Source organism: Rutidosis leptorrhynchoides, chromosome 1 (genome assembly GCF_046630445.1).
Source record: "Rutidosis leptorrhynchoides isolate AG116_Rl617_1_P2 chromosome 1, CSIRO_AGI_Rlap_v1, whole genome shotgun sequence".
NCBI lineage: Eukaryota > Viridiplantae > Streptophyta > Magnoliopsida > Asterales > Asteraceae > Rutidosis > Rutidosis leptorrhynchoides.
Genome location: NC_092333.1, coordinates 34,618,236 through 34,762,414, shown reverse-complemented (window position 1 = coordinate 34,762,414; position 144,179 = coordinate 34,618,236). Strand labels below are relative to the sequence as shown.

The 144,179-nt window shown below is 32.6% G+C and overlaps 3 protein-coding genes across 3 annotated transcripts; 2 read left to right on the top strand and 1 right to left on the bottom strand.

Moving 5' to 3' along the window:
- Positions 1-56,018: 56,018 nt before the first annotated feature.
- On the top strand, positions 56,019-61,604 carry LOC139858810 (uncharacterized). Its single transcript, XM_071847653.1, has 9 exons — positions 56,019-56,192; positions 56,555-56,718; positions 57,833-57,937; positions 58,079-58,135; positions 58,240-58,320; positions 59,177-59,211; positions 59,874-59,963; positions 60,057-60,207; positions 61,048-61,604. The coding sequence occupies exons 1-9, from the start codon at positions 56,066-56,068 to the stop codon at positions 61,159-61,161; spliced, it is 924 nt and encodes a 307-aa protein (XP_071703754.1). The 5' UTR covers positions 56,019-56,065; the 3' UTR covers positions 61,162-61,604.
- Positions 61,605-61,732: 128 nt separating this feature from the next.
- On the bottom strand, positions 61,733-64,637 carry LOC139857922 (U-box domain-containing protein 15-like). Its single transcript, XM_071846796.1, has 5 exons — positions 64,344-64,637; positions 64,141-64,257; positions 63,241-63,675; positions 61,885-62,943; positions 61,733-61,789 (listed from the first exon to the last, which is right to left on the bottom strand). The coding sequence occupies exons 1-5, from the start codon at positions 64,635-64,637 to the stop codon at positions 61,733-61,735; spliced, it is 1,962 nt and encodes a 653-aa protein (XP_071702897.1).
- Positions 64,638-99,629: 34,992 nt separating this feature from the next.
- LOC139857843 (G2/mitotic-specific cyclin-2-like) lies at positions 99,630-125,851 on the top strand. Its single transcript, XM_071846716.1, has 11 exons — positions 99,630-99,684; positions 99,847-99,982; positions 100,093-100,146; positions 100,240-100,291; positions 100,555-100,692; positions 100,782-100,895; positions 101,645-101,737; positions 101,887-102,108; positions 102,210-102,308; positions 102,410-102,588; positions 125,698-125,851. The coding sequence occupies exons 1-11, from the start codon at positions 99,630-99,632 to the stop codon at positions 125,849-125,851; spliced, it is 1,296 nt and encodes a 431-aa protein (XP_071702817.1).
- The last annotated feature ends 18,328 nt before the right edge of the window (positions 125,852-144,179 follow it).

The following is a 144,179-nucleotide window of genomic DNA, read 5'->3' as shown; positions in this document are numbered from 1 at the left end:
TCTTAGTTGGCGTTGCACATACGTTTTATGACCTTCTTCCATAAGGATTTTATGTGTGCAATACGAAGGACTTATTCCTTTAATATCATGAATCTTCCATGCAATGGCAGGTTTATGAGCTTTCAACACATAAATGAGTTGTGATTTCTCATTTTCAGTAAGAGAAGACGATATTATTACAGGTAATTCAGATTCACCATGTAAATAAGCGTATTCCAAATGGTTTGGAAGTGGCTTTAACTCTAATTTCGGTGGTTCTTCTATCGATGATTTATATCGATATCTGTCTTTTTCTTTTAGCATTTGAATTTCTTCTGTTGTTGGTTCATATCCATTAGCTATAAGTGTAGCTAACATTTCAGCTTCATCAATTTGTTATGTTCCTTCTCCTAAAGAACATTCTCATGTTCCTTGTAATTCTGGAAATTCTTCTAATAATTCTGCATGTGCATCTATAGTTTGAATATAATAACATGTATCATCTGCAGATTGTGGTTGTTGCATTGCTCTATCAACTGAAAAGGTAACACTCTCATCCTCTATACTTAGGGTCAATTTCTTACCGAACACGTCTATCATTGCTTTAGCCGTGTTTAAGAATGGTCTTCCTAATATGAGAGGAACTTGAGAATCTTCTTCCATGTCCAGAACAACAAAATCTACTGGAAATACTAAAGTACCAACTTTAACTAGCATGTTCTCCATTATCCCTCTAGGATATTTTATTGATCTATCGGCTAGTTGTATGCTTATTCTGGTTGGTTTCAATTCTCCAAGGTCTAGTTTAGCGTATAGTGAATATGGCATTAGATTTATACTAGCACCTAAGTCTGCCAATGCTTCTATTGAACTAAGACTACCCAGAAAACATGGAATTGTGAAACTTCCTGGATCAGATAGTTTTTCTGGTATCTTATTCAACAGCACTGCTAAACAATTAGCATTCATGGTAACAGCCGAGAGTTCTTCCATTTTCTTTCTATTTGAGATTAGATCTTTCAAGAATTTAGCATATCTAGGCATTCCTGAAATCACATCAATGAAAGGAAGATTTACATTTATCTGTTTAAACATATCCAAGAATTTGGATTGCTCGGCTTCAAGTTTCTCTTTCTTTATTTTACTCGGGTAAGGAAGTGGTGGTTGGTATGGTTTAACATAAGGTTTAGCCTTAACTGTGTTATCTTCATTAACCTTTTCAACTACCGGTACTTTTTCCTTATCTTGATTAGGTTGTGGTTCTTGTGGAGTAGGAATAGCTTCATCAGAAGTTACAAGTATTTCAGGTGGTTTAAGTGTTGTACCACTTCTTGTGGTAATGGCTTAAGCTGTTTCATTCCGGGGGTTAGCATTTGTATCACTAGGTAGACTTCCCGGTTTTCTTTCACCTATTAACCTTGCTAGGTTACTTACTTCTTGTTCCAGATTTTGAATAGAAGCTTGTTGATTTCTAAATGCTTGAGCATTTTGTTCATTAGTTTGTTTCTGGGATGTGAAAAACTGCGTTTGAGTTTCAACTAGCTTCGTCATCATATCTTCTAAATTCGGCTTTTTATCATCGGTTTGTTGTGGTGGTTTGTTTTGAAAATTAGGTCTTTGCTGATTGTAATTATTATTGGATACTTGTTGATTGCTAGGACCTTGTTGGTTGTTGTATGGAATATTTCGGTTATAATTCTGGTTTTGATTGTAAATAGGTCTTGGCGGTTGATAATTATTCTGATAATTATTTCCAGGCCTTTGGTTTATGTATGAAATATTCTCCCTTTGTTCCATTGTTAATTCAATACTGAGACAATCTTTTGTCAAATGTGGTCCTCCACACTGCTCACAACTAATTCGTATTAATATCTTTAGTCATCTTTTCCATTCGTCTCTCCACAGCATCTATCTTTGCGGAAATGGAATCTAAGTCATGGCTAGAATCGGCTCTAGCTGCTTTAGATGATCTAACGATATCTTTTTCTTGGTGCCACTCATGTGAGTGGGAAGTAGTGTTATCAATAATTTTGTAAGCATCAGTTTCGGTTTTCTTCATAATAGAACCACCAGCTGCTATATCTATGTCTTTCCTTGTAGTGATGTCGCATCCTTGGTAGAATATTTGTACTATTTGACAGGTGTCTAAACCATGTTGCGGACATCCTCTTAACAACTTTCCAAATCTAGTCCACGCCTCATATAGAATTTCATTCGGCTTCTGTGTGAATGTAACAATTTCTCCTTGAAGTCTTACGGCTTTAGATGCAGGAAAGAATTGTTTAAGAAATTTTTCAACTAAAACATCCCATGTATCAATCGCCCCTTCAGGTAACGATTCCAACCCATCTTTGGCTTCTCCCTTTAAAGTCCAGGGAAATAACATGAGATATATCTGTTCATCCTCCACTTCTCGGATTTTAAATAGTGTGCAGATCCTGTTAAAGGTACGTAGATGTTCATTTGGATCTTCCTTCGGCGCACCACTAAATTGGCATTGATTAGTCACCATGTGTAGAATTTGTCCTTTGATTTCATAATCTGGCGCATTAATGTCTGGATGAGTAATTGCGTGACCTTGGCCAGTGCGTTTAGCTCTCATTCGGTCTTCCATACATAATGGTTCTGTTACTTCCATAATTGAATTTGTTGAATCGGAATCACTAGAGGATTCTGATTTAATGGTTCGTTCCTCAACAATCTCTGTTTGAATGATTGGTGGTTCCGGAGGAAAGTTTAGTGGTTCAGGATCTACGAATCGTCCCTGAATATTCTTCGGATTCTCAATTGTGAGGTCGGGTTCAAAAAATGGATTATCGGAAATTTGAACTGGAGTACTTGGTCGACTGGATGACGATTCTAAAGAAAAATCAACGGCAGTAATATTTGCTAAATGTCTTGATCTAGTTACAGGTGGTGAACGTACAAAAGGTGGTGAACGTCTTGCTCGGTGCATTCACTGAATATCCTATTAGTTTTTTAAAAGGAAAGAAAAATTATAATAAGTTATCCAATCAATAGACTTTTCTGATTTTGCCCACGTTTCGAATAGCCAAAAGATGCAGCAGAGGGGCAGGATTCGTTTGGTCTCAATATAATTGAGGACTGTTTGGCTCCAATAACCCGGTCCACGTACAAATCCAACTATTACTACGAACCAGAAAATTTTGATGTCTATCAATTTAACCACTTAAAATAAATTTTCGTAATTTTAAGAAATTTAGTTAAGAAGTAGAATAAAAATCTATGTCCTAAAAACTAGAATAGCGAGAAATAAGAAAGAAAAAGAGCGTGTCGAAAAAGGTCGAAAAAGAAAAATGGTTGAAAAATAAAAGGTGATGGAAAAATAAAAGAAACTTATAAAATTTAAAAACACTTGACTAACCTAACCTTATTACCACAACTAACTTAAAATTATAATCGCAAATTGAGATTACTAATTGGAATGATAATTGATACATAGGTAAAAGGTGTCTAAAAATATTAAAGCTTACAAGAAAAACTATATCCCAAATGGCAATAACTTAAAAAGAAACTAAAACTTAAAAGGCGTCGCAAAATTCTAAAGTACCTAAATTTTAGTCTAAAGAAAAAGTACTTAAGGGATTTTACGGCAAAGCCTAAAAATCTAGAACTAAAAAAAAATAACTATGGCAAAAACTAAGTTTAAAACTAAAAACTAGCAAAAAATACAAATATTACGCTAAAACAATTAAAAAGGGACAAAATATAAAAATATACAAAAAGTTGTAAAAATTACAATTTTTATAAAAATATTATTTTTATATTATTTATTTTATAAAACTATTAATTTTTATATATAATAAAACTAATTATAATTAATTAAAACTAAATTATATTAATAATAAACTAATTAGGGTTTAAATAATAATAATAATTAATTACACCGTATTAAATGCAGATTAGGGTTTTGGTCTGGCCTGTCAGGGCGGCTCCGCGAGTTGCGGTGCCCGAAGCAGCAAACTCCGCAAGTCGCGGGGTTCCAAAATTCAAATGACAGATTGTTTAAAATTCGACGCGTTTTTTTTTTCCTGTTTTATATTTTCTGTTTAAATCAAAACATTTATATAATAAAAACTTATATTTAAAAACTAAAATAAAAATAGAACTACTTTATAATTTTAAAAATATCTTAAAAATAGATTTATATATATATTAAAAAAAAATTCGGTTTTTTTTTATGTTCTAAATAAACACAAAATATTTAAATAAAACTTATATTTTTATAAAATAAAAATAAAGAAACTTTATAAAACTTAAATATTTAACAAACTCTTAAAAATATTTATATTTTTGTTTTCTTTTTATATTTTCGAATAATTAAAAACGTATTTTTTACAAAAACGTATTTTTATAAAAGTAAACTAAAAATAAAAATCTTTTTTTTTATATATTAGCGTTGCACTTCCGGCTTTTAAGCGAATCCCCGGTAGCGACGCCAAAAATACTTGATAGTTAAAGCTAAGGGGTATAAAATACTATTAATTTTTAGCAGGAAATACTATTAAATACGATACAATTTTATACAAGATATTTATTTATTTATAGAATGGATATACTTAAACCTTGCTACAACACTTATAGGCAGTGTACCTAATCGTACAGTAGTGTAGTTTTTAGTAAGTCCGGTTCGTTCCACAGGGAATCTTTTTCACAAAGCTTAACGCTATATTAGTTTAAATTTATAAAAATACAAATATATATATAAGTAATATTATTATTATAAAGGGGGGTTTTTACCGTTTAATGACCGGTTTGTCGATTTTAAAACTTTAGTCGCAGTTAAAACCAAATGTAAAATAATAAATAAATACAAGACTTAATTTAAAGCGTAAAGTAAATAACGATAATGAAATTGCGAATAATAAAAGTGCGATAAAATAAACTTGCAATAATTAAAAAGTACGATAATTAAAAGTGCAATTAAATACAATAACAATAAATAAAAGTGCTATAATTAGAAGTGCAATTAAATATAAAATAAAGGAAATTAAATATGAAATAAAAGAATTATGCTTATTTAAACTTCCGTAATCATGATGTTTGACGTGTTGATTTTAGTTTTATGCCCATGGGTTAATTGTCCTTTATCCTGGATTATTTAATATGTCCATACGGATTTTGTTCATAATAGTCCATCAGTCATAAATATAAAGAGCGAAAGCCTTCGTCAAATTATTCTTATTCCCGAAGTCAAATATTCTAACTAATTGGGGATTCGAATTGTAACAAGGTTTTAATACTTTGTTTAATCAATACACCAGGTTATTGACTGCGTGTAAACCAAGGTTTTACTACTTTGTTAACAATTACACCAATTACCCTTGAATGTAATTCACTCCTGTTTCAACAAGTCTATTAACTATTAATCCAGTTCCGTATCCGGTAAAATGAATAATTATTGGTATTTATAGATATCCCGCCCACCGTACCCAGTCAAGCGTATGTGGTTATATATAAATACGTCGAATTATAAGTTTGTATATTAAATTAACAAGGTATTGTTTAGTTAATATAAAACCAATTAATAACCCATAGTCTAATTTCCACAAGTGTCGTTCTTTTATCCAAACCCCAATTATGGTACAAAGCCCAATTACCCAATTTTAGTAATTAGCCCAACATCATGATTACTTCGGATTTAAATAAGCATAATAATAACTTAGCTACGAGACATTAAATTAAAAAGGTTGAACATAACTTACAATGATTAAAAATAGCGTAGCGTTACACGGACAGAATTTTGACTTACACCCTTACAACATTTGCTAACATACCCTTATTATTAGGATTAAAATTAAAATTAAAATTAAAATATAAATTATAAATATAAATATTACGTATATAGATAGAGAGATTGATGGATATTGGATGAAAAAATGATCAGAATTCGTTGGGCTTTATAGGGAGTTTCAGTTTTTGGGGCTCCGTGACTCGCGGCCCATTCCTTCTTCAAACTCCGCGAGTCGCGGAGTTTGTAATTACAGCTCACTCCATTTTGGCTCTTTGTTTACCGACGGTTTATTATATAAATATAATATATATATATAATTTATATAATTAATTATATATTATATTATATTTATATACATAGTTAACTTGTAATTTTTAGTCCGTTGCGTCGAGCGTTGAGAGTTGACTCTGGTCCCGGTTCCGGATTTTCGAACGTCCTTGCGTACAATTTAATATCTTGTACTTTGCGTTTTGAATCTTGTACTCTTGTAATTTCGAGACGTGTCTTATCAATAATTGGAACCTCTTTGATTGTCTTTTGTACTTTTGAGCTTTTTGGTCATTTGCGTCTTCAATTCGTCGAATCTGTCTTTTGTCTTCACCTTTTATTATTTAAACGAATATCACTTGTAAATAGAACAATTGCAACTAAAAGCTTGTCTTTCTTGAGGAATAATGCTATAAAATATATGTTCGTTTTTAGCATTATCATTTATATATCTATGTGAATATTTATGATAAGTTGGATATTAATTGTTTGAATAACTTGCGTTGTTTTTTTTTTTAATGTGTTTTTAAATAATATATATTAAGTTGATTATAAAACATTTGATAATACTATAATATTGGTAAATATCAAGACGATGATTTATAGAAGCAAATGACCAAAACACTCAAATGTATAAGTTATATTTCGAGTGGTATAGTTTATAGATAATTTAAGTCTATATTTTGACAAAGGTACGAGTCGCGAAACGTAAAGTACAAGTTTTCTCAGTGTACGAGAGGACGTTCGAAAAACCGGAACCGGGACATAAGTCGAGTGATGACGTACGACTTATCGGAACAAAAATTACAAATCAACTATGCACGGGAATAAAATATAATTTATAATTAATTAATTTAAATTATATATATTATATATTATATTTAATTATGTCGACAAGGAAGTGGCCAAAACAAGTGGTGAGCTGGAGCAGGCTGCTCCACAATCGCGGCATATTTGCACTCACACACTCCGCAATCACGGAGCTGTGGGATCAGTTTCTGGCCTATAAATCCCGGGCTTGTTGCAGAAGGCGTGTATATTTTTTTTCTCAATCTCTCTTATATCTATATATATATATATATATATATATATATATATATATATATATATATATATATATATATATATATATATATATATATATATATATATATATATATATATATATATTATTTATATTATTATTATTATTATTAAGATTAATATTATTATTATTAAACTTATTATTATTAGTAGTAGTATTATTATTATTATGTTTTACATAAAATATTACGACAAAATCATGAGCGTGTCATTTTCAAAACAAGTTTTCAAATGGGTTTAAGCTAAGCAAACTATGGGTTATAGCTATGGAGGTTATGGGTAATGTTCGTGGGTATTGTTCGCACTCTACGTACTTTCCTACAATATTGAATCGCAATATTGATACGTGAGCATTCATATCTTATCTTTTATATATTAATAGTGTATCCATATCTAATGCTCGAGTATATATGTTTATGCATGCTTGTATGCTTTAATTTTGCCATTTGATAGTTTATGATGAAACACGAATTTAATACATATACTACTAATAAAAAGCATATGATATGCATGTTATTGGAAAGCTGGCGAAAAATCAATAACTTTTCATTTAGAAATCGCGTAATTTCGATGAACGAATTAAAAGCTATAGTCAACTGAATTATGATTTACATTAATTGAAATTGCTTTTGAATCTGCAATTAAGATTTAAACAAACTTGTTTATGAGATTGATAAAATGGATTTTTAAATATTACCAGCCGAGTAAATGAATCCTTGTATAAGGCACGTCTCGTTTTGTTGAACAATTGTCAAAATTGAATTTTTGAGATGACTTTTGATGACTTTTGTATGTCGATCTCGAGCATTAGGATTGTGATACACTATGACCCAACCTAGCTTGTTAGACAGTTATTGATTAACATATACTAATATAGGTTCGTGAATCTGAGGCCAACCCTGCACTTGTTCAGCGCCGTCATATGCATAATTGCTACGAAATACAGTATAGTGAGTTTCATTTGCTCCCTTTTTAATTGCTTTTACAATCTATATTTTTGGGCTGAGAATACATGCACTTTATTTTAAACGCAATGGATACAAGTACATACTAAATTCTACACCGAGTTTGAACCGAAAATACCTTAGCTTTGGTAACTAGTAACTACCGGTTATAAGAACTGGTGGGCGCTAATAGTTATATATGGATCCATAGGGCTTGACATCCCCGTCTGTTCTAGGTATAGAAACCCTAGCCTAAACTATAAAACAGACGTATGCTATTTGAGTTTAGAACACGTTGGATTGCGTGTATTGTGCATGTTGGTTGCATGTATGTTAAAACAGGAGTACTTATTATAACGTTAAAGTTTAGTTACCAGGGTGCTCAATCTTGTAGAATAATTTGATAAACGTTTCTGGATGAAACAACTGAAATCTTGTGATCCACCTTTATATACAGATTATGCGCAACATTAAAACTATGAACTCACCAACCTTTGTGTTGACACTTTCAAGCATGTTTATTCTCAGGTTCCTAGAAGTCTTCTGCTATTTGCTTATATGTGATACAAGCTATGTGCATGGAGTCATACATACTTTATTCGAGAAAACGTTGCATTCACAAAATCATCACCGTGTATCTTATTTTGACTGCATTATCAAGTAATGTAGTATGGTAAACTATTATTTACGGTGATTTTCTATATGTAGAAATCATCAAACGTCAAAAACCTTGGAATTTGATAATCAATTATGATGTGCCTTTTCAAAAGAATGCAATGTTTACAAAACGTATCATGTAGATGTCAGTACCTCACTGTGAAATCGATGGATGATGTATTCGTCCAAAAGGGATATGGAAGGATCGTCACAGTTGGTATCAGAGCGTTGGTCCTAGCGAACCAGGTCTTGCATGAGTGTGTCTAACTGATAGTTGTTAAGATGCATTAGTAAGTCTGGACTTCGACCGTGTCTGCATGTTAAAATTTTTGCTTATCATTTCTTGTCGAAAATTACATGCTTATCATTCTTAAGTCTATACACGTTTTCCTTCATTTATTGCATAAATAGTATATAGACAAAAAATTCATATCTTAGCGTATCTGTTACTGTAAACTTTTCCTGACATCTTCCGAAAATTTCTCCGTGATTTATGAAATTTGGTATTATATATACATATGTAAATTATGTATTGAAGAATACCAAACTAAATTCTATAATCTAATTCATATCAAAAATCATCTCCCTAATTATACAAGATGGATCCCGTATCTAGTTCAAATTCCTTAAACTCCGACAGCTATTCCGATATGGATATTCACCTGAATTCCGAAGACAGTGTAACCGGAATGGATCAACCAATCAGCCATCACCTATTCTGGATGAATTGGGGATGGGTTCGTAGCCTACTTAGTCATTGGAGACAAGAAGAAGGTGATCCCTTCCATCCACCACATTTCCCTCTTGGCGAAGAACCTGAAGCACTTACCGGCGAACCTGTTCGAGACACCATTTTCTCTCTCATTTCCAGAGTATCTCGTCACGATAATATACTATCTCAAATTCTGAATCTTATTAATCCGCTCGTCCGAACCAACAATCATCCCGGTGTAATAGAAGAAGTCAACGAGCTTCGCGCTCAGGTAGTGGCTTTGGAGAATATGGTGCAAAGGTTACAAGCACCAGAAGCATCACCGGCATCAACAGTACCACCGACAACAACACCAACAGTACCATTACCACCACCAACAACAATCACATCGCAAACCTCAACTTCACAATCTGTCCCACGAGCATCAACGTCATACGCCCTATAGATACCAAGGAATATCAACAACAACAAATGATGAAGTATTGATTCATAACTTCATCGAAGAAATATTCTGTAGAGAATATGTAGTTTCTAAAAGTTTTAGAGATTATATATTCTAATGCATATTGTAAATTAGAAGTGGGCGGATAGAAATAATAAAGTGAAACCCTGACAGGAATAGTGCACGATTTAGAAGCTAGACTTGTTATACAAGCAGCATCAACAGTACCGTCAGCATCACCAGCACGTCAGTACTATCAGCATCGTCAGCACTAGCAGCACCTATAACATCACGATTTCCACCAGTTCCATAATCACCAACATCATCACAAATCAACAACGCATATATTGTATCAACGAGTTATGAAGTATTAACTCATTTCCCCTGAAGAAATTATATGTATATTTTATATATGTATATAGATGTGAAATTTGAAATAAAAATAAATCTTTTCGTACTAAGCTATTACATGTGAATCATAACTGGTAGGTACTACTCGGTTAGTTCATGTTACTAATATGCTATACATCCTTCGTTAATGACTTAACAATCGTTAACTATAATCTCTGCTTCGACTTAATAGATTCCATTTCATAATAAATCAAGTGTATTATTCAAATACATGATTGATTTTACACTTTCATTTTCGATGTACTTGAAACTTTCCAGAAAACATCATTCGTACCTTACGAAGTTAGCAAGAGTTCCATAAGCACCAATATGATTCACTGAGGAAATATCAATAAAACTGAATAACGAAGTATTGATTACATTAGTGAAATACTCCACGAAGATTATGAAATCTTTAATGTTTTAGAGATTATTCATATCTAATCCAGCCGAAAATTAAATGAGCTTAATATGATATTAACTCATTAAATCTGTATTACATCTGAAGAAAATATTCATACATATATTTTCATAAATACTGTAGTAAAATACTTCTGTACAAAATATTACTTGCGAAATTTTTAACGGGTAGGTAATACCCGGGAAATATATAAGTTCACAATTAATATGTTACACTTACATTTTTCAATTTTGATTCAAAAATTATTTACTATACCCACTACTTTCACAACGCTATACATTCGTTCATAGAAATCTGAACAACCATTCTTATTCAAATTCAATTACATATTCTGACAGAACATAATCCAAGTCAAGATTTAACAAGTGACATCATTCTTAGATCTCTACATCTTTCAAAGCTATACTTTGACTTCAAAACTGTGAAAGATCCTTTAGCGTTGTTATTACCGAAAATAATCTTGCAATCCTTTTCAAAGTATCCAGTTTTATCACACTTCCAACCAGTCAACTTCGACTTTTCAGATTAGCCTTATTGTAACTATTAACATATATGTTCTTGTTACCGGAGAACCTTTCATGTTCCACCACATTAGCAGTAAACTTACCAGCAACTTCATTACTCATTGGTTTAAGTCTCTCCAAAAAACCATTATAATTGTTCATTGAAACCCTATCATGTACTCATCCACATCTTGTAAAAATAATTGCCATACCAACTACCGGTAATTAGCAATCAGTATTTCGAATTTCGCAAAAATTCTACGCCAACAGTTATATATATACATATAATGTCTATCTCCTAGACTTACTTACTTCGAATGTGAAGTTTCTGAAAAACACCCCAAACTGCGAAACTAGCTCTCCGAATTTTGGAAAAATGCTGATGAAGCAGCAAAAACTGTAAACGACTTTAAATAGTCAAAAGTTTGATGATAAAGAGTAGTGTGTTGGAAAAGCACAGAAAAAGAGAAAATTTGGTACTGGAAAACGAATTGAGCAAACCATGAAGGAGGCTGTGGAGAAATCACAAAGACTAAACCTGCCTTCAAAGAATCCAAATGATTCAGTGTCTGCTGAAGTCATTAACGAATACCTTGCTCCTGACTCTAAACCTTTACGAACAAATCTTCTTCATCATCCTTCAATATTAGAAATTCTAAGATATCATCGTATCTTTCATTATAAATATCTTCGATATTCCTGAAGATATTTTCACAACTATTCTTATCTGAAATCATTTATCTCTTTGCGCTATCTGTATTACATCATAAAAGAAACTATTTTAGTTTCTAAATCCTAAAATTTCGAAAAATGGATGTTTTTGAAGTAGTGTTGGGAATTGAAGCATGAGTTAGTATAATATAATGACACTTGATCAACATGATTATATTACAGTAAGTCATGCTGAGTTTCTAATGGAACGTGATAAAGGTTCACAGATCATACCCTCATCATGAACCATGTTACATAACTCTTTCATTCTATTTAACCTCTAAACATATCAAGAAAATATTTTTCTTGATGATTCGGTCTTTTCCGTGAATTTCTGGTAATTTAACCAATCAGATCATGCTATTACCATTTCTTTCTTAGAACATTATTTATGTTCATCCAAAACTTCATACCTACGAATTCTGGACCATTATCCGCTTGACTTAAGGTTGGGAAGAGAAAACGAAAGCATAAAGCTCCAAAATATAATGGAGAATAAAAAGCCCGATAAAAACCCCGAAATTACAAACCGTGTATATCAATGCGTATAGCAATGTAAAGACACGGAAGAATGAAAAACACTATAACCCCAAGGTAATAGTAGAAGAAAATAACTTCCTATGGTGGCAGATGAAAAAGAAGAATGAAGGATACAATAGCCAAGAAAATATCAAGAATCAGAACTGGATTAAGCATTTTCACAATCTATTAGGAAGTATGAAATAAAGAAGAAGATTATAGGAGTGGTGAAAATAAATGAAACGGAAAAGGTCAATTTATAGCGAAATATCAGACATAGCAATCGAGGCAGATTACGCATTTAATCAAAGGAAATCATAATTTCCATAAATCTCGAAGAATCAAATCTTATTTAGATTATGAAGATTCTCTATTCCTTAAATTTCGGAAATCAATCGTAACTACGTCAAGAGTTAAAACGAATCTCTATTCCCTCATTTCACTCTTTTACGATAACTTCTCTCATACGCTTCGAGTAATCGGATTGTTTTATCCATATTATTCAATGGTGAAAAAATAGAATTTTTCAACTCATATTCATCATGAAAATATTTTTATTGTTAGCCATGACGACCTCACTCAAAATTTCAGGACAAAATTTCTTTAACGGGTAGGTACTGTGATGATCCGGAAATTTCTGACCAAATTTAAACTTAATGATTAACGTTTCCGACACGATAAGCAAAGTCTGTAAAACCAAATCTCAAAATTTTTGAAGTATTCAAGTACCCTTCGGTTGTTCTCAACGATTCGCGAACCATTATATGTAAATAGATACATATATATACTATAACTTGAAAACGTAACAAAGTTTTAATTGCATGATACCGTACATTAAACTTATTGGTTTATATATCTATGTGAATATTTATGATAAGTTGGATATTAATTGTTTGAATAACTTGCGTTGTTTTTTTTTAAAATGTGTTTTTAAATAATATATATTAAGTTGATTATAAAACATTTGATAATACTATAATATTGGTAAATAACAAGACGATGATTTATAGAAGCAAATGACCAAAACACTCAAATGTATAAGTTATATTTCGAGTGGTATAGTTTATAGATAATTTAAGTCTATATTTTGACAAAGGTACGAGTCGCGAAACATAAAGTACAAGTTTTCTCAGTGTACGAGAGGAAGTTCGAAAAATCGGAATCGGGACATAAGTCGAGTGATGACGTGCGACTTATCGGAACAAAAATTACAAATGAACTATGCACGGGAATAAAATATAATTTATAATTAATTAATTTAAATTATATATATTATATATTATATTTAATTATGTCGACAAGGAAGTGGCCAAAACAAGTGGTGAGCTGGAGCAGGCTGCTCCACAATCGCGGTATATTTGCACTCACACACTCCGCAATCGTGGAGCTGTGGGATCAGTTTCTGGCCTATAAAGCCCGAGCTTATTGCAGAAGGCGTGTATATTTTTTTCTCAATCTCTCTTATATCTATATATATATATTATTATTTATATTATTATTATTATTATTAAGATTAATATTATTATTATTAATCTTATTATTATTAGTAGTAGTATTATTATTATTATGTTTTACATAAAATATTACGACAAAGTCATGAGCGCGTCATTTTCAAAAAAAGTTTTCAAACGGGTTTAAGCTAAGGAAACTATGGGTTATAGCTATGGAGGTTATGGGTAATGTTCGTAGGTATTGTTCGCAAGTCAAACTTAGTGTTTATCATCTCCGTTGCGTCTACGTACTTTCCTACAATATTGAATCACAATATTGATACGTGAGCATTCATATCTTATCTTTTATATATTAATAGTGTATCCATATCTAATGCTCGAGTATATATGTTTATGCATGCTTGTATGCTTTAATTTTGTCATTTGATAGTTTATGATGAAACACGAATTTAATACATACTAGTGGGTAATGCCCGTGCGTTGCACGTAGTAAGTTACGTGTGTTGCACGGTTAACACACGGTTTTGATACTCGTATTCTAATTTGGTAATGGTTAGAGATGTACAACTTTAGGTTTTAAAATTGAATTTGGTAAGAAAAATTCGATCAAGGGAGTTGTACCTCATGCTTCTTGAGGCATTTTATGTGATCACAATTAAATATGCGCTCATACATTGTAGTATTAACCCAACAATATAAAAAAGGAATATTTAAAAGCAAAGACTTATTATATGACAATAATTTTTTAGTTTTATAATACATCTATACTTTAATGTAGATTGTTAAAAGTTTTATTGTAAACAACATTTTTTGTGGCTATGATCATTTTTGATCTTGATCTATTTTGAAAGATGATCTCTTGCAAAATATCATTGTTGTTTTACATGGCATGCGATGTGTGTCTATGAATGTGATGCAAATCTCATCCTAGCATTTACATGTCATGTATGAAATTTAACAAATATATAAATTGCTTCATGAAGCTACAGTTGTTGATGCATGCCTACGATAAAAAGTAATGAAGAATCAACAATAGAAATTTACCTTTTGTCATATGAAAATAATGAAGTTGCAAATGTGAACAAAATATATATATCAATGTTTTGGGCAACCCAAGACACTAAGCTTATCAAGATTCTCGACATCTCGAACCATTACTAACCATATGCAAACCGACTACTAAGTTAATGAACATTATATATTTGTTATATGAACATTTCAAATGTAACTCATGAATTAGTAGTAGTGAAGATTCTTTCATTTATGTGCATTTAATTTAGAATTTATTTTAACTCTTCACTTTCTTATCTTTTTATGAGAGATGGACTTATTCGGTTATTCTTTTACATCAGTTATCACTTATCTACAATAAAGTATTTTATCCAATGTTGTTATTCTTGTTCTTAAATATTTAGTTATGTTTTGTTTAACTTTTTGTGATAATTATACTTCAAATATATACTACATTTGAAGGAAAATCACAACTAATATTTTATAACTCATTTTGTATATTAGTTATTTCATTAATATTTAATACTTTATCTTTAAATATGTTTTTTAAAATAGAATACAACCTGGAATCATCAAATAGATATTTTTTAATTGATAAATAAAAAATCACTCGTCATGTTGATTTTTATGCTCTTGATTATTATTATTTTTATTATTATTATTTTAATGCATTATTTTATCCGTTCTCTTTACAATCATAAAATTTATGTTATAATGTATTTTTTATCTTGTTTCGCCATGAACATGCATATGTGTTGTGTTAAGTAAACTCAATCTAAATGGAATGTAAAAAAAATATTCAAATGAAAGGTCAATAATTAAACATGATTTAACATTGAAAATATGCACACAAATTATATGTACACTAATAAATGTTGAGTTTGATAAAGAGTTAAAAATAGGATACGCATGAAGTGATGAATTAAACATATCTCTAATGTTATTGTAATACATGAAAATCCTCACTTGAAAATAATTCTCCATTTGAATATTAAAATTATAATTACCACCAATTACCACCATTTAATTTCATCACAAATGCCCAAAATCATTTCACCTAAATGATAGTCACCTGCAAAGAGTATCATATAAAAAATAATATACACATATACAATAATCTAAATAATATACAGTTAATCATTGCAAAGAAATACACAATTTGATAAAGAGATCTGGGTATATAAATACCAAATAAAATGGACTTTTGCTTCATCTTGAAATCAAATGCTTACCATGATTTTTTAGACAAAAACATAAAAATGTCGATCAATTTTTATTTAATCATGTGAAGTCCATTCAACTCTCTGCAACTCCCTTCCACACATTAGCAACCTTCCATATGAATTTTATGTTGTGTGCTATGACTTATACCCCATATATATTATAGTAAACCTCTCCACAATCTCACATTATGAGATTTTATTATGTAACTTAAATTTAAATTGAATTTACTCTAATTGATTTTTAATGCCAATTATTAATGAAATGATAGTGAACCGATTGATTTATCTTTTAATAACTTATCATGGTTAAAACTTAAATTAACTTTTAAGCTCATGAATTGAATTAGGACTCGATATAAATTAATTTTGTTTACATTTTTTGGATGACTATTTTACCATTATTTAATATATATGAGTAAATCAAATTTATAACACTTGGAGTCATTTTTTATAGATAAATAGATAGATATAGATATTACGACATTTTTCGGAGACGGCGAAAGTAATTGGGGTGGATGGTTGAATGTGTCGGTTATACAGATCCAGGCTTTATCAGGCGGTGGGTTTTTATTTAAAAAATAAGAAGTACAATAATATTTGTAAATATATGTATATACATTATACATTAACCACTATTAAAGGTTAAACATTATTAAAGGCATGCAATAACAAAATTTTTCTAAATGAAAGAGATTTACCATCTGATTAAGTGTTTATGTTAAACGTTATATATAGATAAGCAATAGCCAACTTTTTTTTTAATAAAAGAGATTTACCATGTGGTTAATTGTTTATGGTGGGTAAAAAATCATAAGTAAATGAACGGGATTGATGGTCTAATTTATGACAATGGGAGTCAAAATTTAGTTAAAGAGATTTACGATGTGGTTAAGTGTTTATGGTGGGTAAAAAATCATAAGTAAATGAATGAGATTAATGGGCTAATTTATGGTAATGGGAGTCAAAATTTAGTTATATATAGATACTACTGATAAAAAGTATATGATATGCATGTTATTGGAAAGCTGCGAAAAATCAATAACTTTTCATTTAAAAATCGCGTAATTTCGATGAACGAATTAAAAGCTATAGTCAACTGAATTATGATTTACGTTAATTGAAATTGCTTTTGAATCTGCAATTAAGATTTAAACAAACTTGTTTGTGAGATTGATAAAATGGATTTTTAAATATTATCAGCCGCGTAAATGAATCCTTGTATAAGGCACGTCTCATTTTGTTAAACAATTGTCAAAATTGACTTTTTGAGATGACTTTTGATGACTTTTGTATGTCGATCTCGAGCATTAGGATTGTGATACACTATGACCCGACCTAGCTTGTTAGACAGTTATTGATTAACATATACTAATATAGGTTCGTGAATCCGAGGCTAACCCTGCACTTGTTCAGTGCCGTCATATGCATAATTGCTACGAAATACAGTATAGTGAGTTTCATTTGCTCCCTTTTAAATTGCTTTTGCAATCTATATTTTTGGGCTAAGAATACATGCACTTTATTTTAAACGCAATGGATACAAGTACAAACTAAATTCTACACCGAGTTTGAACCGAAAATCCCTTAGCTTTGGTAACTAGTAACTGCCAGTTATAAGAACTGGTGGGCGCGAATAGTTATATATGAATCCATAGGGCTTGACATCCCCGTCTGTTCCAGGTATAGAAACCCTAGCCTGAAATATAAAACAGGCGTATGCTATTTGAGTTTAGTACACGTTGGATTGCGTGTATTGTACATGTTAGTTGCATGTATGTTAAAACAGGGGTACTTATTATAACATTAAAGTTTAGTTACCAGGGTGCTCAATCTTGTAGAATAATTTGATAAACGTTTCTGGATGAAACAACTGAAATCTTGTGATCCACTTTTATATACAGATTATGCGCAACATTAAAACTATGAACTCACCAACCTTTATGTTGACACTTTCAAGCATGTTTATTCTCAGGTTCCTAGAAGTCTTCCCCTGTTTGCTTATATGTGATACAAGCTATGTGCATGGAGTGATACATACTTTATTCTAGAAAATGTTGCATTCACAAAATCATCACCGTGTATCTTATTTTTACTGCATTATCAACGGATGTAGTATTGTAAACTATTATTTACGGTGATTGTCTATATGTAGAAATCATCAAACGTCAAAAACCTTGGAATTTGATAATCAATTATGATGTGCCTTTTCAAAAGAATGCAATGTTTACAAAACGTATCATGTAGAGGTCAGTACCTCACTGTGAAATCGATGGATGATGTATTCGTCCAAAAGGGATTTGGACGGATCGTCACAATGGGTATCGTTACAAGCGGTCAAGCGGTAATCATCTTACTTCGTGCATGTTCTTCAACTTTCCGGACGATTGGGGGGTAGTCGACTTCTGAAAGCTGTTCAAACCATACGGTGCGGTCAGAGATGTCTACATTGCAGCGAAGAGGCTTTAAAATGGTCAGATATTTGCTTTCGTAAGATTTGGTGAGGTATTGGATGATTCCAGGTTGCTGAGGTCACTGGAAAAAGTCACAATCAATGGTAACCTAATCAAAATTTTCAAAGCTACAGTGAGAGGACCGAAGCCTGCTAAGATGGAAAATGATGCTGGAAATACTCACCCTAAGTCAGACGACCCAAAACCTAGGTCTACTCCAGCGGTTGATCGTTTCCATGATGGGAGATCATTCAGCAACGTTGTTAGACCTGATGTTGATCTAAGGAATTTCTTAAATGGGAGACAAAGGGTCGATGATAGTAATACACCTCAAAGTGACCTCAGATCTAGGTTAAACAAGAAGCCGGCTGGGGAAAAAAGGGAATGAAAGTGAGAAGCTAGTTAAGATCGACGATAACAAAGATAACCATGAGTTGCTATCAACTGCTGTCATGTGTGATGCAAAAGGCCATTCAATTCTTAAGAATCTCCATAATATTTGTATTGAGGAAGGTTTTAATGCTGAAGACGTTCAAATTATATTGATAGGTGGGCTTAGTCTAGTGATTATATTCGGATCTGGGGATGTCGCGTCTGCTGTGGTAAATCAAACCAATCACCCTTTAAGGAAATGGATCCATAAAGTCCAATTATGGGATGATGATTTTTGACCAGAAGGAAGAATGGCCTGGCTAAAGATTAGTGGTGTTCCAATTCAGGTTTGGTCGGATAACACCTTTGTCTCTATTGAGGAATGGTGGGGTACTATTTACGACTTGGAAAATTGCACACTCAAGGGTAACCAGAATCTTAAGTATGGTCGGGTATTAGTGAAGCTTAATAATCCAGAAGTGGTAAACGAGTCTCTGAAACTCATGCACAAGTCCAGATTCTATTTTATCAACGTCAAAGAGGAAGATAAAAGATTCCTAGATTTGGTAAAAGGTTCAGATGTAGAGGATAGTTTGCAAGATAGCTCGAATTTTAGCTCGGAGTATGTTGATTCGGATGACTTGTCTAGCAACTCCGATGAAGACAACTATGGAGATCAATCCGATGATGAGGACCTTTCGGACTCAATGTCGGTTGATTTTTACAAAACTGATGGTAATGAAAATGTCGTAAAGGATGGGGGTTTGCAATCTCCGTCTGCTGGCTGCGATGTCGGTGATGCTCCGGCAGGTAATCATCAGGCGAATTGTTCTCCAAAAGGCAATAATTCAAGGGTGGAAGATCAAGAGTCTGGATGTTTTGGGTTTTGCAATCTTTTTGATGGGATCGAGGAGTGTGTGTCAGAAACCAAAAGTAATAATGGCTCTAAACCTAGTCCCAACGTGACTGTTACGGTTCCTGTAGTTAATGATTCGACATGCAATGATTACCTTAGGGTTTCGAAGCAAAAGGTCAGTGATACAATTGATGGACTAAATAAAGTCGAGGCCCAAGGTGGTAATATATTGGTAGATCTAAGTGGGCCGAGCTCTCAAGGTGTACAGGAAGAAGGTTTCTCTGTAGGTGGTGTTGGGCTACATGATGGGCCTGGTGGAAATGTGGCCCAAAGTGTGATGGGGCAAAATAATAAAGATATTAATAATGTTTTGGCCCAAGATACAAGTGTGGGGAATTCCAATGATAAGGTCCATTCTAAAACAAATCCCCCAAAACATTCACGGTCGATTAAGTTGGCAAAGCTTAGCTCCAAATCAAGCGAGGTTTCTTTCTGCCAAAACTGCTACCTGAAATCAATTGGCAACTGCAGAGCCTCTTCAAGGCTGATGAGGTTTAAAAGTATGGCAAGGAAAGGGTTATCCTGGATTCTGTTGAAGCGAACAATTGCAAAAACTGTAAAAAGAGTGCTAAACCTAAAAGTCACGCTTCAAAATCAAGTCAATTGAGTGGTAGAGATACTTCTCATTCACAATCGATCAGTAATTGCGAGATAAAGGACTTTGGGGAGCAAATCGGATTGAGGTGGCCCAACCTCAATCCCTTGTAAGTTGTTGTTCCTTTCCTGTCGTTCCCTATTTTTTCTTTATGAAGATACTGTCTTCTAATGTTCAGGGATTGGGTGTGAAAGGGAAGTTCGGGTGGGTTAAAAGCTTTTGTGTGAATGAAAGACCAGACCTTATTGCATTGTAGGAGATGAGATGAAAACATCTCAATGATCATTGGATCTTTGCGTTATGGGGAAATAATGATTTCGGGTACGTCCAAAAGGAAGTTGTGGGAAACTCGGGAGGTATGCTATTGGTATGGGACACAAAGAGTTTTATGGCCATGAACGCTTTTTGTAATGATTTCTTTTTAGGTGTGAGAGGTAAATGGGTCAGTTCGGGTCTCGACTCAATAATTGTTAATGTGTACGGCCCTCAAGACGATGCGAGTAAAAAAATAATGTGGGAATCCCTAGATAGTATTATGAAGGATGTTGACTCGGCATGGTTACTATGTGGGGACTTTAACGAGGTTAGAGAGTAGTCAGATAGGCTCAACTGTGTTTTTCATCATAGGCGGGCGAGTCGTTTTAATGACTTTATTATGCGAAACAACTTGATTGAAATTCCGATCAATGGTAGGAAATTCACACGCATAAGCGATGATGGGACAAAGTTTAGCATGCTTGATAGGTTTCTTGTCTCTGATAAATTCATTAGTTTGTGGGAGGATCTTTCGGTCATACCATTGGAATGTAGAGACTCGGACCACTGCCCTCTAATCCTTAGGGACAAAATCATTGATTAAGGACCTAAGCCTTTTAAAGTGTTTAATGAATGGTTTAATAAAGAGGGTGTGGAGGATATCATTCGTGCTTCTTGGGATAAACCTGTCACTAGTAACAAGCTGGATTGTAAGTTTTGAGACCGATTAAAGAATGTTAAGCATTCACTTAGAGACTGAAGTCGCAATACTTTCGGTAATTTAGAGGTTGAGATCGATAATCTTAAAGCTAAGGCGGAGGAGTAGGAAAAACGGGCTGAGTCGGGTAATTTAAACGCGGTGGAAAGATCTGAATGGCTAGAAGTAAGGAAGTGTTGGTTGGATAAGGAGAAAATTAAAGCGAACATGTTAAAACAAAAGGCTAGAATTCGTTGGATTTTAGAAGGCGACGAAAATTCAAAATTTTTTCACGTGACCATTAAACGGAGGTATAATAAGAGCAACTTTCTTGGCATTAATATTAACGGGCTGTGGAATGAAAATCCTCATGAGGTCAAGGCTGCTATTCGTGATCATTTCCAGCAAATTTTCTGTTTAAAAAATGACAGCAGGCCATCCATCTCGACATGGCACTTTGATGATGAGCTTAATGGGCCTATTGGGCCTGACTGTAAACGGCTTACAGCAGCTAAATCTGCAGCCTGTGACAACCCGAAAATTTTCGAACAAATTTAAACTTTATCTTTATATTATTCCGACATGATAAGCAAAGTTTGTTAAGTTAAATATCAAAGAATTTTAAACTATGTTCATACATTCATTTAACCTCGACCAAATTTCGACGATTCACGAACCATTGTTAAATTGGATATGAATATGTATATATAGGTATATGTATATATTATAACTTGAGAATATTAACAAAGTATTAAACGTATGATACGTTACATGAACGTATTTGTTTCAATATGGTTATCGATGGAATTAAAAGATAATATCAAATGATTGAATTATCAGATACATTGTGATTATGATTACGGGTCTATGTTGTGAGGTCCACTATGATTTGAGAAATCTATTCTTTTTAATGATATTCGGAATAATTGGTAAAGTGATCTACATTTGAGAACAAAGTGTCAAATAACGAAAATTAGACAAAAGTTAGTGGAAGACTAAATTTCATAATAATCAATTGATTTAGTTACAAGTGTACAAAAACGTTTTTCGATATAATGGAACTTGATTATTAAAATGTCCTTGTTTAAATAACGTGAATTAGAATATTAGTTGTTGAATTTATAAATAACTTGCAACGTGTATTTAAAACGTGTTTATAATTATTGAATATATATAATTTCAAATTAGTTAAGTAGATAGTAGTAACACTTGTTTATTTGATTCGATTGATTTTTAGATATGTTATTTAAAATGTTTGAGGAGTTAAAATAAACGTTGGCGCATAAATGAATTATATTAAATTAAGTTTTAAAGCGTAAACGTTAGGTGATATAATAATATCTATTGTTTAAACGGTTTTAATTTATATATATTAAACTTTGAAATATAATAGTTTTTGAAAAACTGAATATTATATTAGTAAATAAATATTTCTAAAATATATAAGTTCATATTTCTAAATGAAAATATATTTATATTTTTCGAAGTGATGAAATATAATATTAACTTGGTCATAAAAAGTTTTGGATTTAAAATAATATTATTAAACATACTTTGATAAATAATGAGATTTTGATTTATAGAAGCAAATGAACAAAACACTCAAATGAATAAGTTACACTTTGAGTGGGATAATTTTTCATTGATTTGAGTCTTGTTATTGATAAAGGTACATTACACGAAATGTAAAGTACCAGTTTTCTAAGCGTACGAAAATGCGTTCGAAAAATCGGAACCGGTACGTAAGTCGATCGTCAACGTACAAGTCATTGGAACTAAAATTACAAGTTAACTATGCACGAGAATAAAATATAATATTTAAATAATTATAAGAATTAAATATAATATAAAATTAAACGTGTGTCATAAATGAACAATTGATCAAATGTGCTGGTTACACTTTTACCATGCGATTGCATGGTCATAACTCTCCAAAGCCATGCAATAGCATGAGCGTCGGTGGCAGGAACTCTATATAAACGCATTCGATTTCTGGTTCTCCGAATCACTCTATCTCTCTCTCATTATCTATATTAATATCATTATTATTATTATTATTATTATTATTATTATTATTATTATTATTATTATTATTATTATTATTATTATTATTATTATTATTATTCTTATTATTATTATTATTATTATTATTATTATTATTATTATTATTATTATTATTATTATTATTATTATTATTATTATTATTATTATTATTAGTAGTAGTAGTAGTATTATACATAAAATATTACGACGGAGTGCTGTCCGAGTGATTTCAAAATTGTTTTTCGAGAGGGACAGAGATAAGGAGATTATGGGTTATAGCTATGGAGGTTATGAGTATTATTCGGGGATATTGCTCGTGAGTCAAACTAGTGTTTATCATCTCCGTTGCGTCTACGTACATTCCTGCAATATTGAATCACAATATTGATACGTGAGCACTCATATCTTAACTTTTATATATTAATTGTGAAGACCCGTCCTAATCCATCCGGACGAAGTCCATATCGATTATAAACGATTCACAACAGTTGATTACATCGCGAGGTACTTGACCTCTATATGATACACTTTACAAACATTGCATTCAATTTTAAAAGACATTCTTTCTTTACAACGAAAATTGACGGCATGCATACCATTTCAGAATATATCCAACTATAATTGACTTAATAATAATCTTGATGAACTCGATGACTCGAATGCAACGTCTTTTGAAATATGTCATGAATGACTCCAAGTAATGTTTCTAAAATGAGCAAATGCACAGCGGAAGATTTCTTTCATACCTGAGAATAAACATGCTTTCAAGTGTCAACCAAAAGGTTGGCGAGTTCATTAGTTTAACATAAATAATCATTTCTATCATTTTAATAGACCACAAGATTTTCATTTTCAGTTCTCATAAATGTACGTCCCATGCATAGAGACAAAAAATAATCATTCATATGGATTGAACACCTGGTAACCGACATTCACAATATGCATATAAGAATATCCCCATCATTCCGGGATCCTCCTTCGGACATGATATAAATTTCGAAGTACTAAAGCATCCGGTACTTTGGATGGGGTTTGTTGGGCCCGATAGATCTATCTTTAGAGTTCGCGTCAATTAGGGTGTCTGTTCCCTAATTCTTAGATTACCAGACTTAATAAAAAGGGGCATATTCGATTTCGATAATTCAACCATAGAATGTAGTTTCACGTACTTGTGTCTATTTCGTAAAATAGTTATAAAAATAGCGCATGTATTCTCAGTCCCAAAAATATATATTGCCAAAGCATTTAAAAAGGGAGCAAATGAAACTCACACATATAAATATTGTAAAACAGTTAATAAAGCATTTGTATGTATTCTCAGCCCAAAAACGTAAAGAGTAAAAAGGGCAAATGAAACTCACAATACGATATTTGGTAGTAAAAATATGCATACGACGGAACTGAACAATGCAGGGTTAGCCTCGGATTTACGAACCTATATCATTGGTATATATATTAACACATAAAATGGTAATTGAATAAATTTATATATTATTAGAGATTTAATTGTTATTTTAATTAAGTTTTTGATTAATAACCTTATTAATTATATTTATTAATATTTATTATAAAAGTATTAATATAGTTATGTTATGTGTAGTAAATATAGTTTTATATAACTAATAGTTATTTGATAAAATAATATTGATAATAATAATAAAAATTGTTTTATTTTACAATAATAATAATAATAGTTATTATGATAATAATATTGATAATATAAATATAATAATATTAATGTCAAAATAATAATAATGATAGTAATAATAATTTTGATAAAAAGGTAATTTCTCTAATAATAGTAAAAATGGTACTTTTAATACAAATGATAGTTTTTATAGAAATGATGTTAATAATATTAATGATATTATTAATAAAAATTTTAATAATACTAATAATAATAACAATAATAATAATAATAATAATAATAATAATAATAATAATAATAATAATAATAATAATAATAATAATAATAATAAAAATCTACCTTTAAGGCAAGTTTAAAAGAAAATAAATGCCATAGCCCAATATCGAACCCAAAACCTCTCGTCCACTAACCATACACCCAACCATTCCTCTGTTTAAACGTTTCTGATTTATGTTACAGAACGAATTTATTTAACCCAATAAATTCCTGTTTCCTCTCTATCATGTATCAGGTAATCGTGTTTCAATATCAAGTACACCATCTTGGATTGGGTTTGAGCATAGTAGCGGGCCAATTGTCAGCCCATTTTGTAAATTCATTTAAACATAAACGGCCCAACTCATATCAATGTATAATACGGATTCGTGAGTTATTTAGCTTAGGGTAACGAGAATAGATGCAACAGATGGTCTTCTCTCCTCGTCACTCATCATCAATCTCATCATATAACATTATCGAATTCAATATCATACCCTTCATCACCCCCGCTATCATCATATTTACTATTATTATCACCTATCTATCTTCATCCTAACAACATCATCATCTATCATATTATCATTATCACGAAATCATTATTTCATGTATTATCAAAATAATCCTCATCATCATAATCCTATGATCACGTCTACCATCCTAACCATCACCATTATCATGAATCAACACAATCATTGTCATTTACGTTCGTTTCATTTGATTAGTATAATATTTATTGAAGTCCTATCTAAAATCCAACTTCTAAGATAACCCACTGGATTATGCTCGGCCCACTTAAATAAATTAATTGGCTCATGATAAAAAAAAATGTTTCGGTGTCTAGATAAACACGAAACAGAAGTGGACAACCCAACATGTTTTTAATATAGATTGAACGATGGATTAGAGTTGTGGGGTTCGTCTGATAGTGGGAATTCAAACACGGCATTTTCTACATCATCAGCATATGCCACAAAGTTACTTTTAAAAATAAAGGAATGCCTTTAACTCAAATATGTCGGCCACTTAACCACATATGTTTCATTATATATTAATAGGAATGAAAGCACTGCAGTATTTGTCATCGTGAATCAAGAATATAATAGGTCTGCAAACAGAAGGAATAAAACTCAAGGATTTCGGACTGCAGAAAGAAAAAAAAATTAACGAGGATGGTTTGATTGATGCTTTACAGCTGCTACAGCAGCCTATTGTGCGGTGATTGTGGTGGTAAAAAACTGCAATAAAAAGGAACGAAAACAATAAAGAAAGTGGTGTCTGCGAGTTATTTCATACCCGTTTGACCCGAAAAGAATCTCAGGTGCGTGTATCATCAAACGAAAGTGGTGATGGTGAGTTGGTTGCTTACGACAGAAAAGGAGAGGGAAAGAAAAAAAAAATATAGAAACAGGAGCTGTTGTAGGTGACGGTTTGAATAGGTGAAGGATGATGTTAGTGGTGGCTCGTTGGTCGAAACAAGTGAGGTGATAGTTGTCCTTATTTGTAATTGTGAAGTGCAATATTTCTCCCCATATGTTATGAAATATATCTAACATATAAAGTAGGTATATGGTGAGGAACAAACATGGAGAACAAACACAGTATTCCCATTTCTAACTGATTTTAACTTCTTGCATTTGTCGATAGAATTTGTGAGTTATAATATTAATAAAAATAAAACGTGTGATGGAATTTGAGTTTGACAGGAAACAAATTCTGAAAATGATGGAAGCTGTTTTAATTCATACGTTCCCATTATTTAATTATTGTTAATAATTAATAGTTACAATTATGTTAATAATAATCTAAATGTAAAAACTATAATAATAATAATTTGATAATAATGATTTGTACTAGATTCATTGATTTATAATTTATGTAATATAATACATACTAATAATTAATAAATGTATTATTAATAATAACAATTACATTAATAATAATAGTAAAAATACTAATAACCCTAAAAATTATAATAATTATATTATTACTAATATTAATAATAGATTATATAAATTTCTATAAATACTATAATAATAATGATATTAATATTAATAATACTAATCTAAACAATCATCTATAGTAACTAAAATTGAACTCTTCCTACTAATTATGATATAAATAATGATAACAACAATACTAATAATAATAATGAATCAATTATATCAATTTTATATGTGTGTATTATATATTAAATTTACAATACTAATAATACTGATATCCATAATGAAAGTAATGTTTATACACAATATATATATTACAATATACATATTATAATAGTTATCTATAGAAGTCATATAAATTCATTTTAAATACACTTAATTATTTTATATATTATTTGAAAGATTTTATTTCTAATTAGTTATAGTGTATTTTTAATTTAATTAAAAATGTCCATATACATTTATATTTTTATCTACATAATTAATTACATATAATTGTTCGTGAATCATTGGGCATGGTCAAAGGTCAAAATATATCCATGTAAACTATTCTAATGTTTTCGAGACTCAACAATACAGACTTTGCTTATGGTGTCGAAATCAATATAAGATTAAGTTTAAATTTGGTCGGAAATTTCCGGGTCGTCACAGTACCTACCCGCTAAAGAAATTTCGTCCCGAAATTTGAGTGAAGTGGTCATGGGTAACAATAAAAATGTTTTCATGACGAATACTAGTTGATAAATAGAGTTTTATCATCATTGAGAATATGGGGATAACAATTCGATTACTCGAAGAGTACGAATGAAAGAATAAATGAAGGTTCAACTTAGCCAGTGATGTAGTTACGATTGATTTCCGGAATTCAAGGGATTTAAAGGAAATCTTCAAAATCTAAAAGATTTGATTCTTCGGCGAATTAAGATCTCTATCATTAAATACGGTGATCTGTCTCGATTACTCTGTCTGATATTTTCATTATAAATTAAACTTTTTCCGTTCCATTATTCTCACCATTCCTATACTTTTTTTCTTAGTTCATACATCGAAAAGATTGTGAAAATGCTACACCCCGTTCTAATCCTTGATATTTTTCTAGTTATCATTTCTGTCATCCTTCTTTTCAATCTTTCACCAGGAAAATCGGTTTACTTCTACTATTACCTGGGGGTGATACTATTCTTAATTATATTGTGTCTTTATATTGCTATTCGTATTAATATCCACAATTTGTAACTTTCGTGTTGTTATTAGGATTTATATTTTCTCTTATATTTTGGAGCTCTTTGCCTTTTTATTATCCTCCCGACCTCTAGTAAAGCGAGTAACAGTTCAGATTTCGTAAGTATGGAATTTTGGATAAATATCATGTTCTAAATAAGAAATAAGGTATTAACACAATCTGATTTGTCAAATTACCAGAATCACTGAGAATAGAACTATCAAGAATATACTTTCTTGATATGTTCAGAAGTTAAGAAGAATGAAAGGGTTATGTAACATGGTACATGATGACGTTATGATCTGTGAATCATCATGTCCCATTAGAAACTCAGCATGACTTACTGTAATATAATCACGTTGATCAAGTGTCATTATATTATACTAACTCATGCATCAGTTCCCAACATTACTTCAATAATATTCATATTTTAAGCTCGAAAGTTTACAGAATATAGAAACTAATAGTTTCTATATGATGTAACACTAATAGCACGAAGAGATTAATGATTTCAGATAAGAATAGTTATAAAAATATCTTCAGAAATATGGAGGATATTTATAATGAAAGATACGATGATATCTTGAAATTTCTAATATCGAAGGATGGTGAAGAAAATTTGTCCGCAAGAGTTTGGAGTCAGGAGCAAGGTATTCGCTAAAAATTTCAGCAGGCATTGAATCATTTGGATTCTTTGAAGTCAAACTTATTCTTTGTAATTTGTCTACGGCTTCCTTTATAGTTCCGCATAATCCGCTTTTCGGTACTAAATTTTCTATTGAATGTTCCCAACATAATGATACACAGGAATCACGAAGAGGTATATAATTTCGGACGAGAATATTTATGAAAATATCCTCAGAAATATCAAAAATATTGATGATGATATTTTGGAATTTCTAAGTTCGATGGTTGATGAGGAATATTTTCCGCAAGATTTTAACATGAGTACAGAGCAAGATATTCGTTGAAGGTTTCATCAGATCCAGAATTACCTGGATTCTTTGAATATATGGTATGGTCCTTGTATTTATCCTTGGTCTCCTTCGTGGTTAGCTCAATCCATTTTCCAGTTCCAACTTTTCTGAGCTTTTCCAACATACTATTCTTTATCATCAAACTTTCGATGATTATGGTCGTTTACAGTTGTCTATGGTTTCTGCTGCTTCATTCAGCTTTTTCAACATTCAGAGTATTGATTTGTGACTGAGTGCTTTTCAGAATTCCAGAAGGAGAGATCATAATTCTAAGAGATAAATGTCATACATATAATTGTTGATGTAGATATGCTGTGAGTTTTCAAAGTACTGATTGCTGATTCTCGGTAATTGGTATGGCAGTTCTCGTCACAAGATACGGATGAGTATATGATAGGGTTTCAATGAATAAATATAATGATTTGTCAGAGAGATTTAAGCCAAGAAGTAACGAGGTTGCTGGTATGTCTGCTGGTAATATGGTGGAATATAAAAGAATTCTCCAGTACCAAAAGGGTAATCGTATATATCAGGATTATAGTAAGGCTACTTCAAATGAAAAGTCGAAGTTGACTTGCTGGAGCTGTGACAAAATTTGCTACCTTGAAAAGGGATCGCAAAGTTATTTTTGCCAATAAATGCCAAAGGATCTGACGCGGCTACGTGTTAAAATTTTACTCAGTTGTCGAGAGTTTCTCAGATGCATAACTATATGCATAAATCTTTCCTTCCGTAGATAAAGTGCGGTTGATTCATCCTATCGATTGAGGTGTTTTCAAGAATCGTGAAAGATTTGAACGCAGATTGTAATCGTCAAGATACAAATGGGGTTTAAGATGAAATCAAGTGGCAAACTTGAAGAAATGTTTAGTTTCATATGTTTTAATCAATATTTTAATTCATTTTGATTGTCCAATTTTATTAGTCCACAGTCGATAGTCCACAATTAACAGTCCGATAATTCATATATAGATTAATATATAATATTCTAATTACTTAATATGTATCGTGACCCGTATACGTCTCAGACTCGATCACAACTCAAACTATATATATTATTGTAGAATCAACCTCAACCCTATATATATATATATATATATATATATATATATATATATATATATATATATATATATATATATATATATATATATATATATATATATATATATATATATAGAGTGTCTATGGTTATTCCAAATAATATATATATATATGCATCGATATGATATGTCAAAACCTTGTATACGTGTCCCGATATTTAAAATGCGTAAAATAAATACAGAAATTAAATGACTATAAATAAAATTGCGAGAATTAAATTGCGATAAAATAAATTGCAATAAATAAATTGCGATAATTAAATTGCGACAAATAAAATGTAATCAGTTAGCTAGGGACAATTTGTCATACCCCGTCCAAAATCTTCCTGGATGAACACAATAACATATGGTACCATCACGATGAACTGACGTCTATATGCCATGATCGACTCCATGTAATATCTTTAAAATGAGCAGATGCATAGCGGAAGATTTCTTTCATACCTGAGAATAAACATGCTTTCAAGTGTCAACCAAAAGGTTGGTGAGTTCATTAGTTTAACATAAATAATCATTTCATAATTTTAATAGACCACAAGATTTCATATTTCCATTTCTCATAAACATACGTCCCATGCATAGAGACAAAAATATCATTTATATGGATTGAACACCTGGTAACCGACATTCACAATATGCATATAGGAATATCCCCATCATTCCGGGATCCTCCATCGGACATGATATAAATTTCGAAGTACTAAAGCATCCGGTACTTTGGATGGGGCTTGTTGGGCCCGATAGATCTATCTTTAGAGTTCGCGTCAATTAGGGTGTCTGTTCCCTAATTCTTAGATTACCAGACTTAATAAAAAGGGGCATATTCGGTTTAATAATTCAACCATATAATGTAGTTTCGATTACTTGTGTCTATTTCATAAAACAGTTATAAAAACAGCGCATGTATTCTCAGTCCCAAAAATATATATATTGCAAAAGCATTTAAAAAGGGATTAATGAAACTCACACATATAAATATTGTAAAACAGTTAATAAAGCATTTGCATGTATTCTCAGCCCAAAAATGTAATGAGTAAAAAGGGAGCAAATGAAACTCACAATACGATATTTTGTAGTAAAAATATGCATTCGACGGAACTGAACAATGCAAAGTTGGCCTCGGATTCACGAACCTATATCATTTATATATATTAACACATATAGTTGTAATCGAATAAATTTATATATATATTTATTAATGAAATCATTTTACATTTTAATAACTAGTATGTTTCGTAAATGTATTCATTTTATGTACTTTAATAAATAAAAATATAGTTATATTATATGTATTAAGTATAGTTTTATATAACTAATAGTTATAATACTAACTAAAAAGTTGTTTCGTTTTATAATAATAATAGTAATAGTTGTTATGAATAAAATAATGATACTAGTATTAATAAGAATGATAATAATAATAATAATAATAATAATAATAATAATAATAATAATAATAATAATAATAATAATAATAATAATAATAATAATAGTCATAATAATAATAATAATAATAATAATAATAATAATAATAATAAGAATAATAATAAAGGCTACCTTTGTGTAATTAGCCTAAAAAAAATAAACGTCCCTGCCCAGGCTCGAACCCGCGACCTCCCGTTCACACAAACACCCTCCTAAACCATTGGACCATCTGTTTGTTTCTGTAATAACTTGCTCGCCTATATATATAACCCATACGAAACTGTTACCATTTCCTCAACATCTTTAATCATCTTTATCATCTCATTAGCATCATATAAAGTATCATCATCATCTTAACCATATCATAATCTAAATCATCATCATAATTTGTTGTCATCGTATGATATCATCATTAAAATCATCAATATCATATCATAATCAAAACATCATCATTTTGATTATCCTAATCATCTTTAATATCATTAATTACATCTTCTTCGCTTATAATTATCATCTTTATTACTATCATCCTTCATGGTTTATCGTCATCATCTCATGTATCATCTTGACTTCACGTACTAAAAATAAAAGTAGTAGTAGCTCGTTAACATGCTACAGGAGCTAGTCCAAGTGAACTCTTGGGCATTTAGAACAAGTTTTAGTTCAAGTATGTAATGGGCTTAAGGTTTGAGCTTGTATTGAAATAAGGCCCGTAATAAAAAAAAACATTTAAAATGATTCTTGGCTCATATAATTAGAAGAAGTCCAGCAGGTACTACAACATCATGAAAACTTCATCTCATCGTCATAGATACATCATCTTCCAAAACATGTGCGTATGGATGTGTTTGTAATTTCAACCCACTTACTAATTCCACTCCCACTTGTGAATTTAATATTTTAAGATCACCCTTTTATGAATTACATTACCAACTAGTTTGTCTGCCACCTTCTCAATCAATTGATTAAATTTTAGAAGTAGCCTTATAGATAGTTTATTATAATCAAACGTCTATCCATAAATAACTTTATTGTTTTGAACGAATAGGATAATAGCTATAGGATTCTCAAATGTTGCAGAACAATAGTGAATCATCTTAAAGGTGGTGAGTTGTCGACGAGTTTAAAATAGTAAAATAATAGTGGCTGAAATAATCGGGTACCAAAACAGAAGTAGCTGAGCACATTTTGGGGTTTGTAGAGCTGGATAAAATAGAAAATTATAGCGGTTGTACACGGTAGTTGATGGTATATGTACAATACGAAAACAGAAAATAAAGTATAGCAACAGGCAACGAATAATTGTAGAGTGTTGATGATTAAGTTGTTAAGCTTGAAAGGAAAAGAAAACGTGGGTACCGTAGCAAGACAGCAGCACATAATCGAGTGAGCAGGTTGATGATTGAAAATAAAAATAATTAACAGTTTTGTTGTGTTCTTGTGTGGGCTTCGATGCTTTGCAGTTTAACAAAGATGATGATGGTGATTGTTGTAATATGGTGGGTGTTGAGCTGCACAACAGAAGTGGATTAGCAGTAGTAATAGGTGGTCTGTAGTGGGGTAGGGTTTCAAGTGATGGTGGCGGTTTTGATGGTGGGTTCATGATGGTTGTTTGGGTTTAACTGTAACAGAAAAATAGGAAACAAAATGAGCATCGAGCAGTTGCAGAGGTGAAGTTGCAGTGGGGGTTTCCAGGTTAGAGAGAGAGAAGAGGAATGATGGATTCATAACTTTCTTGCATTGTATATGTATTTGTAATGTATATATAAAAATAAGAGAGAGTGATTGCATATGATGTTTGATATTCGATATTAGGAGAAAGACAGATGCTAGTAAACAATTTAGTGATGTTATTGGTTGGTATATGTCGACTATAGGGAAGAAAGAAAAGAACGAAATGCCAAAGAACTTTAATTATTGTAAGTGGTTCACCTAATTCGGTTGTATGTGTATAATATATCGAGAATACTTTTTGACATTCTAATTCCCACTAATGAAAAAGCTAATGGGGTAATCCTTTGCTAAAAGTGTCGGCCACATCAAAAAAAAAAAAAAAAAAAAAATATGATAACTCTATTTGTATGCTTAGTTTATTTATTTGAAACTTTGGTGATTGTTTTTGTGTCATTCTTTTGTCTCGGTAAAAAAAAAAATTAAATAAAAAAATAAACAATAGCCATAATGGGTGATGGTGTTTGTTGGTGATTAAAGAGGAAGATTGGGAGTGGTTTCTCATGAATCATTCCAAGTCTATACATATATAACACTAACGATATATATATTGATATATATATATAAAGTAATAATTATAATATTAAATTATAATATTATGGATCACATGGATCACAGTAGTAGTTAGTTAGTAGCCTTACTCTGCCGATACTTCAACACGGATGTTATTTCGTGCCCCGTTGATAATTAGTGGCGAATAAAAAGTACACAGATAAATTCCAAATTTTTGTGATAATTATATTTATTTATTTCAGTCATTATGGTAACAAATTCAATCATTAATTATTAAACAAAATTTTTCTCACTGTCCACTCCCGATCCCAGGTAAAATATAAAAAGTTTTAAAACATACCAAGTAGTTCCTAAATAAGTCTATGATTCATAGAACTTAGTTTCGGATCATCGTTTATTTTAAAATCATATAAGTTTGAATTTAGTCTGCTTAATATCAATCGGAACATCGAACGAGTATTACAATTATTTAATATTTATTTTTATTATACTTTATTTATATATATAGATATATTTTAAATAAATTATTATAATATCCAATTTTTATTTTGTTAGTTTTTTTTAATACAATAACATTTAATACTTCAAATTATATTTTGAATTATTATTTATATATACATACACACATATCTATTTACAATTAATTGATCGTGAATCGTCGAGAGCAGTCTAAGGGTAAATGCATATATGAACACAATTCAAAGTTTTTGAGATTTCAATATTACAGACTTTGCTTATCGTGTCGAGTTCATATTAAGATTAAGCTTAAATTTGGTCGGAATTTCCCGGGTCATCACAGTACCTACCCGTTAAAGAAATTTCGTCCCGAAATTTGAGTAAGGTGGTCATGGTTAACAATAAAAAAATTTTCATGACGTATATGAGCTGATAAATAGAGTTTTATCATCATTGAGTAATATAGCTATATCAATTCGATTTTATGGAGAGTACGAGTGAAGCTATCACAAAAGAACGAAATGAAAAAGTAAAATCTTATCATATCTTTTGACGTAGACATGATTGATCTCCGAAGTTCCAAGGATTTAGAGAAATTTTTTTTTTTTTTTTTTGAAATCTATAAGATCTGATTCTTCAGGATTTAAGGAAATTAAGATTTCTATAATTGAATGCGATCATCTGTTCTCAATTACTTTGTCTGGTATTTTCATTATAAATGAACTTCTTCCGTTCCATTACTTCTCAACTCCTCTACTCCCTTCTATTTTGAAGCTTCATTCTTTTGTTTCCTTTTCTTGACTTTAAGTAAGGCGATTAAGACGTCCCGAATTTTTAGTTATGAAGTTACAAATTATCCTAATATACTACGCAGAAAAGAGAGTTAATAGCATGATTTGATTTGTCAAATTACCAGAATCACTGGGAATTGAACTATCAAGAATATATTTTCTTGATATGTTTAGGAGTCAAGCAGAATGAAAGAGTTATGTAACATGACACATGATGATGATATGATCTACTGTGAACCATCATCACGTTTCATTAGAAACTCAGCATGACTTACTGGAATATAATCACGTTGGCCAAGCGTAATTATATTATACTAACCCATGCTTCAATTTCCTACACTTCTCCAGAATTCATTCATAATTTATACTTAGGTTTTACAGAATTTTCCAATATAATGTAATACAGATAGCACGAAGAGGTATATAATTTCGGACGAAAATATTTATGAAATATCTTCAGAAATATCGAAGATATTTATGATGATATTTTGGAATTTCTAAGTTCAAAAGTTGACGAAGAAAAGTTTTTCGCAAGATTTTAACATGAGTACAGAGCAAGATATTCTCTAAAGATTTCATCGAATACAGAATTTCCTGGATTCTTTGAATATAGGGTTTGGTCTTTGTATTTGTTCTTGGTCTCCTTCATGGTTAGCTCAATCCGTTTTTCAGTACCAAATTTTCTATCGAGCGTTCCCAACACTCCATTCTTTATCATCAAACTCTTGGCCATTTAGGCCATCTACAATTTTACTGTTTCGTCTGCATTTAATGCAGCCATATCTGAATTGTCGGTTATCATTCCGAGGTGTTTTCAAGAGAATTGTGTTTTTAAATGATTAAACGCTGATGGTAGTATGGTGGAATATAAAAGGTTCCCTGGTAACAATAAAAGAGTACGCATATAAATCAAGGTTATAATAAGGTTGTTTTGAATGAAAAAAAAATCGAAGTTGTCTTGCTGGAGCTGTGACAAAATTGACTAATTTGGAAAGAGATTGCAAAGTTATTCTCGATAATAATAACGCTAATGAAATTAGCACAGCTACGCGTTAAACGTTTACTCAGTTTCCGAGAGTTTTTTTTTTTTTTTTTTTTTTTTTTTTTTTTTTTGGTGCATAACTATACGCATCAATCTTTCTTTCTGTAGATGAAGTATGGTTGGTTCATCCTCTTGAATGAGGTGTTTTCAAGAATCATGAAAGGTTTGAACACAGATTGTAATCGTCAAGATATAAATGAGGTTTAAGATGAAGTCAAGTGGCAAACTTGAAGAAGTGTTTAGTTTCATATGTTATAATCAATATTTTAATTCATTTTAATTATCCAATATTATTAGTCCACAGTCGATAGTCCACAGTTGACAATCCAATAATTCATCTATAGTTTAATATATAATATTCGAATTAATACGTATCGTGACCTGTGTACATGTCTCAGACTCGATCACAACTCAAACTATATATATTATTGTAGAATCAACCTCAACCTTGTATAGAGAACTCGATTATTACCGCATATAGAGTGTCTATGGTTATTCCAAATAATATATATAGATGCGTCGATTTGATATGTCAAAACCTTGTATACGTGTCCCGATATTTAAAGTGCGTAAAATAAATATAGAATTTAAATGACAATAAATAAAATTACGAGAATATAAATTGCGATAAATAAATTGCGATAATTAAATTGCGATAAATAACATGTAATACGGAATTAACAGTTAGCTAGGAACAGTTAGCTAGGATTTTGTTGGCGTGGATTCTTAACAAAATTCCTCATAATTAAATTGTCTGTTTCTACCAAATTTTATTTTGTCCAATGTTTTCTTCATTATGCCACTTGTTATATTCTGATAGGTCAAAATCCAAATATGAAATTGGATGAATATGGTTAATTCTGTGGTGAACGGATTTTGTATATCGGTGGATGTAAGTAGGATAGTGAATGATTGTTGAATCAGATTCGCAGAAGGTACCGTGTAACTTATTAATGTGAAGTCTTAGATATTCCTCGGGTATTACCTACCCGTTAAAATATTTTCACCATTAACAGTTTGTACAAAAGAATTTTTTTATTACAATCTTTATGAAAATAAAGTTACATATATATTTTCTTCAGATGTAATCATAGATTTAATGAGTTAATGTGATATTAATCTCATTTAATTTGTCGTTAGAACAAGAATATATATAATCTCTAAAACATTAGAGATTACATAATCGCAATGCCGAACGAAGATAATTGATGTAGAACGATGATTATACTTGAGGTACATAATGAGATGTTGAGGCATAGATTGTTGATGGTACTGGTGCTGTTATTGATGGTACTGTTGGTGCCGGTGATGGTGCTGAAGCTGGTACGTTTTGCACCATATTTTTCAAGGCTACAACTCAGGTGTGTAGTTCGTTGACTTATTACTACGGGATGATTGTCGGTAAGAACGAGCGAATGAATAAGGTTTAGAATTTGAGTTATGATATAGTCGTGGTGAGATATTCGGGAAATGATGGTGAAAATGGTGTTTCGGACTGGTTCGCCGGTAAGTGCGTCAGGTTCTTTGCCAATAGGTGAATTCGGTTGGTGGAAGGGATCGCCTTCTTCGCGTCTCCATTGATTAGTTCGACTACGAACCCATTAGATGAATTGGTTGATTCATTCTGGTGACGCTGCTTTTGGAGCTTAGGTGAACATCCATGTCGGAATAGCTGTCGAAATAGCTGTCGGAATAACTATCGAAATCTGAGGGACTCAAACTGGTTGAAGGATTCATCTCGTACGATCAGATGAAAGGATGTAGATTAGTACCCTGCAATACATAATTTACATATGCATATATAATACTAAAATCCCATAAGTTACGGAGGAATCTATGGAGGCTGTCAAGCAAAGTCTACAGTAGCAGATACGCTATGATATGAATTTTGTCTATACACTATTCATGCAGTCAATGCAATAAAACGTGTCTAGACTAAGAATGATAAGCAGGTAATTTTCGACACTAAATGATAAGCAAAACTTTTGACATGCAGACACGGTCGAAGTCCAGACTCACTAATGCATCTAAACAACTATCAATTAGACACACTAATGCAAGACCTGGTTCGCTAAGACCACCGCTCTGATACCACATGTCATACCCCGTCCAAAATCTTCCTGGATGAACACAATAACATATGGTACCATCACGATGAACTGACGTCTATATGCCATGATCGACTCCATGTAATATCTTTAAAATGAGCAGATGCATAGCGGAAGATTTCTTTCATACCTGAGAATAAACATGCTTTCAAGTGTCAACCAAAAGGTTGGTGAGTTCATTAGTTTAACATAAATAATCATTTCATAATTTTAATAGACCACAAGATTTCATATTTCCATTTCTCATAAACATACGTCCCATGCATAGAGACAAAAATATCATTTATATGGATTGAACACCTGGTAACCGACATTCACAATATGCATATAGGAATATCCCCATCATTCCGGGATCCTCCATCGGACATGATATAAATTTCGAAGTACTAAAGCATCCGGTACTTTGGATGGGGCTTGTTGGGCCCGATAGATCTATCTTTAGAGTTCGCGTCAATTAGGGTGTCTGTTCCCTAATTCTTAGATTACCAGACTTAATAAAAAGGGGCATATTCGGTTTAATAATTCAACCATATAATGTAGTTTCGATTACTTGTGTCTATTTCATAAAACAGTTATAAAAACAGCGCATGTATTCTCAGTCCCAAAAATATATATATTGCAAAAGCATTTAAAAAGGGATTAATGAAACTCACACATATAAATATTGTAAAACAGTTAATAAAGCATTTGCATGTATTCTCAGCCCAAAAATGTAATGAGTAAAAAGGGAGCAAATGAAACTCACAATACGATATTTTGTAGTAAAAATATGCATTCGACGGAACTGAACAATGCAAAGTTGGCCTCGGATTCACGAACCTATATCATTTATATATATTAACACATATAGTTGTAATCGAATAAATTTATATATATATTTATTAATGAAATCATTTTACATTTTAATAACTAGTATGTTTCGTAAATGTATTCATTTTATGTACTTTAATAAATAAAAATATAGTTATATTATATGTATTAAGTATAGTTTTATATAACTAATAGTTATAATACTAACTAAAAAGTTGTTTCGTTTTATAATAATAATAGTAATAGTTGTTATGAATAAAATAATGATACTAGTATTAATAAGAATGATAATAATAATAATAATAATAATAATAATAATAATAATAATAATAATAATAATAATAATAATAATAATAATAATAATAATAATAATAATAATAATAGTCATAATAATAATAATAATAATAATAAGAATAATAATAAAGGCTACCTTTGTGTAATTAGCCAAAAAAAAATAAACGTCCCTGCCCAGGCTCGAACCCGCGACCTCCCGTTCACACAAACACCCTCCTAAACCATTGGACCATCTGTTTGTTTCTGTAATAACTTGCTCGCCTATATATATAACCCATACGAAACTGTTACCATTTCCTCAACATCTTTAATCATCTTTATCATCTCATTAGCATCATATAAAGTATCATCATCATCTTAACCATATCATAATCTAAATCATCATCATAATTTGTTGTCATCGTATGATATCATCATTAAAATCATCAATATCATATCATAATCAAAACATCATCATTTTGATTATCCTAATCATCTTTAATATCATTAATTACATCTTCTTCGCTTATAATTATCATCTTTATTACTATCATCCTTCATGGTTTATCGTCATCATCTCATGTATCATCTTGACTTCACGTACTAAAAATAAAAGTAGTAGTAGCTCGTTAACATGCTACAGGAGCTAGTCCAAGTGAACTCTTGGGCATTTAGAACAAGTTTTAGTTCAAGTATGTAATGGGCTTAAGGTTTGAGCTTGTATTGAAATAAGGCCCGTAATAAAAAAAAACATTTAAAATGATTCTTGGCTCATATAATTAGAAGAAGTCTAGCAGGTACTACAACATCATGAAAACTTCATCTCATCGTCATAGATACATCATCTTCCAAAACATGTGCGTATGGATGTGTTTGTAATTTCAACCCACTTACTAATTCCACTCCCACTTGTGAATTTAATATTTTAAGATCACCCTTTTATGAATTACATTACCAACTAGTTTGTCTGCCACCTTCTCAATCAATTGATTAAATTTTAGAAGTAGCCTTATAGATAGTTTATTATAATCAAACGTCTATCCATAAATAACTTTATTGTTTTGAACGAATAGGATAATAGCTATAGGATTCTCAAATGTTGCAGAACAATAGTGAATCATCTTAAAGGTGGTGAGTTGTCGACGAGTTTAAAATAGTAAAATAATAGTGGCTGAAATAATCGGGTACCAAAACAGAAGTAGCTGAGCACATTTTGGGGTTTGTAGAGCTGGATAAAATAGAAAATTATAGCGGTTGTACACGGTAGTTGATGGTATATGTACAATACGAAAACAGAAAATAAAGTATAGCAACAGGCAACGAATAATTGTAGAGTGTTGATGATTAAGTTGTTAAGCTTGAAAGGAAAAGAAAACGTGGGTACCGTAGCAAGACAGCAGCACATAATCGAGTGAGCAGGTTGATGATTGAAAATAAAAATAATTAACAGTTTTGTTGTGTTCTTGTGTGGGCTTCGATGCTTTGCAGTTTAACAAAGATGATGATGGTGATTGTTGTAATATGGTGGGTGTTGAGCTGCACAACAGAAGTGGATTAGCAGTAGTAATAGGTGGTCTGTAGTGGGGTAGGGTTTCAAGTGATGGTGGCGGTTTTGATGGTGGGTTCATGATGGTTGTTTGGGTTTAACTGTAACAGAAAAATAGGAAACAAAATGAGCATCGAGCAGTTGCAGAGGTGAAGTTGCAGTGGGGGTTTCCAGGTTAGAGAGAGAGAAGAGGAATGATGGATTCATAACTTTCTTGCATTGTATATGTATTTGTAATGTATATATAAAAATAAGAGAGAGTGATTGCATATGATGTTTGATATTCGATATTAGGAGAAAGACAGATGCTAGTAAACAATTTAGTGATGTTATTGGTTGGTATATGTCGACTATAGGGAAGAAAGAAAAGAACGAAATGCCAAAGAACTTTAATTATTGTAAGTGGTTCACCTAATTCGGTTGTATGTGTATAATATATCGAGAATACTTTTTGACATTCTAATTCCCACTAATGAAAAAGCTAATGGGGTAATCCTTTGCTAAAAGTGTCGGCCACATCAAAAAAAAAAAAAAAAAAAAAAATATGATAACTCTATTTGTATGCTTAGTTTATTTATTTGAAACTTTGGTGATTGTTTTTGTGTCATTCTTTTGTCTCGGTAAAAAAAAAAATTAAATAAAAAAATAAACAATAGCCATAATGGGTGATGGTGTTTGTTGGTGATTAAAGAGGAAGATTGGGAGTGGTTTCTCATGAATCATTCCAAGTCTATACATATATAACACTAACGATATATATATTGATATATATATATAAAGTAATAATTATAATATTAAATTATAATATTATGGATCACATGGATCACAGTAGTAGTTAGTTAGTAGCCTTACTCTGCCGATACTTCAACACGGATGTTATTTCGTGCCCCGTTGATAATTAGTGGCGAATAAAAAGTACACAGATAAATTCCAAATTTTTGTGATAATTATATTTATTTATTTCAGTCATTATGGTAACAAATTCAATCATTAATTATTAAACAAAATTTTTCTCACTGTCCACTCCCGATCCCAGGTAAAATATAAAAAGTTTTAAAACATACCAAGTAGTTCCTAAATAAGTCTATGATTCATAGAACTTAGTTTCGGATCATCGTTTATTTTAAAATCATATAAGTTTGAATTTAGTCTGCTTAATATCAATCGGAACATCGAACGAGTATTACAATTATTTAATATTTATTTTTATTATACTTTATTTATATATATAGATATATTTTAAATAAATTATTATAATATCCAATTTTTATTTTGTTAGTTTTTTTTAATACAATAACATTTAATACTTCAAATTATATTTTGAATTATTATTTATATATACATACACACATATCTATTTACAATTAATTGATCGTGAATCGTCGAGAGCAGTCTAAGGGTAAATGCATATATGAACACAATTCAAAGTTTTTGAGATTTCAATATTACAGACTTTGCTTATCGTGTCGAGTTCATATTAAGATTAAGCTTAAATTTGGTCGGAATTTCCCGGGTCATCACACAATTAGCTAGGAAAAGTTAGCGTGGATTCTTAACAAAATTTCTCATAGTTAATTTGTCTGTTTCTAACAAATTTTATTTTACCATATGTGTTCTTCATTATGCCACTTGTTGGATTCCGATAGGTCAAAATTCGAAAATGAAATTGAATAAAAGTGGTTATTCTGCGGTGAACGGATACGTGTATCGGTGGTTGTAAGTAGGATAGTAAATGACTGTTGAATCAGATTCGAAGAATGTACAGTTTAACTTATTAATGTGAAATCTAAATATTCCTCGGGTATTACCTACCCGTTAAAATATTTTCACCATTAACAGTTTGTACGAAAGAATTTTTAATTACAATCTTTATGAAAATATACTTACATATATATTCTCTTAAGATGTAATCATGGATTTAATGAATTAATATGATATTAATCTCATTTGATTTACTGTTTGAACAAGAATATAAAATCTCTAAAACATTAGAGATTACATAATCGCTATGTCGAACGAAGATAATTGATGTAGAACGGTATGTAGTATGATGATTATAATCGAGGTACAGAATGAGATGTTGAAGCGTGTGTTGTTGATGGTACGGGTGTTGTTACTGATGGTACTTTTGGTGCCGGTGATGTTGCTGAAGCTGGTATATTTTGCACCATATTTTACAAGGCTACAACTCGGGCGCAAAGCTCGTTGACTTCTTCTATTATACCAGGATGATTGTCGGTTCAGACGAGCGGATGAATGAGGTTTAGATTCTGAGATAGTATATAATCGTAACGAGATACTCTGGAAATGAGAGAGAAAATGGTGTCTCGAACAGGTTCGCCGGTAAACACTTCAGGTTCATTGTCAAGAGGTGAACTCGGTTGGTGAAAAGGATCGCCTTCTTCGTGTCTCCATTGATTAAGTCGACTACGAACTAATCAGATGAATTGGGGATGGATGATTGGTTGATTTATTCTGGTGACACTGCTTTCGGAACTTAGGTGAAACTCCATATCGGAATAGCTGTCAGAATTTAAGGAATTTGAACTAGTTGCGAGTTCCGTCTTGTACGGTTAGATAAAGGATTTTCGGTATGGGATGATTTTTGGATATCGAATGATATTCTAATTGTATAGAATACCTAAATATAGTACAGAAGATCCCGTAGATTACGGAGGAAATCAAGGGAACGTGTCAGATAAAGTCTACAGTAATAGATACGCTAAGATATGAATTCTGTCTATACACAATTCATGCAGTCAATGCAGTAAAATGTGTCTAGACTAAGAATAATGAGCAGGTAATTTCCTAAGGATGATAAGCAGATGATTTCCGACAAAAACAATAAGCAAAACTTTTGACATGCAGACACGGTCGAAGTCCAGACTCACTAATGCATCCTAACGACTATCAGTTAGACATACTAATGCAAGACCTGGTTCGCTAAGACCACCGCTCTGATACCAACTGTGAATACAGTGGGGACAATCACCGTCCCACCCAGTGCCTTCCCATCTAACCGCCTGGTGACCACTGAGTGTACCTCAGATACTGATTTTAGGGCCTGCCTCTCGGCTATTGCCAACCCTCGTAAGGGATCGCAAGGAGTAAGAGCCAATGCTTCGTCACAAGTAACACTGTGAGAACCTCCTTTACGACTAACCCACCACACATGGACGCGGTTATACCAGCTCTGATACCAACTGTGAAGACCCGTCCTAATCCATCCGGACGAAGTCCATATCGATTATAAACGATTCACAACAGTTGATTACATCGCGAGGTACTTGACCTCTATATGATACACTTTACAAACATTGCATTCAATTTTAAAAGACATTCTTTCTTTACAACGAAAATTGACAGCATGCATACCATTTCAGAATATATCCAACTATAATTGACTTAATAATAATCTTGATGAACACGACGACTTGAATGCAACGTCTTTTGAAATATGCCATGAATGACTCCAAGTAATGTTTCTAAAATGAGCAAATGCACAGCGGAAGATTTCTTTCATACCTGAGAATAAACATGCTTTCAAGTGTCAACCAAAAGGTTGGAGAGTTCATTAGTTTAACATAAATAATCATTTCTATCATTTTAATAGACCACAAGATTTTCATTTTTAGTTCTCATAAATGTACGTCCCATGCATAGAGACAAAAAATAATCATTCATATGGATTGAACACCTGGTAACCGACATTCACAATATGCATATAAGAATATCCCCATCATTCCGGGATCCTCCTTCGGACATGATATAAATTTCGAAGTACTAAAGCATCCGGTACTTTGGATGGGGCTTGTTGGGCCCGATAGATCAATCTTTAGAGTTCGCGTCAATTAGGGTGTCTGTTCCCTAATTCTTAGATTACCAGACTTAATAAAAAGGGGCATATTCGATTTCGATAATTCAACCATAGAATGTAGTTTCACGTACTTGTGTCTATTTCGTAAAACAGTTATAAAAATAGCGCATGTATTCTCAGTCCCAAAAATATATATTGCCAAAGCATTTAAAAAGGGAGCAAATGAAACTCACACATATAAATATTGTAAAACAGTTAATAAAGCATTTGCATGTATTCTCAACCCAAAAATGTAAAGAGTAAAAAGGGCAAATGAAACTCACAATACGATATTTGGTAGTAAAAATATGCATACGACGGAACTGAACAATGCAGAGTTGGCCTCGGATTCACGAACCTATATCATTTGTATATATATTAACACATAAAATGGTAATTGAATAAATTTATATATTATTAGAGATTTAATTGTTATTTTAATTAAGTTTTTGATTAATAACCTTATTAATTATATTTATTAATATTTATTATAAAAGTATTAATATAGTTATGTTATGTGTAGTAAATATAGTTTTATATAACTAATAGTTATTTGATAAAATAATATTGATAATAATAATAAAAATTGTTTTATTTTATAATAATAATAATAATAATAGTTATTATGATAATAATATTGATAATATAAATATAATAATATTAATGTCAAAATAATAATAATGATAGTAATAATAATTTTGATAAAAAAGGTAATTTCTCTAATAAGAGTAAAAATGGTACTTTTAATACAAATGATAGTTTTTATAGAAATGATGTTAATAATATTAATGATATTATTAATAAAAATTTTAATAATACTAATAATAATAATAATAATAATAACAACAACAACAATAATAATAATAATAATAATAATAATAATAATAATAATAATAATAATAATAATAATAATAATAATAATAATAATAATAATAATAATAAAAATCTACCTTTAAGGCAAGTTTAAAAGAAAATAAATGCCATAGCCCAAGATCGAACCCAAAACCTCTCGTCCACTAACCATACACCCAACCATTCCTCTATTTAAACGTTTCTGATTTATGTTACAGAACGAATTTATTTAACCCAATAAATTCCTGTTTCCTCTCTATCATGTATCAGGTAATCGCGTTTCAATATCAAGTACACCATCTTGGATTGGGTTTGAGCATAGTAGCGGGCCAATTGTCAGCCCATTTTGTAAATTCATTTAAACATAAACGACCCAACTCATATCAATGTATAATACGGATTCGTGAGTTATTTAGATTAGGGTAACGAGAATAGATGCAACAGATGGTCTTCTCTCCTCGTCACTCATCATCAATCTCATCATATAACATTATCGAATTCAATATCATACCCTTCATCACCCCCGCTATCATCATATTTACCATTATCATCACCTATCTATCTTCATCCTAACAACATCATCATCTATCATACTATCATTATCACGAAATCATTATTTCATGTATTATCAAAATAATCCTCATCATCATAATCCTATGATCACGTCTACCATCCTAACCATCACCATTATCATGAATCAACACAATCATCGTCATTTACGTTCGTTTCATTTGATTAGTATAATATTTATTGAAGTCCTATCTAAAATCCAAATTCTAAGATAACCCACTGGATTATGCTCAGCCCACTTAAATAAATTAATTGGCTCAGGATAAAAAAAAATGTTATGGTGTCTAGATAAACACGAAACAGAAGTGGACAACCCAACATGTTTTTAATATAGATTGAACGATGGATTAGAGTTGTGGGGTTCGTCTGATAGTGGGAATTCAAACACGCCATTTTCTACATCATCAGCATATGCCACAAAGTTACTTTTAAAAATAAAGGAACGCCTTTAACTTAAATATGTCGGCCACTTAACCACATATGTTTCATTATATATTAATAGGAATGAAAGCACTGCAGTATTTGTCATCGTGAATCAAGAATATAATAGGTCTGCAAACAGAAGGAATAAAACTCAAGGATTTCGGACTGCAGAAAGAAAAAAAAATTAATGAGGATGGTTTGATTGATGCTTTACAGCTGCTACAGCAGCCTATTGTGCGGTGATTGTGGTGGTAAACAACTGCAATAAAAAGGAACGAAAACAATAAAGAAAGTGGTGTCTGCAAGTTATTTCATACCCGTTTGACCCGAAAAGAATCTCAGGTGCGTGTATCATCAAACGAAAGTGGTGATGGTGAGTTGGTTGCTTATGACAGAAAATGAGAGGGAAAGAAAGAAAACAAAATATAGAAACAGGAGCTGTTGTAGGTGACAGTTTGAATGGGTGAAGGATGATGTTAGTGGTGGCTCGTTGGTCGAAACAAGTGAGGTGATAGTTGTCCTTATTTGTAATGGTGAAGTGCAATATTTCTCCCCATATGTTATGAAATATATCTAACATATAAAATAGGTATATGGTGAGGAACAAACATGGAGAACAAACACAGTATTCCCATTTCTAACTGATTTTAACTTCTTGCATTTGTCGATAGAATTTGTGAGTTATAATATTAATAAAAATAAAACGTGTGATGGAATTTGAGTTTGACAGGAAACAAATTCTGAAAATGATGGAAGCTGTTTTAATTCATACGTTCCCATTATTTAATTATTGTTAATAATTAATAGTTACAATTATGTTAATAATAATCTAAATCTAAAAACTATAATAATAATAATTTTATAATAATGATTTGTACTAGATTCATTGATTTATAATTTATGTAATATAATACATACTAATAATTAATAAATGTATTATTAATAATAACAATTACATTAATAATAAATAGTAAAAATATTAATAACCCTAAAAATTATAATAATTATATTATTACTAATATTAATAATAGATTATATAAATTTCTATAAATACTATAATAATAATGATATTAATACTAATAATACTAATCTACACAATCATCTATAGTAACTAAAATTGAACTCTTCCTACTAATTACGATATAAATAATGATAACAACAATACTAATAATAATAATGAATCAATTATATCAATTTTATATTTGTGTATTATATATTAAATTTATAATACTAATAATACTGATATCCATAATGAAAGTAATGTTTATACACAATATATATATTACAATATACATATTATAATAGTTATCTATAGAAGTCATATAAATTCATTTTAAATACACTTAATTATTTTATATATTATTTGAAAGATTTTATTTCTAATTAGTTATAGTGTATTTTTTACTTAAGTAAAAATGTCCATATACATTTATATTTTTCTCTACATAATTAATTACATATAATTGTTCGTGAATCATTGGGCATGGTCAAAGGTCAAAATATATCCATGTAAACTATTCTAATGTTTTCGAGACTCAACAATAATGACTTTGCTTATGGTGTCGAAATCAATATAAGATTAAGTTTAAATTTGGTCGAAAATTTCCGGGTCATCACATTAATAGTGTATCCCTGACTAGTGCTCAAATATATAGGATTATGCATGCTTGTATGCTTAATATTGTCGTTAGATAGTTTATGATGAATCATGAATTTAATACATATGCTACTGAGATAAGGTATATGATATGCATGTCGTTGGAAAGCTGGCAAAAAATTAAGAACTTTTCATTTAGAACTCGTGTGATTTCGATGAACGGATTAAAAGATATAGCCAACTGAATGTTAGTATTAATATTAAAAATGATTATTATTATTATTATTACTATTGTCGTTATTATCGTCGTTATTATTATTATTATTATTTAATAATAATTATTATTATTATTATCGTTATCGTTATCAATATTATTATTATTATTATTAAAATAATTATTAGTATTATCATTTGTATTATTATAATTAGTACCATTATCATAAAAAAACCGATATTAGTATCAACTAATTATTATGATTAATATTTTTATCATTATTATGAATGCGATATAAAAGAGAACTAAAAGCTATTAAACAAATCGATTAGAAAATAATGAGTATGAGTATCATGATGAAATTAAAATATTGTAAGATATTGATTTAAGAGAAAAATATCGTTTTCATTATTTTTATTGTTATTATTAAAAGTATTATTTATATTAAAACTATCATTTTTACTAAAATTATCATTTTTAATAGAAATATTATTGTTATTATAAAATATCATTATTATTATCATTTTAGTATTATTATTATTAAAAATTATCATTTTATAATTAAAATCATCATTAGTAAATAAATATTGTTATTACTATTATTAGTAAAATAATAATAATTATTATTATTTCAAAATAATACAACTTTTATTCATTATTATTATTATCTATAATATTTAAATATGTGATACAAATATATTTTCATCACACGTAATATAATTACATTAATAATACATATCACTATATTTTTATGAAATCAAGTAAACTTTATAAATTTTATTACTTAAGATATATAAAAGTATATCTTTATCATATATATATATATATATATATATATATATATATATATATATATATATATATATATATATATATATATATATATATATATATATATATATATATATATATATATATTAATATAAATTTTTATTAATAAATGACTTTTATTATTTACTTTAATAAAATCTGATAAATATATTTAAATATATATAAAACGACTATATTTAAGTTATATAATAAACACGTATAAATTTTGGAAATGATTTTTAGTCAGATTGACTTTTGTTGACTTTTGCATGATAATCTCGAGCATTAGGATTGTGATATACTATGACCTGCCCTAAATTGTTAGACAGATATTGACCAACCTATAAATATATATAATTAATATAGGTTCGTGAATTCGAGGCCAACCTTGCACTTGTTCAATGCCGTCATATGTATTTTTACTAAGAAATACAGTATTGTGAGTTTCATTTGCTCCCTTTTTAAATGTTTTTGCAATATATATTTTTGGGACTGAGAATACATGTGCTGCTTTTATAAATTTTTTACGAAATAGACACAAGTAATCGAAATTACATTCTATGGTTGGATTATCGAGTCGAATATCACCCTTTTTAGTCTGGTAATCTAAGAATTAGGGAACAGAAACCCTAATTGACGTGAATCCTAAAGATAGATCTATTGGGCCTAACAAACCTCATCCGGGTTACGGATGCTTTAGTACTTCGATTTTATCATGTCCGATGAGAGTCCCGAAATTATGGGGATATTCTAGACGCGTTTTGTTAATGTCAATTACCAGGTGTTCACCATATGAATAATTTTTATCTCTATGCAGTTTGTGCGAAATGCCTGATATGAGATGTATATTGAAACGAAAAATGAAAATCTTTTGGTCTATTAAAATTATGGAAATGATTGATTATGATAAACTAATGAACTCACTAACCTTTTAGTTGACACTTTAAAGCATGTTTATTCTCAGGTATTAAAGAAATCTTCCGCTGTGCAGTTACTCATTTTAAGGATATTACTTGGAGTCATTTATGGCATATTTTAAAAGACGTTGCATTCAAGTCATTGAGTTCAATAAAGATTATTATTAAATAAATGACAGATTAGGTCATTTATAGTTTGGATATTATGAAATGGTATGCATGCCTATCATCTTTCGATGAAATAAAAGTTTGTCTTTTAAAAACGATTGCAATGTTTGTAAAATGTATCATATAGAGGTCAAATACCTCGCAATGTAATCATATGTTATTGTATTCGTCCTTATGGATTAGGACGGGTCGTCTCACAGCCCTTGAACTTCCCTTTGGTGAAAGTGAGATATTGGAGGCGGTCAAAGAATGTGGAAGCACAAAAGCATCGGGGCCAGATGGATTTAATATGTGCTTTTATAAAAAATGTTGGGACATTATCAAAAAATGATCTCGTGGAAGCAATTAACTCGTTTTGGGCTAGTGGAGAAATTTCTAAAGGGTGCAATGCTTCATTTATTACCCTTGTCCCAAAGAAATCAGACCCGATGTCGCTAAACGATTATCGCCCGATTAGTTTGATTGGGAGTTATTATAAAGTCCTCGCTAAACTACTATCGAATTGACTCAGAAAAGTAGTTCCTAAACTTGTTGGTGACGAGCAGAGCGCGTTCATAAAGGGCAGGAATATTTTAGACGGGGCATTGGTTACAAATGAGACTCTGGATTTTTTAAAACATAAGCGTACCAAAAGCCTCATTTTTAAGGTGGACTTCAAGAAAGCATTCGACTACTTAAGTTGGGAGTTTTTGTTGGAAGTTATGGCTTTCATGGGGTTCGGGACAAAATGGCGACATTGGATATTATATTGCCTCAAGTCGGCTTATATATCCATACTTGTAAACGGCTCCCCGACTAGTGAGTTTAACTTGCAAAAAGGGGTGAGGCAAGGCGACCCTCTTTCGCCTTTTTTATTTATTCTTGCGGCGGAAGGATTAAATGCCTTAGCTAAAGCCGCGGTGAGGCATATCTTGTTCTCCAGTGTGGAAGTTGGGGCCAATAAAATATGCATTTCTCACTTACAATATGCGGACGATACAATCTTCTTCGGTAGTTGGAGTGAGAGTAATATTCGGAATCTCATGATGTTACTTAAATGTTTTGAGCATACGTCAGGTCTTAAAGTCAACTACCGCAAAAGTAACTTCATTGGGGTAGGTATGTCTAATGTTGAAGTGGAAGTCATGGCTTCTAAATTCGGGTGTAATGTGGGGTCGCTACCTTTTATTTATCTTGGTCTTCCAATAGGTGCAAACATAAAGAAACTTGATTCTTGGAAGCCCGTGATTACTAAATTCGAGAAGAGACTTTCGGATTGGAAGGCACGTTCGTTGTCATTTGGTGGTCGCTTGACACTTGTTAAGTCGGTTCTAAATAGCCTCCCGTTGTATTACTTTTCGTTTTTCCGTGTTCCGCCTTGTGTGCTTAAAAAGCTTGAGAGTGTAAGACGTTCCTTTTTTTTTTGGTGGGTCGGGAAGTGAGTCTAAAATTGCTTGGGTTAAATGGGATGAGGTCCTCTTGCCTCATGGGGAGGGTGGGTTAAATTTGGGATCTTTGAAAAGCAAAAACTTAGCTTTGATCGGCAAGTGGTGTTGGAGGTTCAAAACCGAAACCGTCTCCTTGTGGGTCAAAGTAATCTCGAGTATCTATGGACCTTCGGGTTGTCTTGATTTTAATAATAACATTCTTTTGAATTCATGTACAACGTGGGCAAATATTGTTAAAGCAGGGATACGCATAGACTCGTTCGATCTCTCTTTCAGGAACTCTTTTTCGAGAAAAATAGGCAATGGAGCTGCGACGTCGTTCTGGAACGAAACATGGACAGGTTCTGAACCTTTGAAAAACAGATTCAAAAGGTTGGTGCGGTTAGAGACAAACGCGGATGCAACGGTTAGCGATAGAGTGGGCTGGGACGGTTCGAAAAGCTGTGGGAATTGGAGCTGGTCGAGGTCCCCCTCGGGACGTGGTCTAGGCGAACTGAACGATTTAAACTTGCTGTTATCTTCGGTCATAATCAAGCCTACTGAATCTGATTCATGGTGGTGGCAAATGGCCAACAAAGGGGTGTTCACGGTCAAGAGATTAACTTCCATAATTGATTCAAAGCTGCTATCGATTGGGCCTAATAAAATTGAGACATTGAGTAATAGTTTGATACCAAAGAAAATAGGAATATTTACTTGGAGAGCAAGGAAGAAATGTCTACCAACTTTAACGGAGTTAGACAAACGGGGTATCGACTTACATTCCGTCCGCTGCCCTCTTTGCGACGATGATGTGGAGTCGGTAGATCACGCGCCTATTTTTTGCAAGCATGCTTTCGAGGTTTGGAATAAAGTTTTCGATTGGTGGGGTCTTAATATGTTCTCATCGCTTAGTATCAATGAATTATTTGTCGGGAACTCGAGTACTTCAATGTCGACTTTGGACTCCAAAATTTGGCAAGTGGTTATTTGGTCGAGCGAATTCCTCATATGGAGTAATAGAAATCAAAAGGTCTTCAAGAATAAGTGCTGGAATTCGCCCGTTGCGTTATGTGAAATCCAAGTCAAGTCCTTCGAGTGGATCGCTAAAAGATGCAAATCGACGACATTGGATTGGCAAGAATGGCTACACAACCCGCATGTTTATCTTCATTGTTAACTTAACCTCTTGTTAGTTTAGCATTTGCGAATCTCATGTATGTTGTTAGCATTTCGTGTATGACTGCACATGGTTGCACTGTTGTATAATTCTTGAGTTTTAATAATAATCTATATATGCTTTTCAAAAATAATATAATAATAATAATAATAATAATAATAATAATAATAATAATAAAGAAATTGGCAGATGTTTATTTCACAAAGGTTACCGCTTCTGCAGAATCCACTTTTTCGTTATCTCCCCGACAATCGGCCTTATGGAAATCGCAGCAGGGTGATCACACCTCTGCTTGGCTAAGGGCAGTCCCTATTTTGGGGTTGGGTCAGACGATGAACGCAAAGACTTACCGATGTGTGTTGTGCTACCGGTTGGGTGTTCCATTGTTCTCTATCTCGACGGCATGCTCTGCCTGTTCAAGGGTTTTTACTGGGGATATTTTCGGGGATCACGCGGTGTCTTGTGCTGGTATGGTGGGTATTAAGCATCGACATAATGTTGTTCGGGATTCCCTTGTTGATGTTTGTTATCGATCTGGGATTTCAGCGAGAAAGGAGGTTGACATTGGGTTGTCTGGAGGGAACGACAGGGCCCTCAGACCTGCAGATGTGTTACTTTATTCCTGGAATTGTGGTCGCGATGTTTGTGTTGACTTGACAGGGTCTTCTCCTTTGACACAGTCTGGGCTTTCTGACTTTGTCCCTGGACGTGCTGTGGTTGATGCGGCTCGTCGGAAGCGGGTCAAGTACGAATCTAGCTGTCAGATGATTGGTTATGGTTTCATTCCTTTCTCATTTTCTTCCCTTGGGGAATTAGAAAAGGATGCTGTTTCTTTGCTAAAGCGGGTTCAGAAGAGTTCGATGGCGCAAGATATTGGTGCCGGTGCTGCTGCTCATATTTTTACTAGGATAGGTTTTGCTATTGCTAGAGGTGTGGGGGCCCAGATTGTCTCTAGGCTCCCCACTAATTTTTTGTAAGTTTTAATACTTTTAAGTTTATTATTATAATAATAATAATAATAATAATAATAATAATAATAATAATAATAATAATAATAATAATAATAATAATAATAATAATAATAATAATAATATATTATATTTGATATGATGAGTAATAAAGTAGCTTTCTTATTTAAATCGCCATGTGAATTATTCATTATTAAATCAGTTGAACATGCAAACAATCAAAAGATGATTCTGGATTCGTATGTTTGCGTAATCATATAGAAAAAAGAATGCAAGTAGGTAATAAAAAAAAAAAATTAATTTTACATGAGAATTCTACAAGTACGGCTAGGAATATTTGTTAAATTTTATGCGTACCTATAAATTTGGCTATTTTTACAGGCGTACCTATGAATTTGGTTAATTTTACATGCGTACCTATAAAAATAATAGCTAATTATGACTCTTTACAAAAAAAATTTAAATAAATTTTATGAATATAAAAACACTAGGTCTCGTTTGGCTCACAGAACAGAATTAGAATTGAATTTAGACACGCACAAAACGTGTCTAAATTCAATTCAAATTCCGCCGAAATCTCATTGGATTCCGTGAGCAAAACGAGCTTAAGAGTGCGTTTAATTACCTCTTAATTAGGGGCGGATTTGAGGGCGTGCAACACGTGCGCTTGCACAGGGCCCATAATCCAAAGGGGCCTAAAATGCTAGTAGTACTTAACCTAATTTGTTAGTATTTACTGAACTTATTCATACATATATATAAAACTTTTGTATTCAAAAAAGGCCTATTTTTTGTTAATTGAACAGGGCCCATGTGCAAAATTAGAATTGAAGAGACGGCCTTGCTCTTAATTAAACGGTTCAGTGTTGCATGTTGAACCATTCAGCATTCATCGCGTTAGTTTCTGACATCTGAATAACATATGATTCATAAGATTAAACATTATGTGCTCAACGATTCAGAGTTGAAATTATATTAAGATCACTTATTAAACAGCTACAATGTTTTATATTGATGCAAGACATTAATAACGTAAGTTTTATCATTCACATTTTTTATGAAAAATAATTATCATACATGCCATGGTCATTTAAAATAATTATCATACATGCATTGACAGGCGAATTGAAGCTCCGTATTTTGCATTAAAAATTGAGACAATTATCTTAAACGTATAATTAATTTTTAAAACGTAAAGTCAAACTACCCTTAAAACTTCGTTATGTTAGACTAGTTGTAATGGCAACTCCAAACGCCGTGGCCATCCTATGTGGCAACCAACCCACACCAACTTTTGCTGTATCAAGGCGTGGGTGAGGGGCCGTGGGGGTTTGTGCGTGGGTCTGCAACGGGGAAGGCCACGGGTGTGGCTCAATTTTTTCAATTTTTTTTATTAATTTAAAATAATATTTTATACCCTTTTTAATACTTAACCCAATTATATTTTAACACATCATCACAATACTTCCAACTCACACTAAAAATTCACACCACCACTACTCCACAAAAACAACCCACAAGTCCTAGTCATCAAAAAAACAACTCACGCCCCCCACTTTTACGAATGATCTTACGATGGAAAGTGTTCAGGTAATACTAATGTGATAGTCTTAGAATGAAAATTTATGAAGATGATGTCATATGGACCGCACTTGAGATATTTTTCATTCAGTGTAAAGTTCCAAATATACGAACTAAAGATTATAATTTATAATATACTATTATTAGTATGATTTATGATTTATGATTATGATTTATTTATTTATATATTGAATATTGATGATTCATTTATTTATATTTATTATTGCAGATTGCAAATATTTGTACAGTAATATCTTATCCATCTCGCACAAAAATATTCTCCAATGGCTTCATTTCTTCCTCTTCCTTCAGTTGCCCTCAATTTTAAGGTTCGAAGACTGCATTTAAATCAATTTCAGAAATTCAAGTCCGTTTTCAGCATTCGTAAGGGATTTAGGGTTTTTGCTGGAGGTAAAAATAACACAGTATAAAGACAAGTCCCCTTTATTATTATTATTTTCATTAGTAAAGTAATTAGTAATATTTGCTTCTCGTTTGTTCTTTTTGTTTTTGTTCTATTAATAAAGTTTGAATCTTTATGTATGTTTATGTTCGGATTTATAGTTTAGTTGCAATGTGTTTATGCCCACCAACTGTTTGTTGAAAATCTTGTATCATAGAGAGAAATGTCCCCATGTAAGATAGCATATATATGGATAAGTGATGGAAATCTCAACTGTATGTGCTTTTGCATTAGAAGTTAATCAAGTAAGAACTATAAAATCTTGAAGTGTTAAAGCTGAAATGTAGCTCTGAACCTGTTTACTTTGCAGATGTTATAATCGAAGAAGATGATGTTTTGCTAACTTTTTTGAAGGATAGAGAGTCAAATGGAGATTTGATAGCAAAAGTTTCTGATAAACTTTGGTTGAGGAACACGATTAATATCGATAATGTTGAAACTGACTTAAGAAATGATGTCAACCAACCTGATGAGGTAATGGTCATTTCAAATTTACTCATTTTGAGCTTTCATCACCATTGGTGTTTATAAGTTCTGACATATTCAAAAGATACATATACTAGAGGTGGATAAGTATGTGGTTTGTGCTTTCATACCCATAAAATTACCCATGTTATTCATTTGATTATTATTTTAATTATCAGAAAGACAATAATCTCACACACTCAACCATATATATATATAAATATTCCACGAATATATACATATGTCTAACCCCGGGACTTGAACCCACGACCTCATGTTTGGAAGGTCTCCTGAATCTCCTCTATACTGCTAGGCCTAAGGTCCTTTGGCATTTCTTTGGTATATTATGTTTATTTTTAGTTTTATATTTATCCAAAATGGCAAATCTTATTACAAAAGATATTAAATTATTTATGATAACGGAACTGCCTTCATGGCCCGATAGTTCAACCCCAATACCTTGAGTATTGGGCACGGTTGAGTTAAGGGTTCGATCCCTGGCTCTGTAAAAAGCCCGTGAGGGAGGTTTTACCGACTTATACGTAGGAATTTGACCCGATCCACATGCCCGTATGGATTGATGGATCGGGTCCCTTTTATGCGGTTCGAGTTTCCGCCCGGAAACGCTTATGTGCGTTAAAAATTATCCGGTGAGTGGTTTCTATCCCCGTCAGTGATTTCAAACCCAGCTTCCAAAAAACGCGTCTGTGCGTGGAAAATGATCGGGTGAGTGGTTTCTATCCCCGTCGGTGATTCCAAACCCAGCTTCCAAAAAAAAAAACTATTTACGATAACGTGATTTTTGAGGTTTTTATGATAACTATTTATAATAATATGATACACTACGGATGTCATTTGAACTGTTTGTCCCATTTTGATTCTTTTTCCTTTTGATTAAATCCGTTGGTGCAACTCAAATGACATGTTCTGTTAGATATAATCATAACCCATATCGTCCTCTTTATATAAGGGTTGAAGTTTGATACCTTAAGATAAACTTATGGTCTATGAAAATTTTGACTATTAAGTCAATTATCCAGTCGAATTATGTTTCATTACATGTTCTATTATTGGTATAGCATTGATATTCAAGTTTCCTTTATGACACACTTGATCACTGTAGCCATTGGATGATGAAAATGCGGGTGGTTTTTTGAAATTGACGGCAACGAATGAGTGGCTACTAGGGGAAAACGATGCACCATTAAACAAAAAGATGCGAGCTAAGGTATAACTGTTTTTCATTGTTACTTCACTTATAAGTGATATGTCTGATCAACACATCCAAGTTCCACTTCAAACGCTATCATCATTTTGGAGTTTATAAATGATGCATAACTTTAATTTAGCATGTTCGTTGTGATAACAGCAACTTCGCGATGATAGCGAAAGAAGAACCAGGCTAAACCTACTTCAATATGAAGCGGTATGAACTGTTTTAATCCGAATAAGCGATATGATAATTGGGTTTTGATCATTAAGATAATATTATGTATTTAACTATTCATTAGCTATTTATATATCTTGTAGGTGAAGAGGGAACTATTTTATCTAACTGTTGGTATCGGAAGTGCGTGCACTGGATATTGTTTAATAGTATTCTCAATCCAGGTATTCACATAGAGGTATATTTTCAGTCAATTATGTTCTTTATATACATGGTTTTCAGGTCTAGTAATCACATTCACACACATTCACAAAGATAGGAAATGAAATGAAGACAATGGTTCAACGATTTGGTTACATTAACAAGTTTTGGTTATAGACGTGACAACTCGGCAGGTTGGGTAAAATTTTATCATGGGTCGGGTTGTAAAAAGTAATTTGTAATGGCAACTCGAAACATGTTTGGTGGACCTGCAAAGACATTCATATTAATTTTTTTAGTTTATTTAAACCTATGTGGCGATGATTTCCGAAAGTATATTAGAAGAAAGCAAAAAACTTCATCTAATAAAAGCTAATTTCGAGGCTTTATGCATTTTTATTTACTTAGGAGGACTTCCTATCTTTTGATCCAGGTTTTATGGTTCGATCCTGTAACTTAACTTATTTAACTCGTTAGGGGTATAAATTAAACCCATATTAACCCATGTATAAGTAGAAGGCTTGACATAGAACCTCTAGTTCGTATAACGAAATCCACCTTCGATATGTAATCTAGTTAGTTTTAAAGATGTGAGATTAGAAATAAAATAACTGTCGTTCTAACTGTCCACCGTGATACTCAACTCAACTGAATTCTGTTGGCTTTATATTCTACAAGGGAGGTGATTTGTATACAACAAGCCCTAGTGAGGTTTTGTATATTTGTATACCCGTTGTCATAAATCAGTTCTGCAGACTTACTATTCAAGTTGTTGACCAAGGACCAGAATTGTTTTAGTATAATTCTTTTAATTGGTTCATAAAATCAAAACTTGATAGCTTATGGATGAACTTATGCATCTTCTTCTTATTTGCTTAGGCTGCTGTGAGTTATGCAGTAGGCGTTCTTTTCAGGTTAGTTCAACTTTTAAGCCATATAATGGCTTATTATTATTCTTTAGTTGGACAGTTTAGCAACATATATTTCATCAATGATCATAGTATAGTTAGAGTTTAATATGTGTGAAAGAAAAACACCTAGATGTGTTTTAAAAAATGAAAGCAAAGCTCACAATCCTTAGAGAAAAAACTATTATATCCCCGAACTTATATTCTAGGAATGTCATTTACTATTTTATTGGCACGTTTGACCAACAATTCAAAGTATGTTGAAGATAGTAAAAAAGGTCTATATAAGATGATCTAAAGTTGATAGTAATCACTAATTAAATTTCAAGTGAGTCGCAACAAAATTCAAACAAATAGTAAAGTGTATTATTTTTTAGTATTAGGGGAAAGTTGAAATGGAAGCCCAAAATGAGGGAACTTGGGAACAATAAGTTCAAGTGAGTTGCATAAAAATTTGAACAATAAAAAAGTGGATTTATTTTTTCAATATTGGAGGAGAGTTGAGATGAACTTAGGAATTTGGGCACGGTAATTGGACTAAAATAGCGCCAATGGTGCGTAACTCAGTTGGTAACGGGTTGCCAGTTACCAACCTTTTGCCACTAAAAATTGGACTAAAATACCAAAATAATCAAGCTAATGCTTACTTGGACATTTATTACTTACAGTTGCTTGTACCTTCAACTTTTGTACCGATATGTTGACAACCTTTCAAGGGAAGCAGTTCCACAAATTTTTAGGCAAAGGAAGATTAAAAGGTATGATACTCGGCTGATTTGATTCTCTTTTCATTCAATATATCATTTTTACTGTTAAAAACTATTCCTTTACCCTTGCTTATATGAAATTAGAATTGGAATAAGAAGCGATGACCTGGCGGATACTTTTGAGAAAGTAGTCAAGGGCTGTAGCATGGTTCTATCATCTCCACGACTTGTAATCCCAGCAGCTATTTACGGATTGTGGGGTGTTTCTCAACATTTTGTGAATGATTACTTCCAGGTATCACTCTAAACTGTTCATCTATGGGTGGATTAATGTGGGCTATGTTTAATATTTTACGTGAAACATTTCCATTAAAAGCTAGGTATGGAATAGGTCAACTATGACAAGTAAGTTGAAAGCCTCCTCCAAAGTTTAGTTTAAGGCACACAACCTATGTTTAAACAAACAATGATTACATAAATTAAGGGAAAAACATTACAGGACTGTAAAAAAAAAAAGCAACCACAATTTAATAGCAAAAAGGTCTCAACTTCATTTCTATTATGATCACTAAACCTCAAAAAGTCATACTAAAACCATCCAACTTCTGACTATCGTCACAAAGCACATGCAACTATTGGCAGCTGCTGACAAAAACCATATAACTTTGTCATATTATTACCTGGGCCTTCTAACGACAACCCTTAGGGCTGTCGTTAAGATGCTTAAAAAACTTGTACGCAGTGGTTATGTTGTCTTTTAGACGGCGGTTATTAAAACTTTACAAGTATTTTAAGCATGTTAACAACAGCCCTAAGGGTTGTCATTAGAAAGATTTTTTTTTTATAGAGAGAGGGATGACTTTCTCTACTCTTGAGATTGTTTCACTCTGGATGGAGAAATGACTTGTCTTTATTCTAGGATAGGGGAAGGATTGTCTACATCTCACCTTCCCCATACCCCACACATGTGGGATTGGGTTTTGTTGTTTTTTTCTATAATTTCCTGAAGCATTCATTTCCATATAAGGTGAAAGTATGTTGTTATGTGTTGCACTTCTTGCTCATCTCATTTAATATTTTAATATATAATATATTTATTAAAAAGATGATCGCTTGTTATGGATATTGGTTGTAGCTTACACCGGCGATGGTAGGCGTGTTTGCGTATAAAGCTGCCGCCTTGGTTCAAGTTTACAGAGACAATGAAGATCTTCAATTAATTCTTCCTGGGAATGAAGACGAGTATTAGCTTATTCACTTGTTGGAGTTCATACTTTTCGATCGTCCATTACCCTTTTTCGGGTTTAATTTGATTCCTCCCAACATTTCACATCTTCGAGGTACCAATTCTTGCTTTCAGTTACCATAAAGATTCCGTTTGTCATCACAATTAAATGGTTTTACATAATCATTTTGCTGATTTTCGGAGGATTCTTCTGCTCGATCAGGGATTATATCTCAATAAATCTTTTGCAGTTAGGTGTAGTTGTATATTACTGGTCAATAACATGTTTTAAATAACACTTGTAAGTTTTAACGTGTTAAAAGCCTTTTGTGTATCGACTCAAGCCCATATGAGTTTTCAGATAAAGTTATCAAATTTTTTTAATGTAGGTTTGTCAACTTTGGTTATAAGTTGGTTCAGTTGCACATTATTTATCATATTGTATCCTCATAGGAATAAAAACTTTGAATTATGTCAGTGAATAGTGGATAAATGTTCTACTGCAACTTTGATTACTTGATAATATCAGTGGAAAATGTTTTTATTTACGGGTGAACTAGAAAAAAAATATTATTTATTTAGTTCATTTTGTAAGCTACAAAACTTTTTCAACGTCAGACATACCTAACGAATCATGTAAACGGCCTCTAATCTACAAAATTGAAAAAATTAATCTATTAGACAAAATTTGAACTTTGAGAGTTTATTTTACACCTAACTGCAGATATTTACTTAATGTTACCTTACATTGTTGTAACTAGGAATCTGTCCACTTTTACTTATAAGCTGCAAAATTGCTGCTGCTTTCTTTTTCGCTCTTTTTGTACCGTTTTGCGACACTTCTGATACATGCTCATATACACCATACTGAAGTGCAACCACCAAATTATTATTATTATTCGTACAAAGCTTAAGAAGGACCGCTGCTGCACATTCTTTATTCTTCGGGGTCCCTGATCTCATAAACTTGACTAACGTTTCGATAAATGACATTTGTCCAAGTTCTTTTTTACCATCCGGATGATCTGCAAGTAGTAAAAGTACCGAAAGAGCTTCATCAACCATATCCAACCGTTCGTTTCCAAGAGTCTTTAATAAAGTTTTAATGGCACCAGCTTCAATAGCCTTAGATTTATTTGCTTGTGAAAGCGTTAAGTTAAATAAAGCTGTAGCTGCATCTTTTTTGCCTCTAATTGTTCCTTCGGTTAATAAAACAACCAAAGGCGGGATCCCATTTGATGATCCGATTAAAGTTTTGTTTTCATCAAGCATTGATAAACTATATAATGCTGCTGCCGAGTTTTCTCTAGCTCCAATAGTTCCATTTTTTAGAATTTCGATTATAGCCGGAACTGGGTTTTCATCAGAGACTTTTTTCTTGATGTTTTCATCGATTGAAAGATTCAAAAGAGCTGTAACTGCGTGTTCTTGAATTTTGGAATCTGGGTATGTAAGAAGGTGGACAAGTGGCGGAATCCCGCCTTTTTCCGCTATTAAAGTTCTGCTTTCTGTGCATTCTCGTGAAAGCATGCGAATCTTTGTGACTGCTTTAAGTTTTTCTTCGAATTGGGTTGAGGTTAAGTTTTGAATCAAGGTTAAAACTTTTTCACTTGGTGCTTTTTTCAGTGGTGGTGGTGGTGGTTCTTTTTTGGGAATTTGGTAGTTGTTGTCCTTGCACCATTGCAAAATTAAGTTGTGCAGTGCAACATTTGGTGCTAAAGCAGTGTGTGTTAAAGGTAGTCCGGTTTTTGGGCAAGTTCGGTTGTCAGAATCTAACCATTGTTGTATGTTCGTCCTCTCGTATGTCTGCAACAGAAAATAAACATTCAACACTAGATTTTGTATGAAAAAAATCTTGTTCTTAGATGGATCATATGAAGTTCATGGGTCAAAATCTGTTTAACTAATCGGTTAAGGTCAATTAATGAGTCAAAATCGGATTTGTTGGTCAAAGTTAAAATTGGTCAAATCAGCTTCTTAGATGGATCATATGAAGTTCACGGGTCAAAATCCATTTAATTAGTTAATGGGTTAAAATTGGATTTCTTGGTCAAAGTCAAAATTGGTCAAATCGGCTTGTTAGATGGATCATATGGAACTCACCTGACCAGTTGCGACAATAACAGGATCCCTCATTATCTCCAATGTAATTGGACACAAGAACTCGAAAGGGATTGCAATTGAAGTACATTTTCGTAAAGATCTATTGCTTGGAACAGGGTCATCAAGAACATTGACTTGTTCGATTCCTGCAAATCTCTTGAATCTATCAAGAAGATCTAGTATCTTTTGAGTTCCTTCTGCATTCTGTCCTTTTCTTTCTTTAACAAGTTTTCTTATAGCCACTGTTTCGATTCTTAATTCCTCAAGGGAATTTAAACATAGCTTTTCTGCTAGCTTTTTGACACTATCACATTCTATAATCCGATCACTATCAAAATACAACACCGTCATCATATCCTTGGTTAGTTCAATATCTTGGCTGTCAATGTCGATTCGTTGCTTTGCTCGTTTGAGTTGCATACACATTAACTCCACCTGCAACAATATGACTTTAGTATGGTACTATGGGTTAAATCGAGCGAAATAACAACCAACTTCTACACTTTCTACTTTGAAACATTAGAATAACTCCTCGGTTACTCAAATGTAAGTCGACTTTTGACCACCAATATTTAAAACTTAATTGGCTAAGTATGCAATCTTTATATGTTTTTGTTTGTTTTTTTTTTTTTTTTTTCAATCAAACCAATGCAAGTCAAGGGTGTTTCATCATCTTTATGCAATATTAGCCAAATTTACTATTAATGAACATGATTATGCTTTTGGTAGTTAATTAGACTAGTTAAACTTCCTGTGATGAGTGCACTAGCAAATCCATGTCTCGCGTCGGAAATTGAAAAGAAAGTCAGCAATTTGTTTTAGAGTACTTAAATTCTAGTGGCTTATATGTTGGACATGTTGGGTTAAAGACTCGACCGTAAACAAAATTATAGATATTACCTGTTCTTTAACTTCTTCTGAGATTCCAATTTCTTTGTATGGGAATCCCTCCATTGCTTGATTCATTCTATCATAAACAGTATTGAATCTTGTTACCATTGCTTCAGCCTCCAATACCTAAACAAAAAACAAAAAAAACAAATTAATCAACACATTAACATTCAATACCTTTAGCATTACAAAAATAAGGTACAAAAGCTAACCAAATAAATTTTGCTTCCAGCACTACAAGTCTTTAACAATTTTTTGCCTAAAATAAATGCCCTTTTCAATTTACGTAAACATGATATACAGATTTCTGGAATATGAGCATCGAGATCTCGAATTTCTTCTAGTAACGGTAAACAATGTCTTAATCGTCTAGCTAACGTTTGGCTTTCTTTCTTTTGTGAAAATCGAAATTCTCCCATTGTTTTTGCAGCTTGGATGATGCCTATCAACTCCTCGGCTAAATCCCTAACAACTCGCGAATTCGATAACACATTTTCTTCTTCCATTTGTAGATCCTCCATTTGTGAATTTTGTTTCGTCTTCTGTCACCATTTGAATGTCATACTATTCGTCGAAAAATATGTTCTTGTCGTACAAAAATGTAGAGTATTTTTCATGATTTATTTAACAATTTAAAGATTTCAATGTTTGATATATATTTGGAGATTGATACTTGTGTACGAGATGATTGAGATTGATGAACAAAGAAAAGCCTAATTTTGAGTTTTGTGAATTAAATTGGAAATGTAATCATATGAATCAAACATTATTTTGCGGTCTCATTTTGTGGATTCTAATTTAAAAGTTATTTGGTACATGTGTAATTAAACTTTGGGCATATGTATATCCACATGCACTTGCACATGTGACATGTATATTTATACTACAGAGTAGCACGTAATATACATGTATAATGTATAAAAATTGATGATGTATATATATATATATATATATATATATATATATATATATATATATATATATATATATATATATATATATATATATATACACCGATATATGCTGAGAAAAGCGACACCGAATTATAGCAAACCGCTAGTAATAATTGAAATAGCGACAATAAAGAGACACCGAGATTTAACGTGGAAAACCCCAATAGGGTAAAAACCACGGACAAGGAAAGAAACGTTTCACTAATATGAATAATAGGAATTACACTTCTCTCTAATTACAAGGATAAGTACCAAGTTTTATATCTCTTGTAATTAGGAGATTTATCACTTACTAATTATCTATTAGACTACTAGAACACAAGAAGGAAGAATGTGTTGGGATGCATTGAAGAGCTTGAAACCTCCTCTATTTATAGTACAACAAATGAGGGTTAGGTGGAGTAAATCAAATGAGAAAGTCTCATTTGTACCTCAAATATTACGGAAAGGAAAATGGTAGGTAGCCTACCATCACCAACCATTGACTTTTCAACAATCTCCCACTTGAAGATTCGATTGAAGCTCAATCAATCTTCACACGATAATCCTTCCTTGCCAATGATGTTGCTTACGTTTCCGCTAGGCCGGATGAGGAACGGCACCAAATAAACTTGTCATGGTTGATTGACTTTGTTAGAAAATCAGCTACATTGTCGTCAGTATGAATTTTCTGCATATCCACGGTTCCTTCTTCCACTTTCTCACGAACGAAGTGATACTGAACTCGTATATGCTTTGTCTTTGAATAAAATGCCGGATTCCTTGCAAGATGCAAGGCACTCTGGTTGTCACAAAATAGAGTGATATTCTTTTGTTTGTGTCCGAGTTCCTCCAACAACATCTTCAACCATACTGCCTCTTTAGTAGCTTGAGTAGCTGCTACATATTCTGCCTCTGTTGTTGACGTCGCCACAACTGACTGCAGTTTTGAAACTCAGCTTACTATTTCACCACAAAGTGTGAAAACATATGCAGTGGTAGATTTACTTTTATCGATATCACCTGCATAATCTGAATCAACATACCCTTTGACAATAAAGTTTGGTTCCCCATAACATAATGCAACATCTAAGGTTCCCTTGATGTATTTAAGGATCCTCTTTACCGCATTACAATGCTCTTTACCAGGATTCGCCATGTATCGACTAACTACTCCCACTGCATGTGCAATGTCTGGTCTTGTACATATCATTGCGAACATTAAACTTCCCACTGCTGATGCATACGGTACTCGAGACATCTCCTTCCTCTCGTCTTCACTGCTAGGACACATAACGGAGGATAACTTGAGATTAGTAGGAAGTGGGGTTAAAATTGGTTTACTATCTTGCATATTGAAACGCTCAAAGATTTTCCTCAAATAATTCTTTTGAGAAAGCCAAATCTTCCTATTATCTCTGTCTCGGTGAATTTGCATCCCTAGAATCTTGTTAGCGGCACCCAAGTCTTTCATTTCAAACTCCCTAGCCAATTGAGCCTTCAGCTTATTAATATGATATTTGTTAGGGCCTGCAACCAACATGTCGTCTACATATAACAGCAAAATAACAAAATCATTGTCCCCAAACTTCTTGAAATATGCACAAGGGTCTGCATAAAGTCTATTATATTCAAGGCTCATTATGAAATAATCAAATCTCTTGTACCAATATCTCGGCGCCTGTTTGAGACCATACAGAGATTTCTTTAACCTGCAAACCAAGTTCTTTTTTCCTTGTAGTTCAAAACCTTCTGGTTGAAGCATATAAATTTATTCTTCAAGATTTCCATGAAGAAATGCAGTTTTCACATCTAGCTGCTCTAGATGCAAATCAAATGTAGCACACATCGCTAGAACTACTTGAATTGTTGTAATTCGAACCACAGGAGAAAATATTTCATTAAAGTCCGTACCTTCTTTCTGAGCATATCCTTTAACCACCAGTCTTGCACGATACCGCTCCACTTGATCATCACCATTTCGCTTGATCTTATACACTCATTTATTTCCAATAGGTTTTCTACCTTTCGGCAATGGCACAAGTTCCCATGTTTTATTTTTATGAAGAGCTTCAATTTCTTCCTGCATAGCCGTCATCCACTGAGATGCATCTGAATGATTCAGTGCCTCGCGAAGAGTTGTTGGCTTTCCTTCCTCTGTTAGAAGACAATATGCAACACTGCTTTCCATAATATAATCTGAGTGTCACCCTGGACGTTTCCTTTCCCGATTAGAAATACGAGTCGCTGGAGCTTTATCAACGACTACTTGATTTTCATCGTGCTCTGGTACTGCTTCAGAAGAATCTTTATGAAATTCGTTACCCACCTGTATCGGTATAGTTTCTTTTGAAGTGCTAACATCTTCAAGATCTTTGTCTTCTGTAAAGACAACATCTCTGCTGATGACTACTTTGTGGGCAGTGGGGTCCCACAAACGATACCCCTTAACTCCATCAGCATATCCCAAGAACAAACACTTTCTGGACTTCGGATCCAACTTTGTCGTTTCTTGAGAATTGTACATTGCGTACACAAGACTTCCAAATACATGAAGGTCAGAATAATTAACTGGTTTTCCAGTCCACATTTTCATCGGCGATTTCAACTCAATTGCAGTTGATGGTGACCGATTTATCACGTAACAGGCAGTACTTACTGCTTCTGCCCAGAATGATTTTCCCAAGCTTGCAGTTGCCAACATCGCCCTTGTTCTATCTAACAAGGTTATGTTCATCCGCTCTGCCACTCCGTTTTGTTGAGGAGTGTATGCTGTTGTGAACTGTCTTTTGATGCCTTCTTGTTTGCAAAACTTTTCAAATTCATCACCAGTGTATTCTCCTCCATTATCTGTCCTCAAACACTTGATCTTTTTACCAGATTCAAGTTCAACCCACGCTATGTAAACTTTGAAAACTTCAAACACATCTGCCTTCCTCTTGATTGGGTACACCCAACATCTCCTAGTGTAATCATCAATAAATGATACAAAATACTTTGCTCCTCCTAGAGATTGAACTGGTGCTTGCCACACATCAGAGTGAATCAATTTACTTCTAGAATTTGATGTGTTAAACTTCAGGCGATGCTGCTTGCTGATTATACAATGCTCACAGAAAGGTAGCGATACCTTTGTAAGACCAGGAATAAGATTTCTTTCAACAAGAATCTTCATACCTTGCTCAGACATGTGTCCAAGTTTTTGATGTCATGTCATAGCAACTTTATCACTTGAACTATTCGAAGCAACAGATGCTTTCGATTCTTGTACCGTCTCGCCTTTCAGAATGTATAAATTAGCACCCACCTTTTCTCCTTTCATAAGTACAACCGCTCCTTTCTTGATTATCATGATCTTCTCATGTATCACTGTAATGACCCGGAAATTTCCGACCAAATTTAAACCCTAATCTTTATATGTTTCCGACACGATAAGTAAAATCTGTAATGTTGAGTCTAGAAAGTTTGAAATCTTTATTCGGTTAATCAGTTACCCTTTGACCATGTCTGATGATTCACGAACAATTATGTGTATATTGATATGAATACATAATATATTTTATTTAGTTGAAAACGTTTTTGATTCAATGGAATTTAATTAATAAAATTTAATATATTAAACGTAGTTACAAGTTAAGCACATGATTGTTATACTAATATTATTTTTATTTTAGTATTTATTAAATATATTAAAAGTATTATTATTATTAATATTATTAATATAATTAATTATTTTTTTTATATATATATATTACTAATATTTCTGCATTTATTATTAGTATCTTAATTATTAATAATAATAATATCTGTATTTTTGTTAATATATCTGCATTTATAATATATTAAAAATAACAAATAAAGATATAATGTTACACGTAATCAGATCATTATCAGATGAAAACGTTTCTGTTTTTTTCTCCTTTTCTTGTAAATTCTTTGTCTACCACTAACACTAGATTACAAACAAATATACTGCTCCATATATTCAATTAATATCCTCATCATCGTTATAAATTCATTGTATCTTCACTTGATAGAAAATTAAAAACAGAAAGTGGTAAACCAAACCCGTTATCCCCCGAACTCCCTAACCAATATCTTCTCCTTCAATGATACAACCATCTTGTTTCTTCATGAACCATGACAACCATTGACAACCACCCTCACCATATCACCACCATTTAAAACCCATCTTGCATCACCACGACAATTATCTCTCTCTTGAATTCCAAATTGAACCGCCACTACTTAAACCATGAACCACCATTTTTTTTCGATGAAATTCATTAAAACTTCACTGCTTCTGTGTGAACCTTCAAACCGAACCGATACCATCACCCCACCATCTAACAACAACTCATATCATTTTTTTTATACCATTAAACAAACCACGAACGAACTACTTCTGCAATCCTTTCGTTTATATATATGCCCGAACAAAACAACCATCCTTCACTTAAAAACCGTCACCACCAAGAACGAGTACACTCTCTCTCTCTCTCTCCATCTCCTGCTTCGGCCACCTCTGTCACCATTCTCCTCAACCTTACATCCGCCACCTTTTGGCCACTGGTTACCGATATAATTGTTGAGTTACACTATGAAATTCAATGATGAAAACATTAATGAAAAGGCAATGCATTATTATGAATGATGCGTTGGTTTTCCTAGTCCCAGACGAGCCCCACAAACCGCTAACATCGATATAATTTAAATGAAAATATGTTGAGCTGTAAAGAAATTTATGTGGCTATTATTTCCATTTTAAAATAAACCCCACTTGATGTAAAGGGTGTATGGATAATAAAGTTTAATGGATTAGTTGATGACTTAATTTATCATAAAATTTCGGTGGGACAGATAGAAGAACACACAAGATCGCTGGATATTTTTTTTTTATGTTAAGCCGAGATTTCCTTTTATTTGATTGGGACAATTACGTTTTAAATGGATTTGCAAGGTTGGGATAAGATAATCTAGCTTTTTAGGCCATGTCTCTATCTATGTGATTGGACCAAATAATAAAGTTTAAGTGATCATGATTGATTACTCCATCCTAATCAGCTAAAGCAGAAGAATAAGATATATACGAAATTCTTTTAAACACAATCGGGCCAGGTACATAGAGTGGGCTGTAAAATTCGGACATATGAAGCTACTATGGGGCCGAAGAAAATGGTTTGGGCAGTGGTTGTATGGTTGGGCCGAGGGTCGGTTTAAAGGAATTAAGTGTAGGAGGTAATTCAAAGAAGTAACATGGTAGATCAATGGTTGGTAGTATGGGTGATTAAGCAAGAGGTCATGGGTTCGAGTTCGGGCTGTGGCTATTAGTTTTTGGAAAAACCTTATAAACTCTTGAGGTAGTATATCTTTATTACCATTATTATTATTAGTTTTATTATTATGATTATTATTAATAATATTATGATTAAGATTAGTGATATTAGGAATATTATTATCATTCTAAAATTTGCAAGATCATCATTATTATCAAAAGTAAAATAAGTGTTATTATTATTATCATTAGTAGATCATTAATGTCAAAAGTATTTTTTTTAAATATTTTATACATAAAAACACACTTATTATATATAATATAATTATATTGATACTCCATATAACTATATACAAAACATATTAACATTATCTATATAAATACTTATATATAACAAATTAGGTATTTTAATATAATACTAAGTATATATAGATATTAATATGACTATATTAATCATCTTAAATATATATATATACAAAATAAACATAAATAACATATATTAATAAATGAAATTATGTGATTTCCATTATATGTTTTAATAGATATACGATTAATATAGGTTCGTGAATCGAAGGCCAACCTTATATTTGATCAATGATGTTATATGTATTTTTACTACAAAATACATTAGGTGAGTATATAGTTCCCTTTTAAACTCTAAATATTTTTGGACTGAGAATTCATGCGCTGTTTTTATAAATGACTTACGTTATGGACACAAGTGATCAAAAATATATTCTACGTTGAGTTGTACCACTGGCATACTTCCCTGTAGCTTGGTAATTAATATTTACAGCGGTATTGTAAACGCGAATCCTGTTGATAGATCTATCGGGCCTGACAACCCCAACCGGACTGGACGACCAGTATTCAACGGTTGCACAGTACTTCGTTTTGTGACTACACTTGGTACGGTGTAGTAAGATTTCATATTAAAGGGAATATGCGACGTGATTAATTGTTAAGTATGGTTACCAAGTGCTCAACCACTTAGAATATTTTTATTAAATGTTTACATATGAAATCTTGTGGTCCATTGTTAAAACGCTGCTAGCATCAAACCTATATATCTCACCAACTTTATGTTGACATTTTAAAGCATGTTTATTCTCAGGTACGAATTAAGTCTTCCGCTGTGCATTAGCTCATACTAAAGGCATTACTTGGAGTCGATCATCGCAATGGAACCAAATGTTGAAGACTTTGTCCAGATGGATAAGGACGGGTCTTTACAGGTGGTATCAGAGCGGTGGTCTTAGCGAACCAGGTCTCCCATTTGTGTGTCTAACTAGTAGCTGTTAGGATACATTAATGAGTCTGGACTTCGACCGTGCCTGCATGTTAAAAGTTTTGCTTATCATTTCTAGTCGTAAATTATTTGCTTATCATCCTTAGGGAATTGCCTGCTTATCATTCATAAGTCTAGACACGTCTTACTGCATTTAGTGCGTCGATAGTGTATAGATAAAATTCATATCTTAGCATATCTGTTACTTTGGACTTTAGTTGACATCTTTTCAAAGATTCTCCGTAATTTACGGGATTTTGGTATTATATATACACATGTAAAGTATGTATTGAAGAATACCAAATCTAACTTCTATAATCTATTTCATACCAAAAATTCATTTTTACGATTATACAAGATGGATTCCGCATCTAGTTCGAATTCCTCAGATTATGACAGCTATGCCGATATGGATTTTCATTCAAGCTCCGAAGGCAGCGTCACCGGAATGGATCAACCAATCTCCCATCATCTATTCTGGATGAATTGGGGGTGGGTTCGTAATATACTAAGTCACTGGAGACATGAAGAGGGTGATCCCTTCCATCCACCAAATTGCCCTTTTGGCGATGAACCTGAAGCACTTACCGGCGAACCTGTTCGAGAAACCATTTTCTCTCTCATTTCTAGAGTATCTCGTCACGATTATATACTATCCCATATTTCAGATCTTGTTCATTCGCTCACTCCAACCACCAATCATCCCGGTGTACTAGCAGAAGTTAACGAACTTCGCGCTCGCGTGACGGCTTTGGAAAACATGGTGCGAAGGTTACAAATACCAGCAGCAGCACCAGCGGCATAAACCGTACCACAATCATCAACGCCAACAGTACCCTTATCACCCTCAACCACAACCGCGTTGTAAACCTCAACATCGTAATCTGTATCTCGGATATCAGCCTCACACGCTTGAATATCACCATACTGTACTTCGAGTATGATCTTCGTTTTACATATCATTCTATATCGATTATCTTCGCTTTACTTATCGTTCTATCTCATTTATCTTCGTTCGACATGGTAATTATGTAATCTTTAATGTTTTAGAGATCATGTAATCAAGTATTAACGATAAATCAAAAAAATTTAATATCTTATTGACTCATTAAATCCATGATTACATCCGATGAAAATATATATGCAAGTATATTTTCATAAAGATTGTAATTAAAAATTCTTTTGTACAAACCGTTAATGATGAAAATATTTTAACGGGTGGGTAGTACCCGAGGAATATTTAGAATTCACATTAATAAGTTACACTGTACATTCTTCGAATCTGATTCAACGATCATTTACTATCCTACTTACAACTACCGATATACGTATCCGTTCACCACAGAATAACCATTTTTATTCAAATTTCATATTTGGAATTTTATCTATCAGAATCCAACAAGTGGCATAATGAAGAAAACATTGGATATGATAAAAATTTGTTAGAAACAAATGCGCTAATTAATTGAAATATTGTTAAGATTCCACGCTAACTGTTCCTAGTTAACTGTTCCCAGCTAACTGTTAATTCCGTATTACATTTTATCGCAATTTAATTTATTGTCATTTAAGTTCTGTTATTTATTTTACGCACTTTAAATAACGGGACACGTATACAAGGTTTCGACCTATCATATCGACCCATCTATATATATATTTCGGAACAACCATAGACACTCTATATGTGAATGTTGGAGTTGGCTATACAGGGTTGAGGTTGATTTCAAAATATATATATATGGTTTGAGTTGTGATCAATACTGATACCGGTACACGGGTCACGATACGTATTAATTAATTCAAATATTATATATTAAATTATATATGAATATATTGGACTAGTGGACAACTGGACTATTGGACTGCTAACTTTGGACAATTAAAATGAATTAAAATATTGATTATAACATATGAAACTAAACAATTCTTCAAGTTTGCCACTTGATTTCATCCTAAACCTCATTTGTATCTCGACGTTTACAATCCGTGTACAAACCTATCAGGATTCTTGAAAATACCTCAATCAAGAAGTTGAACCGACCGCACTTCATCTACAGAAGAAAAGATCTATACACATGAAAAAAAAAAAAAAAAAAACTCTTGAACCCAAAGTCATAGTTTAACACGTACCGCGACGAATTCTTTAGCATTTATTAGCAAAAACAACCTTACGATTTCTTTTCAAAGTAGCCAATTTTGTCACAGCTCCAGCAGAACAACTTCGACCTTTCATTCGAATAAGTCTTATTATAACTTTGATATATACGATTGGTTATCCTCATCGTTACCGGGGAACCTTTCATACTCCGCCATGTTATCATCAGCATTTAATCATCTAAAAACACAATTCGCCCAAAAACACCTCGGATTGATAATCGACGATTCAGATATAACTGCATTAAATGCAGAGGAAACAGTAAAATTTTAGATGGCCTAAATGGTCAAAAGTTTGATGATAAAGAAGGGAATGTTAGGAACGCTCGATAGAAAATTTAGTGCTGAAAAATGGATTGAGCTAACCGTGAAGGAAACAAAGAACAAATACAAGGAATGAACCTGCCTTCAAATAATGCAAATGATTCAGTGTCTGTTGAAACCGTCAGTATGAACCCTACTCTTTATTCTAAACTTTTTCAGATGATATTATTCATCATCATCTTATCTTAGATATTATAAGATATCTTCATATTTTCCGCTATACATATTCTCCATATTTCTAGAGATATTTTCACAACCATTCTTATCTGAGATCATTTATCTCTCCGTGATATCTGCGTTACAACATAAAAGAAACTGTGTTAGTTTCTAAGTTCTAAAACCTTCAAGTTTAAAATAGGAATGTTCTGAAGCAGTGTTGGGAACTGATGCATGAATTAGTATAATATAATGAAACTTGATCAACTTCATTATATTACAGTAATACATGTTGAGTTTCTAATGGAATGTGATGATTCACAGTACCATCATCATGTGCCATGTTACACGGCTCTTACATTCTATCCAATCTCCAAACATATCAAGAATATATCATCTTGATAGTTCTATCTTTCTGGATATTTTGGTAATTTGACAAATTAAAATCGTGCCATTACTAATTCTTTCTTAGAACATTTACTATGTTCATTTCAAATTTCATACCTACGAACTTGGGATCATTGATCGCTTGACTTGAGGACGGGAAGAAGAAACGAAGGACAAAGCCCCAAAATAGAAATTGGAATATAAATAGCAGCAATTAGGAGAAAGTGTTAACTGTGGATGACAATGATTATAAAAGACAGAAGCATGGGCATCGAAGTATAAGGGAAGATATAAAACCCAAGAATCACCCAGAATTTACAAACCGTGTATATTTATGCAAATAACAATATAGAGACACGGGAGAACTAGAAACACTATAAACACAAGAGTATAGTATAAGTAAATAGATTCTTCTGGTGGTAGATGAAAAAGAAGAATGATAGATATAAAATTAGGAGTATATCAAGAATCAGTACGGGATGGAGCATTTTAAAGAATGCTTTAAAGTAAGAATTAAGGAGAAAGAGTAGAAGATGTGAGTTGTGAAAAATAAGGAACGAAGGAGTGAATTTATAGAGAAATATTCGACAGAGAAATAAAAACAGATTGCCGCATTAAATCAAAGAAGATCCTGATCGCCGAAGAACCAAATCTTATTACGTAAGATTTTCTTTAAATCCCTTAAATTCCGGAAATCAATCCTAACCACGTCATTGGTTAAAACGATTCCATATTTACTCATTACACTCTTTTGTGATAGCTTCACTCGTACGCTTCACATGATCGAATTATTTTATCTACGTCTCTCAATGATGATAAAACTCCATTATTAACTCATATTCGTCATAAAAACATTTTATTGTTAGTCATGACGATCTCGATCAAATTTCGGGGACGAAATTTCTTTAACGGGTGGGTACTGTAATGACCCGGAAATTTCCGACCAAATTTAAACCCTAATCTTTATATGTTTCCGACACGATAAGTAAAATCTGTAATGTTGAGTCTAGAAAGTTTGAAATCTTTATTCGGTTAATCAGTTACCCTTTGACCATGTCTGATGATTCACGAACAATTATGTGTATATTGATATGAATACATAATATATTTTATTTAGTTGAAAACGTTTTTGATTCAATGGAATTTAATTAATAAAATTTAATATATTAAACGTAGTTACAAGTTAAGCACATGATTGTTATACTAATATTATTTTTATTTTAGTATTTATTAAATATATTAAAAGTATTATTATTATTAATATTATTAATATAATTAATTATTTTTTTTATATATATATATTACTAATATTTCTGCATTTATTATTAGTATCTTAATTATTAATAATAATAATATCTGTATTTTTGTTAATATATCTGCATTTATAATATATTAAAAATAACAAATAAAGATATAATGTTACACGTAATCAGATCATTATCAGATGAAAACGTTTCTGTTTTTTTCTCCTTTTCTTGTAAATTCTTTGTCTACCACTAACACTAGATTACAAACAAATATACTGCTCCATATATTCAATTAATATCCTCATCATCGTTATAAATTCATTGTATCTTCACTTGATAGAAAATTAAAAACAGAAAGTGGTAAACCAAACCCGTTATCCCCCGAACTCCCTAACCAATATCTTCTCCTTCAATGATACAACCATCTTGTTTCTTCATGAACCATGACAACCATTGACAACCACCCTCACCATATCACCACCATTTAAAACCCATCTTGCATCACCACGACAATTATCTCTCTCTTGAATTCCAAATTGAACCGCCACTACTTAAACCATGAACCACCATTTTTTTTCGATGAAATTCATTAAAACTTCACTGCTTCTGTGTGAACCTTCAAACCGAACCGATACCATCACCCCACCATCTAACAACAACTCATATCATTTTTTTTATACCATTAAACAAACCACGAACGAACTACTTCTGCAATCCTTTCGTTTATATATATGCCCGAACAAAACAACCATCCTTCACTTAAAAACCGTCACCACCAAGAACGAGTACACTCTCTCTCTCTCTCTCCATCTCCTGCTTCGGCCACCTCTGTCACCATTCTCCTCAACCTTACATCCGCCACCTTTTGGCCACTGGTTACCGATATAATTGTTGAGTTACACTATGAAATTCAATGATGAAAACATTAATGAAAAGGCAATGCATTATTATGAATGATGCGTTGGTTTTCCTAGTCCCAGACGAGCCCCACAAACCGCTAACATCGATATAATTTAAATGAAAATATGTTGAGCTGTAAAGAAATTTATGTGGCTATTATTTCCATTTTAAAATAAACCCCACTTGATGTAAAGGGTGTATGGATAATAAAGTTTAATGGATTAGTTGATGACTTAATTTATCATAAAATTTCGGTGGGACAGATAGAAGAACACACAAGATCGCTGGATATTTTTTTTTTATGTTAAGCCGAGATTTCCTTTTATTTGATTGGGACAATTACGTTTTAAATGGATTTGCAAGGTTGGGATAAGATAATCTAGCTTTTTAGGCCATGTCTCTATCTATGTGATTGGACCAAATAATAAAGTTTAAGTGATCATGATTGATTACTCCATCCTAATCAGCTAAAGCAGAAGAATAAGATATATACGAAATTCTTTTAAACACAATCGGGCCAGGTACATAGAGTGGGCTGTAAAATTCGGACATATGAAGCTACTATGGGGCCGAAGAAAATGGTTTGGGCAGTGGTTGTATGGTTGGGCCGAGGGTCGGTTTAAAGGAATTAAGTGTAGGAGGTAATTCAAAGAAGTAACATGGTAGATCAATGGTTGGTAGTATGGGTGATTAAGCAAGAGGTCATGGGTTCGAGTTCGGGCTGTGGCTATTAGTTTTTGGAAAAACCTTATAAACTCTTGAGGTAGTATATCTTTATTACCATTATTATTATTAGTTTTATTATTATGATTATTATTAATAATATTATGATTAAGATTAGTGATATTAGGAATATTATTATCATTCTAAAATTTGCAAGATCATCATTATTATCAAAAGTAAAATAAGTGTTATTATTATTATCATTAGTAGATCATTAATGTCAAAAGTATTTTTTTTAAATATTTTATACATAAAAACACACTTATTATATATAATATAATTATATTGATACTCCATATAACTATATACAAAACATATTAACATTATCTATATAAATACTTATATATAACAAATTAGGTATTTTAATATAATACTAAGTATATATAGATATTAATATGACTATATTAATCATCTTAAATATATATATATACAAAATAAACATAAATAACATATATTAATAAATGAAATTATGTGATTTCCATTATATGTTTTAATAGATATACGATTAATATAGGTTCGTGAATCGAAGGCCAACCTTATATTTGATCAATGATGTTATATGTATTTTTACTACAAAATACATTAGGTGAGTATATAGTTCCCTTTTAAACTCTAAATATTTTTGGACTGAGAATTCATGCGCTGTTTTTATAAATGACTTACGTTATGGACACAAGTGATCAAAAATATATTCTACGTTGAGTTGTACCACTGGCATACTTCCCTGTAGCTTGGTAATTAATATTTACAGCGGTATTGTAAACGCGAATCCTGTTGATAGATCTATCGGGCCTGACAACCCCAACCGGACTGGACGACCAGTATTCAACGGTTGCACAGTACTTCGTTTTGTGACTACACTTGGTACGGTGTAGTAAGATTTCATATTAAAGGGAATATGCGACGTGATTAATTGTTAAGTATGGTTACCAAGTGCTCAACCACTTAGAATATTTTTATTAAATGTTTACATATGAAATCTTGTGGTCCATTGTTAAAACGCTGCTAGCATCAAACCTATATATCTCACCAACTTTATGTTGACATTTTAAAGCATGTTTATTCTCAGGTACGAATTAAGTCTTCCGCTGTGCATTAGCTCATACTAAAGGCATTACTTGGAGTCGATCATCGCAATGGAACCAAATGTTGAAGACTTTGTCCAGATGGATAAGGACGGGTCTTTACAATCACCATCTTACAACCAAGATCATCCAATTGTCCTAAAGACAATAAGTTCTTCTTCAAACCCTTCACGTGTCGTACACCTTGAATAGTATGAACTGTACCATCGTGCATCTTCAGAATGATATCTCCAATTCCAATGATCTTTAGTTCATGATCATTGCAACTGTATACAGATCCTCCTGAGATACGTTCATATTGTTTGAACCATTCTCTTCTAGGGGTCATGTGAAAAGTAGCTCCCGAGTCAAATAACCAGACATCAACAAATGTCTTTCTGCCTTCATTTGCTACCACTGCCTCACTAACCAAAGCAGTCTCATCATCTGAAGTGCTTGCAATATTTTCTTGAGGATTTAAGTTATTTAAACTCCGACAATCCTTCTTCAGGTGACCTTTCTTGCCACAATTGTAGCATGTATAGGTCTTCTTCTTTTTAGACTTCGGTTTACCATGATTGTGACTCCCACTTGGGCCACGTTCCGTTGATCTCCCTCCTGACACCAATAAGGCCTCCATTTGTCGTAAACCGGCCTGTTTGTCCTTCTTGTTATTGCGCCGATTTTCTTCTTCTAGAATAGCAGCCGCAACTTCATCATAGACTAGATACTCCGAGAGAACATTATTGGTTAAGTTAATAATGAGTTGATCATACAAATCAGGTAGACTCTGAAGTAAAAGTTCAGCACGTTCTTTTGGCTCTATATTGCAACTTAATGAAGCGAGTTGAGAAAATAGAGTATTCAAAGAATTAATGTGCTCATTAACTGAAGTAGATTCATTCATGCGTAGCGCATAAAGTTTTCTCTTAAGGAATATCTTGTTGTGGAGTGATTTGGTTTCGTACAATTTTAAGAGGTGATCCCAAATCTCTTTCGCCGTCTTCTTTTCTTCTATGCTAGACAAAACGCCATCTGCTAGTGCCAGATGAAGATTTGCGATAGCTTGACCGTCCATCTCTTCCCATTTTTCATCAGTGACTTCGGCGGAACATCCACTGATGGCAGCCAAACACTTATCATTTCTCAGGATAGCTTTCATCTTTAGTTTCCATAACGAGAAGTTACTCCCGTTGAACTTTTCAATTTCAAATTTCGTAGACATCGCTATAATTACAATCTTCTTTTCGACAATACTATTTTTCTTGAAATCACACCCAAGGACTTTTACCGAGTGAAAATAATCTTACTTATTTCTGATGTGGACGATCCACTCCCGTGGCAACCACAGAGCATACTATAAGTAGATTAATACACACTAGATATTAGACCTTAGCTCTTTATACCACTTGTTGAGAAAAGCGACACCGAATTATAGCAAACCGCTAGTAATAACTGAAATAGCGACAATAAAGAGACACCGAGATTTAACGTGGAAAACCCCAATAGGGTAAAAACCACGGACAAAGAAAGAAACGTTTCACTAATATGAATAATAGGAATTACACTTCTCTCTAATTACAAGAATAAGTACCAAGTTTTATATCTCTTGTAATTAGGAGATTTATCACTTACTAATTATCTATTAGACTACTAGAACACAAGAAGGAAGAATGTGTTGGGATGCATTGAAGAGCTTGAAACCTCCTCTATTTATAGTACAACAAATGAGGGTTAGGTGGAGTAAATCAAATGAGAAAGTCTCATTTGTACCTCAAATATTACGGAAAGGAAAATGGTAGGTAGCCTACCATCACCAACCATTGACTTTTCAACAATATATACCTCGGAAAACAATGTAAATAGTCGAGCCATTGTGGGGATACTTCTGTTACGTATCTTAAATAAAATTACTTAATATAATAATACACTTTAGATTTTGTATTTCATAAACTAGTGTAGTGCATATATGATGTCTAAATGAAAATACAAGATTTCTAAATAAATAATCAGTATGTCTTTGTACTCGATCAATGCATTTACTTGTAACGCCCTTAACGGATCAAAAGTTGTGAAGGAATAATTTTGCAATATCATACGGTAAGAGATCCAAACTGAAACGGAGTATATTAAAACATTCTATAAGTATGGTTAACAAGTTACTTAGGAAGTTAGGATGAATTAAGTTAAAAATGAGATATCAGAACAAATATTGCATATTTTGTAAGAAGTATAAGCGAGTTAGATTTGTCCATTGTTTTGTGCATTTTCTTATTTCGATAAAGAATCCAGATCTTAGATGTGGTTAACAGAATATGATATTGAAATGGTTGAATGTTTCTTTGAAAAAAACAACTCAACAAGTATTAAACTTTTTAATGCAATATTTTAGGTATCCTCTTTATCCGATTGATGAATTTTACCCATCACCGGTATGTGAAGTAGTTATTACTATTTATGTTACCAATTTATACCTATCAATATATGAATGATTTACAAAATCATCTCCGACACTTTATTTAAATTTTAATTTTCATATGTCAATGGCAAATATAACATTCTTACAACAATGTTATTATCATATATTATTTCTGAAATCGTTCGCTTATCTAAAGGTTCGCAATCCAATCGTGTATCAGTCTCACGATTAATATGAGTGAGATAAATTGCGTAACTCGTGCTTAACGAAACATATATAAAGCGATTAAACTCATGATCTTCGTCTTTTAGACCACAATCCCCACCACTAAGCTATCTTCATGGTAACATTAACATACAATGTACAATTAAATTTACAAGCGATTTTATAATGTGATAGACGGATACCTAATATATTTTTATTACTATTTCAAACATTTTACATTATTTGTTTTGTTACTTTAGCTATAACGAGGATAAAGAACCCCGCTTCACTGCGGGGTGGTTTTGATCGGTTAACGGTCGTTGAACTTAACGTTTTAAAAACGGTTATCGGTCGTTTGGACGGTTTTGGTCGATTAACGGTCAGTTAATTTAACATTTAAAAAAATAGTTAACGCCCGAGTAGCTAAATGTTTAAAAGAGTGAAAAGAAAAGGGGGGAAAATGAAGTTAAAAAAAGTTGTTAAAAAAAAGATGGGAAAAAAGGTTTTTTTTTTTTTTAAGAAAAAGGTTAAATACATGTTTAGTAAAATACCCCCAAAGTTGGGGGTATTTACACTTGTGCGATGGTGAATAGTGAAAGTCTCTGATAATGCTAAAAACGAACATATATTTCATAGCATTATTCCTCAAGAAAGACAAGCTTTTAGTTGCAATTGTTCTATTTACAAGTGATATTCGTTTAAATAATAAAAGGTGAAGACAAAAGACAGATTCGACGAATTGAAGACGCAAACGACCAAAAAGCTCAAAAGTACAAAAGACAATCAAAGAGGTTCCAATTATTGATAAGAAACGTCTCGAAATTACAAGAGTACAAGATTCAAAACGCAAAGTACAAAATATAAAATTGTACGCAAGGACGTTCGAAAATCCGGAACCGGGACCAGAGTCAACTCTCAACGCTCGACGCAACGGACTAAAAATTACAAGTCAACTATGCACATAAATATAATATAATATTTAAATAATTCTTATAATTATTTATATATTATAATAAATAATAAAAACCGTCGGCAAGAAAGACTCCAAACCAGAGTGAGCTGTAATTGCAAACTCCGCGACTCGCGGAGTTTGAAGGCCAAAAAGGCCGCGAGTCGCGGAGCCCCAAGTTTCAAAAATCCCTATAAAAGCAACAGAATTCTGATCGCAAAAATCATCTTTTTCTTCTCCTCATTCATACGTAAAATATATATATTTATAATTTATATTTTAATTTTAATTTTAATCCTAATAATAAGGGTATGTTAGCGAATGTTGTAAGGGTGTAAGTCGAAATTCTGTCCGTGTAACGCTACGCTATTTTTAATCATTGTAAGTTATGTTCAACCTTTTTATATTAATGTCTCGTAGCTAAGTTATTATTATGCTTATTTAAAACGAAGTAATCATGATGTTGGGCTAATTACTAAAATTGGGTAATTGGGCTTTGTATCATAATTGGGGTTTGAACAAAAGAACGACACTTGTGGAAATTAGACTATGAGCTATTAATGGGCTTTATATTTGTTTAACTAAATGATAGTTTGTTAATGTTAATATAAAGATTTACAATTGGGCGTCCCTATAAATTACCATATACACTCAATCGGACACGATGGGCGGGGTATTTATATGTACGAATAATCGTTCATTTAACCGGACACGGGAATGGATTAATAGCCACTAGAATAATTAAAACAGGGGTGAAATTATGTACAAAGGACACTTGGTATAATTGATAACAAAATATTAAAACCTTGGGTTACACTCAGTCGACAACCTGGTGTAATTATTAAACAAAGTATTAAAATCTTGTTACAGTTTAAATCCCCAATTAGTTGGAATATTTAACTTCGGGTATAAGAATAATTTGACGAGGACACTCGCACTTTATATTTATGACTGATGGACTGTTATGGACAAAAACCAGACGGACATATTAAATAATCCAGGACAAAGGACAATTAACCCATGGGCATAAAACTAAAATCAACACGTCAAACATCATGATTACGGAAGTTTAAATAAGCATAATTCTTTTATTTCATATTTAATTTCCTTTATTTTATATTTAATTGCACTTCTAATTATCGCACTTTTATTTATTGTTATTTAATTGCACTTTTAATTATCGTCCTTTTTAATTATCGCAAGTTTATTTTATCGCACTTTTATTATTCGCAATTTCATTATCGTTATTTACTTTACGCTTAAAATTAAGTCTTGTATTTATTTATTATTTTACATTTGGTTTTAACTGCGACTAAAGTTTTAAAATCGACAAACCGGTCATTAAACGGTAAAAACCCCCCTTTATAATAATAATATTACTTATATATATGTTTGTATTTTTATAAAAGTAAACTAATATAGCGTTGAGCTTTGTTTAAAAAAAGATTCCATGTGGAACGAACCGGACTTACTAAAAACTACACTACTGTACGATTAGGTACACTGCCTATAAGTGTTGTAGCAAGGTTTAAGTATATCCATTCTATAAATAAATAAATATCTTGTGTAAAATTGTATCGTATTTAATAGTATTTCCTGCAAAAATTTAATAGTATTTTATACCCCTTAGCTTTGACATCAAGTATTTTTGGCACCGCTGCCGGGGAACTTTCTAAACGCCGGAAGCGCAACGCTAATATATAAAATAAAAATAAAAAAAAAGATTTTTAGTTTACTTTTATTAAAATTCATTTTTGTAAAAAAACGTTTTAAATATTTGAAAATATAAAAAGAAAAAAAAAATATAAATATTTTTAGGAGTTTGATAAATATTTAAGTTTTATAAAGTTTCTTTATTTTATTTTATAAAAACATAAGTTTTATTTAAGTATTTTTTTTTTATTTAAAAACATAAAATATATATATATATATATATATATATATATATATATATATATAATTCTAGTTTTAAGATTTTTATTTATAAAATTATAAAATATTTCTATTTAGATATAAGTTTTTATTATATAAATACTTTTATTAAAACAGAAAATTAAAAACAGAAATTAAAAAAAAAAATATAAATAAAGAAAAACGCGTCGAAATTAAAGTAAGCTGTCATCTGAATTTCTGAACCCCGCGACTCGCGGGGTTTGATGCTTTAAATACCGCGACTCGCGGAGGGGACCTGACACACGACAGAAGCCCTAATCCTGCATTTATTACGGAGTATTATTAATTATTATTAATTAAATTGTATTTGGGTTAAATAATTAATTAATTTAGTAGTTAATTTAAGTTTTAATTAATTTGTATTATTTAGTTTAATTAGTTTAATTAAATTATAAAATTAGTAGTTTTAATAAATAAATAATATAAAAATAATATTTTTATAAAAATTGTACTTTTTACAACTTTTTGTATATTTTTATATTTTGTCCCTTTTTAATTGTTTTAGCGTAATATTTGTATTTTTAGCTCATATTTAGTTTTAAACTTAGATTTTGCCATAGTTATTTTTACTTCTAGATTTTTAGGCTTTGCCGTAGAATTCCTTAAGTGCTTTTTCTTTAGACTAAGATTTAGGTACTTTAGAATTTTGCGACGCCTTTTTAAGTTTTAGTTTCTTTTTAAGTTAATTCCATTTGGGATTTAGTTTTTCTTGTAAGCTTTAATATTTTTAGACGACTTTTACCTATGTATCAATTATCATTCCAATTAGTAATCTCAATTTGCGATTATAATTTTAAGTTAGTTGTAGTAATAAGGTTAGGTTAGTCAAGTATTTTTAAGTTTTTATAAGTTTCTTTTATTTTTCCGTCACCTTTTATTTTTCAACCATTTTTCTTTTTCAACCTTTTTCCGACGAACTCTTTTTCTTTCTTATTTCTCGCTATTCTAGTTTTAGGACATAGATTTTTATTCTACTTCTTATATAAATTTCTTAAAATTACGAAAAATTTATTTTAAGTGGTTAAATTAATAGACATCAAAATTTTCTGGTTCGTAGTAATAGTTGGATTTATACGTGGACCGGGTTATTGGAGCCAAACAGTCCTCAATTATATTGAGACCAAACGAATCCTGCCCCTCTGCTGCATCTTTTGGCTATTCGAAACGTGGGCAAAATCAGAAAAGTCTATTGGTTGGATAACTTATTATAATTTTTCTTTCCTTTTAAAAACTAATAGGATATTCAGTGAATGCACCGAGCAAGACGTTCACCACCTTTTGTACGTTCACCACCTGTAACTAGATCAAGACATTTAGCAAATATAACCGCCGTTGATTTTTCTTTAGAATCGTCATCCAGTCGACCAAGTACTTCAGTTCAAATTTTCGATAATCCATTTTTTGAACCCGACCTCACAATTGAGAATCCGGAGAATATTCAGGAACGGTTCGTAGATCCCGAACCATTAAACTTTCCTCCGGAGCCACCAATCATTCAAACAGAGATTGTTGAGGAACGAACCATTAAATCAGAATCATCTAGTGATACCGATTCAACAAATTCAATTATGGAGAATCTGGAACCTTTAAGTATGGAAGACCGAATGAGAGCTAAACGCACTGGCCAAGGTCACGCAATTACTCATCCAGACATTAATGCGCCAGATTATGAAATCAAAGGACAAATTCTACACATGGTGACTAATCAATGCCAATTTAGTGGTGCGCCGAAGGAAGATCCAAATGAACATCTACGTACCTTTAATAGGATCTGCACACTATTTAAAATCCGAGAAGTGGAGGATGAACAGATATATCTCATGTTATTTCCCTGGACTTTAAAGGGAGAAGCCAAAGATTGGTTAGAATCGTTACCTGAAGGGGCGATTGATACATGGGATGTTTTAGTTGACAAATTTCTTAAATAATTCTTTCCTGCATCTAAAGCCGTAAGACTTCAAGCAGAAATTGTTACGTTCACACAAAAACCGAATGAAACTCTATATGAGGCATGGACAAGATATGGAAAGTTGTTAAGAGGATGTCCGCAACATGGTTTAGACACCTGTCAAATAGTACAAATATTCTACCAAGGATGCGACATCACTACAAGAAAAGACATAGATATAGCAGCTGGTGGTTCTATTATGAAGAAAACCGAAACTAATGCTTACAAAATTATTGATAACACTGCTTCCCACTCACATGAGTGGCACCAAGAAAAAGACATCGTTAGATCATCTAAAGCAGCTAGAGCCGATTCTAGCCATGACTTAGATTCCATTTCCGCAAAGATAGATGCTGTGGAAAGACGAATGGAAAAGATGACTAAGGATATTCACTCAATACGAATTCGTTGTGAGCAGTGTGGAGAACCACATTTGACAAAAGATTGTCTCAGTATTGAATTAACAATGGAACAAAGAGAGAATATTTCATACATAAACCAAAGGCCTGGAAATAATTATCAGAATAATTATCAACCGCCAAGACCGATTTACAATCAAAACCAGAATTATAACAGAAATATTCCATACAACAACCAACAAGGTCCTAGCAATCAACAAGTATCCAATAATAATTACAATCAGCAAAGACCGAATTTTCAAAACAAACCACCACAACAAACCGACGATAAAAAGCCGAATTTAGAAGATATGATGACAAAGCTAGTTGAAACTCAAACGCAGTTTTTCACATCTCAGAAACAAACCAATGAACAAAATGCTCAAGCATTTAGAAATCAACAAGCTTCTATTCAAAATCTGGAACAAGAAGTGAGTAACCTAGCAAGGTTAATAGGTGAAAGAAAACCAGGAAGTCTACCTAGTGATACAAATGCTAACCCCCGGAATGAAACAGCTAAAGCTATTACCACAAGAAGTGGTACAACACTTAAACCACCTGAAATACCCGTAACTTCTGATGAAGCTATTCCTACTCCACAAGAACCACAACCTGATCAAGATAAGGAAAAAGAACCGGTAGTTGAAAAGGTTAATGAAGATAACACAGTTAAGGCTAAACCTTATGTTAAACCATACCAACCACCACTTCCTTACTCGAGTAAAATGAAGAAAGAAAAACTTGAAGCCGAGCAATCCAAATTCTTGGATATGTTTAAACAGATAAATGTAAATCTTCCTTTCATTGATGTGATTTCAGGAATGCCTAGATATGCTAAATTCTTGAAAGATCTAATCTCAAATAGAAAGAAAATGGAAGAACTCTCGGCTGTTACTATGAATGCTAATTGTTCAGCAGTGCTGTTGAATAAGATACCAGAAAAACTATCCGATCCAGGAAGTTTCACAATTCCATGTTTTCTGGGTAGTCTTAGTTCAATAGAAGCATTGGCAGACTTAGGTGCTAGTATAAATCTAATGCCGTATTCACTATACACTAAACTAGACCTTGGAGAATTGAAACCAACCAGAATAAGCATACAACTAGCCGATAGATCAATAAAATATCCTAGAGGGATAATGGAGAACATGCTAGTTAAAGTTGGTACTTTAGTATTTCCAGTAGATTTTGTTGTTCTGGACATGGAAGAAGATTCTCAAGTTCCTCTCATATTAGGAAGACCATTCTTAAACACGGCTAAAGCAATGATAGACGTGTTCGGTAAGAAACTGACCCTAAGTATAGAGGATGAGAGTGTTACCTTTTCAGTTGATAGAGCAATGCAACAACCACAATCTGCAGATGATACATGTTATTATATTCAAACTATAGATGCACATGCAGAATTATTAGAAGAATTTCCAGAATTACAAGGAACAGGAGAATGTTCTTTAGGAGAAGGTAATGAACCAATTGATGAAGCTGAAATGTTAGCTACACTTATAGCTAATGGATATGAACCAACAACAGAAGAAATTCAAATGCTAAAAGAAGAAGACAGATATCGATACAAATCATCGATAGAAGAACCTCCGAAATTAGAGTTAAAGCCACTTCCAAACCATTTGGAATACGCTTATTTACATGGTGAATCTGAATTACCTGTAATAATATCGTCTTCTCTTACTGAAAATGAGAAATCACAACTCATTTCTGTGTTGAAAGCTCATAAACCAGCCATTGCATGGAAGATTCATGATATTAAAGGAATAAGTCCTTCGTATTGCACACATAAAATCCTTATGGAAGAAGGTCATAAAACGTATGTGCAACGCCAACGAAGACTAAATCCTAATATGCAAGATGTAGTTAAGAAAGACATTATTAAACTGCTAGATGCAGGTCTAATTTATCCAATCTCTGATAGTCCATGGGTAAGCCCAGTTCAATGCGTGCCTAAGAAGGGTGGCATGACTGTCATTACAAATGAGAAAAATGAGCTTATTCCTACTAGAACTGTAACAGGATGGCGTGTGTGTATTGATTATAGAAAATTAAATGACGCCACCAGAAAAGATCACTTTCCCTTACCTTTCATAGATCAAATGTTGGAAAGATTAGCCAGAAATAGTTACTATTGTTTTCTAGATGGATTTTCCGGATATTTTCAAATTCCAATAGCACCCGAGGACCAAGAGAAAACCACATTCACGTGCCCTTATGGTACTTTTGCTTACAAACGCATGCCATTTGGACTTTGTAACGCCCCTGCAACCTTTCAAAGGTGTATGATGGCGATTTTTCATGACATGATAGAAGAATGCATGGAAGTTTTCATGGATGACTTTTCAGTCTTCGGTGATACATTTGAATCATGTCTAGTTAATCTGGAACGAATGCTTCTTAGATGCGAACAATCAAATCTAGTACTTAATTGGGAGAAATGCCATTTCATGGTTAAAGAAGGCATCGTTCTTGGACATAAAATTTCAAAAGAAGGAATTGAAGTGGATAGAGCTAAAGTAGATGTAATTGCTAAACTTCCACATCCCACCAATGTTAGAGGAGTTAGGAGTTTTCTAGGGCATGCCGGTTTTTACCGACGTTTCATAAAAGATTTTTCTAAAATTGCCACTCCTATGAATAAACTCCTAGAAAAGGATGCTCCATTCATCTTTTCAGATGAGTGTATCAAATCTTTTAATATTCTTAAAGAGAAACTCACTAATGCACCGATCATGATAACACCAAATTGGAATCTACCATTTGAACTAATGTGCGATGCAAGTGATTTTGCAATGGGAGCCGTTTTAGGACAAAGGATTGAAAAACGATTTCAACCTATATATTATGCTAGTAAGACGTTACAAGGAGCATAAACGAACTATACAACTACTGAAAAAGAACTCCTTGCTATTGTCTTTGCTTTTGACAAATTTTGATCATATCTCGTTCTAGCAAAAACGGTGGTCTATACCGACCATTCTGCTCTTAGATACCTATTTTCAAAACAAGATGCTAAACCAAGATTAATCCGTTGGATCTTACTCTTACAAGAGTTTGATATTGAAATCCGAGATAAAAGAGGAGCATAAAATCTCGCCGCTGATCATCTTTCTCTTCTTGAAAATCCTGAGTTAGAAGTTCTAAATGAATCGGCCATACAAGACAACTTTCCTGATGAATATCTATTGAAGATAGATTATAATGAAATCTCATGGTTTGCAGACTATGCAAACTACTTAGTTTGTGGATTCCTTGAAAAAGGATTATCGTACCAAAGACGAAAGAAATTCTTCAGTGATATAAAACACTATTTCTGGGAAGATCCACATCTGTTTAAAAGTTGTCCCGATGGAATAATACGCCGATGTGTATTTGGAGATGAAGCTAGTAAAATTTTAAACCATTGTCACACAGGACCAACAGGAGGGCATTATGGGCCTCAACTAACAGCAAGAAAAGTTTATGAAGCTGGATTCTATTGGCCTACAATTTACAAAGACGCACACCTTCTTTGCAAATCCTGTGATGCATGTCAAAGGGCCGGAAAAATAAGTCAACGTGATGAAATGCCATAAAATGTCATCCAAGTATGTGAAGTATTTGACATTCGGGGTATTGACTTTATGGGTCCATTTCCAAAATCTCATAATAATCTATATATACTCGTAGCCATTGATTATGTATCTAAATGGGCGGAAGCACAAGCTCTCCCAACTAACGATGTACGAGTTGTAGTCAACTTTTTAAAACGTCTTTTTGCAAGGTTTGGAACACCGAAAGCTTTAATAAGTGATCGGGGTACTCATTTCTGTAATAATCAACTTGAGAAAGTTCTTAAAAGATATGGAGTAACTCATAAAATCTCCACCGCATATCATTCACAAACAAGTGGACAAGTTGAAAATACCAACCGAGCTTTAAAACGTATTCTAGAGAAAACCGTAGGATCAAATCCGAAGGAATGGTCCATTAAATTGGAGGATGCACTCTGGGCTTTTAGAACAGCCTACAAAACTCCAATTGGAACCACACCTTTTAGACTTGTTTATGGAAAAGCATGTCATCTTCCAGTAGAAATTGAACACAAAGCATTTTGGGCTTTGAAGACATGTAATCTTGATTTACATGAAGCCGGATGTCTACGATTAAGTCAACTAAACGAATTAGAAGAATTAAGACATGAAGCATACGATAATTCGTTAATCTATAAAGAAAGAACGAAGAAATGGCATGATAAAAGAATCAGAAGTTCAAAAGAATTTAAAGAAGGAGACATAGTTCTTCTTTTCAATTCACGATTCAAGCTATTTCCTGGAAAATTGAAATCAAGATGGTCTGGACCATTCATAGTCAAAAGAGTTTTCCCATACGGAACGATAGAATTGATAAATTCAAATGGGATTGAATTTAAAGTTAATGGTCACAGAGTTAAACATTACATACATGGTCCGATGGAAGTCGACAACGAAGTTAATCACAATTTCGACACCACAGCTAACTAAGTGTGGGGAGAATCAAGTCTTTAAAGGATAATATGTATTTCTGTTAGAGTTAGATTGTCTGTTTTCGTGTAGTTCTCGAAAATGGAACCCGAATGGTCTTTCCCTAGCAGACCCTAAAGAACTAGTCTTCTCCCCCCATTCTGAATTTTTATTTTTTTTAGGTTTTTACGAAATGAAGACTGCCTGTGAACTAAACCATGGTCTAATGCTACACGCTTTGATCACTAAACGTAATAATGACATACTACCGAGTGAATTAGTATCAGTAATCAGAGAAAGAATGGACGGAGTTAGAAAAGAATCCAGATGCGAAGATAATAAGTTACAATTTGGTAAAGGAAAATCAAAATCCGCAGCGAAAAGAAGAGCACGACACCTAGAACGATGTCACAAATGCGGAAAATGGTCACATGGAGGTAAATGTTCAAATAATCAAACCTATTCAAACACTGAATTTGTTACTTTATGCAGAGACGGACCGTTCATATGTTTAGAAGAAAAGACACTGAATGCTCGAGGTTACGCCTTTGTAGTCATGGAAAACCAATTAAACCGACTATCTTATGAATGGGATAGATCATATAACTAAGAAATCTATTTCACAGGTATGTCTGTACAGTTTTTATTTTTATTTTTAACCTTTTGATAATAAACGCTAATTTGTTCGCTAAAAAGTATTAAATTGGTATTGAATAAAATTAGGTTTGGCGACCGAAATTATTGATATCATTCAAAAATTTATTACATCACTGCGAAATTTAACGTTTATTCTTAAGATATAAATATCTTTAAACAATCAACCCAAAATATTTCAAAAATTCGTCATGAGTTAAATTAGGTCTTGGAACCGAAATTACTTTACCGAAAAGAGGGGCGCATATTTTTGATAATATTTGATTGACTAAAGTGGGATAAAAAGCCAAAAAGATTTTTAATTTTATTTTTACCATGTTTTTAAAATTAATATTTAAATCTTAAATTAATATTGTAAACTTTGTAAAAACAATATATTTAAAATTGTAAATATTTGAAAAATTAATATAAGTTTGGTATGAATTTATAAATTTTTAAATTAAGTTTGGTGTGAATTTTTAATTTTTAATTTTTAAAATATAAATTTTTAATTTTATGCATTTCAAATTTTAAGTTTGGTGTGAATTTTTAATATAAATTTTGAATTTTATATTTAAGTTGTGTGAATTTAAAAACAAAAATTTACTTTATCTCATTAAGTTAAAAATATGATTTTTAAAATTCGTCGTAAGTTGAAGACTAGGTCTTTGAACCGAAATTGCTTTACCCGAGAGAGGGACGAGAACTTTTATTATCATTATTTTTAATCTCATTGAATTAAAGTATGCCAAAAACATTAAAAAAACCTCAAAAATCTTAGCTTTTAAAACAATCGCTACAAAAAGACAAATTTTAAAATTTTGTCGAGGGACGGACTAGGACATCGATCCGAAACGACCTCGTCCTAAATAACAAGGGAAACAAAATTTTAAAATTAAGTACTTAATTGTTTTATAAGTTAATGATTATAAAAAAAAAAAAAAGGCAAACTCCGCGAGTCGCGGAGTTTGAAGGCTTAAATGCCGCGACTCGCGGAGGGGTTGGATTACAGAAAAAAAATATATAGCTGAAACAGATCAGTCCCAACCCACAAAACACACAAACACTGCGAAAACTGCTCGAAAATACCCGAAAAATACACCCCAAAATCACAATTTTTAACCGTTAATCACCAAATTTTTTTTTACTAAAATCATGTTGAGAAGGATGCTATCTAGGAATTACTCAAGAAAAATGGTAAATTTCTACACCTAAACACCATTTAATCCGAAATTTGGTGTTCTTGAGCAATTTTTTCCCCAATTTGATTTTGATGTTTTTTAGTGTAATTAGGCTTAAATTGTTTATGTATTATGCTTGTATAACCTAGATTGATGCTGTTTAACATGATTAGAAGCTTTAAACTTCAAATTTTGAGTAATCTAGGGTTTGTGTTCTTGAGCAAATTTGGGGCTTTTTGATATAAACAGGTTATGGCCGATTTTTGTCATGAATTGTTGCTAAATTAAGTAGTGTAACATGTCTAGGTAGTTAAATGATTCAAACTTTGAGCCTAAACATGATTTTGAGAATTAAAGTGGACTTTTTCAAGTCTAAAATTCACGAACTTGATTTTTGAGAGATAATGCCATTTGAGACTTGTTTAATTGCTAGTAATGATTATTTTGACATGTTATTTGAATTGAATGCTTATAAACTTGGCGAACATTTTCATATATGCTTATTTGAAAAAGTGTAGATTTGATAAAAATGTGAAAATAAGCTTAAGTTTAATATAAGTTGATAATGCCATTGTAATTATTTTGATTGATGATTTTGCTGACACTAATGCATATTTGGATGCACAAAAATTGTGTTTGATGTGTTTTGCAGACTGAAAGGGGTGAATCTTCATCCCAAGCTCGCAATGCTCCTACTGAGAATGCGGAACAACTGGAGGTGGATAACTACTACAAGCAGGATATACCTCATCCAGTCATGACCTTTTCCGATATGCACTTGGAAGAGTTGCACCCGAACCTGAGATTTGACAGACTTTGGATAGATTATCCAAAATATCAAAGAGGTTTGCATACTCTTCATTCTAAGGTTGTTGAGGTACCGAGGGTCATAGAATGGGGACCCTTAGAAGCTGTAGAATTGGCCGGGCCAATTAGGGAATTACTTGTACAGAGGTATGGTAATTCTACTTTTAATGACTGGGTACGTTTATTCACCATGCGTAGACCTGTATATAAAGTATGGTGTGAAGAATTGTTGTGTAGTATAGAGTTGAATGATCGGGTAGCTAGTTTAACCGATCGTTCTTTTATTAGATTTTGGTTAGGCGGTTCGATGCGCCACATGTCTTTACTAGACATGGCTCAGGCTTTACGTATATATACGCCTGAGGAGTTAGCATCTGTCGATTGTAGAGGGTTGATACTAAACGGTAGAAAGATAGATGAAAATTTTGATACACACGGTGTGTGGAGTCAAATGATAAGCCATCACCGTTTCAAAGGGGGAAATTACTCTTATTTGGATATAGATAGAGCCGAATTAAGAGTGATTCATAGGTTTTTAGCCAACTCGATTACACAAAGGGGTAAGAACAAGGAAAAAGTAAATGAACAAGATTTGTTTTACCATATGTGTATTCGAGACCCACAAAGCGCTGTAAGTATACCATATTGTGTGGGTTATTATTTATCAGCTATGGTTCAGGAGATGCGACCGCATAGCATAATAGGAAGTGGTATTTTTATTACTTTGATTGGTGAATATCTCGGTGTGGATATAAGTCGGGGGGGATTATTAGTAGAAGAACCGGAATCCCGCGATACTATAGGTTTAAATGTATACCATGGTACGAAAGTTTTGAAGAGGCGAAATAACGCCGCAGTACCATACCATGGTAGACATCCACAGGTTGAGAGAAACCAACATCAAGGTAATGTAGGAGGGGGGAATGAGATGCAAGAAATGCAAAGGTTTATAGCTTCTCAGGAATACGAAAATGCTAGACAGAGAGCATTTGAAGATTGGCAAGTTCATCAGAACCAAATCATAGCTCATTGCCAACATATAGGTAGAAACTATATTCCTACACCGAAACCCATCTTCCCTCCCTGGTCTATAGAGATGCAGCCACCATATCCTACGTATAACCCTGCCGAAGCATTCTATAGCACCTATGGTTATGCCTGGAACCCCTATTGGTACCAGTATCATCCCTAGTATACTTATTTTTTTTTTGTAATTTGTAATTATTGATACGTTTAATACTTTTATTAATATTGTAATCATTTTTATAATTATCTAACTTTTATTCTTAGATTTTAATAATTTTTGAATGTGGGGTAATATACCAAACTTCAAAAATATGTATATATGTTATCAGTTTATCTTATGTACACAACAGGGTAAAACAACGCATTTTCAAAGACTGGCATTAAGTTCAGCAAAAGCAACTAATTTTGACGACCAGATGCAAAATATAAGTGAAATAACAACAAGACGGAATGAACAAATGATGTGCACCATTTATCATTCAGCAAACAAACGCCAATATATTTGGAAACTTTGGTAAAAATTTAATCATTTTCACACTAATCACCCTCAATAATTTAAATTGTTACTGATTTCTTGCAAATGAGGGCATTGCAAGATCTTAAGTGTGGGAAGGGGTTAAATTCTTTCGGATTTTAAAATTTTTATCTTAAACACTTGGTTACCATTAAAAATACTAGTAAAGCAGTAGTTGTATTAGAATCTAATGCTCTCTGATAAAAAAGAACAGCCCTAGTCTTATATACTAACTACCCAATTCTAGTAAAATTTTTCAAAATTTTCAATTAAATGAACTCAAAATCATGTTTATACATATTTATGAACGATAAAACTAGGTTTTAACACCAAAATTATTGTTACCTCGGAAAGGACATAAATTGAGAAACAAACTAAAATGTTAAAATTCATTTAAAATGGAATAGAGGACGATAAAAAGGAAAATAAAAGCCAAGTGTGGGAAAATTTACCAAGTTATCTTAAACATATGTCACATATATCTGTAACAAATAACTGAAAATACTTTTGCTTTGGACTAAACTAAACTGTTTTACCCGATGAAAGAAAAGAAAAGATGGATCTACACGATGAATCAATTCCATCATTAAAAGGAAGTAAAGTCTTCCGAAAAAGACACGCGCTTCTTGATTTAGGTCATGAAGTTGTCGTCCAGACCAGCTGTAGGTTGACGAAAAATCTAGAAAAGTCATCACTAAAATCAGCAGGAAATCCACGGACCTCAGCATTAAACAGGGTCGCCAAGTGGTCAGATTTATCCTAACCATGAGAAGGATTTATCTTGTACAATGGGGGGGCACCATGCAAATTAGCTGGATAAGACTAATGAATCAGATCCCCAGAAAGGATAATCTCCTTAAAAATTAAAAATCAGCTTTTAAGACTGATATCACTCAATCCTTGAGATTGACCTTAAAGATTGAGAATTACAAACTCATGGAATTCAATGATATCTAAACTCGAGCTTGAACGAGAAAATATTTTGATCAAAATTACAAACCGATTTGTTTTCTGAAAACCCTATTTTCAATGCGTTCATTACCATTGAACGTAAAATCCTAGGAATTCACCTGGAATTCATTAGGTCACCTGAACCAAATCGGGTGTCAACCGTAAGAACGGTGGTTGCATAGTGGTCAAAGACAGGACCTTGTGCCATACCGAAAAATCATAAGGGTGAGCTTTACTATTGCTCCTACCAAGGATAGTAATTGCGTCCGACACGTTATAGACCATAATTAAAAGCATGTCAGGGGACATTGCCTTAACAGTTGCTTGTTCAACGCTTTCCTTTACAACCGGACGGTAGTTTACCGAAAGGTAATATACGGGACAAGTAAACTGGACGTGTTGCTTTCCAAATACAAGGTTAGCAAGTGGGTGACACAAAACCGCAAGTTTTGAGCTAAAATTTTCAAATCTGAAACCCACCAAACCCACAAAAATATTTTGCAAACACCGGTAAAGGGTTATTCCGGAAAACTTATCTAGGGTAAAAACTAGATTTAATTTTCAAAAGATCAAATGTTTTCATAAAGATCCAATTTCCTTAATGGATCTAAATTTTTATAGTCATGTGGAACTGTAAACCATATCGTTACTACCATTGTTTATACCGCCGTATAGAAATCACTTATGTACAAAGTGTGAAGAATAAAGAAGTGATTCTAGTATTTCAAGACGATATTGCTTGAGGACAAGCAACGCTCAAGTGTGGGAATATTTGATAATGCTAAAAACGAACATATATTTCATAGCATTATTCCTCAAGAAAGACAAGCTTTTAGTTGCAATTGTTCTATTTACAAGTGATATTCGTTTAAATAATAAAAGGTGAAGACAAAAGACAGATTTGACAAATTGAAGACGCAAACAACCAAAAAGCTCAAAAGTACAAAAGACAATCAAAGAGGTTCCAATTATTGATAAGAAACGTCTCGAAATTACAAGAGTACAAGATTCAAAACGCAAAGTACAAAATATAAAATTGTACGCAAGGACGTTCGAAAATCCGGAACCGGGACCAGAGTCAACTCTCAACGCTCGACGCAACGGACTAAAAATTACAAGTCAACTATGCACATAAATATAATATAATATTTAAATAATTCTTATAATTATTTATATATTATAATAAATAATAAAAACCGTCGGCAAGAAAGACTCCAAACCAGAGTGAGCTGTAATTGCAAACTCCGCGACTCGCGGAGTTTGAAGGCCAAAAAGGCCGCGAGTCGCGGAGCCCCAAGTTTCAAAAATCCCTATAAAAGCAACAGAATTCTGATCGCAAAAATCATCTTTTTCTTCTCCTCATTCATACGTAAAATATATATATTTATAATTTATATTTTAATTTTAATTTTAATCCTAATAATAAGGGTATGTTAGCGAATGTTGTAAGGGTGTAAGTCGAAATTCTGTCCGTGTAACGCTACGCTATTTTTAATCATTGTAAGTTATGTTCAACCTTTTTATATTAATGTCTCGTAGCTAAGTTATTATTATGCTTATTTAAAACGAAGTAATCATGATGTTGGGCTAATTACTAAAATTGGGTAATTGGGCTTTGTACCATAATTGGGGTTTGGACAAAAGAACGACACTTGTGGAAATTAGACTATGAGCTATTAATGGGCTTTATATTTGTTTAACTAAATGATAGTTTGTTAATGTTAATATAAAGATTTACAATTGGGCGTCCCTATAAATTACCATATACACTCAATCGGACACGATGGGCGGGGTATTTATATGTACGAATAATCGTTCATTTAACCGGACACGGGAATGGATTAATAGCCACTAGAATAATTAAAACAGGGGTGAAATTATGTACAAAGGACACTTGGTATAATTGATAACAAAATATTAAAACCTTGGGTTACACTCAGTCGACAACCTGGTGTAATTATTAAACAAAGTATTAAAATCTTGTTACAGTTTAAATCCCCAATTAGTTGGAATATTTAACTTCGGGTATAAGAATAATTTGACGAGGACACTCGCACTTTATATTTATGACTGATGGACTGTTATGGACAAAAACCAGACGGACATATTAAATAATCCAGGACAAAGGACAATTAACCCATGGGCATAAAACTAAAATCAACACGTCAAACATCATGATTACGGAAGTTTAAATAAGCATAATTCTTTTATTTCATATTTAATTTCCTTTATTTTATATTTAATTGCACTTCTAATTATCGCACTTTTATTTATTGTTATTTAATTGCACTTTTAATTATCGTCCTTTTTAATTATCGCAAGTTTATTTTATCGCACTTTTATTATTCGCAATTTCATTATCGTTATTTACTTTACGCTTAAAATTAAGTCTTGTATTTATTTATTATTTTACATTTGGTTTTAACTGCGACTAAAGTTTTAAAATCGACAAACCGGTCATTAAACGGTAAAAACCCCCCTTTATAATAATAATATTACTTATATATATGTTTGTATTTTTATAAAAGTAAACTAATATAGCGTTGAGCTTTGTTTAAAAAAAGATTCCCTGTGGAACGAACCGGACTTACTAAAAACTACACTACTGTACGATTAGGTACACTGCCTATAAGTGTTGTAGCAAGGTTTAAGTATATCCATTCTATAAATAAATAAATATCTTGTGTAAAATTGTATCGTATTTAATAGTATTTCCTGCAAAAATTTAATAGTATTTTATACCCCTTAGCTTTGACATCAGTCTCACCACTATTAGTATTAGTTATTATAATTATAATATAATTAACATAACAATATATGAAATTAAAATCATAACCAAGCTTCCTTTAAATTATAAAATTTCAAAGTATAAATTATGAAAGTGAAACTGATAAAATTAAACAATTTTTAGACCATAAATTAAACAAATGTAATGTTTGTTGACTATCAGATCAAAATGGTAATAACCATAAAAGTTTAGGGGTCCTTTATAAAAAACGACGATCATATCACGTTCAGCAGATCGAACGGCTGCAAATTACTAGCCATTTGTTTCAAATAAAAGAATTATGGGAATAGAGCCAGACATAAATCCGCTCATGACAATTCAATTTCGAACCCAAAATTAAAACTTAAAAAACCCCCTTTTTTCATATTTCATATTCACACCCACCCTTTTAACGGATCAAAGTTTTATCCAGTAATCTTTGAAAAAATAGAGAGATAAAGATTCAAGATTAAGTCCATTTCAATCGATTTCAATGCAGTTTTTGTGATAATCTCTCTCCTTTGTGTACTAATTTTGTTTTGATTTGAAGAACTTGAAGTTTATTGTGATAAAGGTTAGTTCTTGATTTCTAGGGTTTTATATTGTATCTTGATTAATTCGATTCTGTTATCTTTATTGATTAAAATCGCAATTTGAGTAATGGGTTTTTGTTTTTTGATCGAAAATTTACTTCTATATTGTGTAAGATTAGTGGGGTATGTTGTATTTTTTTTAATTAAATCGATAGTAACATTTATTGGCTTCTTGATTTTGATTCTATTGGGGCTTTTGATTGAATGTAAACAGTGTAATGGCTGGAACTAAAGAGAACGATTCAGACTTAATCCGTTCTACAAAAACTCAAGGTAAACATTAAACTTTATTATAAGCGCTTTATTATATTATATTTTATGTTGTTTTTATATGATGCAGAATGTATATGAAGCGTTTGATGAAATGTGTGAGTGAATAGAAAAATATTATATAAATACAAACCCTAATTAATTTAAAATTTTGATGTCGTTTAGGAGGAGTAGGAGGATTAAAGGCCGTGAATGTGAAATCAGGGGTCCCTGTCAGTAATAATAGGAGGGCACTAAGTGAGATAAACAAGAACATCATCAGAGCTACACCTGCAGACCCTTATGCTTTTGATAATAAGGGGTAAAAACAAATTCAACTCTTTTTTCCATCTTTTTGTGTACTCTTATCAATGGTCTTCACTATTTTTAATTACCCATGTTGATTTTGTCATCTTTCTATTTGTTTTCTAGAAAAAAACCAATCCCTGTTAAGAAATCACTCGTTCCGGCTCATCGACCAGTAACAAGATTGGTAACAGTCGCTTTTTTTGTTCGTTTTGTCTTTGGATATATTGAAATCAAATCTTTATTGAATTCTCATTGTTTGTTGCTTTTTTGCAGGACCTTTAGTGCACAAATCACCAGCAAACCATCACTGCCCTTACCTGAGGTATACACAGTTTATGTACATATAACACCTTAACTTTGGCGAATGATGTGTCAAAATTATTAAATTTAAACACAATTACAAATGGATAAATTCATGTGATAAAACTATATGGAAAAGGTTGTATTTTTGTATAAAATTTGAGCATTATTTCGACCTGTTTGGCCTCTTTGACATTGTATACAATATGGGTGATGTTTTGACCCATTTTTTAGTGCTTATTCTGCAAATGCTGTAAAGGGAAACTTTTTTATTTTATTTAATAGGGAAAGAAGCCAAAAATTCAACCAATCCCGGATGAGAATGATACTGAAGACTTCGATATTGTTGATGTTGAAGATGACTTTAATGCACCAATGTTTGTGCAACACACAGAAGCTATGCTTGAGGAAATTGATAAGATGGTAGTTTGATTATTTTCTTTGATTCTATATTGTTTTATTTAGTCTGTTTGTTATGTTGATCAGTCTACTGAGTCAAATTTGTATTTTAGGATGAAGATGTCTATGAGGAACTGGCATTAGACATTGATGAAGCCGACAAGAATGACCCACTTGCTGTGGTTGAGTATATCGATGAGATTTATTGTCATTATCGGAAACAGGAGGTAATCTTTATAAGTTAATGTTGATATTTCTGTTTAGATCAATAATTGCGATATATGAACAATATAAAAAGTGGGAAATTAGAACAGGTATTACTCTATAATATTTTAGCAGTTTCTTATAATTACAAAAAAGAACTCTTAGAAGATATGGGCTTAGTTGTTTCTATAAAAACATATCAGTTTCTTCATGTTATGTGTTATCTTTAATGGATCAAACAAGTTAATTAAAAAAAAAAGAATAATAACTTGGCAGGGAATGGGTCAAATGGGTGTGTTTCTAGAACATAGAACCTCATATATCACTTTTTGAATGGGTATAAGAAAATGGCTTAAGGGGAAATGGGTCAAATGGTAGGAATTGTCCCAAGTGTACTTCAAATCATACAACTTCATAATCAGGTCAAATGGGTTTGTCAAAATATGGAATGGGTAATATGGGTTGATGTATAATATCTAAACCATAAAGTCCATAGATCACTTTATTGAAACGGGTAAATAAAAAAACACAGCTTTGTTGGAAATGGTTGAAATGGGTTGATAGTTCTTCAACTCTTTATTTTTAAAGCATGAAAAACTCATGAAATATGTCAATTTAATCTTTATACCAAACAATATCCATTCACTAAAATGACTCTAGTCAAAAGCAGTTTGTAAATCTGATTGTAATCCAACATCTATGAAGATACCATAGATGTTGAGCTTGTTAAATCCCAAATACCAATTATCCTAAACTAGCAACTAAATTGCAGATGTTGAGCTGTGTTTCACCAATGTACATGGTACAACAGCAAAATGACATAACTGAAAGGATGAGAAGCATTCTTGTTGACTGGTTAATTGAGGTATGTAAAATTATGCATCGATTATTGCTTCTTTTATTATACTTTATACTAAATACTAAATACTAATACTAATACTAAATAAATAATTGCATAACGGAATTTTATAGTAATTTCTGATGTCCTAAATGATGTAATGAAAATAACAACAGGTTCATTACAAATTTGAACTGATGGAAGAGACCTTATATCTAACGGTCAACCTCATTGACCGATACTTGGAACGTACAACAATACCACGAAAGAAACTGCAGCTTGTTGGAGTGACATCTATGCTTCTTGCATGTAAATACGAAGAGGTTTCTGTGCCTGTTGTTGATGATTTTATAACTATTACAGATAAAGCCTACACAAGAGCTGAAGTTCTCGATACGGTAAAATAATAATTAGACAATTAGATAAAGATGGTCAGTATTGTCTGCTTTCGTTAATTATCATTACCCTCGCTAAAACCCATTCTTGTTGATATTTACAGGAGAAAGAAATAGTGAATACACTTCAATTCAATCTCTCAGTTCCAACTCAGTATGTGTTTGTCAAGAGGTTCCTAAAAGCCGCAGAGTATAACAAAGAGGTCTAATAAGTTTCTTTGTAATTATTATCTATATGATTATGATTATTGTTATGTTATTATTATTGTTTTATAATAGATAGATGTTGTCGTTTTGATTATAGTTGGAGCTGCTATCGTTTTACTTGATTGATTTGTGCTTAGTGGAATACGAAATGGTAAAGTTCCCGCCTTCGTTACTAGCAGCAGCTGCTGTTTTCACTGGTGGATGTACTCTCAACCGATCAAAACAATGGACCAAGACGAGTGAACTTCATTCAAACTATTCTGAGCATCACCTGTTGTAAGTTGTGAAATGTCCCGTTCTTATTGATTAAAAACGTTCCATATTAATTGATTTCGTTGCGAGGTTTTGACCTCTATATGAGACGTTTTTCAAAGACTGCATTCATTTTTAAAACAAACCATAACCTTTATTTCATAAATACAGGTTTAAAAAGCTTTACGTAGATTATCAAATAATGATAATCTAAAATATCCTGTTTACACACGACCATTACATAATGGTTTACAATACAAATATGTTACATCGAAATCAGTTTCTTGAATGCAGTTTTTACACAATATCATACAAACATGGACTCCAAATCTTGTCCTTATTTTAGTATGCAACAGCGGAAGCTCTTAGTATTCACCTGAGAATAAACATGCTTTAAACGTCAACAAAAAATGTTGGTGAGTTATAGGTTTAACCTATATATATCAAATCGTAACAATAGACCACAAGATTTCATATTTCAATACACATCCCATACATAGAGATAAAAATCATTCATATGGTGAACACCTGGTAACCGACAATAACAAGATGCATATATAAGAATATCCCCATCATTCCGGGACACCCTTCGGATATGATATAAATTTCGAAGTACTAAAGCATCCGGTACTTTGGATGGGGTTTGTTAGGCCCAATAGATCTATCTTTAGGATTCGCGTCAATTAGGGTGTCTGTTCCCTAATTCTTAGATTACCAGACTTAATAAAAAGGGGCATATTCGATTTCGATAATTCAACCATAGAATGTAGTTTCACGTACTTGTGTCTATTTTGTAAATCATTTATAAAACCTGCATGTATTCTCATCCCAAAAATATTAGATTTTAAAAGTGGGACTATAACTCACTTTCACAGATTTTTACTTCGTCGGGAAGTAAGACTTGGCCACTGGTTGATTCACGAACCTATAACAATATATACATATATATCAAAGTATGTTCAAAATATATTTACAACACTTTTAATATATTTTGATGTTTTAAGTTTATTAAGTCAGCTGTCCTCGTTAGTAACCTACAACTAGTTGTCCACAGTTAGATGTACAGAAATAAATCGATAAATATTATCTTGAATCAATCCACGACCCAGTGTATACGTATCTCAGTATTGATCACAACTCAAACTATATATATTTTGGAATCAACCTCAACCCTGTATAGCTAACTCCAACATTCACATATAGAGTGTCTATGGTTGTTCCGAAATATATATAGATGTGTCGACATGATAGGTCGAAACATTGTATACGTGTCTATGGTATCTCAAGATTACATAATATACAATACAAGTTGATTAAGTTATGGTTGGAATAGATTTGTTACCAATTTTCACGTAGCTAAAATGAGAAAAATTATCCAATCTTGTTTTACCCATAACTTCTTCATTTTAAATCCGTTTTGAGTGAATCAAATTGCTATGGTTTCATATTGAACTCTATTTTATGAATCTAAACAGAAAATGTATAGGTTTATAGTCGTAAAAATAAGTTACAAGTCGTTTTTGTAAAGATAGTCATTTCAGTCGAAAGAACGACGTCTAGATGACCATTTTAGAAAACATACTTTCACTTTGAGTTTAACCATAATTTTTGGATATAGTTTCATGTTCATAATAAAAATAATTTTCTCAGAATAACAACTTTTAAATCAAAGTTTATCATAGTTTTTAATTAACTAACCCAAAACAGCCCGCGGTGTTACTACGACGGCGTAAATCCGGTTTTACGGTGTTTTTCGTGTTTCCAGGTTTTAAATCATTAAGTTAGCATATCATATAGATATAGAACATGTGTTTAGTTGATTTTAAAAGTCAAGTTAGAAGGATTAACTTTTGTTTGCGAACAAGTTTAGAATTAACTAAACTATGTTCTAGTGATTACAAGTTTAAACCTTCGAATAAGATAGCTTTATATGTATGAATCGAATGATGTTATGAACATCATTACTACCTTAATTTCCTTGGATAAACCTACTGGAAAAGAGAAAAATGGATCTAGCTTCAATGGATCCTTGGATGGCTCGAAGTTCTTGAAGCAGAATCATGACACGAAAACAAGTTCAAGTAAGATCATCACTTGAAATAAGATTGTTATAGTTATAGAAATTGAACCAAAGTTTGAATATGATTATTACCTTGTATTAGAATGATAACCTACTGTAAGAAACAAAGATTTATTGAGGTTGGATGATCACCTTACAAGATTGGAAGTGAGCTAGCAAACTTGAAAGTATTCTTGATGTTATGAAACTAGAACTTTTAGAATTTATGAAGAACACTTAGAACTTGAAGATAGAACTTGAGAGAGATCAATTAGATGAAGAAAATTGAAGAATGAAAGTTTTTGTAGGTGTTTTTGGTCGTTGGTGTATGGATTAGATATAAAGGATATGTAATTTTGTTTTCATGTAAATAAGTCATGAATGATTACTCATATTTTTGTAATTTTATGAGATATTTCATGCTAGTTGCCAAATGATGGTTCCCACATGTGTTAGGTGACTCACATGGGCTGCTAAGAGCTGATCATTGGAGTGTATATACCAATAGTACATACATCTAAAAGCTGTGTATTGTACGAGTACGAATACGGGTGCATACGAGTAGAATTGTTGATGAAACTGAACGAGGATGTAATTGTAAGCATTTTTGTTAAGTAGAAGTATTTTGATAAGTGTATTGAAGTCTTTCAAAAGTGTATAAATACATATTAAAACACTACATGTATATACATTTTAACTGAGTCGTTAAGTCATCGTTAGTCGTTACATGTAAATGTTGTTTTGAAACCTTTAGGTTAACGATCTTGTTAAATGTTGTTAACCCAATGTTTATAATATCAAAAGAGATTTTAAATTATTATATTATCATGATATTATGATGTACGAATATCTCTTAATATGATATATATACATTAAATGTCGTTACAACGATAATCGTTACATATATGTCTCGTTTCAAAATCATTAAGTTAGTAGTCTTGTTTTTACATATGTAGTTCATTGTTAATATACTTAATGATATGTTTAATTATCATAATATAATGTTAACTATATATATAACCATATATATGTCATCATATAGTTTTTACAAGTTTTAACGTTCGTGAATCACCGGTCAACTTGGGTGGTCAATTGTCTATATGAAACCTATTTCAATTAATCAAGTCTTAACAAGTTTGATTGCTTAACATGTTGGAAACATTTAATCATGTAAATATCAATCTCAATTAATATATATAAACATGGAAAAGTTCGGGTCACTACAGTACCTACCCGTTAAATAAATTTCGTCCCGAAATTTTAAGCTGTTGAAGGTGTTGACGAATCTTCTGGAAATAGATGCGGGTATTTCTTCTTCATCTGATCTTCACGCTCCCAGGTGAACTCGAGTCCTCTACGAGCATTCCATTGAACCTTAACAATTGGTATCTTGTTTTGCTTAAGTCTTTTAACCTCACGATCCATTATTTCGACGGGTTCTTCGATGAATTGGAGTTTTTCATTGATTTGGATTTCATCTAACGGAATAGTGAGATCTTCTTTAGCAAAACATTTCTTCAAATTCGAGACGTGGAAAGTGTTATGTACAGCCGCGAGTTGTTGAGGTAACTCAAGTCGGTAAGCTACTGGTCCGACACGATCAATAATCTTGAATGGTCCAATATACCTTGGATTTAATTTCCCTCGTTTACCAAATCGAACAACGCCTTTCCAAGGTGCAACTTTAAGCATGACCATCTCTCCAATTTCAAATTCTATATCTTTTCTTTTAATGTCAGCGTAGCTCTTTTGTCAACTTTGGGCGGTTTTCAACCGTTGTTGAATTTGGATGATCTTCTCGGTAGTTTCTTGTATAATCTCCGGACCCGTAATCTGTCTATCCCCCACTTCACTCCAACAAATCGGAGACCTGCACTTTCTACCATAAAGTGCTTCAAACGGCGCCATCTCAATGCTTGAATGGTAGCTGTTGTTGTAGGAAAATTCTGCTAACGGTAGATGTCGATCCCAACTGTTTCCGAAATCAATAACACATGCTCGTAGCATGTCTTCAAGCGTTTGTATCGTCCTTTCGCTCTGCCCATCAGTTTGTGGATGATAGGCAGTACTCATGTCTAGACGAGTTCCTAATGCTTGCTGTAATGTCTGCCAGAATCTTGAAATAAATCTGCCATCCCTATCAGAGATAATAGAGATTGGTATTCCATGTCTGGAGACGACTTCCTTCAAATACAGTCGTGCTAACTTCTCCATCTTGTCATCTTCTCTTATTGGTAAGAAGTGTGCTGATTTGGTGAGACGATCAATTATTACCCAAATAGTATCAAAACCACTTGCAGTCCTTGGCAATTTAGTGATGAAATCCATGGTAATGTTTTCCCATTTCCATTCCGGGATTTCGGGTTGTTGAAGTAGACCTGATGGTTTCTGATGCTCAGCTTTGACCTTAGAACACGTCAAACATTCTCCTACGTATTTAGCAACATCGGCTTTCATACCCGGCCACCAAAAATGTTTCTTGAGATCCTTGTACATCTTCTCCGTTCCAGGATGTATTGAGTATCTGGTTTTATGAGCTTCTCTAAGTACCATTTCTCTCATATCTCCAAATTTTGGTACCCAAATCCTTTCAGCCCTATACCGGGTTCCGTCTTCCCGAATATTAAGATGCTTCTCCGATCCTTTGGGTATTTCATCCTTTAAATTTCCCTCTTTTAAAACTCCTTGTTGCGCCTCCTTTATTTGAGTAGTAAGGTTAGTGTGAATCATTATATTCATAGATTTTACTCGAATGGGTTCTCTGTCCTTCCTGCTCAAGGCATCGGCTACCACATTTGCCTTCCCCGGGTGGTAACGAATCTCAAAGTCGTAATCATTCAATAATTCAATCCACCTACGCTGCCTCATATTCAGTTGTTTCTGATTAAATATGTGTTGAAGACTTTTGTGGTCGGTATATATAATACTTTTGACCCCATATAAGTAGTGCCTCCAAGTCTTTAATGCAAAAACAACCGCGCCTAATTCCAAATCATGCGTCGTATAATTTTGTTCGTGAATCTTCAATTGTCTAGACGCATAAGCAATCACCTTCGTTGGTTGCATTAATACACAACCGAGACCTTGCTTTGATGCGTCACAATAAATCACAAAATCATCATTCCCTTCAGGCAATGACAATATAGGTGCCGTAGTTAGCTTTTTCTTCAATAACTGAAACGCTTTCTCTTGTTCATCATTCCATTCAAATTTCTTCCCTTTATGCGTTAATGCAGTCAAGGGTTTTGCTATTCTGGAAAAGTCTTGGATGAACCTTCTGTAGTAACCAGCTAGTCCTAAAAACTGGCGTATGTGTTTCGGAGTTTTCGGGGTTTCCCACTTTTCAACAGTTTCTATCTTTGCCGGATCCACCTTAATACCTTCTTTGTTCACTATGTGACCGATGAATTGAACTTCTTCCAACCAAAATGCACACTTTGAAAACTTAGCGTACAATTCTTCCTTCCTCAATACTTCTAACACCTTTCTCAAATGTTCACCGTGTTCTTGGTCATTCTTTGAGTAAATAAGTATGTCATCAATGAAAACAATGACAAACTTATCAAGGTATGGTCCACACACTCGGTTCATAAGGTCCATGAACACAGCTGGTGCATTAGTTAAACCAAACGGCATGACCATAAACTCGTAATGACCGTAACGTGTTCTGAAAGCAGTCTTTGGAATATCATCTTCTTTCACCCGCATTTGATGATACCCGGAACGTAAGTCAATCTTTGAATAAACAGACGAGCCTTGTAGTTGATCAAATAAGTCGTCGATTCTCGGTAGTGGGTAGCGGTTCTTGATGGTAAGTTTGTTCAACTCTCGGTAGTCGATACACAACCTGAATGTACCATCTTTCTTCTTGACAAACAAAACAGGAGCTCCCCACGGTGATGTGCTTGGTCGAATGAAACCACGCTCTAAAAGTTCTTGTAATTGGCTTTGCAGTTCTTTCATCTCGCTGGGTGCAAGTCTGTAAGGAGCACGAGCTATTGGTGCAGCTCCTGGTACAAGATCTATTTGAAATTCAACGGATCGATGTGGGGGTAATCCCGGTAATTCTTTCGGAAATACATCGGGAAATTCTTTTGCAATGGGAACATCATTGATGCTCTTTTCTTCAGTTTGTACTTTCTCGACGTGTGCTAGAACAGCATAGCAACCTTTTCTTATTAGTTTTTGTGCCTTCAAATTACAAATAAGATGTAGCTTCGTGTTGCTGATAAGGCTAAAAAGAAACATATATTTCATAGCAATATCCCTCCTAAATAATAGGTTTTCATATGTAATTGTATTATATTTTCATTGTAATTGTTTAAATAAATAAGTGCGAAGACAAAAGGCGAAAACGAAGATTTGAAGACGCAAACGTCCAAAAAGCTCAAATGTACAAGATACAATCCAAGTGGTTCAAATTATTGATGAGAAACGTCTAAAAATGACAAGAGTACAAGTTACAAAACGCAAAGTACAAGATATTAAATTGTACGCAAGGACGTTCGAAAATTCGGAACCGAGACATGAACAAACTTTCAACGCTTGACGCAACGGAGCTAAAATTACAATTTAACTATGCTCAAGAATATAATATAATATTTAAATAATTCATAATAAGAATAATAATAAATAATAAAAAGTTTTTAATTGAGCATAGTTAAGGGGTCATAAGTGAAAATTTCAAATCACCAATTGCCTATAAAATGGAATTCACGGAGTAATGAAAAAATACACCTTTTCTTCTTTCTTTCTCTTTACATGTAATATATATATTTATAATTATAATTTTAATTTTAGTTTAAGTTTAATAATAATTGGGTTATTGTAAGGAATGTTTTACGGGTTTTAAAGTCGAAACTCTGTCCGTGTAACGCTACACGATTAATAATCACTGTAAGTTATGTTCTTCCTTTTTAAATTAATGTCTCGTAACTAAGTTATTATTATGCTTATTTAAGCCGAAGTAATCGTGATGTTTGACTAAATATTAAGACGGGGTTATTGGATTTTGTACCATAATTAAGGTTTGGGCAAAAGACCGACACTTGTGGAAATTGGACTATTGACTATTAATAGATGGGGGGTATTGTCTAATTGAGTGACAACTCATTGGAGTCTGTCGAACCTATCTTCAAATTAATTATCCTAATAATTAATAATGATTATGGTTGTCCTATTTAGTGACGTTCATATGGAATCTATTATAATCATTTAATTAATTATTCGGGTTGGGTAATTGATTATTCAAACTGATCAAGTGGGTAAATTAATATTCATATCTAATCAAAATAAGGGTAGATTACATACAGTGATAACTGGTGTAATTGTTGACAGAAGTGATAACTGCGTCACAGTTTAAATCCTTAATTAGTTGGAATATTTGACTTCGGATATAAGGGTAATTTGACGAGGACACTCGCACTTTATATTTATGACCGATGGACTATTATGGACAAAAACTAGATATGTATCAAATAAACCAGGACAAAGGACAATTAACCCGAGTAACAATTAATTAAAATCAAAACGTCAAACATCATGATTACGAAAGTTTAAATAAGCATAATCCTTTTATTTCATATTCTATCGCAATTTTATTTATTGTTATTTTATTTATCGTCATTTATTTATTTTACGCACTTTAATTATTGTCATTTATCTTTACGCTTAAAAATATAAAATCGACAAACCGGTCATTAAACGGTAAAAACCCCCCTTTTATAATAATATTACTACTTATATATATATATATATATATATTTATATAAATATAATTTTATAAAAATATAGTACGTAATCACTAGCTCCCTGTGGAACGAACCGGACTTACTAAAAACTACACTACTCTACGATTAGGTACACTGCCTATAGTGTTGTAGCAAGGTTTAGGTATATCCCAACCGTAAATTAATAAAACTTGTGTCATATTTTGTAGTATTTTCTAGTAAAAATAATACTATTTCGTACCCTCACGCTACATCATCAAGTTTTTGGCGCCGCTGCCGGGGAGCGCTAAAACGCTATATTTTTAATTATAATAATATTGAAATAAAATATAATAATATAATAATATTGAAATAGAATATAATAATATAATAATATTGAAATAGAATATAATAATATAATAATATTTTAGAATCAATACCTAAAGTTTTAAAAAGTCGTATTTATTAAATACTTCAGGGGTATATTATGTAACTTATAATTAATAATTTCTATCATGTCGCTTTCATGTGAATAGTAAATTAATTAATTTATTTTCATTTACTATTCATAAATAGTAAATGAATTAAAAAAAAGTTTTGAAAAAAAAATTATAATTATAAAAAATTATTAATTTGTAAAAAAAAATCGTTTTTTTTAAAAAAAAAAATCGTTTTTTTTAAGAAAAAAAAATTTCGTTTTTAAAAAAAAAAAAAAAAATTTGTGTAAAAAAAATCGTTTTTTTAAGAAAAAAAAAATTCGTTTTAAAAAAACAATTGTAAAAAAAAAATCGTTTTTTTAAAAAATTTTTTTTTTAAAAAAAAAAAGTTTTAAAAAAAATTTATATAAAAAAAAAAATTTTTAAAAAAAGAAATTTTAAAATCCTTAAAAAACGAAATATAAAAAAAAATTAAAAAAAAAAGTTTTTTTTTTATTTCCTTTAGATTTTTAGACTCTAGTTACAATTTTTAGTATTAAGTTTAGTTTTGCCTTAGTTATTTTTATTTCTAGAATTTTTAGGTTTGCCGTAAAATCCCTTAAGTGCTTATTCCTTAGACTAAGATTTATGTGCTTTAGAATTTTGCGACGCCGTTTTTCGCGCTACTTTCTTATTCATATTTTTCGAAGCCTATTTTTCGACCTTTTATTTTTCGACCTTTTTCGACGCGTTTTTTTTTCTTTCTTATTTCTCGCTATTCTAGTTTTAGGATAAGATTTTTATTCTACTTCTTATCTAAATTTCTTAAAATTACGAAAATTTATTTTAAGTGGTTAAATTGATAGACATCAAAATTTTCTGGTTCGTAGTAATAGTTGGATTTGTACGTGGACCGGGTTATTGGAGCCAAACAGTACTCAATTATATTGAGACCAAACGAATCCTGCCCCTCTGCTGCATCTTTTGGCTATTCGAAACGTGGGCAAAATCAGAAAAGTCTATTAATTGGATAACTTATATAATTTTTCTTTCCTTTTAAAAACTAATAGGATATTCAGTTAATGCACCGAGTAAAACGTTCACCACCTTTCATACGTTCACCACCTTTCATACGTTCACCACCTATAACTCGATCAAGACATCTAGCCAATATTGTCGCCGTTGATTTTTCTTTAGAATCATCATCTAGTCGACCAAGAACTCCAACTCAAATTTCCGATAATCCATCTTTTGAACCCGACCTCACAATTGAGAATCCGGAGAATATTCAGGGACAATTCCAAGATCCAGAACCACTAATCATTCCTCCTGAACCACAAACCATTAAATCAAAATCTTCTAGTGATTCGTATTCAACAAATTCAATTATGAAAAATCTGGAACCTCTAAGTATGGAAGACCGAATGAGAGCCACACGCACGGGCCAAGGTCACGCCATTATTAAGCCAGACATTAATGCGCCAGATTATGAAATCAAAGGACAAATCCTACACATGGTAACTAATCAGTGCCAATATAGTGGTGCGCCGAAGGAAGATCCAAACGAACATCTTCGTACGTTTAATAGGATCTGTACACTATTCAAAATCCGAGAAGTTGAGGATGAACAGATCTATCTCATGTTGTTTCCCTGGACTTTAAAGGGAGAAGCCAAAGATTGGTTAGAATCGTTACCTGAAGGGGCGATTGACACATGGGATGTTTTAGTTGAGAAATTTCTTAAAAGATTCTTTCCGGCATCTAAAGCCGTGAGACTTCAAGGAGAAATTGTTACGTTCACACAAAAGTCAAATGAAACTCTATATGAGGCGTGGACAAGATTTGGAAAGTTGTTGAGAGGATGTCCTCAACACGGTTTAGACACTTATCAAACAGTACAAATATTCTACCAAGGTGTCAACGTTGCTACACGAAAAGACATCGACATAACAGCTAGTGGTTCCATTATGAAGAAAACCGCAACTGAAGCTTACAAAATTATTGATAACACAGCCTCCCACTCTCATGAGTGGCACCAAGAGAAAGATATATATCGTTCATCTAAAGCGGCTAGAGCCGATTCTAGCCATAACTTTGATTCCGTTTCTGCAAAAATAGATGCTTTCGAGAGACGAATGGAAAAGATGAATAAAGATATTCACGCAATACGAATCAGTTGTGAGCAATGCGGTGGACCACACTTAATGAAAGACTGTCACATTGAACAAATGATGGAACAACATGAGAATGTTGTCTACATGAACCAAAGGCTGGAAAATAGTTATCAGAATAATTATCAACCGCCAAGGCCAAACTTCAATCGAAATCAAAACATTCTTTACAATCCAAAAGGACCCGACAATAACTCGTATAACCTACAAGGTCCGAATAACCAACCAACTCAAAACAACACTTTCAATCAACAAAGACCTGGCTTGTATAAACCACCACAACAAACCGAAGAGAAAAAGTCAAATCTGGAAGAAGTGGTATTTAAGCTAGTTGAATCTCAAACACAATTTATTGAAACTCAAACTCAAATGAATGAGAGGTTTGATCAGTCATTTAGAACTCAACAAGCTTCTATTTTGAATCTAGAAAAACAAGTAGGTACTCTTGTTAGATTGATGAGTGAAAGGAAACAAGGAAAGCTACCGAGTAATACTGATGTAAATCCTCGGAATGAAAATGTTAATATGGTTTCAACAAATTCTGAAAAACCAGCATCAGAAGATGGGGAGGTTTTAGATGTAAGTAACAATGAAGAAGTTACACCACCACCACCACCCGAGTATGTAAAGCCAGTGGTGGCACCATACAGACCACCCATCCCGTTTCCAAGAAAAGGAGTTGAGTATGAGCAAGTAATAGGTAATAAAGTTTGTGATACCTCTGGAAAGAAGAAGAAGAAGAATAAAAAAGTGCAAGAAACAAAAACAGTAGAAGTAAACCCGGTGAAGACAGTTCCACCAAATCCTCCACCTAGGGTAGGTGATCCGGGTGAATTTATTGTTCCTTGTCTACTTAGTGACTGTGTCATGTATGATGCACTAGCAGATTTAGGTTCAAGTGTGAGTGTTATGCCTCTTTCATTATATAAGAGATTAGGTGTAGGTGAGTTAACTCCAACGGATATGAGTGTTCGACTCCTTGATCAAACCATTAAGCACCCAGTTGGAATTGCTGACAACCTACCCGTTCAAGTAGGTAATTTAACCTTTCTAGTCGAATTCATTGTCATTGACATAGAAGAGGACTCAAACGTTCCTCTAATTTTAGGTCGACCATTCTTAGCGTCCACCGGGGCGTTATTTGATGTAATAAAGGGTAGAATGACACTTAGTAATGATGAGAAATCGATCACCTTTATGATTCGAAAGTCTAAATATCCACAAACCAAAACCGTTGAATCGACAAAAACGATTGGTAAGAACCATGTTGTTTTACCAACTCCAATGGTAATGCTTAACAATAATAGAATGCCTAAGTGTGGGGAAAATGAAGTAACACCTAATGATGACTTGATAATAAAGAACCCCATAGTTGATACGAAATTAAATGACCCCGTTATTAACAGTTCAATGAAGAAACTTTTTAAACGGGTTATTGATGCTAAAAGTAAGGGGAACTTTAAGTTATATAACCGGTTAGTATCCAATCTGTCGCCTAAAGAAAAGGCGAAGCTAGTTGAATTTGTGGATATTACGGAAAAAGCTGGTCACTGGCTTAAAGCAAAAGTCACAGATATGCAAGTTGATTATGGTCCAAGAGAAATTGACGATGAAGTTAATCACAATTTCGACACCACATCTACCTAAGTGTGAGGAGATTCAAATATTCTAAAAAGAAAATGCTGTTTGGAGTTAGTTGTTCTGTTCTCGTGTAGTTCCGAGAATGGAATCCGATTGGTCTTTTCCACTAGCAGACACTAAAGAACTAGTTTTCTCCCCCCATTCTGAATTTTTTTGTTTTTTAGGTTTTATATGAAATTAATATGTTTTCTTTTTAAGTTTTGTGTGAATTTAAAAACAAAAATTTACTTTATTTCATTAAGTTGAAAAAAAATGATTTCTAAAATTCGTCGTGAGTTGAAGACTAGGTCGTTGAGCCGAAATTACTTTACCCGAGGGCGGGGCGAAAAATTTTGTCATCATTATTTTTAATTTTATTGATTTAAAGTATGCAAAAAAAATATATATATATTTGATTTTATAAATTTTTGAACGTGGGGTAATATACCTAACTTTAAAAATATGTATATATGTTTGTATTTTATCATGTAAACAACAGAGTAAAACAACGCACTTTCAAAGACTAACATTAAGTTCAGCAAAAGCTACTGATTTTGACGACAAGATGCAAAACAACAAATGTGATATAATAAATGAAGGAATGAACGATGAGGCGCGCCATCTATCATTCGACGAGCTTTGTAATTACAAACTGGGTATTTTTAATCACTTTCCTACACTAATCACCCTCATGAATTTATAATTATAGTCTGATTTCATGCAAATGAGGGCATTGCATGATCTCAAGTGTGGGGAAGGGTTATAAATTCTCTCGGGTTTATACTTGGCTTATTTTCTAAATATTATGAAAATTTTAAAATTTTTTAACTAAATGAATTCAAAATCATGTTTATACATATTTATGATCGATAAAACTAGGTGTTAATGCCGAAATTATTGTTACCTCGGAAAGGACATAAATTGAGAAACAACTAAAACGCTTGAATTTATTTATTAAGATATAAAAAGACGCATGAAAAAAGCCAAGTGTGGGGAGAATGTACCAAGTTATTCAATTAAAAACTATCTATCACATGTTTTTGTAAAGTTATTTCAGGTGCTTTTACTTTGGACTAAATTAACTGGTTTACCCGATTTACTGTAAGAAAGATGGATCTACACGATGAATCAATTCCATCATTAAAAGGAAGTAAAGTCTTCCGAAAAAGAAACGCGCTTCTTGATTTAGGTCATGAAGTTGTTGTTCAGACCAGCTGTAGGTTGACGAAAAATCTAGAAAAGTCATCTCTAAAATCAGCAGGAAATCCACGGACCTCAGCATCAAACAGGGTCGCCATGTGGTCAGATTTATCCTAACCATGAGAAGGATTTATCTCGCATAATGGGGGGGCACCGTGCAAATTAGCTTGATAAGACTAATGAATCAAATCCCCAGAAAGGATAATCTCCTTAAAGATCAAAAATCAGCTTTTAAGACTGATATTACTCAATCCTAGAGATTGACCTTAAAGATTGAGAATTACAAACTCATGGAATTCAATGATATCTAAACTCGAGCTTGAACGAGAAAATATTTTGATCAAAAATAAAACCGATTTGTTTTCTGAAAACCTATTTTCAATGCGTTCATTACCATTGAACGTAAAATCCTGAGAATTCACCTGGAATTCATTAGGTCACCTGAACCAAATCGGGTGTCAACCGTAAGAACGGTGGTTGCATAGCATGGTCGGAGACAGGACCTTGTGCCAGACCAAAAAATCATAGGATGATCTTTACTATTGCTCCTACAAAGGATAGTACTAGCATCCGACACGTTTTAAGACCATAATCATATGCATGTCATTAGACATTGCCTTAACAGTTTCTTGTTCATCGCTTTCCTTTACAGCCGGACGGTAGTTTACCGAAAGGTAATATACGGAACAAGTAAACTGGACGTGTTGCTTTCCCAATACAAGGTTAGCAAGTGGGTAACACAAAATCACAAGTGTTGAGCTAAAATTTTCAAATCTGAAACCCACACAACCCACAAAAAAATATTTTGCAAACACCGGTGAAGGGTTATTCCGGAAAACTTATCTAGGGTAAAAGCTAGATTAAATTTTCAAAAAGATCAAATGTTTTCATAAAGATCCAATTTCCTAACGGATCTAAATTTTCATAGTCATGTGGAACTGTAAACCGCCTTTCAAATGTGCACTTTACTTTGGAAACCGAAAGTAAATCGGCTATTTGATTGCAAGTGTCGTTGACCTAAACCCGAGGCAACTGTGGATGACACACCCACCTTTAACCATGGTTCTATCGTTACTATCATTGTTTATACCACCATATCAAAATCACTGATGTACAAAGTGTGATGAATAAAAAAGTGATTCATGCATGTTTTTATTTCAAGTTCTGTATTGCTTGAGGACAAGCAACGCTCAAGTGTGGGGGTATTTGATAAGGCTAAAAAGGAACATATATTTCATAGCAATATCCCTCCTAAATAATAGGTTTTCATATGTAATTGTATTATATTTTCATTGTAATTGTTTAAATAAATAAGTGCGAAGACAAAAGGCGAAAACGAAGATTTGAAGACGCAAACGTCCAAAAAGCTCAAATGTACAAGATACAATCCAAGTGGTTCAAATTATTGATGAGAAACGTCTAAAAATGACAAGAGTACAAGTTACAAAACGCAAAGTACAAGATATTAAATTGTACGCAAGGACGTTCGAAAATTCGGAACCGAGACATGAACCAACTTTCAACGCTTGACGCAACGGAGCTAAAATTACAATTTAACTATGCTCAAGAATATAATATAATATTTAAATAATTCATAATAAGAATAATAATAAATAATAAAAAGTTTTTAATTGAGCATAGTTAAGGGGTCATAAGTGAAAATTTCAAATCACCAATTGCCTATAAAATGGAATTCACGGAGTAATGAAAAAATACACCTTTTCTTCTTTCTTTCTCTTTACATGTAATATATATATTTATAATTATAATTTTAATTTTAGTTTAAGTTTAATAATAATTGGGTTATTGTAAGGAATGTTTTACGGGTTTTAAAGTCGAAACTCTGTCCGTGTAACGCTACACGATTAATAATCACTGTAAGTTATGTTCTTCCTTTTTAAATTAATGTCTCGTAACTAAGTTATTATTATGCTTATTTAAGCCGAAGTAATCGTGATGTTTGACTAAATATTAAGACGGGGTTATTGGATTTTGTACCATAATTAAGGTTTGGGCAAAAGACCGACACTTGTGGAAATTGGACTATTGACTATTAATAGATGGGGGGTATTGTCTAATTGAGTGACAACTCATTGGAGTCTGTCGAACCTATCTTCAAATTAATTATCCTAATAATTAATAATGATTATGGTTGTCCTATTTAGTGACGTTCATATAGAATCTATTATAATCATTTAATTAATTATTCGGGTTGGGTAATTGATTATTCAAACTGATCAAGTGGGTAAATTAATATTCATATCTAATCAAAATAAGGGTAGATTACATACAGTGATAACTGGTGTAATTGTTGACAGAAGTGATAACTGCGTCACAGTTTAAATCCTTAATTAGTTGGAATATTTGACTTCGGGTATAAGGGTAATTTGACGAGGACACTCGCACTTTATATTTATGACCGATGGACTATTATGGACAAAAACCAGATATGTATCAAATAAACCAGGACAAAGGACAATTAACCCGAGTAACAATTAATTAAAATCAAAACGTCAAACATCATGATTACGAAAGTTTAAATAAGCATAATCCTTTTATTTCATATTCTATCGCAATTTTATTTATTGTTATTTTATTTATCGTCATTTATTTATTTTACGCACTTTAATTATTGTCATTTATCTTTACGCTTAAAAATATAAAATCGACAAACCGGTCATTAAACGGTAAAAACCCCCCTTTTATAATAATATTACTACTTATATATATATATATTTATATAAATATAGTTTTATAAAAATATAGTACGTAATCACTAGCTCCCTGTGGAACGAACCGGACTTACTAAAAACTACACTACTCTACGATTAGGTACACTGTCTATAGTGTTGTAGCAAGGTTTAGGTATATCCCAACCGTAAATTAATAAAACTTGTGTCATATTTTGTAGTATTTCCTAGTAAAAATAATACTATTTCGTACCCTCACGCTACATCATCAGTTGCCCTTTTCTCCGTACACCATTAAGGGTTTTCCTTTTTCTCGTATAATGCGAATTGCATTTTTGTAACAAACGATCTCTGCTTTCACTTCTTTCAACCAGTCCATACCGATTATCACATTAAAACTCCCTAACTCTACTGGTATCAAATCAATCTTAAATGTTTCGCTAACCAGTTTAATTTCTCGATTCCGACATATATTATCTGCTGAAATTAATTTACCATTTGCTAATTCGAGTAAAAATTTACTATCCAAAGGCGTCAATGGACAACTTAATTTAGCACAAAAATCTCTACTCATATAGCTTCTATCCGCACCCGAATCAAATAAAACGTAAGCAGATTTATTGTCAATAAGAAACGTACCCGTAACAAGCTCCGGGTCTTCCTGTGCCTCTGCCGCATTAATATTGAAAACTCTTCCGCGGCCTTGTCCATTCGTGTTCTCCTGGTTCGGGCAATTTCTAATAATGAGGCCCGGTTTTCCACATTTATAACAAACTACATTGGCATAACTTGCTCCAACACTACTTGCTCCGCCATTACTCGTTCCGACACCATTTGTTCCTTTCGTTCTATTAACCCCTGGTCCGTAGACCTCACACTTCGCCGCGCTATGACCATTTCTTTTACACTTGTTGCAAAATTTGGTGCAGAACCCCGAGTGATACTTTTCACACCTTTGGCATAGCTGCTTCTGATTGTTGTTGTTGTTGCGGTTATTATTGTTATTGGGATGATTGTTGTAGTTGCTGCTGTTGTTGTTGTTGTTGTTGTTGTTGTTGTTGTTGGGCCGTTTGTTGTAGTTGCGATTGATGTTGCGATTGTTGGGATAATTGTTGCGATTATTGTTGTAATTGCTGTTGTTGTTGTATTGGTGATTCTTATCACCGTTTTCCTCCCACTTTCTTTTAACTTGCTTCACATTGGCCTCTTCAGCAGTCTGTTCTTTAATTCTTTCTTCAATCTGGTTCACTAGTTTGTGAGCCATTCTACATGCCTGTTGTATGGAGGCGGGCTCGTGTGAACTTATATCTTCTTGGATTCTTTCCGGTAATCCTTTCACAAACGCGTCGATCTTCTCTTCCTCATCTTCGAATGCTCCCGGACACAATAGGCACAATTCTGTGAATCGTCTTTCGTACGTGGTAATATCAAATCCTTGGGTTCGTAACCCTCTAAGTTCTGTCTTGAGCTTATTGACCTCGGTTCTGGGACGGTACTTCTCGTTCATCAAGTGCTTGAATGCTGACCACGGTAGTGCGTACGCATCATCTTGTCCCACTTGCTATAGATAGGTATTCCACCATGTTAACGCAGAACCTGTGAAGGTATGCGTAGCGTACTTCACTTTGTCCTCTTCAGTACACTTACTTATGACAAACACCGATTCAACCTTCTCGGTCCACCGTTTCAATCCGATCGGTCCTTTGGTTCCATCAAATTCCAAAGGTTTGCAGGCAGTGAATTCTTTGTAGGTGCATCCTACACGATTTCCTGTACTGCTAGATCCAAGGTTATTGTTGGTATGTAGCGCAGCCTGTACTGCGGCTATGTTTGAAGCTAGAAAAGTACGGAATTTCTCTTCATTCATATTCACGGTGTGTCGAGTAGTCGGTGCCATTTCCTTCAAAATAGTTAAATGGAACAAGTTAATCATACAGAATATTAAGAGTAGTTAATAGTATTTCGTAGCATAATATGAACTCATTTATAAAAGCTTTTTCTTCATATTAGCGTTTTATAAGTTTAAATTAGGGTAGTACCTACCCGTTAAGTTCATACTTAGTAGCTAATATACAATTCAACTACTACAATTCTATATGAAAAACTGATTATAATAATATTTCGCGTTCAAACTTTTACACAATATTTTACAAACTTACAATACCGCTTATTTTACATATAGCATGAAATATAGCACACAATAAATTTGATACAAGATGGTTGTGAAGATAATTCTAGCTAGTACACAAGTCGTTCAGCAAAGGCAATAAAGACACGTAATTCATACGTCCAGAAACAAGTCATGCATTCTGGTTTTACTAGGATTACTTCCCATCCTTGGTCTTGTGGAACATAACCGTTATGGCAGTTGATAAGACAGCGTGTTGTAACGTCGTCAAAGGGACGAGGGTTACGTAATGTCCAACAGTCCCGTAACAATCTAAAAACCTCATTTCTTACCCCAATTACCGACTCCGTCACTTGTGGGAACTTTTTGTTTAATAGTTGTAGCCCGATGTTCTTGTTCTCACTTTGGTGAGAAGCGAACATTACTAATCCGTAAGCATATCATGCTTCTTTATGTTGCATGTTAGCCGCTTTTTCTAAATCACGAAGTCCAATATTCGGATATATTGAGTCAAAATAATTTCTTAACCCATTGCGTAAAATAGCATTTGGGTTCCCCGCAATATATGCGTCAAAGTAAACACATCGTAACTTATGGATTTCCCAATGTGATATCCCCCATCTTTCGAACGAAAGCCTTTTATAAACCAAGGCATTCTTGGAACGTTCTTCGAATGTCTTACAAACTGATCTCGCCTTAAATAGTTGTGCCGAAGAATTCTGACCGACTCTAGACAAGATTTCATCAATCATGTCTCCGGGTAGGTCTCTTAAAATATTGGGTTGTCTATCCATTTTGTGTTTTTATACTGTAAAATAGACAAGAGTTAGATTCATAAAAAAAAATACTTATTAATACAAGCAATTTTTACATATATCATAAAGCATAAGCACACTATATTACATATATTACACCACACGAATACAACTATCTTATTCCGACTCGCTTGTTTCTTCTTCTTCGGTTTTGGTTCGTTTTGCCAAGTTTCTAGGGATATATGATGTTCCCCTAATACGAGCCGTCGTGATCCACATTGGTTTAGAAAAACCTGGTGGTTTAAAGGTTCCCGGGTCATTGTTACAACTTAAGGACTTCGGGGGTTGACGATACATATAAAGTTCATCGGGGTTGGAATTAGATTTCTCTATTTTTATGCCCTTTCCCTTATTATTTTCTTTTGCCTTTTTAAATTCAGTTGGGGTAATTTCTATAACATCATCGGAATTCTCGTCGGAATCCGATTCATCGGAGAATTGGTAATCCTCCCAATATTTTGCTTCCTTGGCGGAAACACCATTGACCATAATTAACCTTGGTCGGTTGGTTGAGGATTTTCTTTTACTTAATCGTTTTATTATTTCCCCCACCGGTTCTATTTCTTCATCCGGTTCCGATTCTTCTTCCGGTTCCGATTCTTCTTCCGGTTCCGACTCTTCTTCCGGTTCCTCTTCGGGAACTTGTGAATCAGTCCACGAATCATTCCAATTTACATTTGACTCTTCATTATTATTAGGTGAGTCAATGGGACTTGTTCTAGAGGTAGACATCTATCACATAATATCAAACGCGTTAAGAGATTAATATATCACATAATATTCACATGTTAAAAATATATAGTTTCCAACAAAATTTGTTAAGCAATCATTTTTCAAGTAAACACGGTCGAAGTCCAGACTCACTAATGCATCCTAACAAACTCGATAAGACACACTAATGCAAAATTCTGGTTCTCTAAGACCAACGCTCGGATACCAACTGAAATGTCCCGTTCTTATTGATTAAAAACGTTCCATATTAATTGATTTCGTTGCGAGGTTTTGACCTCTATATGAGACGTTTTTCAAAGACTGCATTCATTTTTAAAACAAACCATAACCTTTATTTCATAAATAAAGGTTTAAAAAGCTTTACGTAGATTATCAAATAATGATAATCTAAAATATCCTGTTTACACACGACCATTACATAATGGTTTACAATACAAATATGTTACATCGAAATCAGTTTCTTGAATGCAGTTTTTACACAATATCATACAAACATGGACTCCAAATCTTGTCCTTATTTTAGTATGCAACAGCGGAAGCTCTTAGTATTCACCTGAGAATAAACATGCTTTAAACGTCAACAAAAAATGTTGGTGAGTTATAGGTTTAACCTATATATATCAAATCGTAACAATAGACCACAAGATTTCATATTTCAATACACATCCCATACATAGAGATAAAAATCATTCATATGGTGAACACCTGGTAACCGACAATAACAAGATGCATATATAAGAATATCCCCATCATTCCGGGACACCCTTCGGATATGATATAAATTTCAAAGTACTAAAGCATCCGGTACTTTGGATGGGGTTTGTTAGGCCCAATAGATCTATCTTTAGGATTCGCGTCAATTAGGGTGTCTGTTCCCTAATTCTTAGATTACCAGACTTAATAAAAAGGGGCATATTCGATTTCGATAATTCAACCATAGAATGTAGTTTCACGTACTTGTGTCTATTTTGTAAATCATTTATAAAACCTGCATGTATTCTCATCCCAAAAATATTAGATTTTAAAAGTGGGACTATAACTCACTTTCACAGATTTTTACTTCGTCGGGAAGTAAGACTTGGCCACTGGTTGATTCACGAACCTATAACAATATATACATATATATCAAAGTATGTTCAAAATATATTTACAACACTTTTAATATATTTTGATGTTTTAAGTTTATTAAGTCAGCTGTCCTCGTTAGTAACCTACAACTAGTTGTCCACAGTTAGATGTACAGAAATAAATCGATAAATATTATCTTGAATCAATCCACGACCCAGTGTATACGTATCTCAGTATTGATCACAACTCAAACTATATATATTTTGGAATCAACCTCAACCCTGTATAGCTAACTCCAACATTCACATATAGAGTGTCTATGGTTGTTCCGAAATATATATAGATGTGTCGACATGATAGGTCGAAACATTGTATACGTGTCTATGGTATCTCAAGATTACATAATATACAATACAAGTTGATTAAGTTATGGTTGGAATAGATTTGTTACCAATTTTCACGTAGCTAAAATGAGAAAAATTATCCAATCTTGTTTTACCCATAACTTCTTCATTTTAAATCCATTTTGAGTGAATCAAATTACTATGGTTTCATATTGAACTCTATTTTATGAATCTAAACATAAAATGTATAGGTTTATAGTCGTAAAAATAAGTTACAAGTTGTTTTTGTAAAGGTAGTCATTTCAGTCGAAAGAACGACGTCTAGATGACCATTTTAGAAAACATACTTCCACTTTGAGTTTAACCATAATTTTTGGATATAGTTTCATGTTCATAATAAAAATCATTTTCTCAGAATAACAACTTTTAAATCAAAGTTTATCATAGTTTTTAATTAACTAACCCAAAACAGCCCGCGGTGTTACTACGACGGCGTAAATCCGGTTTTACGGTGTTTTTCGTGTTTCCAGGTTTTAAATCATTAAGTTAGCATATCATATAGATATAGAACATGTGTTTAGTTGATTTTAAAAGTCAAGTTAGAAGGATTAACTTTTGTTTGCGAACAAGTTTAGAATTAACTAAACTATGTTCTAGTGATTACAAGTTTAAACCTTCGAATAAGATAGCTTTATATGTATGAATCGAATGATGTTATGAACATCATTACTACCTTAATTTCCTTGGATAAACCTACTGGAAAAGAGAAAAATGGATCTAGCTTCAATGGATCCTTGGATGGCTCGAAGTTCTTGAAGCAGAATCATGACACGAAAACAAGTTCAAGTAAGATCATCACTTGAAATAAGATTGTTATAGTTATAGAAATTGAACCAAAGTTTGAATATGATTATTACCTTGTATTAGAATGATAACCTACTGTAAGAAACAAAGATTTCTTGAGGTTGGATGATCACCTTACAATATTGGAAGTGAGCTAGCAAACTTGAAAGTATTCTTGATGTTATGAAACTAGAACTTTTGGAATTTATGAAGAACACTTAGAACTTGAAGATAGAACTTGAGAGAGATCAATTAGATGAAGAAAATTGAAGAATGAAAGTTTTTGTAGGTGTTTTTGGTCGTTGGTGTATGGATTAGATATAAAGGATATGTAATTTTGTTTTCATGTAAATAAGTCATGAATGATTACTCATATTTTTGTAATTTTATGAGATATTTCATGCTAGTTGCCAAATGATGGTTCCCACATGTGTTAGGTGACTCACATGGGCTGCTAAGAGCTGATCATTAGAGTGTATATACCAATAGTACATACATCTAAAAGCTGTGTATTGTACGAGTACGAATACGGGTGCATACGAGTAGAATTGTTGATGAAACTGAACGAGGATGTAATTGTAAGCATTTTTGTTAAGTAGAAGTATTTTGATAAGTGTATTGAAGTCTTTCAAAAGTGTATAAATACATATTAAAACACTACATGTATATACATTTTAACTGAGTCGTTAAGTCATCGTTAGTCGTTACATGTAAATGTTGTTTTGAAACCTTTAGGTTAACGATCTTGTTAAATGTTGTTAACCCAATGTTTATAATATCAAAAGAGATTTTAAATTATTATATTATCATGATATTATGATGTACGAATATCTCTTAATATGATATATATACATTAAATGTCGTTACAACGATAATCGTTACATATATGTCTCGTTTCAAAATCATTAAGTTAGTAGTCTTGTTTTTACATATGTAGTTCATTGTTAATATACTTAATGATATGTTTAATTATCATAATATAATGTTAACTATATATATAACCATATATATGTCATCATATAGTTTTTACAAGTTTTAACGTTCGTGAATCACCGGTCAACTTGGGTGGTCAATTGTCTATATGAAACCTATTTCAATTAATCAAGTCTTAACAAGTTTGATTGCTTAACATGTTGGAAACATTTAATCATGTAAATATCAATCTCAATTAATATATATAAACATGGAAAAGTTCGGGTCACTACAAGTTGTAACTTGTTTCTATTAGATCAATACTATAAAGGGATCACAAATGATTTTATTATATTAAATGTTGTCTTTATTGATTGATTGATAATTGTTATACATTGCTGAGTTGGCATTTCAATTTCAATTTCAGGGAATGCTCGAAGATGATGGTGTGTCTACACCAGAAATCAGGAAGTGGAAAACATGTTTCAGTATTCAAGAAGTACAGCACCTCAAAATATGGCCATGCTGCTCGAACCGAACCTGCTAACTTCATGTTAGAGGAGGAGGACCTTTGGGCTTGATTAATGAATTAATGAATGAATGAATGAATGAATATGGAGTTCACAAGTAAATTTGTGACTGAAACCACATTTTGGGTGGTTTAATCTTTCTTTATGCAGCGCGCAGCGAGCAGCAACCTAAGTTGCCAGTCGTCTTGTCTTCTAGGTTGTTTTAACTTCTGCTAGATCATCTGTGAGTGATCCTTTTGATGATGTCTAAACCAGTTTACAGTGCTTTAAATAAATATTGTTTATATGTATGTGAAAGACATATATGTATGTTATTAGTGTTTCTTATGATGATGGTCTTGAACTGCATTATATTATATTACTCTTATATATATTTTGGTTAGTCTGACAGTTATTGGAAAACAAAATGTGACAATCTATCAAGCGTTTATGATTTAACTGCTCTAACTTTAAATGGATTTCCACTTTTGTTTCCTTTCTTCCCATCTGTTTTCTTCTTCCTTCTTTTCTCGCCCGGTCGTGTTTTTGCATAGGAGCTCGCTTAGTCATTGTTGTTCAAGTCGACACCGTTGCCTTACCTCCTTCGGATGATTTGAGTCGCAGGTCGTCCAGTTACTCACAGGGGAAGTTTTTGAACAAGTTTACACAAGTCAAGTCTCTATATTACCGCCATTATGGACTTCAAAATTCTTTTTGATTTGTTGAAGAGGAAGATTAAATTTGATTCCATAGTTGATTCGTTTGTATTCCTGTCGCCGCATTCATTTTACCAAACTAATACTATGACACTGGCGCATTATTGTCTGTTCAATGCGAATCTTTTGTTGGCGATTTTAGTGAAATCAAGCAATCACATTTTTAGAGGATTGGATTTACTAGGTTGAAAGTGGAAGTGATCCTTTGATATCCTACACAAATTTGGTCAAGTATGGAGTACACGTTCGTAAAGGGTTATAAGGAACACTTGAATTGGAAATGAACTTGGTTAATATTGGAAAAATAGGCTTTATCTACTTTAAACAACCTGCCAGAACTGGAAACACCTGCGGGACGCCGTCCCATTTTCTGGGATACCGTCCAGTATAACGTGGGTTGGGGTCAAAAGCAATCCCATGTTATGGGACACCGTCCAGAATACTTGGACGCCGTCCGGTATGCTTGTTTGTACGAACAGGTGCGTATTTTGGCCCTTGTATGTCCGGTATGCTTGTTTCACCAAACGATATACAACTGGTGATTGAGGCACGGTTGATACATGGTTTTAAGCCTATTTTAATACCATTTTCAAGGGTGTTGATTGCCAAGTAGTTTGCCGTTTCATGATGACCATTTCCAAAGGTTGCAATGCTTTGATTGCACCTTTTTGTCTATTATAAATATATAAGGTTACAAATTTTCAAACATTTTACACATAGAAACATAACCTTAACACTTTGATATTGATTACATTTCTTAAGCTTATAAAGGAATTGTTGTCTTGTCTTTTCCCGATTAGGATTTCGTGCAACCCAAGCTTTGATTGTGGGTTGAAATACTTAATCGCGAAATTGATTCACGATTCAAGATTAATCCAGAAAGTTTATCAAGTTCATACCTTTAACGACCCGTCAAAGTATACTTGACGACCATCGTTATCTTGGTCCCACAGCTTGATCATGACTTCTAAATGAATTTAATAAATAACCTTGCATTCTTTATTTAAAAAAAAATGATTTCCTATAAAGGAAACCTACCAAAATATGTAAGTTTAGAAAAACCATACATAAAGACTTAACCAAAAGTTGACCAAAACAAAGTCAACAAACACCCACAATTTAATGTATCAAAATAGAATGCAAGTTAATGTTTAACAAAAGCTGCCATCATAAATATGCAGACTCTTTAAGCACATCGGAAGCAATCAATCATGAACCTGAGAATAAAACATGCGAGTAAACTGTCAACAAAAATGTTGAGTGAATTATAGGTTTAAAATTGCAAACAATAATTGATTTAAACCATAAAAATTTATGTTTGAAAACATAAAGTCTCATCTTGGACCACAAAATTATATGCTCGAATGAAATGTCCCGTTCTTATTGATTAAAAACATTCCATATTAATTGATTTCATTGCGAGGTTTTGACCTCTATATGAGACGTTTTTCAAAGACTGCATTCATTTTAAAAAAAACCATAACCTTTATTTCATCAATAAAGGTTTAAAAAGCTTTACGTAGATTATCAAATAATGATAATCTAAAATATCCTGTTTACACACGACCATTACATAATGGTTTACAATACAAATATGTTACAACAAAATAAGTTTCTTGAATGCAGTTTTTACACAATATCATACAAGCATGGACTCCAAATCTCGTCCTTATTTAAGTATGCGACAGCGGAAGCTCTTAATAATCACCTGAGAATAAACATGCTTAAAACGTCAACAAAAATGTTGGTGAGTTATAGGTTTAACCTATATATATCAAATCATAATAATAGACCACAAGATTTCATATTTCAATACACATCCCATACATAGAGATAAAAATCATTCATATGGTGAACACCTGGTAACCGACATTAACAAGATGCATATATAAGAATATCCCCATCATTCCGGGACACCCTTCGGATATGATATAAATTTCGATGTACTAAAGCATCCGGTACTTTGGATGGGGTTTGTTAGGCCCAATAGATCTATCTTTAGGATTCGCGTCAATTAGGGTGTCTGTTCCCTAATTCTTAGATTACCAGACTTAATAAAAAGGGGCATATTCGATTTCGATAATTCAACCATAGAATGTAGTTTCACGTACTTGTGTCTATTTTGTAAATCATTTATAAAACCTGCATGTATTCTCATCCCAAAAATATTAGATTTTAAAAGTGGGACTATAACTCACTTTCACAGATTTTTACTTCGTCGGGAAGTAAGACTTGGCCACTGGTTGATTCACGAACCTATAACAATATATACATATATATCAAAGTATGTTCAAAATATATTTACAACACTTTTAATATATTTTGATGTTTTAAGTTTATTAAGTCAGCTGTCCTCGTTAGTAACCTACAACTAGTTGTCCACAGTTAGATGTACAGAAATAAATCGATAAATATTATCTTGAATCAATCCACGACCCAGTGTATACGTATCTCAGTATTGATCACAACTCAAACTATATATATTTTGGAATCAACCTCAACCCTGTATAGCTAACTCTAACATTCACATATAGAGTGTCTATGGTTGTTCCGAAATATATATAGATGTGTCGACATGATAGGTCGAAACATTGTATACGTGTCTATGGTATCTCAAGATTACATAATATACAATACAAGTTGATTAAGTTATGGTTGGAATAGATTTGTTACCAATTTTCACGTAGCTAAAATGAGAAAAATTATCCAATCTTGTTTTACCCATAACTTCTTCATTTTAAATCCGTTTTGAGTGAATAAAATTTCTATGGTTTCATATTGAACTCTATTTTATGAATCTAAACAGAAAAAGTATAGTTTTATAGTCATAAAAATAAGTTACAAGTCATTTTTGTAAAGGTAGTCATTTCAGTCGAAAGAACGACGTCTAGATGACCATTTTAGAAAACATACTTCCACTTTGAGTTTAACCATAATTTTTGGATATAGTTTCATGTTCATAATAAATATCATTTTCTCAGAATAACAACTTTTAAATCAAAGTTTATCATAGTTTTTAATTAACTAACCCAAAACAGCCCGCGGTGTTACTACGACGGTGTAAATCCGGTTTTACGGTGTTTTTCGTGTTTCCAGGTTTTAAATCATTAAGTTAGCATATCATATAGATATAGAACATGTGTTTAGTTAATTTTAAAAGCCAAGTTAGAAGGATTAACTTTTGTTTGCGAACAAGTTTAGAATTAACTAAACTATGTTCTAGTGATTACGAGTTTAAACCTTCGAATAAGATAGTTTTATATATATGAATCGAATGATGTTATGAACATCATTACTACCTCAAGTTTAGTAGGTAAACCTACTGGAAGTGACAAAAAATGATCTAGCTTCAAAGGATCTTGGATGGCTTGAAAGTTCTTGAAGTAGGATCATGACACAAAAACAAGTTCAAGTAAGATTTTTACTCGAATTAAGATAGTTTATAGTTATAGAAATTGAATCAAAGTTTGAATATGAATATTACCTTGAATAAGAAATATAACCTAATGTATATAACAAAGGTTTCTTGATCTTAGATGATTACTTGGAATGGATTAGAAAGCTTGGAAGTAAATTAGTAAACTTGAAGGGATTTTTGAAGTGTTCTTGAAGTGTTCTTCCTATGATGATTATAGCTTGATTCTTGAAGTGATTTTTGATGAAGATGATGATTAACTACTGGAAAAATACGTTCATAATAGTGTGTGTGTGTTGAGAGAGAATTAGAAAGAGAATTGGAAGTGAAATGGAGTGAATGATGAGTGGTAATTGGTGAGTGGTGAGTGGGGTTAAAAGGAGTTCTAGTTAGTTGACTAGCTCATGGTAGAAGTTAAAATTGATTAGTCATACATGACATAATCAAGAGTGGAATCCCATGCTAGTTCCTATTGGTATATACCCATAGTAAGTACGTTTTGAAGCTGTGTATAATACGGGTAAGAATACGACTAGAATTCTTGATGAAAGAAAAGAATGGGAAAGTAATTGTAACCATTTTCGTTAAGTATGAGTGTTTTGATATATGTCTTGAAGTCTTCCAAAAGTATTTTAATACATCTAAATACACTACATGTATATACATTTTAACTGAGTCGTTAAGTCATCGTTAGTCGTTACATGTAAGTGTTGTTTTGAAACCTTTAAGTTAACGATCTCAATTAATGTTGTTAACCCATTGTCTATTATATCTAATGAGATGTTAAATTATTATATTATCATGATATTATGATATATTAATATATCTTAATATGATATATATACATTTAAATGTCGTTACAACGATAATCGTTACATATATGTCTCGTTTCGAAATCCTTAAGTTAGTAGTCTTGTTTATATGTATATAACTCATTGTTAATATACTTATGGAGATACCTTCTTATCATAATCTCATGTTAACCATATGTATATCCATATATATATCGTCATGTCATTTTTACAAGTTTTAACGTTCGTGAATCGCCGGTCAACTTGGGTGGTCAATTGTCTATATGAAACATATTTCAATTAATCAAGTCTTAACAAGTTTGATTGCTTAACATGTTGGAAATATTTAATCATGTAAATATCAATCTCAATTAATATATATAAACATGGAAAAGTTCGGGTCACTACAGTACCTACCCGTTAAATAAATTTCGTCCCGAAATTTTAAGCTGTTGAAGGTGTTGACGAATCTTCTGGAAATAGATGCGGGTATTTCTTCTTCATCTGATCTTCACGCTCCCAGGTGAACTCGGGTCCTCTACTAGCATTCCATCGAACCTTAACAATTGGTATCTTGTTTTGCTTAAGTCTTTTAACCTCACGATCCATTATTTCGACGGGTTCTTCGATGAATTGGAGTTTTTCGTTGATTTGGATTTCATCTAACGGAATAGTGAGATCTTTTTTAGAAAAACATTTCTTCAAATTCGAGACGTGGAAAGTGTTATGTACAGCCGCGAGTTGTTGAGGTAACTCAAGTCGGTAAGCTACTAGTCCGACACGATCAATAATCTTGAATGGTCCAATATACCTTGGATTTAATTTCCCTCGTTTACCAAATCGAACAACGCCTTTCCAAGGTGCAACTTTAAGCATGACCATCTCTCCAATTTCAAATTCTATATCTTTTCTTTTAATGTCAGCGTAGCTCTTTTGTCGACTTTGGGCGGTTTTCAACCGTTGTTGAATTTGGATGATCTTCTCGGTAGTTTCTTGTATAATCTCCGGACCCGTAATCTGTCTATCCCCCACTTCACTCCAACAAATCGGAGACCTGCACTTTCTACCATAAAGTGCTTCAAACGGCGCCATCTCAATGCTTGAATGGTAGCTGTTGTTGTAGGAAAATTCTACTAACAGTAGATGTCGATCCCAACTGTTTCCGAAATCAATAACACATGCTCGTAGCATGTCTTCAAGCGTTTGTATCGTCCTTTCGCTCTACCCATCAGTTTGTGGATGATAGGCAGTGCTCATGTCTAGACGAGTTCCTAATGCTTACTGTAATGTCTGCCAGAATCTTGAAATAAATCTGCCATCCCTATCAGAGATAATAGAGATTGGTATTCCATGTCTGGAGACGACTTCCTTCAAATACAGTCGTGCTAACTTCTCCATCTTGTCATCTTCTCTTATTGGCAGGAAGTGTACTGATTTGGTGAGACGATCAACTATTACCCAAATAGTATCAAAACCACTTACAGTCCTTGGCAATTTAGTGATGAAATCCATGGTAATGTTTTCCCATTTCCATTCTGGGATTTCGGGTTGTTGAAGTAGACCTGATGGTTTCTGATGCTCAGCTTTGACCTTAGAACACGTCAAACATTCTCCTACGTATTTAGCAACATCGGCTTTCATACCCGGCCACCAAAAATGTTTCTTGAGATCCTTGTACATCTTCCCCGTTCCAGGATGTATTGAGTATCTGGTGTTATGAGCTTCTCTAAGTACCATTTCTCTCATATCTCCAAATTTTGGTACCCAAATCCTTTCAGCCCTATACCGGGTTCCGTCTTCCCGAATATTAAGATGCTTCTCCGATCCTTTGGGTATTTCATCCTTTAAATTTCCCTCTTTTAAAACTCCTTGTTGCGCCTCCTTTATTTGAGTAGTAAGGTTATTATGAATCATTATATTCATAGATTTTACTCGAATGGGTTCTCTGTCCTTCCTGCTCAAGGCATCGGCTACCACATTTGCCTTCCCCGGGTGGTAACGAATCTCAAAGTCGTAATCATTCAATAATTCAATCCACCTACGCTGCCTCATATTCAGTTGTTTCTGATTAAATATGTGTTGAAGACTTTTGTGGTAGGTATATATAATACTTTTGACCCCATATAAGTAGTGCCTCCAAGTCTTTAATGCAAAAACAACCGCGCCTAAGTCCAAATCATGCGTCGTTTAATTTTGTTCGTGAATCTTCAATTGTCTAGACGCATAAGCAATCACCTTTGTTCGTTGCATTAATACACAACCGAGACCTTGCTTTGATGCGTCACAATAAATCACAAAATCATCATTCCCTTCAGGCAATGACAATATAGGTGCCGTAGTTAGCTTTTTCTTCAATAACTGAAACGCTTTCTCTTGTTCATCATTCCATTCAAATTTCTTCCCTTTATGCGTTAATGCAGTCAAGGGTTTTGCTATTCTGGAAAAGTCTTGGATGAACCTTCTGTAGTAACCAGCTAGTCCTAAAAACTGGCGTATGTGTTTCGGAGTTTTCGGGGTTTCCCACTTTTTAACAGTTTCTATCTTTGCCGGATCCACCTTAATACCTTCTTTGTTCACTATGTGACCGAGGAATTGAACTTCTTCCAACCAAAATGCACACTTTGAAAACTTAGCGTACAATTCTTCCTTCCTCAATACTTCTAACACCTTTCTCAAATGTTCACCGTGTTCTTGGTCATTCTTTGAGTAAATAAGTATGTCATCAATGAAAACAATGACAAACTTGTCAAGGTATGGTCCACACACTCGGTTCATAAGGTCCATGAACACAGCTGGTGCATTAGTTAAACCAAACGGCATGACCATAAACTCGTAATGACCGTAACGTGTTCTGAAAGCAGTCTTTGGAATATCATCTTCTTTCACCCGCATTTGATGATACCCGAAACTTAAGTCAATCTTTGAATAAACAGACGAGCCTTGTAGTTGATCAAATAAGTCGTCGATTCTCGGTAGTGGGTAACGGTTCTTGATGGTAAGTTTGTTCAACTCTCGGTAGTCGATACACAACCTGAATGTACCATCTTTCTTCTTGACAAACAAAACAGGAGCTCCCCACGGTGATGTGCTTGGTCGAATGAAACCACGCTCTAAAAGTTCTTGTAATTGGCTTTGCAGTTCTTTCATCTCGCTGGGTGCGAGTCTGTAAGGAGCACGAGCTATTGGTGCAGCTCCTGGTACAAGATCTATTTGAAATTCAACGGATCGATGTGGGGGTAATCCCGGTAATTCTTTCGGAAATACATCGGGAAATTCTTTTGCGACGGGAACATCATTGATGCTCTTTTCTTCAGTTTGTACTTTCTCGACGTGTGCTAGAACAGCATAGCAACCTTTTCTTATTAGTTTTTGTGCCTTCAAATTACTAATAAGATGTAGCTTCGTGTTGCCCTTTTCTCCGTACACCATTAAGGGTTTTCCTTTTTCTCGTATAATGCGAATTGCATTTTTGTAACAAACGATCTCTGCTTTCACTTCTTTCAACCAGTCCATACCGATTATCACATCAAAACTCCCTAACTCTACTGGTATCAAGTCAATCTTAAATGTTTTGCTAACCAGTTTAATTTCTCGATTCCGACATATATTATCTGCTGAAATTAATTTACCATTTGCTAATTCGAGTAAAAATTTACTATCCAAAGGCGTCAATGGACAACTTAATTTAGCACAAAAATCTCTACTCATATAGCTTCTATCCGCACCTGAATCAAATAAAACGTAAGCAGATTTATTGTCAATAAGAAACGTACCCGTAACAAGCTCCGGGTCTTCCTGTGCCTCTGCCGCATTAATATTGAAAACTCTTCCGCGGCCTTGTCCATTCGTGTTTTCCTGGTTCGGGAAATTTCTAATAATGTGGCCCGGTTTTCCACATTTATAACAAACTACATTGGCATAACTTGCTCCGACACTACTTGCTCCGCCATTACTCGTTCCGACACCATTTGTTCCTTTCGTTCTATTAACCCCTGGTCTGTAGACCTCACACTTCGCCGCGCTATGACCATTTCTTTTACACTTGTTGCAAAATTTGGTGCAGAACCCCGAGTGATACTTTTCACACCTTTGGCATAGCTGCTTCTGATTATTGTTGTTATTGAGGTTATTATTGTTGTTGGAATGATTGTTGTAGTTGCTGTTGTTGTTGTTGTTGTTGTTGTTGTTGTTGGGCCGTTTGTTGTAGTTGCGATTGATGTTGCGATTGTTGGGATAATTGTTGCGATTATTATTGTAATTGCTATTGTTGTTGTATTGGTGATTCTTATCACCGTTTTCCTCCCACTTTCTTTTGACTTGCTTCACATTGGCCTCTTCAGCAGTCTGTTCTTTAATTCTTTCTTCAATCTGGTTCACTAGTTTGTGAGCCATTCTACATGCCTGTTGTATGGAGGCGGGCTCGTGTGAACGTATATCTTCTTGGATTCTTTCCGGTAATCCTTTCACAAACGCGTCGATCTTCTCTTCCTCATCTTCGAATGCTCCCGGACACAATAGGCACAATTCTGTGAATCGTCTTTCGTACGTGGTAATATCAAATCCTTGGGTTCGTAACCCTCTAAGTTCTGTCTTGAGCTTATTGACCTCGGTTCTCGGATGGTACTTCTCGTTCATCAAGTGCTTGAATGCTGACCACGGTAGTGCGTACGCATCATCTTGTCCCACTTGCTCTAGATAGGTATTCCACCATGTTAACGCAGAACCTGTGAAGGTATGCGTAGCGTACTTTACTTTGTCCTCTTCAGTACACTTACTTATGGCAAACACCGATTCGACCTTCTCGGTCCACCGTTTCAATCCGATTGGTCCTTCGGTTCCATCAAATTCCAAAGGTTTGCAGGCAGTGAATTCTTTGTAGGTGCATCCTACACGATTTCCTGTACTGCTAGATCCAAGGTTATTGTTGGTATGTAGCACAGCCTGTACTGCGGCTATGTTTGAAGCTAGAAAAGTACGGAATTCCTCTTCATTCATATTCACGGTGTGTCGAGTAGTCGGTGCCATTTCCTTCAAAATAATCAAATGGAACAAGTTAATCATACAGAATATTAAGAGTAGTTAATAGTATTTCGTAGCATAATATGAACTCATTTATAAAAGCTTTTTCTTCATATTAGCATTTTATAAGTTTAAATTCGGGTAGTACCTACCCGTTAAGTTCATACTTAGTAGCTAATATACAATTCAACTACTACAATTCTATATGAAAAACTGATTATAATAATATTTCACGTTCAAACTTTTATACAATATTTTACAAACTTACAATACCGCTTATTTTACATAAAGCATGAAATATAACACACAATAACTTTGATACAAGATAGTTGTGAAGATAATTCCAGCTAGTACACAAGTCGTTCAGCAAAGGCAATAAAGATACGTAATTCATACGTCCAGAAACAAGTCATGCATTCTGGTTTTACTAGGACTACTTCCCATCCTTGGTCTTGTGGAACATAACCGTTATGGCCGTTGATAAGACAGCGTGTTGTAACGTCATCAAAGGGACGAGGGTTACGTAATGTCCAACAGTCCCGTAACAATCTAAAAACCTCATTTCTTACCCCAATTACCGACTCCGTCACTTGTGGGAATGTTTTGTTTAATAGTTGTAGCCCGATGTTCTTGTTCTCACTTTGGTGAGAAGCGAACATTACTAATCCGTAAGCATAACATGCTTCTTTATGTTGCATGTTAGCCACTTTTTCTAAATCACGAAGTCCAATATTCGGATATATTGAGTCAAAATAATTTCTTAACCCATTGCGTAAAATAGCATTTGGGTTCCCCGCAATATATGCGTCAAAGTAAACACATCGTAACTTATGGATTTCCCAATGTGATATCCCCCATCTTTCGAACGAAAGCCTTTTATAAACCAAGGCATTCTTGGAACGTTCTTCGAATGTCTTACAAACTGATCTCGCCTTAAATAGTTGTGCCGAAGAATTCTGACCGACTCTAGACAGGATTTCATCAATCATGTCTCCGGGTAGGTCTCTTAAAATATTGGGTTGTCTATCCATTTTGTGTTTTTATACTGTAAAATAGACAAGAGTTAGATTCATAAAAAAATTACTTATTAATACAAGCAATTTTTACATATATCATAAAGCATAAGCACACTATATTACATATATTACACCACACGAATACAACTATCTTATTCCGACTCGCTTGTTTCTTCTTCTTCGGTTTTGGTTCGTTTTGCCAAGTTTCTAGGGATATATGATGTTCCCCTAATACGAGCCGTCGTTTTCCACATTGGTTTAGAAAAACCTGGTGGTTTAGAGGTTCTCGGGTCATTGTTACAACTTAAGGACTTCGGGGGTTGACGATACATATAAAGTTCATCGGGGTTGGAATTAGATTTCTCTATTTTTATGCCCTTTCCCTTATTATTTTCTTTTGCCTTTTTAAATTCAGTTGGGGTAATTTCTATAACATCATCGGAATTCTCGTCAGAATCCAATTTATCGGAGAATTGGTAATCCTCCCAATATTTTGCATCCTTGGCGGAAACACCATTGACCATAATTAACCTTGGTCGGTTGGTTGAGGATTTTCTTTTACTTAACCGTTTTATTATTTCCCCCACCGGTTCTATTTCTTCATCCGGTTCCGATTCTTCTTTCGGTTCCGACTCTTCTTCCGGTTCCTCTTCGGGAACTTGTGAATCAGTCCACGAATCATTCCAATTTACATTTGACTCTTCATTATTATTAGGTGAGTCAATGGGACTTGTTCTAGAGGTAGACATCTATCACATAATATCAAAAGCGTTAAGAAATTAATATATCACATAATATTCACATGTTAAAAATATATAGTTTCCAACAAAATTTGTTAAGCAATCATTTTTCAAGTAAACACGGTCGAAGTCCAGACTCACTAATGCATCCTAACAAACTTGATAAGACACACTAATGCAAAATTCTGGTTCTCTAAGCCCAACGCTCGGATACCAACTGAAATGTCCCGTTCTTATTGATTAAAAACGTTCCATATTAATTGATTTCGTTGCGAGGTTTCGACCTCTATATGAGATGTTTTTCAAAGACTGCATTCATTTTAAAACAAACCATAACCTTTATTTCATCAATAAAGGTTTAAAAAGCTTTACGTAGATTATCAAATAATGATAATCTAAAATATCCTGTTTACACACGACCATTACATAATGGTTTACAATACAAATATGTTACAACAAAATAAGTTTCTTGAATGCAGTTTTTACACAATATCATACAAGCATGGACTCCAAATCTCGTCCTTATTTAAGTATGCGACAGCGGAAGCTCTTAATAATCACCTGAGAATAAACATGCTTAAAACGTCAACAAAAATGTTGGTGAGTTATAGGTTTAACCTATATATATCAAATCATAATAATAGACCACAAGATTTCATATTTTAATACACATCCCATACATAGAGATAAAAATCATTCATATGGTGAACACCTGGTAACCGACATTAACAAGATGCATATATAAGAATATCCCCATCATTCCGGGACACCCTTCGGATATGATATAAATTTCGAAGTACTAAAGCATCCGGTACTTTGGATGGGGTTTGTTAGGCCCAATAGATCTATCTTTAGGATTCGCGTCAATTAGGGTGTCTGTTCCCTAATTCTTAGATTACCAGACTTAATAAAAAGGGGCATATTCGATTTCGATAATTCAACCATAGAATGTAGTTTCACGTACTTGTGTCTATTTTGTAAATCATTTATAAAACCTGCATGTATTCTCATCCCAAAAATATTAGATTTTAAAAGTGGGACTATAACTCACTTTCACAGATTTTTACTTCGTCAGGAAGTAAGACTTGGCCACTGGTTGATTCACGAACCTATAACAATATATACATATATATCAAAGTATGTTCAAAATATATTTACAACACTTTTAATATATTTTGATGTTTTAAGTTTATTAAGTCAGCTGTCCTCGTTAGTAACCTACAACTAGTTGTCCACAGTTAGATGTACAGAAATAAATCGATAAATATTATCTTGAATCAATCCACGACCCAGTGTATACGTATCTCAGTATTGATCACAACTCAAACTATATATATTTTGGAATCAACCTCAACCCTGTATAGCTAACTCCAACATTCACATATAGAGTGTCTATGGTTGTTCCGAAATATATATAGATGTGTCGACATGATAGGTCGAAACATTGTATACGTGTCTATGGTATCTCAAGATTACATAATATACAATACAAGTTGATTAAGTTATGGTTGGAATAGATTTGTTACCAATTTTCACGTAGCTAAAATGAGAAAAATTATCCAATCTTGTTTTACCCATAACTTCTTCATTTTAAATCCGTTTTGAGTGAATAAAATTTCTATGGTTTCATATTGAACTCTATTTTATGAATCTAAACAGAAAAAGTATAGGTTTATAGTCGGAAAAATAAGTTACAAGTCGTTTTTGTAAAGGTAGTCATTTCAGTCGAAAGAACGACGTCTAGATGACCATTGATGACCATTTTAGAAAACATACTTCCACTTTGAGTTTAACCATAATTTTTGGATATAGTTTCATGTTCATAATAAAAATCATTTTCTCAGAATAACAACTTTTAAATCAAAGTTTATCATAGTTTTTAATTAACTAACCCAAAACAGCCCGCGGTGTTACTACGGCGGCGTAAATCCGGTTTTACGGTGTTTTTCGTGTTTCCAGGTTTTAAATCATTAAGTTAGCATATCATATAGATATAGAACATGTGTTTAGTTAATTTTAAAAGCCAAGTTAGAAGGATTAACTTTTGTTTGCGAACAAGTTTAGAATTAACTAAACTATGTTCTAGTGATTACGAGTTTAAACCTTCGAATAAGATAGTTTTATATATATGAATCGAATGATGTTATGAACATCATTACTACCTCAATTTTAGTAGGTAAACCTACTGGAAGTGACAAGAAATGATCTAGCTTCAAAGGATCTTGGATGGCTTGAAAGTTCTTGAAGTAGGATCATGACACAAAAACAAGTTCAAGTAAGATTTTTACTCGAATTAAGATAGTTTATAGTTATAGAAATTGAATCAAAGTTTGAATATGAATATTACTTTGAATAAGAAAGATAACCTACTGTATATAATAAAGGTTTCTTGATCTTAGATGATTACTTGGAATGGATTAGAAAGCTTGGAAGTAAATTAGTAAACTTGAAGGGATTTTTGAAGTGTTCTTGAAGTGTTCTTCCTATGATGATTATAGCTTGATTCTTGAAGTGATTTTTGATGAAGATGATGATTAACTACTGGAAAAATATGTTCATAATAGTGTGTGTGTTGAGAGAGAATTAGAAAGAGAATTGGAAGTGAAATGGAGTGAATGATAAGTGGTAATTGGTGAGTGGTGAGTGGGGTTAAAAGGAGTTCTAGTTAGTTGACTAGCTCATGGTAGAAGTTAAAATTTATTAGTCATACATGACATAATCAAGAGTGGAATCCCATGCTAGTTCCTATTGGTATATACCCATAGTAAGTACGTTTTGAAGCTGTGTATAATACGGGTAAGAATACGACTAGAATTCTTGATGAAAGAAAAGAATGGGAAAGCAACTGTAACCATTTTCGTTAAGTATGAGTGTTTTGATATATGTCTTGAAGTCTTCCAAAAGTATTTTAATACATCTAAATACACTACATGTATATACATTTTAACTGAGTCGTTAAGTCATCGTTAGTCGTTACATGTAAGTGTTGTTTTGAAACCTTTAAGTTAACGATCTCAATTAATGTTGTTAACCCATTGTTTATTATATCTAATGAGATGTTAAATTATTATATTATCATGATATTATGATATATTAATATATCTTAATATGATATATATACATTTAAATGTCGTTACAACGATAATCGTTACATATATGTCTCGTTTCAAAATCCTTAAGTTAGTAGTCTTGTTTATATGTATATAACTCATTGTTAATATACTTATGGAGATACTTACTTATCATAATCTCATGTTAACCATATGTATATCCATATATATATCGTCATGTCATTTTTACAAGTTTTAACGTTCGTGAATCGCCGGTCAACTTGGGTGGTCAATTGTCTATATGAAACATATTTCAATTAATCAAGTCTTAACAAGTTTGATTGCTTAACATGTTGGAAACATTTAATCATGTAAATATCAATCTCAATTAATATATATAAACATGGAAAAGTTCGGGTCACTACATCGAAAACATATAAAAACATTATTCCATTAACCCGTGAGCCACCTGGTAATTCACTTAACAACTCCTTACCCTTAACAAAACCAATATAACAATATACACTGAACAAGTGTATCTTCCAAAAATACGAAGTACTAATACATTTCGTCTGTAACTGCAAGCGCGACTAGCACGAAATGGGGCTGTCAGGCCCGATAGATCTATCCATAGGATTTGCGTTCACCAGTAGAAATCAGTGATTAAAATTACCAGATTAGAGAATATTTTCGTTCGACTCACAATGAATAATTTAAACCAATTTCCACTTGTGTCCAATATGTAAAATAAATTGCATGTATTCTTATCCCAAAAGATTTAAAATAGAAAAATGCGACTATAACTCACCTTAAAGCAAATGAAGTAACAACACATAAATGCGAACAGCAAAAGATAAAGTGATCAAGAATGACCACAACGTCAACCTATAAATAAAGCAGGTCGATATAAATAACTAACTTAGGTCAAGTCTTAGTATGATAGCTATAGTACTTGTTGCAAATAAGCATAGAACAACACTAATTATGTTTCGGTATGATCAGGACAGCGTATAACACGTACTTTCTATTTTTAGAAAGTTTCTATTTTAGCAGTTTCTATTTTTGGAAAGTTTCTATTTTAGGAATGTTTCTATTTTGAAAAGTTTCCATATTTAGAAAGTTTCTATTTTTTGAAAATTTTTAACTTAGGAAAGTTTCCTTAATTAGAAAAGTCAACTGAAAGTCAAAGTCAACCGAAAGTCAACTCAAAAGTCAACCTTGGTCAAACTTAGTCAATATTGAAATTAAAGTGTAATTTATATTAATCATATAAGTTATAATGTTATTTAAAGTCATATATGTATAATCATGTCATATCATAAGTTTAATTAAATTATATTGAATTATAAAGTTAACATAAGTTTAAATGATATAATTAATATAACATAAGTATTTTATTAATTAATTAATTAAATATTAATCATAGCATAAGTATTATTAATTAATAATAAATTTTTAATCATATCATAAGTATTATTAATTAATAAAGAATTATTAATCATATCATAAGTATTTTAATATAATTATTAAACTATAAGTATTTAATAATTAAATTATAAATAAATAATAACTAAACCTTATAATAATTAAATAATTAAATAATCTTTACTATAAGTCTTGATATAATAATCTCATAATATAAGTTTAATACTTATCATAAGTATTATTCATTAATAATAAAAGTATTATTACTCATAAGTTTAATTAAATGAATAATTAAATCATAAGTAATCATTAAATGATATAATAAATATATATCATAAGTCTTAATTAAATTTAATTACTTTTATATCATAAGTAATTTAATTATAATGCCAAACATTATTTATAACATAAGGTTCAATTTTATAACCATAAGTTTAATTAAAAGTTCGTCGGGTCATAACTTGAGCCCCGGGTGTCGGTTTTCGACGAATTTTATATATATCCTCGTCTAACCAAATCACCCGACACCTTAGTATACTCAAGAACACCCTAAAGTCAGTTCCCAAGTCATGACCTAGAGCCATGAACCAACTTAGAACATTAATCCGCTTAAAATCTTGTTTTAGCCATTTCGGGTGATCCGTGGCTCGAATTTCAATGACCCTGAAAGGACCCGTTCATATACATTATAAACGATTCACAATAGTTGATTACATCGCGAGGTATTTGACCTCTATATGACACGTTTTACAAACATTGCATTCGTTTTTAAAAGACAAACTTTCTTTACATCAAAAATTGACGGCATGCATACCATTTCATATTACATCCAACTATAATTGACTTAATATTAATCTTGATGAACTCAACGAATTGAATGCAATGTCTTTCAAAGTATGTCTTGAATGACTCCAAGTAATATCCTTAAAATGAGCTAATGCACAGCGGAAGATTTCTTAAATACCTGAGAATAAACATGCTTTAAAGTGTCAACCAAAAGGTTGGTGAGTTCATTAGTTTATCATAATCCATCATTTCTGTAATAGTAATAGACCACAAGATTTCAGTTTCTATAAATATCCGTACACTCGCAAGTGTATAAAAGTATTCTATAAGTTGTAGGCACCCGATAACAAGCTTTAACGTTCATGTTTTACCCTCTGAAGTACACCAGATCAGGTGTGTTTAAAATAACCTCGAAGTACTAAAGCATCCCATAGTCAGGATGGGGTTTGTCAGGCCCAATAGATGTATCTTTAGGATTCGCGCCTACCGTACATAGACAAGTAGTTTAATGTTACCAAGCTAATGGTATATTTCTGGTTTAAACCCACGTAGAATTAGTTTTAGTACTTGTGCCTATTTCGTAAAACATTTATAAAATAGCGCATGTATTCTCAGCCCAAAAATATATATTGCAAAAGCAATTAAAAAGGGAGCAAATGAAACTCACAATACTGTATTTCGTAGCAATTATGTATATGACCGCACTGAACAAGTGCAGGGTTTGTCTCGAATTCACGAACCTATATTAAGTATATATATTTATATGTTGGTCAATATCTGTGTAATAATTTAGGTCAAGTCGTAGTGTATCACAATCCTAATGCTCGAGACCGACATGCAAAAGTCAACAAAAGTCAACTTGACCCAAAATGACTTCAAAAATCTATACATGTTTATTATATAACTTATATATAGTAGTTTTATATATTTAAATATATTTATCAGATCTTATTATACTAAATAATACAAGTCATTTATTAATAAATAAAAATTTATATTAAAATTCATATATGATAAAAATATACTTTTATATATCTCAAGTAATAAAATTTATAAAATTCACTTAATATCATAAAAATATAGTGGTATGTATTATTAATGTAATTACATTACGTGTGGTAAAAATATCTTTGTACGCATATTTATTTGATAAAATAATATTGATAATAATGATAATGATAAAAATAATAAAATGATAGTTTCAATAAAAATATTAATTTTTAGTAATAAAGATAATTTTAGCAATAACATCAACTGATAACAGTTATAATAATCGTTTTAATAATAATATTAAAATTAATGATAATTCAGTTGACCATATCTTTTAATCCGTTCATCGAAACCACACGATTTCTAAATGAAAAGTTATTAATTTTTTCTTCAGCTTTTCAACGACATGCATATCATATAACTTATTTCAGTAGCATATGTATCAAATTCGT

Coding starts and splice junctions, on each gene's coding strand:
- LOC139857922 (XM_071846796.1), bottom strand. CDS start 64,637: ATGGAAGAAGAAAATGTGTTATCGAATTCGCGAGTTGTTAGGGATTTA. Junction 63,676..64,140: donor CAGAAGAAGTTAAAGAACAG/GTAATATCTATA, acceptor ATATTGTTGCAG/GTGGAGTTAATGTGTATGCA. Junction 61,790..61,884: donor AGATTCCTAGTTACAACAAT/GTAAGGTAACAT, acceptor TCAATTTTGTAG/ATTAGAGGCCGTTTACATGA.
- LOC139858810 (XM_071847653.1), top strand. CDS start 56,066: ATGGCTTCATTTCTTCCTCTTCCTTCAGTTGCCCTCAATTTTAAGGTT. Junction 56,193..56,554: donor ATTTAGGGTTTTTGCTGGAG/GTAAAAATAACA, acceptor TTTACTTTGCAG/ATGTTATAATCGAAGAAGAT. Junction 60,208..61,047: donor TTGTGAATGATTACTTCCAG/GTATCACTCTAA, acceptor TATTGGTTGTAG/CTTACACCGGCGATGGTAGG.
- LOC139857843 (XM_071846716.1), top strand. CDS start 99,630: ATGGCTGGAACTAAAGAGAACGATTCAGACTTAATCCGTTCTACAAAA. Junction 99,685..99,846: donor CCGTTCTACAAAAACTCAAG/GTAAACATTAAA, acceptor GATGTCGTTTAG/GAGGAGTAGGAGGATTAAAG. Junction 100,896..101,644: donor GTCATTATCGGAAACAGGAG/GTAATCTTTATA, acceptor ACTAAATTGCAG/ATGTTGAGCTGTGTTTCACC.